The following is a 144,179-nucleotide window of genomic DNA, read 5'->3' as shown; positions in this document are numbered from 1 at the left end:
AGGGTTATTTGGAAAGCACTGAAGACTAAAGACACAAAGAACTAGTAGGCAGTTATTATAACACAGGAGAACAATGATAAGGGCCTGAGCTAAAATAAATTGAAATCTCAACACACACATGGTTGTATCCCTTGCCTACCACATAGTAGGTGCTCAATCTCTAATAATGGAATGGATGACTAAAGTCAATAACAATAGGAATGGAGAGGAGGATATATTTAGGAGAGATGGAAATCATAGGAATCAAATGTGGAATTGACAGGGTCAGAAGTCAAGGATAATTCTAGGATGTCTTAGTGAGTATGGGACAGATGATGCCAGTGACAAAGGATGACTATCGGAGGCTGAGATAATGAAGCAAGTTTGGGTTAAGTTCAGCTCTGGGTGCTCGGGGGTCAGCCTGGTACAGATGACTCAGAGGCAATAAATAGAAACCTGGAAAAAGTGGTTATAAATTTTACTTTACATCAGAATGCCTAGGACATTTGTTAAAATACAGACTCCTGAGTGCAATCCCCAGATATTCTGATTGATGCAACATGGGATGAAGTTCAGGAATCTGCATTTTAAATAAGCATCCCAGGTGATACTAGGCTATTAGGACAATTTTTTTTTTTTTTTGAGAGAGAGAGAGAGAGAGAATTCATTTAGCTCTAAAGTTTCGGTGACAGATTGGAAATATAGATTTGAGAATCAATGACATAAAGATAATAATAACCAACACTGACCACTTGCAGTGTGACAAACTGTTCTAAGCACTTTACTATCTTAACATGTATAAACCTCACACCTCTATCAAATAGGTATTATTACAGATTGAAGAACTGAACCTTGAAGAGGTTTGTGAGTGTCAGAGAGGAGGCTGAACTCAGGCAGCCTATATTCATGGCCAGAACCTGTGTTCTTAACCATAATGCTAGTCTAGTCCTCCCATTTCTGTAATACTTGTTGAGAGTAGTTACTAGTGGCAAAGGGGGTGAGATTGCCCAGGAAGGTGTCATGTCTATGGGCCAAATACTGAATCCTGGAGAACAACAAGCATGAGTAGCAGATAAAGGTATAGGATTAAATGAGACTGGCAAGTATTTGAACCCATCCCAGTTTCTTTACGGAGTGCCAGGTTTTCTTAACACAGAGAATGCAAATGCAGGGAAGTTCTTAATAAATATTCTTTGTAATAATATTGATGATGGGAACTTAAGTCCTGAAGGACTACTTCACCAAGTATCATTTAATGACAAAATGTGGTGTTTCTTCATAATATTTTCAGCTCTCCTGGATTTTTTACATCGCTGACAATGGAAGACACTGAGATTTTTAAAAATAAATATGATTTACAGGTAAATGTTAAATAATGGATTCCCATTTGAAGAACTGCTTTTAATGCTAGTTCCAAGGAGAATAAGATCAGAATGCAGATTTTAAATTCTGGTCTTTTTTGCACAATTCATCTTCAATGTCTCAGTTTGATCTCAGACTTGAAAACGAAAATGGTTTTGATACTTGCTAATACTGGAAACTTACTAAGTCTTGGTGTCCACAATCCTTGTATAATCATAGGGACATAGTTTAACACCTTGAGTTTCCTTCTACATTTAAGTGAGCAGAATCTAATGGTGCTGGAAGGATTTTGGTGTTTACATGTTAGGAGATACAAAATAAAGGACTTATATTTAGTCTATAGGACAATTTTCTAGCAATAATTTAGTCAATCATTGAAATAAATTTTGAAGATTGTGAAATCATTTGCTCCAATTGTGCATTCATTAGCTTTCTAAACTATTCTTTCTCAAAAAAAAAAATTTCTTTCACCTTGTGGGTCCATGAATCCCCAGGTGTGCTTAAAGTTTGAAGAAATAATCAATTTCTTTTTCATTATCTTGTCTCTACTCAGCCACAGGATAACCTTGACCAATTTGTTTAGTGTAAAAGAATCTCTTTTCCCTAGAAGGAGGTCCACCCCAAAAGGATATCCCTTAATATAACTTCGCTGGGCATTTTTAAGCAAAGGAACAAGAAAATGCTTATAGTAAGCATCTATGTCAGAACCTCAAGGTAGCAAATGCAACATTTGTATAAAGCCTGTTCCAGTGTCTGCTTTTACCCCTCATGACTTACCTCTATCTGCTTCTGCCAGAGGACAGATAAGTGCAGAAGGGTGTTTTGACACAGAAAGATGGATGTTGTATCGATACTGGAAAGACAGGTGGCTGTTTTAAAAAAAAAAACCATTTTGAACTTAAGTGGTCACTAAATCGAAGATTTCGGGTAGGAGAAAAAGAGCATAGAAGTGATATTAATACAGTGAGGAGCAAGACCCTCATTTCATCATAAAGATAAATGTCGATGCACAGCAATTTGCAAATAACACATAATTAGGGATAGTTTTTGTAATGCAAAAATAAACCCTCTAATTATATATAGAACTGATTGTAGATAATGATAGTGATCTACTAGGAATAGATTAAAGGATTGAGATCTTTTTTTTTTTTTTCCATCCCATTCAAGCACTGAGGTTTTCTACATTGACCTGTAGAAATGGAATTAATGGGAGACACCGAAGAGAGACTGTCTAGATTGCTGCAGCAGTTTGATTTACACATTTCCCAGAAACTTCCTTGTCAAGAACCTTTTCAAATACAATCATTCTCAAATCCTAAGTATGCCCACGAGCTAGTCAAAAAATGACGGAAAGGGGGGGCACCTGGGTGGCTCAGTTTGTTGAGCTTCTGACTCTTGGTTTCAGCTCAGGTCATAATCTCAGCATCCTGAGATGGAGCCCTGAGCTCAGCGGGGAGTCTACTTGAGATTCTCTCTCTCCCCCTCCTTCTGCTCCTCTCCCCCTACTTGTGCACTCTCTCTCTCTCTCTCAGATCAATCAATCAATCTAATCTAAAAAAGAGAGAGAGAGCGAGAGAGAAAGGAAAAGCTATTCATTTAGATCAGTCTTGTGAGACCCAGGCAAAGGTTTTAGAACTTTGGAAAGAAAGTTTATCAGAAAACTTTTTTTTTTCCTCTCTCATTTCTATCCTTTTTCCTCCCCCACTTCTCTCCTCTCTTCCTTTCCTTTTCTGTTTCTTTTTCCTAGACTCTGCACAAACTCCATCAGCTTTTTATTTTTCTGGGTAAGTTATGGCAGGCAGAAGTATCTGGAAAGTACTTGAAGCTCTTCAGAAAACAAATTTATCTTGAGAACCCAAAATATTCCTAATTTTTAAAAATTAACTATCATAATATTACTCCCTGGTATGACAAATTATTCCTTTATTCAAAATGGAAAGGTGAATTTATGTAATGGCCTTGGCCAAGGGTAGTGTCTCCTTTGAGCAAGTTGGGGTTACTTCCACTGAGCACATAGAATCCCAAGATGTCATGTTCTCCTGGCCAGACACTACCACTGTTTTCCACTAACTGCCCACTGAAAAGTAGCAAGAAGGACAGGACGTGGAGCAGTTTGCTAGCCTAATACATAGTCCTTCGGGAAAGTATGACCCTAACTCTAAACTTTGATGAGCAAAATGGATGGATATTATAAGCAGGGGAATAGAAAGGTGCTTAAAGGGAGATGAAGTTCTTATATTTTATTCAAACTGGCAAAATGACAATAGTAGACTGTAATAACTATATAAAATAAATTACCAAGAGCAAACACTAAAACAAAATCTATACAAAGGGATACCCTCAAAAACACTATAGATAAACTAAAATCGAGTTCTAAAATACATTCAAGTAACCCACAAAAAGGCAGGAAAAATAAAGCAGAGAAAGAACAAAGGAAACAGAGAACAAAAAAATGAAATGAAAGATATAAGCCCTAGCCTATTAGTAATTGCATTAAATGTAAATTGTCTAGATATATTAAGTAAAAGACAGAGATTGGTGGAATAGATGTTAAAAATCCTAACTGTATATAGGAAGGTTGAAAGAAAAAAAGATGGAAAAAAGATATACCATGAAAACATTAACCAAGAAAGAAAGAATACATTAATATCAGATTTCAAAGCAGAGAAGTTACCTAGATCAGAGAGGGACATTAAATAATGATGAAAGAGTCAATCCACCAAGAAGACACAGCAATCTTAAATGTGTACACACTAAATGACAAAGCTGCAAAATACATGCAATAAAAATTGATAGAACTGAAAGAAGAAATAGAAAAATCTACAAGTATAGTTACAGGCTTCAACACCTCTCTCTCCACAACTGATAGAACAATTAGACAATCAGGTAAGGGGTTTGTGGTAAATAACATTATCAAAGATTATGGTTGTGATATCCACTGAAATAGGGACCACTGGGAAAGAAGAAGGTTTACGTGGAGGAATGGAAAAGAAAATGAGCTGGACTTTGGTCAAGTTAAAATATTCAAGAGCGGGGCGCCTGGGTGGCTCAGACGGTTAAGCGTCTGCCTTCGGCTCAGGTCATGATCCCAGGGTCCTGGGATCGAGTCCCGCATCGGGCTCCCTGCTCCTTGGGAGCCTGCCTCTCCCTCTGCTTCTCTCTCTCTCTCTCTCTCTCTCTGTCTCTCATGAATAAATAAATAAAATCTTTAAAAAAAAAAAAATATTCAAGAGCAATGTCAAGTGTGTAGTTGGATATATGAGGTGAAAGGTTAGAAATACAGATATGGAGTCATCTACATATACGTGGTAATTGAAGCAGTGGGTTTCAATGAGTCTGCCAAGAAGAGAGTATATTGACACATAAAGTTTTTAATTGTAGGCTTAAACTTTGAGGAATTCTGACATTTGATGTCTGTGTAGAGAAAGGACAGTCTATTGGGGAAAATGAAGAAGTGGTCAAATATGTTAGAGAAAAGTTAAGTGCATGTGACATGGACATTAAAAGCATAGGGTATTTCAAAAAGAATGAGGATCCCAAAGTGAATGCTGTTGAAAGGACAATGAAGACTAGAACTAAAAAATGACAGGATTTCTTGACAGTAAGGTCATTAATGACCTTGATGAGAGGAATTTGATGGAAGGAAAGGGGTAGAAGCTTGGAGTGGATAAAGGAATGAATGGAAAAATTAAGACATGTAGATGATAAGTAAAGATAATTATTTTTATAAGTTTGACTGAAAAAGAGAAGTATGAGGAGCTGAGGGAGAGGTTTTATTCATTCATTCACTCATTTATTCATTTATCGTTTAGATATGGTTATAGGTTTTTTTGTCGTCTTTTTTTTTCCCCCCTTGTTTTTTGTTTTTCCCCACAGGGAGAAAGATGAGACAAAATTGAGAGGCAGAGGCTGAGAAAAAGAGAAAGTTGATTTTGTAACTTTTTGCTAAAGGAAAGGATGAGAATCAAAGCAAGGGCAGAGGGATTGGCCTTTCATAGGAGGGCGTGCCTCTTCTTAATAGGAAAAAAAGAGGGGATGCATACAAATGTGACGTGATTGGTAGTTTGGAAGGGGGAAATTCAGGGAGTTCCTATCTGGTGCTTTTGCTTTTCTTGAATGTCTTAAAAATCCCCACTTATGGAAAAACACAGAATCATTTTTGATATCCACAGATAAAGAAACAATATTTTCTGTACCAAAAAGAGAATGAAATTATGCAAAAAGGTGGGAGGAGATTTTGTTGGAAAGCCCCTTGTATGAAAATTTCTACAATAGTATAAAAATTAAGGCACACTGAGTTTTACAGTCAGTGAACACTTAACTAGTCGTCTATATTGCAAAGAAGAAACTATTCTGGAAAATCAGGATGTGTGCAGACTCTTGGTTGAAAGTGACACAAAATCCTGGCTAAAATAGCTTAGGCAAAAAGAAACTGATAATATTCCTGCAATTTTTAGTTTTAAGGGACGGCTTCAGCATGTCTGCAGTCAGGCCTGAAATGACGACACCATGGAAACCTCACCTTTGCCTTCAGCTATATTCCTGCAGTCTCAGCTAACCCATGAAATAACAGTGGAGTCTTCTGCTTTATCCTCTTAGATCCATGCCCAGTAAGGAAGGTCGAGGATGTTTTTTTCCAGACGTCCTAGAAAAATCTCCTTGGCTTTACCTGGGTCATGGGCCAATCCCTGAAATAATAACTGAGGAGGATGAGATATGTCAATAGGCTTAGGTTTGTGGTCGCTGTGGGAGGTGAGTATGGAGTCATGTGGCCTTACAAGGGGAATAGATAGATCCCCAAAGGTCAAGGAAGGTCACATTTTGACTATTCAAAATACAACCCAAATGGGGCGCCTGGGTGGCTCAGATGGTTAAGCGTCTGCCTTCAGCTCAGGTCATGATCCCAGGGTTCTAGAATCGAGCCCCACATCGGGCTCCTGGCTCAGTGGGAAGCCTGCTTCTCCCTCTCCCCCTGCTCATGCTCTCTCTCTCTCTGTATCTCTGTGTCTCAAATGAATAAATAAGATCTTTAAAAAAAAATACAACCAAAGTGATTAACAATTTCACTTTTCTTCCCTGTATATAACCTTTAAGGTTACCAGCTAATGGATATGACAAATTACTGATTTGAGTTTCTCTTCTGCCCCCTTTACTATAAATTTGTCCTAAAGGTGCTAGACCCCAGTGAAATGACCAAAATGAAGATTCTATATGGATGAGCTCTGAATCATGGGGAATGGTTGTGATAGTTACCAATAATTAAAAATGAAAAGAATTATTAGGAAAAAAGATTAGAAGTGTCTCTTTTTATTTAACTTTGACTATGCAGAGTTCACTGTGATTTAAAATGAGAAAAGGTATAATTTCAATTTTACTAAACATAACTTCATCATCATATATTTCTTTGAGTAACATCCTGATATGGTGCATTCCTAAAATTAGTTTTTATCAACCATAGTCATTAAACATCTTTTGGCATATGACATGACTTTGTTTATATTTGGTAAGATACAAAGCAAGCCCTCTATCCAGTAAGGCTTAGGTCGAACCCAGTGCAGCAGTATAAAGATGTTAGCAATACCATCCCAGTACACTGTGAGTTCCTCAAGAATCCCAATTAAGTAGTCGTCACTTCTGTGTTTCTTCTGCCTAGCCCTGGGCTTAGGATGTAATAGGCATAGGTGAGACTATCTTGATTTGATATTTTAGCTGGCCTTCTCTTAAGGATTCACAAGCATCATCACTCCACTGAGTTAAAGCTTTTAAAACATCATTTGGGTTAGAATCTTGGAGGTGGGGTAAAATCCCTTTCTTGTTTTTCTCCCTATTATTACTTGTGTACACATATTTCTTTCTCCAGAACTATATGCTGCTTTCAGAGCAAAAACCATATCTGAAATTATAAATTCATTTATCCATTCACTAATTTACTTACCACAAATACTCATTAATTGTCCTCTACATGTTAGGAACTGTAACTATGAAAATAAAACAGATACAACCCCAAGAGAACACATGCCAAGTTTTAACTTGGCCTGTTATGGCTTCTTCCTGTCTCTACCACAATATCTAGCAAAGGATGTAGCACATAGTGGAGGTTTTAGAAAAGCTTACTTAAATTAATTGATTAAGGAGAGTTCTACCAAATATAACCTATATCTATAGTTACTATCAAATCACAATGTAAATTATTATTTATCCTCTTCAATTAATAGCTAAATAATAACCATCATTTATTCAAAATCTATCATGCAGGAACCTTATATACATCATTTTTTAAAACATTACAACAGTCTTATAAAGTTCCTCATTTTGTACAGGACAACACCAAGACTGGAAGAAACTTCGTAAGTCTTACATGTTAAGGAGCAGAGCTAGGATTTGAACTCTGGTCTGTTTGGGAATGAAGCCTACAGTCTTACTCATTGCCGCATATTAGTTTCAACACGCTTGAAACACCTGCTTCTTCAGTACTTAAATTCAAATAGTTTTTGTCAGCTCTCTTCTTTCTCATTTCCGCCAACATACCTTAACTTTGAGCAATAGCAATCTAACACTTCAGCAGCTCAATATAAATTCATGTGTTTGTTAATGTTAACAAACATTGATCCTCTGCAGTAAAAGACTGCTCAGCTCTCTTTTTCATGAATGGGTCATTCAACCACCATTTTATAAATTCTTTGTTATGGCTTTACCTCTCTGGGCTCAATGGGAAAAGAAGTACTTCAAGCACTCTAAGAGATGGACCCTCTTGGCTTACAGTTTCTGGAGCTCAGGCAGATAATCGGTCAGTGGTCAAAAACAGTCAGCACAGTGATCTTCTGCTCAGACGGGAATCCCATTCTTGTGCCAGTGAGCTCTGCAAACTCTGAATGATCGGAATTCTTCTCACTCTTTAGAGATTCAAGTGTGTAAACATCATCAAGAGAGCTTTGTTCTCATTGTTCTTTTCCATACACAATACCTATATTTTGCTCTTGTTTATGAAACCTATTTCTATTGTATGTTCTTACAGCCACAATGAGGCCCTTTCCATTCTGAAGTATTATCCCAGGGCCATAGTGCGAGCAGATTCAGCTGAAAACTGGGCTTGGTGTAAACAGTGTAAAACATGCGAAATCCAGGGCGCCTGGGTGGCTCAGTTGGTTAAGCGACTGCCTTCGGCTCAGGTCACGATCCTGGAGTCCCGGGATCGAGTCCCGCATCGGGCTCCCTGCTCGGCGGGGAGTCTGCTTCTCCCTCTGACCCTCCCAACCCTCCCCCCTCTCATGTGCTCTCTCTCTCAAATAAATAAATAAAATCTTTAAAAAAAAATAAATACAATAAACCCTAGGGGCAACCTGGGTGGCTCAGTTGGTTAAGCGACTGCCTTCGGCTCAGGTCACGATCCTGGAGTCCCGGGATCGAGGTCCCGCATCGGGCTCCCTGCTCGGCAGGGAGTCTGCTTCTCCCTCTGACCCTCCTCCCTCTCATGCTCTCTGTCTCTCGTTCTCTCTGTCTCAAATAGATAAATAAAATCTTAAAAAAAAAAAAAACATGCAAAATCCAAAGCCTGGTTGCTAGGCTTTCAACACAATGAAAAATATTCACATAAGGTTTATTATAAAGGACCAAGGTGATGGGGAAAAAAAAAAAGCAATTGCCAGTGGTTCCACTGAGAGGTGGTCTCTGAGGTCCATGTCAACGAGCATCTTCATCATTGTCTTTTAGAAAAGGTTAAAGGTTCCTAGTCCAAATGTGGGAACAAACAAAAAAATGTATACCCTGAAACAATAATCTGCAGAGACAGGACAGCGCCAGAAAGACAAAGCCAGTTCAGCTGTGTTTCCTGAGAGCCCTGCCCAGCACACTTCCACCTCAGGCAGAGGACCGAGTTTCTAAAGAGTAATCGTATCAAGTGATGTCGTGATGGGTGGCCTCTTTCCAGTGGCTTCATGGCTTATCTTTTGAGCCAGAGAGTTAGGGGAGGGAGCCTGCCGTGAGCTGCTGTGGCAGTTCGATGGCGGGAGGAGGGCTACAACAGGTCAACTTTTGGTTTTCGAACTCGTATGGGAGTGCAGGGCCCGAGTTCCACCCGCCATCCTCCGAAGTTAAGCTTGCACTGATGCCACTCCTTCGATAAAACAAATCTCAATATAGTATCAACTTCACTTACACATATAAATTTTTTTCAATGGTTTTGTAGCACTAGACGACATTCAAAGTGCCTTACGTATATTTGCCCATTGAGTCATTCTTACGACCTGACATTGTAAGTAGTATTGTTGATCCCATTTTATAGATGAGGAAACTAAGCACAAGAGGTGAAGTGACGTGTGCAGGTCACATGATAGGTAAATGGTAAAGCCAGGACTCAAACCTGCCCCCAGAGCCCGCCCTTAGTCACTCATAGTGCTGCCGTTACGATGATTTTTTAAATTATTATTATTTCTAATAAACTTCTAGGCAAAGCTTATAAAAACAAATCACATATTTCTCAACAAAAATTCAGTCATAAGCTTTTATTATAGGATGCCATAAACTTGATCATTGTTTATATATTTAAAACCACAGGTAGTTAATGCTTTAAAGCATAAGTAAAATAACTTATTCTTTAAAACGTAGCGAAAGAGTCCATCTTCTGCTGTCCTTAAACTGGATATGCACACCAACATGAAACTTCAGCCAACAGTTCACAAGAAGTACAAAATATACCTCCTGGGAGTATCCACATTTATGTGAAGATTTGAAGGACACTATATTAAATCAAATGTGAATATTTATTATAAAGCAGAAAGAAAAATCAGTAAGATAAAATAGAAGATGTCCGAGAAGTGTTGAGCTTATAGCAGCTTGCTTCAAGTTCTACATAAAGATTGAGGGTTTCTGGGTTTGTGTTCATGACCTCCTGCCATTTGGGGCTACTTGGGTGGCAAAGTCTAAGAAGCACTAAAGAAGAAAACACAAGTGCTATTTGTGCATACGTAAAGTTTGGCAAGACTTTTTATCTTCTTTTTCACGGAAATATTCATAATGATTTTCATCACTTTTATAATTTAAAGGAATGGCTCCAAGAATTAAATGGTGCAAATAAGAAAGAAGCTGCTGAGGTGAGAGCCATAAATAATGCATCTTACACAAAGTAGGAACAAAAGCAACCTACTAACCTCTTGATTTGAAACAAGTTTTTAAAAATTATCATTCTTCTCACATTCTTATAAGGGTAGAAACAACTTAATCATCTCTCAAGGGACCACAGTGCTCACTGAACCATCTCTGTGGGCACAACATTATCTCGAGCACTGTGGGCAGCTTCCAAGGAAAGGAGAAGACATACTTTTAACCCATTAGCAGCTTCCAAGAAAATGGCACAGATGAAATGAACATAAATTACAATGCCTGGAAATACAATGGGTATGTATAACAGCTGAGGACAGAGGTTTGTTTTGGTGATATGATTATTTATATACGTAAGAAAGGAACTATAGAGCTTGGGTCTATTCACTTAGTACTTCAATATCCAGCAGGTGTAACCCTCACCAGTTGAAATAGGTAGGCTTACACACACCCCTATAAATAAAGTGTCTGTCAGTCTTCGTGTAGCGAAGCAAATACAGACTAAGGCATTCTCTGGATGAAAGGAGTTTGAGCTGTTATCAGACCCTGTTATTGGAGTCACAGGAATAACTCAAGTGAAATGTTTACAATCTCTTTATAAGGGAACTATTGAATACATAATTAAAGCAGTGAATACATTATGGCTGTTGGCTTCGATGGTTTGTAAATTTCACACACCTAGCCCTACCTTCCTTTGCTGCTATTCTACTCCCCCTATATTTCTTAATCCATGTGCAATGTAAAGTGAATGTTCCACTCAACACTACCAGCCATCCCAGGAGTTATCCTAGTAAAATATGTAAATGTTTTGTGCTTTTAGATGTAATAATACTCTTTTAGACTTTAGTGGTTAAAATACGAAGTTTGTTTTCAGTTTAAGTAAAGCCTCAACCTCAAACATGGAAAGAAATTCACCTTAATAATCTACTTTTTTTTTTTTTTAGATTTTATTTATTTATTTGATAGAGACACAGTGAGAGAGGGAACACAAGCAGGGGGAGAGGGAGAGGGAGAAGCAGTCTTCCCGCCTAGCAGGGAGCCCGATGTGGGGCTCGATCCCAGGACCCTGGGATCATGACCCGAGCCGAAGGCAGACGCCTAACGACTGAGCCACCCAGGTGCCCCTTAATAATCTACTTTTACCAGTTTCTCCCTCCATCTGTTTGACATCTTGGTCTGATCCTTGGTCGGGCTTTACTTAAAACCAAAATTGAATTAAAAATCCATTTCAATGCCAACCACACTTAGCCCCTATTTGTTTATATGTTATTGATCTTAAGAAAAACTCTAATTCCATGCAATTATATAATTGATATAATTATATAAATCTAATTCTAATACAATTATATAATTCTCCTTCTCAGGCAAAGCTATGACCTAATAAAACCTTTTCAAATTTCATACTCAATAAATTCATGAAGCACGAGAAGTGTCAACCTTTGTCCATTACTAAAAAGAAGAGTTGTTTTTAAAAATTCATTGAAGACTCCACAATTATACTTTTAAATAAGTTGATTTTTAAAATTTTTTCCCAAATGAGAAAATTGAATGCCAAAAAAGTATCAGTAAGCTTACTTTAAAAGAAACAAATAAATTACTATGAAAAAGAAGCAGAGATGCTGTTCAAAGAAAGCATAATTATTCAAATATTACTTGTAAATATTTTGTTGGTCAGAATAGCAATCATCTTTTAATTAGTGTTTTATAAATCTGTTGCTATGCATAGCGTTCTACTTGTGGTGTGTTTTAATACATTCCTTGGTCATGTTTTTGCAGTCATAAAAAAAACAAATACAGTGTTATTTCTCAACAAACACATAACATAACTGATCTTATAAAAACATCATTAGTGATGGGAAAGATGCATGCCTATACTATGAGTAAGGGTAGCAGACCGGTAGCTTCCAGGAAAAAGGAGATTTATGTATCATTATGTGCATTTGTAAAGATGGACTTCAGAGCTTTTGCAATGGGCTCCCTCCAGGAGGCAGAAGAGTATGAGTGTGACCTGGAAAAAAGAGGCCTAGGTTAGCCTTGGGGAAGGTGGGAGTGTGTATACTGTTCGCTTTCCATTTTTTCTTCTGTCCTGCACTATGTCTAAAAAGCCTCTCAAGAAACAGTAAATGGAAATTTTGATGGTAGGATACACAGTTATAAGACATTAAAAATATTTTTTTGCAAGGAGAATTATTCAAATTTGAAAAAATCTTTCAGAAATTTGTTGGTGAGCAGAGGTCTACAGAACTTACTGTTTTGGGTAGTGCTCTTCGAACTTCAAAAAACAGAGACTCAGGGGCGCCTGGGTGGCTCAGTTGGTTAAGCGACTGCCTTCGGCTCAGGTCATGATCCTGGAGTCCCTGGATCGAGTCCCGCATCGGGCTCCCTGCTCGGCAGGGAGTCTGCTTCTCCCTCTGACCCTCCCAACCCTCCCCCCTCTCATGTGCTCTCTCTCTCAAATAAATAAATAAAATCTTTAAAAAAACAAACAAACAAACAAACAAAAAAACAGAGACTCACTTGACATCTGGGAAGAAGGGTGGTATTACCTGAAAGTATTCAAACAAATCAGAACAGATCAAGGTCATACCCTCTCAGGGCTTCTCTTTGACTCAGTCTCTCTCAAGGTCATTCTTCCTCTACCCGCTTTTTTGCTCTTCTCTATGTCGCTTCATAACTTCATCTTGCATGTGCCTTTGACGTACTCAGGCCTGTGGCGACCTGACAACTCCAGTAAAATTGCTTCCTGGGAATTCATTCCTCGTTTCTTACTCCAGATTTCCAAGGGGAAGATTCTAGTTGGTCCAGCTCATCTCTGCATGCCAGTCCCTGATGGTAAATCTATGAATGAGCTCTCCTTGGGTCAAGCTTGTCCAATCTCCGAGCGTGTGTGGGCTGCAGCTCCTGGAATGACTTAAGACTTCACGGAGCAAGGACTATAAAGGAAGCACCTTCCTTAGAAAGGCCTGCAGCAGGACCGACAGTGACCAATAACTCTAGGACACTTCATTTCTAATATCATCTCGGCTCATTGTGAAAATATGCAATTATTTATTCAACATTTTTATTAAGTATTCTCAGTGGGTCAGACAGATATGGGGAGAAATGACAGTTTGAGGCTGCTTAAAAGCACCTGTTCCCAGTGACCCCTTTCACCATAAGCCTCATCCCTTGCAGACCTGTGGAGGTGCCCATGGTTGGCACTCATCACTGAAAGCACGGTTTTGATTTGACAAGTCTATGAAATTTATTTATTCAGTCAGGGTGAAGGAAAGATGACTTTGTATGCATAATCTCCACCTTTACATAAAAACTGGGTTTGTGTCTTCACAGCACAAAATTCAAGATTGGAGCCTCCAAATCGTTCTGGAGGAGTATGGCATTGTACTCTCTGAAAGGATATAAATATAAGTATCTCACCAAGGCATAAATAAAAGAAAATAGAGGTGCCAAAGCAGGGAGAGCTGAGGTGATGGAGGCAATGGTATATGGGGAAGGTAAGAAGGGAGACCCACGTGAAGAACGATGTTTTCTTATTTAATAATGTCTGGGAGTCACAGAGTACAGTCTTGCCATATTTGTTTGTTTATGTGTTTTTTTGCTAAGTTTATTTTAACTCTTTTTTCTTGGCAGACACTCAATGCTTTAAAAAGATCTTTCACTATCTCAGCCAGGTGATCAAGGTTAACAACAATAGTATAAGTCATGTTGATAGTACATACCCTTGATATGATGTGGTAAAAAATGACACTTTACCTTTGTGGTCTTTCCCCAAAAAATGCATAACCCCAGAGTAATCACTAGACAGACATCAAACAAATCACCTTTGAGGAACATTCTAAAAAATACCTGGCCAATACTACTAAAAAAAAAAAAAAAAAAAAATCAAGGTCACTGTCACAGCCATGACAGCCTAAGGAGACAAGCTAACTAAATATAATGTGATATCCTGGATGGGATCCTGGAACAGAAAAAGGATACTAGGTAAAAACAAAGGAAATAAGAATAAAACGAAGGAAATATGAATAAAACTAAGGGAGTATGAACTAAGGAAATATGAACTTCAGTTAATAATAATGTATCAATATTAGTTTGATAATTGTAACATTGTTATAATTGTAACCATGTTAATGTAGGATGTTAATAATAGGGAAAACTGGTTATAGGATATCAGAACTCTATACTATCTTTCCAATTATTCTATAAATCTGAAGCTGTTCTAAAAAAGTAAAATCTATTTTAAAAAATCAATACTATTTAAAGGAACATAAAACATTCTTTTTGTTTTAATGAAAAAATTTAATATAGTAGTTTTGATCTGTTATGGTTGCACTTAAAGATTCTCTTATAAATTATGTGGAGTTACAATGCTTCATAAACTCACTTGCTCAGAAGTTCTGGAGGTTAAAAAAAAAAAGAGGGAAATAAGAAGTGGAAAGGGATTACATTGTTCAGGGATCTTGCCTTCTATCAAAAACACTGCTTTAAAAAAAAATCAAGTATGTAATGATACACTCATTCATGCCTAGGCTCCATTTTAAAAAGCAATGCAATTGTACTATACCAAATATTGCAAGTATATGAAAAGAAACAAAACGCCCAGTTCCGGATATATAACAAATTGCCCATTTTTCCTTTTTTACCCCATATGCCTTCCTACTTGCTGCAATCAGAGTTTGATAAAATTGGGCATTCTGACTTTTATACTAAAACTTTATTACTAATATTTTCCAGGTTACTTCATAGTCTTCAAATTTTCCCTTTAAAAGCTTACATTATAGTCCACCAAGCAGATATACTACAATCTAGTTGAACAATCCCCTGTTGCTAAGATTTCCAATTACCATTTCCGCCACGGAAGAGTCAGATTCCTCCTACTCTTCTGTGTTACCCAGCTGAAAGTTGAGGTGATAACAGTAGTGTGTTTATTCCTTGGAAAAACATTCAGTGTCTGAACCCTTTTTTTTTTTTTTTTTAAGATTTTATTTATTGAGAGAGAGAGAGAGCAGGGGGAGGGGTAGAGAGAAAGAAAAGGAGACAAGAGAATCCCAGGCAGACTCCCTGCTGAGGACGGAGCCCGACTCCCGACTCCTGGGCTCAATCTCATGACCTTGAGCTCAAATCTCATGACCCTGAGATCATGACCTGAGCTGAGACCAAGAGTCTGACGCTCAATCGACTGAGCCACCCAGGCGCTCCTGGCATCTGAACTCTTGACCTGCAGCTCCTGCTAGGGCCCGGGGAGGAGGTTTGCAGAGCCCTGCTCAGCAGTTTTCACACCAAGGAGCAGAAAGTGGAGCTCCAGGCACCATGCTGGGCTTCATCCTTCCCCTTCCGGCTCTCCTGACGTCACACTCTGAAATCATGATGCCTCAGGCATCTAAAGACCTCTAACCCACGCATAGAAGAAAAAATGAAAGTTGCTGCTCTTAATTTTATGCATCACATGTCTTAAAAAGGAAATTTCTTCATGAAAGAGAGAGTAATAACAGGTGAGAGAGACCATGCTGGTTAATAAATCACAAAGCGGCAGTGTCTCAGGAGGTGGAGGTCATGTGTTATTTGTAAAATGTCATCATGCTGAGATCACCACTGCAACCTGTCAACCCCAGAGAGATAAATGGACAATACATCTGGCTTCTTTTCTCTGTGTTTGTGTGTGTGTGTGTGTGTGTGTGTTTAAATCACAAGTGATTAAATGAGACTTGTTATTCTTCCCAACTTCACAAGTCAAGCTCAAGTTCGGTTTTGCTACAGATAAAGACAGGAGGAGAAGTACACTTACCACTACTTCAAAAAAATGTTCTGTGGCAAAAGGCACAGGAGACTAGGGGCTAGGACCAAAACGTGTAGGAGTGCTCAGTACCAACTCATACAAGTGATCGCTAAATTGGCAGAATTTACGTCAGGGAGATGAAAAGCATGAGTAATGTTCTTGTCAAAAAGGACATTCTGGACTATCCCATACAAACAAGCAATAGAAGGACGCTGGAGTCCTGCCCACGTAGCCTCATGCGTAAACATTTGTGAGGTCAGTCTCAGCAGGGAGACACAGGCGGTTCCTTTCTTTGTGAATCAGAATCAATACATAGAGCCCACTGCTCATCCCAAGAGAGAATGGAAGAATCTAGAAAAACCGGCAAGAAGCAGATAATGCCACATCAGTCAGTTCTGACCCACCTCGGTGACTGTGAGCCAAGACGTAGGTGGGAGTAAGTATGGAAGGACAGACCACTACCCTGGGTCTGACTGCACTGGGTCAGGCCTACACACGCTGGGAAAACGTGAGAGGACTGGACAGTACAAAGGAGCCTTTTCTAGTTAGACATTGTAATTATCTTTTTCATTGTTAAATTGGCTTAGTTTGCTTTAGGTAAGATTCCTTTGTATGTCAAGAGACCTCAGTCTAACACCGGAGAGTTCAAAGTCTTGAAAATTCCATGCATCCCTTTTCCCCACTATAATTTTTTTTGTCCTCTTAATATTTTCCTGTTTCTGCATTATTTCTCCCTTTTCAAAATTCTGGTACTATTTTTCTGTTTAAATGAATAAAAATCAGACAACTTATAATTTATTTTGTGTAATTCAGTTGGCCTTGTAGTGGCAAAACTTCTCTTTCCTCATCGAAGATTAATTTGGGTGTTCAAGAACCTGCTTGATTCATAGTCAACCTCAAACTCTAGTCCAGCCTAAAAAATCGGCCTCCAAATCAGGTTTATCAATGTGGAAAAAGTTGCATTTTTATTTAACTTTTCAGAAACATCAGTTAGCTAGTTCCTAGGACACTATATCTACCTTGTCTGTATTTGTATTATCCATAGGGCTTAGCTGAGATCTTTGTCTATAACAGGAATTCAGTAGTATTGAATAAAGTAGAAAAATACAGTGTTGATTAAGGAAAAGAAAATGGGACACAGTTAAAATACGAATTTGGCTAAAAATAGAAATCCAAAACAAGTTTCTTGAAGGTGGGTCCTCATGACACCCTTTTCTCCCATACTGGGGTAGTTATGGAGGAGTCTGGTGCTCCCACCACAGACCTGACTCTCTGGCTGCCTGGGCTGGGATTAGCGGCGGGGGTGGGAAGGGCAGGGCTTGGCAGGCCAGGCAAAGCAGAGGTACAGGTGTTATCTGAAATCGTAAACAGTGCTCTGGCTGTAAAGCTTTTGGAAGGTGATGACACCGCCAGGTGGAAACAGTCTTGGCTGGGAAAGCAGGGGCTGGTTTATGGCCCCATGTGTCCTCTCTGCAAGACCTCTTCCCATAGAGTTAACAACACGCATACAAAGACCTGCCAGGTCTGTGGGTAGAATGTCATGTAAGCAGTAAGGGGACATTGCTCCAGGTGATGAAGGAGGAGAAGGCCAGGTAGGGGACAGTGAGACACTGATGGCAGACACCAGCTTCTCAGACTGGGGACCTGCTCAGCTTACCCAGGTACTTGGAGCGTCATTTAATGGATGAGTCCCCCCAAAAGGAGCTATCAGAGGGAGATACTCCTGAGTCTGCTGAACCAGGACTCTGACTTCTAAATTACCAAATGGTGGAGGACCTGGGTGGCTCAGTCAGTTAAGCACCTGCCTTCGACTCAGGTCATGATCCCGGGGTCCTTGGGTGGAGCCCCATGTTGGGCTCTCTGCTCAGCGGGGAGCCTGCTTCTCCCTCTCCCTCTGCCTGCCGCTTGGCCTACTTGTGCTCTCTCTGTCAAATAAGTAAATAAAATCTTTAAGAAAAATAAATAAATTACCAAATGGTCCCAAGATCAGAATTGGAGGCGAATACATGAGACTCTTAGTTCTACTGGGACACAGAGGCCTCAACCCGTGTGGGTCTGGAAGAAGAGATGTCAGTGGGGGCAGTATAAGACGTGAGTTTTCTTTTACTGAAGGGCTGGCTTTCCAGTTTTCATTGCTGTCTTCTTCTGGCTGGGAGCCCAAGAACAGGCATGATTGACCTCCTTGGGAGTGGGAACATCTGCCACATTGAATAGGAAGGCAGTGGGATTGATAACATTGGAAGGGCAGCTTCTAGTATGGCCCCCAAGGAGGGATGTATTCTAGCTGTGAAACGTCCTGCTCAGATTCTGATGCATGCCTTAAGCCTTACACACAGGTCAATTTGTTTGGAAAGCCAGAGGGCCTCTGATGATAATTCATCTTGCAGCACCCCCCTCAAGCCCCCAAGGACTTCTCCAAACTGACTGTGGCACTGAGTGAGAAGGAACCCCACGCCTCTGTGATGTACTGCCTGCCAGAGCCTGACATTCTAACGTAGGCCTCTGTATTTAGAGCTTGTCCTAAGCCCTTGGCTATTTCTGAGTCATTTGACATAGGGGTCTTTGACAGATACTTCTATTGACTGTTTAGAGTAACACATGGATTCACCACTGGCTGTGCAGAAACAGGAACACTCTCAGATCAATTTCAAATCAACAGGGTTTACTGAGTGAGTATCACTGATTTGGGTACTTGGCAAAATTCTAAGATTTTTTTTTTTTAACTTTAACTTATTAGAAGAGAAGTTAGAATTTTCTCATTCTCCCAGCCCCACTTTGCCCACCATATACCTTTTATGTGTGGACATTTCTTCTCTTTGCCAGTATATTGCCATCTATTCATACAAGCTCTATTGGGGACTTTTCCAATATTTGCACCAAAGGAGACTGTACTCTATTAATAGGAGAAGGCATTATACTTGTTTGCACCTAGAGTTATGAGCTATTAATCCTAAGGTCAAGTGTTGAAGATGAAGAAGTCTTGTATTTAAAAAAGAAACAAAGCTGTAACTAAGACTACAACATTTCATTCTGTCATCAGTGTCTCTGTCTGGAGTAGAGCACTATGCATTTCTATTGGGTTTTCATTTCTTCAATTTCTCTTCCATGAAGGCACAGTGATGGCACATACTAGGTGCCTGGTTGCAGCTGAGTTCCCTTGAAAGCAGAGTGTAAGACCCAGGTTTGCAGGCAGGCAGTGCATTTGGAAGCATACATCAATGGTGCATGTACTGTATACTGGGTGCTTTTGCTTAATTTACCTCATTTAATTTTCACAACAATCCTGAAAGGAAATAACAATAACAGGTAAACTTTAAATGGCACAATTCCAAGTTGTTGACAGATATTTACTCAATAGTAACTATCATCACTACTTTAAGTAATGTTTATAAATGAAGAAGTTGAGCAACAGAGAAGTTAGGAAAGTACCCATCACTTTGCAGCCAGTAAACAGCAGAGTCAAGGTCAAACCCAGATAATCTGGTACCAGAGATTGCTCTTAGCCATGAAGCGTTACTGCCTCTTGAATAGTGGGATAGTATGTTTGTTCGGGTTTTTTCGATTTGCTTAGGAATTTTTTTAATAGACTTTATTTTTTAGAGCAGTTTTAATTCACAGCAAAATTGAACAGAAGACAGAAATTCCCCATCTACCCCTTGCCCCCACACATGCACAGCCTCTCCCATTATCAACATCCCCCACCAGAGCGGTACATTTGTTACAACTGATGAACTTACATTGACAGATCATTATTACCTAAGTCCGTAGTTTACATTAGTGTTTACTTTTGGTGTGTACATTCTATGGGTTTGTACAAATGTATAAGGACGTGTGTGTATGTGTCCTTATGGTATCATACAGAGTGGTTTTATTGCCCTAAAAATCTTCATGCTCTACCTATACATCCCTCCCTCCTCCTTAACCCCTGGCAACCACAATTTTGCCTTTTCCAGAGTGTCATATAGTTGGAATTATACAGTATATAGCCTTTTCAGACTGGCCTCTTTCACTTAGTAATGTGTATTTAAGTTTCCACCAGTCTTTTCATGGCTTGATAGCTTGTTTTCTCTCTTTCTCTCTCTCTTTCTCTCTGTAATAACATAGTAATATTCCATTGTCTGGATGTGCCATAGCTTATTTACCCATTCACCTATCAAAGGATATCTCGATTGCTTCCAGGTTTTAGCAATTATAAATAAAGCTGCAATAAACACCCCATGTGCAGGTTTCTGTGTGGACATTGGTTTTCAACTCCTTTTGGTAAATACCAAGGAGAGTGATTTCTGGATCATATGATAAGAGTATGTTCAGTTTTGTAAAAAAGTATCAAACTGTCTTTCAAACTGTCTGTACCATTTTGCATTCTCAGAGCAACGAATGAGAGTTCCTGTTACTCCATATCCTAATGAGCATTTGGTGCCGTCAGAGTTCTGGATTCTGGCCATTCTAATAAGTGTGTGGTGGTTTCTCATTGTTGTTTTAATTGCTTTTCTTTTTCATGACATATGACCTGGAACATTTTTCATATGCTTATTTGCCATCTGTATATCTTCCTCAGTGGAGTACATATTAAAGTTTTTGCCTAATTTTTAACCAGATTGTTTTCTTTTTGTTGAGTTTTAAGAGTTCTTTGTATGTTTTTGATAACAGTCCTTTATTGGATATATTTTCTGCAAATATTTTCTGCCAGTCTGTGACTTGTCTTCTCTGATAAGGTGTGATTCTCTGTATCTGCCTGTCCAATTTTAGGGGCAGCTGTTTGCCATGTGACCCCCCCCCTTTTTTTTTACAGAACTGAAAGGAGTTGTTGATTTTTCAGTCTGTTCAGCTTTTTATTTGTTATGACCAAGTGGTAACTTCCAAGCTGATTATAAGCCATAACAGAAACCAGAAGTCAATATGTTTATTTTACAGATGAGAAAACTGAGATTCAGGGTAACAGATATATTTGCCACAACTTTTCTGTCAAACACTCCTAGAGCCACTGCAGTCTATGCGGCCGTATTTTGTGTCACATGATCCGTTTCCTCCCTGGCCCTTTTTGTCTGACCATAGATGATTAGACCAAGGATGGATAAAAGGAAAGCAACCTGACTTAGGGACTGGTATTAAAAACAAAATGACTTGGGCCAACCTGATCATTTCTTTTAGAAAAATTGAAATGGGAACAAAGACAATTTTAATCAATGAGAAATCAGAGATGTAATTAGAGTAGACGTGGGGAATGGACCAGAGCCACATTAATCACAAAATGGTAGGTTCACAAACCAGAGGGTCTCTTGAGCTGGTCCAAATCCAACACAGCTTCAGTGCCAGCCTCAACAAGACCCAGCACCATGTGGAGTTTGCCTCTGGCTTTCTCCTGAGATTTGACTCCCAGCAAATCTCTACTATAAACTCTCTTGATTTGAGCTAGCCTGGGTGGATCTCTACTCCATATTACCAAGGCCTAAATCAAAACTACAGTGTATTTAACTGGTGGAGCTAGATGTGAAATCCACATTTATCTGACTCAAAAGTCTGTGGACTGCCACAACCTTCCATTCAGATCAAGAAGCAGTATGTCTATTCTGATACCTTGTGATTATATTCTCAGGTGAATTTGAAAATACAAAGAGGCCAAAGTAGGTAGGATGTGAGGCCTAGTTTAACAAATTCTAAGTGGACACATTATATCTGCAACACAGACACCTTAAAACGGGAGAAATATTAAAGGTGAACAGAATATTCTAGAAGAAGTCAGGAGTCTTTTCTTTGCCTGGCTCTCAGACTGGAGGAGCTCTACCCTGAGAGTACTTGCAAGAAATCTCAAGTCTTGAAGAAGGGAAGAATGGCAAAAGGTCAAAATAATACAGACATAGTAAACTTTCAGCTTGCTCTGTTTCCTTATTGCGATAAAAATAAAATCTGGCTTTGTTCCTGAACCTCCTAGAGTCCCTAAAAGTAACCTATCAATTTTTTCTGCTTAAAACAATAACATATATTCATTGTACTCTTGAATTGTTTGTTTTCTTTCTTGTTTTATTTTTTCTAGTTTTCTATCACTTTATATTATTTCCCCTTTCCTTTTTCCATAATCACTTTTCATAATCATTTCTTTCATAATCATTTTCATTTTAATTTTCTTTGGATTTTTTTGTTTTATATAATCACATCTAATTTATTATTTTTATTTAATTTGTTAAAGGACAGAAAGGAAATATAATTGAAAAGAGAACAACTATAAACATAGTCTTGTAGCATCTGTCATGAAAAGAAATGTTCTGCAGGAATGACACTTTTTCCTCATGTCCTGTGCCAGACAACCCCTTCATGAGCAGTTACATCATGTAAATTTATTCACTAAGCAGACCACCCTTCAAGCAGGGGTCTGGGGTCAGCAGAGATGCATCATTCAGGAAGCTTCATCAATATATTTTCTATTTCATTTTATGAAACACCCATGTGGTATGGATTCTTCTAATATTACTCCTTAGAATGAGGCACAATATAATAAGATACAAGATTTATACCAGGTTTCTGGAGTTCAGTATTTAATCTTTCTGCCTCCAACCTGGCTAATACTGATCTGATTAGCTCTTTCCAGAACAGTTATAGAAGAATGACTTGAATCACTGTGGTGGTCATAAGTGCAGGCTTTCTTATGAAATTAAACACATACTGACCATATGAGCCAGCAATCCACTCCCAAACCCACCTTAGAGAAATGAAAACTATGTTCACACAAATCCTAAACATGAGTGTTTATTACAGCTTTGTTTGTAAGGGCTAAAAACTAGAAGTAACTCAACTGTCCTTCAACTAGTGAACAGATGCGTAAACCATTATACATTCATACAATGGATTCAGCAATGGAAAGTCAGCAATGGAAAGAAAAAATTACTGACTCAACATGGAGAAAGCTTACATATGCATTATGTTAAGTGAAAGAAGCCAGACTTAAAAAGCTATGTACTCTATGACTCCATTTATATGACACCCAGAAAAAAGCAAAACTGGAGACAGAATAGATCAGTGGTTTCTAGGGGTTGGATGTGGAAGGAGAGGTTGCCTACAAAGGGTCTTGAGAAAACTTTTTGGAGTGATGGAAATATCTACATCTTGATTGCGATGGTAATTACCCTACTGTATGCATTAGTCAAAACTCACAGAACTGGACACTTAAAGTGATGAGTTATTCTGTATGTAAATTATACCTTAATAGGAAAAAAATTTTTTTCAAAGCCCTGGCTTTGGAATCAGACTGTATCTAAACCCTGGCTCCTCCACATTTCAGCTATGTGAAGGTTACATAACCTTTCTGTGTCTCATTTTCTTTCTTTTTTTTTTCTAAAGATTTTATTTATTTATCCATGAGAGACAGAGACAGAGAGAGAGAGAGAGAGAGAAGCAGAGGGAGAAGCAGGCTCCCAAGGAGCAGGGAGCCCGATGCGGGACTCGATCCCAGGACTCCGGGATCATGACCTGAGCCGAAGGCAGACGCTTAACCATCTGAGCCACCCAGGCGCCCTTTTTTTTTTTTTCCTAAAGATTTTATTTATTTATCCATGAGAGACAGAGAGAGAAAGAGAGAGAGAGAAGCAGAGGGAGATGTGTCTCATTTTCTTAACTTGTAAAACAGAGCTAATAACTGCAGAGGGTTGTTGAGAAAATTAATAAAATGATGTATGTAATTATTCATCACAATGCCAGGCCATACAAGTGCTCAATAAGTAGCAGCTGTTATTTTTATCCTCCCATTAAAGAGCTAAGAGGTTGTTAGGGCATAGTTTTCTAGATAGAACTGTGTGAGTTTTCTCTTTTAAATAAGAAGTTGAAGTTTTATTAAAGAGCTTATTAGAAACACTAGAGCCCCATAAAGAGAGGGCATCTCCTTTACTTTTTAAGAAAAATCTTATTGCCCACATGTATTCTTTTCAATTATTTCTCTAAAATATTGAGGATGGGTTCCAAAAGTCATTTATTCATCTCTCTTGAAAGAATGAAGGTCGTGTTAGGTAAATTTAAGTTTTTGGAAAACATGAATAAATACATAAATAACCCTCCAGAACCTAGACCACAGTATCTTAGTTCCTGAGATATAATTCATTCATTCAATCAGTCATTCAACCAAAGAGCACCTATATGCACCAAATACCTACTGTCTTAAGTGTTGGAAATTCAGCAGTTGCCCAAGTAGGCAAAAAGTCACTGTCCACAAGGACCTTCGGTTCTACATTTAATGAAATTTAGAATCAGCTTCCTATGTGTCCTATCTTCAGACATTTGAATGAGACTCCTCTAGTCTCCAGTCATTTGGGAAAAAATCATGAAGACATCTCCCTCAATCACCCATAGACTTCCACTGGGTCCCACAATGTCTATTGTTCTATATTTCCTCCCTCTTGGGGCTTAGATCTCCTCAGACTATGCCTTACATCCCCCTTTTTTGTTAACTTTTTTATTTTGAAATAATTATCAACTCACAATTATAAAAAATAATACAGAGAGTCCTGTGTACCCTTCACTCAGCTTCCTCCTATGGTAAAAATCTTATGTAACTATAATACAATATCAAAACCAGGAATTTAGCATTGTACAATCTAGTTAACTGGACTGCAGACCATATTCAGATTTAAACCCACACTCCTTGCCCATTGATTGAAATTTTCCTCAGCTCCCCGACCTTCCAGTACCTTTCTAGATAGGAGAGAGTTTCTCTTCTCTTGGAAACCTGAAGTTGAGTCCTCTAGGACTCACCTGGAACTTTTCAGACCCTCCTCTCCCTGCCCCCCCATCAGAGATATTCCACTTAAATGCTGTTGTCACAAATTCACAATCTCAAAGTCAGTTCTGCTGTGTCTCTGCCAAAATGTCATGCCAGATTTCATTTGAAACCGCAAGGACAGTTATTTCCACCTTGTGTGAAATCCTGTCCCCCCATGTCACTGTCTGAAATGCAAGCTTTTTCTGTTTTCCCATGCTCTCACCTCCAGATATCTCAGTGCTACATCCTTTTCACCAGCCCACTTCCCCCCCGCTTTTCTTTCTTCAACATTTTTCAACTACACTTTGTGAAATTCCTGTTTCATGGTAATTAAATTCTCCTACAAGCACAAACCTAAACACACCTTCTCAGAATGACTTCATCTTCTTATCTTAAGTAAGGATAGACTTCACAAAGTTACAATCTCTCTCCCCAGAAAACCCTAAGTGAAAGATGTTCATCTTTCCTTGCTCTACATCAGCAGAGTCTGGCCACATATCAATGCCATCAGTCAACCATGTGGCCACAAGATGCTACTGGGATTCTCACAGCTGCTCAGTGCTTCTTCTAAACTCTTGTTCCTCCAACTTTGCATACAAACCTCCATGGCATCTGACTACTCTGCCTTCTATGCTCCTGATTGCTGGCCCCTACCAGCCACTTGATATTTAACTTACATCCTGGTACCCTACTTATAGCTTACTTCTCTATTCCATGTTCTTCTATCATACTGAATAACACTGACATCCATCAATGTCCACAGGGATGACTTTTCCAACACTCTACCTTCTACATCCTGCATCCATGGCTGTATCATGGACATATTATAAGCCAGATCTTCCTAATGTGACACCTTAAACTCCAATGCCCACTCTGATCTCTCTCCTATCTTTTGAAGTATTTCACATCCACTGATGCCTTTGAATCTACTTTTAGTGCTCTGTGTCTCTTTCAGGTCCCCCAATTACCCCAATTCTTCCTGGTAACTCCATTTTCTCTCAACTTCTCAGTTTCTTCTTCAATTCACTTATTTCCATACCTAGTCTTGGCACCACAGCAGATGAGTTGAATTCTTGATCAACAATCCAACTCCCAGCTACCTACCCTTCTTATACAGCATGTGTCTGCTCAAGTTCCAAAACCACATCACACCCAAAATCTGTGCTCCATTCTTCCACAGCTAGAATGTTTAGCATTGCTAAAGAAAAGGTCTGAATAATCAGATTGTTGCTACTACAGCTAAAGTCTCAATGGTCTTCAGCTGAACTCAATGCCACTCAACAAACTTCTTGCTTGTTCACAGTAATCTGAGTGGCTCTTTTCCCATTCCCTGCAACTGGGCCAAACCTTCACCATTCTGAGTAGTGTCCCTACCCCCACTGTACCTGTACCACTTCCACTTTCAGTTGTCATGTACAAATTTAAGTGATCACAGTCTGATAGCAATGAGGAGGATGTGAGAAGGTAGGCAGCCTCCAAGATGATCTGGATGATCCTGGCCTTCCATTAGGATGCTGGTAAGTTAACATTTGTTAAGTAAAGTGCAGAGTGGAGGATGGTGAGCCAAAATTCAACAACAGACAACAAAAGAAATTGAAATAGAGGAGTTTATTCGTCTCAGGTGCTGGAGACAGTACACTGCAAGCCTTAAGGAACCACATGGGGAGGTCAAGGCAGAGTGCAGACAGAGAGAAAAGCAGGACCTGGGGCAGTGCCTTTATTAGGATCCATGGGTGGAGTGCTTGGGGTTTCCAGGCTAGGACCAGATGGTTTAATTTAAACCAAAAGAGTGGAGTTTTGTTAAGTCCCATGAGGGTCTTATCTAAGTGGTACATAAGATATACAAACACTGAAAGGAAGGGGAGACTGCTGGTCATGAGGGCTGTTGGAGAAGTCCTATCAGGAACTTAGATTTGCTTGTGACTCTGGGGTTGCTGTCTAGGACATGTGCTCGTGGGAGTTGCTGGTGTCAGTTTAAGATCCCTGCAGGCCTCTTGGCCACAAAACGGATACCAAGGCAGCAATACCATGGGGTAGTTACCTAAACTCTCCATGCCTTCTGATTGTCATGGCCTGTGTGGTCTCCTCTCTCCAACAGATTTTGCGTAATCAACAGAGTACGGTGCACGTGAAAACATGTGGCTTTTGAGGCCAGATCATAAAAATAATTACAGCTTCTGCCTGTATTGCTTGCTCTGGTGGAAGGTGAATCGCTAGGCCATGAGGTGATTCAAGCCACTCTGTGGGGAGGGCTACCAGAGAGAAACTGATGTCTCCCACCAGCAACCCACACCAGTAAACCATGTGCAAGATCCACCTTGCAAGTGGATCCTCCAGCCCCAGTCAAGCTTTCAGAAAACTGCAACCCCAGACAACACCCTGACTTACAGCTTCATAAGAGACCCCCTGACAGAACTACACAGCTAAGCTTCTCCCAAATTCCTGACCCACAGGAGCTGTGAGAAATAAATGTTTACTGTTGTTTTAAGTCACAAACTTTAGGATAATTTGATATGCAGCCATAGATAACCAATACAGATGGATGTACAGGAACAGGACCAGAGGCAAAGGGACTGCGTAGGAGATCATAAAATAGTCCAGGCAATGCTAATGAGGGCCTTAATTTGGGCTGTGGGGTGCAGATGGATAGAAGAGTAGGATCTGAGAAATATTCAGGAATATAAATGTGCATGAAATGGAGTGGATGTGGGTGTTCCAGAAGCATATAATTATTCTTGGCTTTCTAGCTTTGGTGGCCAGATGCCAAAAATTAAAATAGAAAATGCAGGAGGAAGAGTATGATTGGAGAGAAGAACAATTAACTGAGAATTGTGGCAGAATTTGAGGTCCACTGAAGTCCTTTGTGGTTATTCCACCAAAGACCTCCGTGGTGTCTGTGCCAATGGTTTCTTTCAGACCTTAGTCTCCTGAAGTGTTCTGTTGCATTTGACACCAACTACTCCTTATTTCTGCAAATTTTCTATTATATTGGCTCAAACTCTTCTGGTTTTCCAGTTTTCATATATTTTCTCTTCAGTCTCCCTCATTGCTTCCTTTGCTCATCCAAACATCGGTGTTCCACAGAATTCTACTTCAACTTTCCTTGACTGCAGATGCTCTGCAATGGGTCTAAGATTTATCTAAGCTTTATCTCCTGGGATTCAACAGAAAGAGGTTTAAAAAAAAAAACAACCTGATACATTGTCTCTTTTTATGGATATCTATTCAAATTTGTCTATTTGACATAGTTGTAATCTCCCCTATACCAGTTCTAATTTTCTGTTATTGTTTGTGATCTTATGATTTATAAGAAATATATATTTGGTTTTCATTCCTATTCCTGATTCACAGCTCCCCAAACCCTTGGAGTCTCCTAAGTAATTAGAGCAACAGGGGCACCTTTTGTTATATTTAGTTTTTGTCCTCTATTCCTGAAATAGCTCCAGAGCAATAAAAGTGAGACAGGTGTCTTTTTGTTATTCATAACAAGTTCCTTTCAACCACACCTGCGTTTATGTTAATGAGGTGACTTTAGAAAAGCCCCTAAGGATTGGGGTTTGTTGTCAGGGGAACCAACCCTATGATGGGGTTGAAACTTTCAGCCCCATCTCCCAACCTTCAGGAAGGGGAGAGGGGCTGGAGATTGACTTGATCAGGAAGGGGCAACAATTCAATAAATCCTGCCTACATGATGAAGCCTTCATAAAAATCCCTGAACTACAGGTTCAGAGAGCGTCCAAGCTGGTGAACACATGGAGTTGCTGAGACAGTAACATGCCTGGAAAGGGCACAAAAGCTCCACTTCCTTTCCCCAAACATTACCCTGTGAATCTCTTCCATCTGGCTGCTCCGAAGTTATACTCTTTTATAATAAACTGCTAATCTAGTAAGTAAAATGTTTTCCTGAGTTCTGTGAGCCTCTATAGCAAATTAATGGAATCCCAGGAGTGGGTTGTCGAACCTCCAACTGAGAGCTGATTGGTCAGAAACACAAGTAACAACCTGGAATTGCAATTGGCATCTGAAGTGGGTACAAGTGATGGCAGTCCTGTGGGACTGAGCTCTTACCCTGTGGGATCTGACCCTATCTTCATGTAGACAGTGTCAGAATTGAGTTATAAGACACCCAGGGTTTCTGTCTGGAAAATTTAAGAATTGCTTGGTGTGGGGAAAACACCCGTACATTTGGAAGAGAGAACACCCATACATATTGCTGTGAGTGTAGAGAAGGAACACAGGAGAGTTTTTCTTCAACATTGTTGTAATGCCATATATGAACTTTTGCAAACATTCCTGTTGTCCTTCTGAATACATGATACAATTGAACCATGCTTCTGTATCCTTTAACCTAAAACATGCCACTCAACAAACTTCTTGCTTGTTCACAGTAATCTGAGTGGCCCTTTTCCCATTCCCTGCAACTGGGCCAAACCTTCACCATTCTGAGTAGTGTCCCTACCCCCATTGTACCTGTACCACTTCCACTTTCAGTTGTCATGTACAAATTTAAGTGATCACAGTCTGATAGCAATGAGGAGGATGTGAGAAGGTAGGCAGCCTCCAAGATGATCTGGATGATCCTGGCCTTCCATTAGGATGCTGGTAAGTTAACATTTGTTAAGTAAAGTGCAGAGTGGAGGATGGTGAGCCAAAATTCAACAACAGACAACAAAAGAAATTGAAATAGAGGAGTTTATTCGTCTCAGGTGCTGGAGACAGTACACTGCAAGCCTTAAGGAACCACATGGGGAGGTCAAGGCAGAGTGCAGACAGAGAGACATGGTCACTTTTCTCGCTTTGGTCAATAAAATGTGAAGAGAAGTGGCACATATAAATTTTGCATGAAAGCATTAGAGCAATTGCATCATTTACCAAGTTCTTTTCCCTTTACCATGATTCTTGGTCCCTGGATGACCGTAGGGTGCAGAGCTCCCTTCAGACATACATTAAGAATGAATATGGGGAAGAAATGAATTTTTGTTATGTAGTCATTGAATCTTTTTTGCTGCTATCATAACATTACCTAGCCCATCCTAACTGATACAACTGCAAAAAAAAAAAAAAAAAATTCCAGGTGATATAGGAGTAAGTCTCCTCAAGATTATGTCTCCCCTTGTGTGAACTGAGTAATATCTGAACATTGATCTCGGATACCTAAGTTAACTAAGCACTCTGGATGAATATACTCTCCAAGTCTCACATACTAATCCCAGGTAGAAGCTGGAGACTTCCTCCTCAACAAAAGGGAGATCAATAGTTGGTTTAAAATTATTTCTTTCAGTTTCATTTTTAAAACATATGCCAAATACACAGGACACTTGAAACCACTTTTGAACATCCTTTGAGCTATCAAGAGGACATAAAATCTTCAAGATACCATCTAAATGTGCAAGATTGGTTGAAGGACATAGTGAAACATTTGGCTCCTTGGTGGTGGTAGGGCCGAGGTATGGGAAAAGTTATAAGAAAATAACTTTAGGGCGCCTGGGTGGTTCAGTCGTTAAGCGTCTGCCTTCGGCTCAGGTCATGATCCCAGGGTCCTGGGATCGAGCCCCACATCGGGCTCCCTCCTCGAGGGGAAGCCTGCTTCTCCCTCTCCCACTCCCTCTGCTTGTGTTCCTGCTCTCGCTATCTCTGTCTCTGTCAAATAAATAAATAAAATCTTAAAAAAAAAAAAAGAAAAGAACTTTAATGTAGTTCTTCTATTATCTCTACTATCTCTATTATTTATTAAACATTACCCTTTTATAGTAAGTTGCTATTGTCAATTTCTTACTAATCTGGGTAACTTTGGGCAATATTGACGCTGAAAAATATTGACTAGTAATTTACATTAAAATAGATTTTCCCAAGAGTTTCCATATAATACTACATGCATAGGAATTTTTAAAAATAAAAGCTGCTGGAGTGCCTGGGTGGCTCAGTCGGTTAAGCGGCTGCCTTCGGCTCAGGTCATGGTCCCAGGGTCCTGGGCTTGAGCCCCACATAGGGCTCCCTGTTCAGCCTGCTTCTCCCTCTCCCACTCCCCTTGCTTGTGTTCCCTCTCTCGCTGTCTCTCTCACTCTGTCAAATAAATAAATAAATCTAAAAATAAAAAATAAATAAATAAAAGCTGCTATCAGGTGGCATGGTGAGGCCATCCTTTCAACACTTCACCTTCTGACCTATTGCCATCTAAGGGAATTGTGTATGTGGGCAAAAATGATAAATAATGGAACACTCAAGTGAATAAAACTTTCCCAGTTACTGACAGAATCTTCAGTATGCCCATATTATTCTTCAAATAATTACATTAGCTACATTTTTCTAGAAATATTGAAGGACATTCTTCAGCACCTTGAAGAACATATAATATGTGTCTTAGTCATCTCAGGCTACTATAAAAAATACCATAGACTGGTTGGCTTAAACAACAGACGCTTATTTCTCACAGTTCCGCAGGCTGGGAAGTCCAAGATTAAGGTGCTGTCAGGATTGGGTTCTGGCAAGAGCTATCTGGCTTGGAGACAGCTGCTATCCAGCTGTGTGTTCACATAGCTTTCTGTGCATGTGCAGAGAGAGAGAGAGAGAGATCTCTGCCTTCCTCTTCTTATAAGGGTACCAATCCCAACACGAAGGGCCCATCCCCATGACCTCATCTTAACCGAATTACCTCCCAAACCCCCTGCCTCCAAACCATCACACTGGTGGTTAGGTCTTCAATATATGCATTTTGGGGGGCCACAGACATTCAGTTCATAACAATATATTAGAACACTCTTTTGAACAGTCATAGTGTAACATATGAATTATGCAGATACTGAGGTAAAAAATATTTGATCCTGAGATAAAAATATTTTTGCCTAAATTGTTAGATTGTTTAAGATAGAAAATATTGACCAGTTTTACATTACACCCATAAATGTACTGGATAATGAAAAAGGATCTGGACAAGAATGTTTCCAGACACCAAGAGACTAGATCCAATGAGCTAAGTATGAAGACACAATTTGACCACATACACATCTTGATTCCCGAAGTCTTTTTTCATTACAGAATTAGATGCTGCTTTAAAAAATTATACATGGGGTGCCTGGGTGGCTCAGTCGTTAAGCGTCTGCCTTCAGCTCAGGTCATGATCCCAGTATCCTGGGATCGAGCCCCACATCGGGCTCTCTGCTTGGCGGGAATACTGCTTCTCCTTCCCTCACTCCCCCTGCTTGTGTTCCCTCTCTTGCTGTGTCTCTCTCTGTCAAATAAATAAATAAAATCTTTAAAAAAAAAAATTTTAAATAAAAAATAAAAAATTATACATAATATCAAAGCTGCTATCAGGTGGCATGGTGAGACAATTGGTTTTAATCCAAATAATGCATAAGCTTCTTTGGGGTCCTGGCAATTTACTTGACATTTGGTATTTGGCACAATATACAAGATCCTTACTCAAGAGAATAAGCAAATCATTTGTTCAACAGTTAAAGTGAACAAGATTCCAATCTAGTGATGACCCCAAGCAAGTGAATTCAGGAGGCGCCTGACCTTGTCCAGGGGTTTTAAGGAAGTCATCTTGGAGGAAGTGCCGTTCGTCTGAGTAGATATTAGTCGTGTGAAGAAATGAGGATGGGAAGAGGCGTGTTCAAGAAGAGGGTTGGAGGACTGCAAACAAAAGGGAGAAGATAAGGAAAGGCACACTGAGGGAAGAACACTTGTGTACATATGCCAGGAATGCAGCCGGAGGGGAGAGAAGGCTGAGAAATGAAACTAGTGGTATCCAATTTAAATTATACATTCATGTTTGGCTTTTGAGCAACACACTTAGGGTATTGTCTGAGTCATCCAATAGACTTTCTTTCTTTCTTTTTTTTTTTAATCTCAAGATGTCAAGAATGAGAATAGCTTCATTGTACTTCTGTGAAAATAAGATATTTAAAATATACCTAGTTTTTCTTAATAATATTCTGATTTGTGTCTTGAGATTTTGGTGTGCTGTCCATTGGCATTTTGGCTTGTTTTTGTTTAATTTAACCCACTTCTATTCACATATTGGAGCAATTGATCAACTATCAGTTATGATGACTTCCTATGTCTTATATTCATGTGAAATGTTTGACATTTTATTGAATATTATGAATCGTAAATACAAAACAGAAAAAGAAAAAATCCAGCAAATATTTACTGAATGCCTACTATCCATCAGACTCTGTTCTAGTACCAGAGAGAGAATCATCAGTGAACAGAAAAGATTGAAATTATGTTCTTCACTTTCTAAAAAGATAAAAAAAAGACAAAAAATGAAACACACACACAAACAAAAAAGCCAAGATAAAATTAATAAAATGGGCATGCCTTGGTGGCTCAGTCAGTTAAGTGTCTGCCTTCCTCTTGGGTCATGATCCTCCAGCCCCATATCGGGCTCTCTGCTCAGAGGGGAGCCTGCTTTTCCCTCCCCCTCCGCCTGATGCTCCCCCTGCTTGTTCTCTCTCTCTCTGTCAAATAAATAAATCTTTAAAAAAACTGAATAAAATGTATATGTTAAACAAGTGATCAGGTGAAAAGCACCAACGATGTCACGTGGTTAGCAGACATGCCGTGCTATGATGTAATGAGAAAGCTCACGTAACCTCTGTGCTATTCTTCCCTAAATCCATAACCCCAGTTTCATTATGAGAAAAATAGCCACACCCACATTGAAAGATGTTCTACAAAATATCTAATATTCCTTAAAACTGTCAATGTCATGAAAAATAAGGAAAGACTGAGAAATTGTCTCAGCTCAAAGGAGACTAAGGAAACATGACAACTGAATGTGATGTGGAATGCTGGATGACTCTGGAACAGAAAAAAGACATGAGTAGAAGAACCAGGGAAATTCAAATAAAGTTTGGAGTGTAGTTAATAGTATTGTACCAATGTTGATTTACTAGCTTGGACAAACATTCCACAATAATGAGAGGTGATAACACTTAGTAGAAACTGAAACTGAGTAAGGAGTATATGAGAATTTTCTGTACTATCTTTACAACTTTTCTGTAAATCTAAAAATCACCCCCAAAGAAAAAATATCATTAAAGAATTTGTAATGTAACATCTACATTAAAAAATATACTACATAGAAATAAACATAACAAAACTGCATGACCGTTAGGAGAAAATATAAAGCTTTTATTAAACAGTATTAAAGGAGACCTAAATAAACAGAGAAATTCCATTTCATGCACACGAAATTTGAATGTAATAAGGATGTTAATTCTCCCTAAGTTAATAAATCTGTTCAATGTAATTTCAACCCAAATGCTGGCAAAATTTTTCATGGACCTCAAGAAACAGATTCTAAAATGTGTATGAAACAGCAAAGGGACAAGAAAAGCTAATTCCAGGGCACCTGGGTGGCTCAGTTGGTTAAGCATCTGCCTTCCATTTAGGTCATGATCCCACAGTCCTGGGACTGAATCCCGCATCGGGCTCCCTGCTGAGCGGGGAGCCTGCTTCCCTCTCTGCCTGCCCCTCCCCGTGCTTGTGCTCTCTCTCTCTCTCTGACATAAATTAAAAAAAAGAAAGAGAGAAAGAAAAGCTAATTCCAATGTCAAAGAAGAACAGAGTTACCATAAACCTATAGTAATAAAAACAACACGATATTTTCACAAATACTGACAAAACCAGTGGAACATGATAAAAGCCCAGAAACAAACAAATATGTGTATCTGTATCTATATCTAGAGAGAGAGAGAGATGGTTAATTTTATGTGTTAATTTGACTGGGCTAAGGGATATCCAGATAGATGATAAAATGTTAATTTTGGATGTGTGTCTGTGAGGATGTCTCCAGAAAAGATTAGCATTTGAATCCGTAGACCGAGTAAAGATCACCCACATCAGTGTGAGTGGGCATCATCCAATCCAATGAGGGCCTGAATAAAACAAAATGGCAGAGGAAGGGTAAATTTGCTTTCTCTTTGCTTGAGCTGGGCCCTCCATCTTCTCTTGTCTCAGGAATCAGAGCTCCTGGTTCTTGGACCTTCAGACTCAGACTGGGATTTACACCATTGATTCCTCTGGTTCTCAGGCCTTTGGGCTTGGACTGGGCTTACACCACCAGCTTCCCTGGGCCTCCAGCTTGCAGATGGCAGACCAAGGAACTACTTAAGCTCCATAATTGTGTAAGCCAACCACTCATAATAAATCTTTTCCTCTATATCCATACAAATCCTACTGGTACTGTTTCTCTGGAGAACTCTAATACAGAGAGAAAGAGAGAGAGGAAAGAATGTTAGATGTGCTAATAGATAAATGAGTACATAAATAAGGGAAAGGGGGTCTAGCGGAAGGAGGGGGTTGAGGCTAAGATTGTAGGTAGCAAGGCCAGGAAAAGCTTCAGGAGAAGGTGACTTTTGAGTAGAGGCTTGAAGGGAGGGAGGGAGTGAGGGTGGGAGCTACACTGATATCTGGAGGAAGAGCATTCAGGCAGAGAGAACTGAAAGTACAAAAAGGCCCTGAGGCATGAGCGTGCCCGCTGAGTTTGAGGAACAGGGAAAAAGGCCATGAGGTTGGAGCACAGTCAAATAAAGAGAAAAGTAGCGGAAGAATATAGTAGAGGTAGTGGGGGAAGCAGACCACGTGGGGTCTCATGGGTCATACCTTAAGGTAAGGTGGGAATGTTGGAAGGGGCATAATCTATTAAATTTGTTCTGGCTGTCCTGTTCAGCATAGACTAGTGGAAGGAGTAGAAGCAGGGTTGGTCCAAGATAGTGGGGCGATGAGAATGATTACATTCTGACTACATTGAAAATGTAGAGTTGATGGGATCGCTGACAGACAAGATATGGGAAAGAGGCAAGAATAGTTCCAAGGACTTTGACCTGAGCAATGAAAGAATGGAGTCATGATTAATGAAGAAAGGGAATAAACTGGAGAAGCAGTTTTAGTGGGAAGATCAGAGCTCGGTTTTGGACAGGTTAAGTTGGTAATGACTATAAAACACCCATGAGGAAAAGTTGATAGGCAGTTGGGTGAATGACTTTGATTTTCACTGGAGATTTCTTTGCTCGAGATACAAATTTGAGAGTCAACTTATCAAATACATGCCATTTAAAGCCATTAGACAGGCTCACTTGGGGTGATCCTAGATATTAAATAAAGTGCAACAGATCACTTTTGGATCTTGTTAAATTCAAATTCTGATTCAGCAAGTCTGGGGTGGGACATTTCTAACACCCTACCAGGTGAAGTTGACTTTGCTGGTTCCCAGGGTTGACTAGGAAGGACATAAGAGGTGAGTGTAGATAGTGAAGAAAAGAGATGTATAGTCTGAATCCTGAGGTTCTCTAACATTTAGAGGTTGGGGAATCAGCAAAAGGAGACTGAGAAGAGAAACTGAAGACAGCTTATATGGTCAGCTCTTTCATGGAGCTTCACACTAAAGGGAATGAGAGAGATGGGGGTATAATTGAAGGAGAAAAGAAGGTCAGAAGAAAGTCAAAATAAGATCTTTAAGGGTGGGAGAAAAAATAAAATATCTGTATTATAATGATAATAATCAGTAGAAAGAGAAAAATCAATGATGCCGAGAGAGGAGAATGCTAGAGCAATGTGCTTGAGTGAGCAAGGGGGGCAGATTATAGTGCTTAGTGAAGGGGGTGGTTTCAGCCAAGGACACAGCACCCTCCATGGTTATAGGGCAGAATACAGAACACACAGGCTTCTAGAAGGGGAGAAGGTATGGGGTTGATGGGAGCATTTTTTTTTTTTCCCATTGAAATAGAAGCATGATTATTAGCTAAGAGTGGGAATGGGGGAGGTTTGACACTGGAGAAGAAAGTATGAACTACTCACCTCCATCAGTAAGAGGATGACTGAGTTAGAGTCCCGGTATGAGTGCTGGGCAGTGTGAAGTGCCCACTTGAGATTAAGGATCAGGAATGTAAAGTGAAGCCAGTCAACACAGTTGTTACTCTTCTCCAGCCACATTCAGCCCTGTAGACCAAAGCACAGAGTGAGCAGAGAGCTAGATAAGCACGACTCAGTGTAACCACAATAAATCAATTTTTAAAAGCATTTTGAGTCTCATCTGAGTCAACAACCATGCTAGATACTGGCATCACAGTAATAATAACAGTAATAATTATAGGACTCTCTCTGTATGCCAGGCACCGTACTAAGTAAGCTCTCTACTGTCATTTAAATCTTCACCAAAAAACCTACAATAGAGAATGAATACTAATATTGTCACCGTTTTATAGATGAAGAAAAGAAACAAAGGCTAAGGTGGCTGAATAATGCTCAAGCTTGCACATCTAATAAAAGAAGTAACTGAAGAGTTAAACCCAGTGCTCTTGATCAGTGCAGAGCCTAGTGGGAGATACATTAGAATCGGGGTTAGTCCTGAGTCAGTCATGGTACTTGAAGGGGACGTACAGTTAGCCTAGGGGACACAGAGGAAAACCCCTTTTATTTTTTTAAAAAAGTAAACTAAAAAAGTTTTTAAACAAAAATAGGTACACCCAAAGATTTTAATGGACATGTACATTTCCACAGGTATGAATGTGTTGATCATCTGTGCTCTAGTCAAATAGCTGTCACTCAAATGTGACAGGAGTGATGCCTCTCCCAACTGGGGAGTGGCCCAGAATGACCATGATTCTTGTTCTGTGACGTCATGAGTCTGTTACCATGTGCAGGCTCCCCATAAATTCCCTCCTCGAAGATATTTTGAGAAACAACAAATTCCGGGTTTTGAGTGTGTGCCTTTATCCTGATACAGTTCCCATAACTTTGACAGGAGAGCCCATAATAGGCAAAATATGTAAAAAAGAAAAAAAAAAAAAGGAGTTTTATTATGTTAAGTTTATTTTAAGTACTCCTAATGTAAAGGGTTGAAAGGTCTTACTCTCTTTTAGTGGCTTCTATGGAAAGATCTGGAAACTGATTCTGATTCTGCAATGCCTCCTTTAGAAGAATGGCTAAAAACTTCCAACAGAAAAGACTGGGCAGGACCCCTCTCTTAGCCTACTGTGTGCCAGGCTGGGCTGGTCAGTTTCCAGTTTCTACCCCCCCGCCCCCGCCATTTGATAAAAACTCTGTTCAAAGTTTTAGCGATGATCTGACTTTCCAACACAATTCAAAAACAGGCTTCAAACTTTCTTTATTCTTTTTTTACCCTAAATCAAAAAATAAAACTTCATTAACAGGTGAGTTTTCTGCGAGGCACGTTATGGATTATAAATGAGGCCAAGAATAATAATAATGAATTTTTCCAGCTCTTGGCAGACCACCTCTAGAAGAGGTAACAGCAAATCCCCAGGCTTTCCAGCAGTGTGGAATTGCTAGGTGAGGCCCACCACCCTCCAAAGGTAAAGATTACCCATCAAGGCAACAAGAAAATTCGTAAATACACGGTAGCATAATTGGGAGCTGCTCCATCCACATAATTATGGGGGGGCCCTAAATCTGGCTCTCCAGACCTCTCACATAACGAATGTACTGGTTAGACTAGGTGTTCCGGAAGTGTGCTATGAATCAAGTTTCCGTTACAGAAGCAAGCTTCTTCAGATGGGCAGGAATGTAGTAGTGCTTAAGCTGGGATGTCATATCCAGGGCACCAGGCAAATGTGAAAATGTATGCTTTCCCTGAGAAAGGAAAAGAACCATAAAGATGCCATAAAAACCTGTGAAGTATGCTCTGAGGACCAAAGGAATTCCCGAAGTCCCTCCCTTTCTTCCAAGGTTGCTTTCCTGGAGGGAGTCTTTCACGGTCCACTTGTGTGCACATTCCAGTGGATCTGGGACCACTCACTGGTCAGGGAGTGCCTGCAGCCTCGACTGGCAACAACCAAGTTCTTGACAAGTTCTTATACACCTCTGAGTCAAGCCGTAGGGCGCTGTCCAGGTGCCAAGAACATTGAGTCTCCACGGTGGGGAAATCGCACCCATTAACATAACAAGATTAACTAGGAGGACAGGTGAGGTAACCTATGACTTGGTGCCAACCTGGCAACCCAGGCTGATGCTCGTGTATTAAAATGCCCTGCCTAGCAACAGCTCTGATGCCATGTTAAACTGGCTGGAACTTACATATTTTGCTTGCTTAAATATTTTTCAGCCTCACACAGAAAGTCTTTAGTGGCTCGACTCAGAAAGAACACTAAGGTAAGATTAGAAGGAAAGGTTGTCAGTTCCCGAGCCTTTCTTCGGGGGAGCAAAGAGCTAAAATCATACAGTAATAATAAAGCCCTTTGGGAAATCACAAGAGAGCAGAATAAACAAACAGGTGAGCCAAAAGTGGATTTTTCCCTTGCTGGTGTGTTTCAGTATAATTGAAAAAACAAAAACAAAAACGGAGCCATCTCTCAAGTCCCTGAAAACTAAAGACTGACCCCCCATGTGCCCACAACTCTGAAATTTGCACAGTGGCCGGCTTCCCATCTCGTTTGAGCACCTCCCCTCCTGGGTGCCTCTGTGTCTGTCCGACTGACCTCCACCGGAGCATCAGAGAGAAAAGCTCGCTCCTAGTGTGTCTGCTCTTGGGTTCCTGGATGACCCCCTAGTCTGCTCCTCCCCGGAAAACACAAATGACTAACCTAGGTTGCCAGCTCATTTTGTTTCCCCAATAGGACAGCTGCCTCATAAAAGTTTAGGAGTCCTAGCACATTGTTGAGGAGTCCAACTTTTTATTCTTAAGGAGAGTGGCAGTCTGGTCCAATTACAATGTGTGGATTTTTATAATTCACCTCAAGTCTGACACTATCCACCTGGAGATAGCATTAGATCCCACAGGTTAAGGGCTTGGTCCACAAGACAGCTCTCTCTCTCTCTCACACACACACAGACATACACACACACACACACACACACAGACTTCGACACCAATCACAAGTCCGGATTGTCACCTGTGCGTCTAACCAACTGGTTGTAGATTGGGGGTTCAGATAACCCCCTCCTTGGGTTCTATTGATTTGCTAGAGTGGCTCATAGCACTCAGAGAAATATTTTACTTACTAGATCACTGGTTTATTATAAAAGGATATAACTCAGGAACAACCAGATGGAGAGATGCACAGGGCAGGTTATGGGGAAAGGGTGTGGAGCTTCCATGTCTTCTCCTAAAGGTCACTCTCCTCACATCTCCATGGGTTCACCAACCCAGAAATGCTCTGAACCCCATTCTTTTGGGGTTTTTTATGCAGACCTAATTACACAGGCATGATTGATTGAATTGTTGACCATTGGAGATTGCACTCAATCACCAGCCCCCTCCTCTCCCTTGAGGTTGGGGTTGGGGGGGGGGACTGAATGTTCCAACCCTCAGAATCACAAGGTTGTTTCCCTAGCAACCAGTCTCTATCCTTAGGTGCTTTCCAAAAAAGTCACCTATTTAACATAACAAAAGACATCTTTATTGCTCTCATCACTTAGGACAAAGATCAAATATATATTTCTTACTCTGAGTCACAATATCACACAGCCCTTATAAATCGTGTCTCACATCAGAGAAAGGAGATGAGTGGCATGAGGGACCTCGTAGCGGGTAAAACCTTTGAAAAACAGACAAATAATTCCATTAAAGTAATTGGTGCAAAGGTCCTAAAAGAAAACATCTTAAGGAACTAGATTCAACAGCTATAATTCAAGACACTGAGTATATTGCTGAGGAAGTCTAAGCTTGCTCAGCAGCCTAGTAACCTGTTGCGGAGTTTTCCTTGATAAGATGTTTCCTTAATGAACTGCAGGTACTCATCTTCCTAAACCTGAGATGCCTGAAAAATAGTATCACAACCAGAGAGTCATGAAAATTCTCTCTGCCCTAACCTCTACATAAGAGATGTCCTCCCGACCTCATCCTCCCTTAAGATACTTCTTCATTCTAGTTTAGCATTCTTTGATTTCAAGGAACAGAGGATCCCTGTGAAACTAGTTCTTCATAAAGGCAGGGAGGACAGGATTATGTAAAATTTAGATCTTCCACCAAACACAGAAAAGTCACATGCAGACTGCAGCTGGAAGCCCACAAGTTCTCAAGAATGGGGCCATTGCTCTGCCCTTTCTCCTTGCTCCCCTGTGCCTCATGGGTCAGCTTCTGCACATCCCTCCCACTCTCCTCACTGCAGTTGCCTCCTGGACTTCCTAAGAGGCAGAAGAGCACTCCTGGAGACTTCATGAACTAGCTTGAGAACTGCCTTACCTGAGTTACCTTTTGGCTGTGCCACTCACCAGCTGCGTGACCCTAGGAAAGTGAACACATTCAAGTCTTGGTTTCCTCTTTTATCATCAAGACAGTGATATTTCCCAGCTGCTAGGATGAGCCGGATGCTTGGCCCAGAAGCATTTCCTAAGCATTAGCCATGATTATTATTGTTGCTGTTGCTGTTATTACTACTTGTGGTTACTGCTTCCCTCTGATTCCGTATTTGCCCATGGCTTTAGCTTGCCATACACAGCTGCAGCCCCTTTCCTCTGCCACCTTGAGATCTGGTTTCCCCCCAAAGAGCCATCTGGGTCTTACCGTAGTCAGTATCCCCCATCAAGCTGACCTTGGTTCCTGCCACAGTTCCATTAGCAATAGCCAGGCTATGCTACAGAAATGTGGTCACCTAAGCCCTCAGCTTCAGAAGGGCCTGTTGGTGAGGGGTGGTCCTAAGGAAATGTATTTTGGATGAGACACATCCTAAAACATGCCTACTGCATTCTTCCATGACTTTTAAACAAGGCAAAATATGTTCAACATTTTGTTTTCCTATTAGGAGTCTAGCATATGTATTCCCAATGCTGTCAGTAAACACTTTTAATTCTGAGGGTTTCATATATCTATTTCCTTAATAGTAGGGCAGAATTCTCTCAGAGGTTGACACTGAGCTTAAAATATCAGTTGGCCCTAATAAACATTCTTTTCTCTCTTAAAATCCACATAGTTCAACTCAGTGAGCCTTTTTCTGCTGGACACTTACCTACAGTTACGTGATTGGTGTCAGACTCATTCCAGAGCATTGTTTCTTTTAATGCTAAGAAAAAATCAATAGTTTCCATTGATACACAGTTCTAAGTTCAAGATCCTCTATCTTTACACCGATTTTTTTTTTTCCCACTGATTTCTAATATGGGATCGGAAGTTGGCTGCTCTCACGTTATTGGCTCAGTGATCATAAAGGATGCTCTAATTGAGTATTAAACGCAGAGCTTAGCCATGTTTTTCCTCCATTACCCATGTGATTTAAGTGGCCTGTCCAGACATGCTATGACTGTAGGCACCCACGTTGCTTGGTCACCCGGGTTACTCTTGACGTCACGTCTACAGCTGACAAACACCTAAACCTGGGATCATTACAGCAGTACATTTGGGTTGGTTCCCATTAGATTCACAAGTACAGAGATGCTTAGAAGAAGAGATAACCTTCAGTAAGCAATTGGTTCAGGGTGGGGCCTAAGCATTGTTTTTAAATATGTCAATACTCAGGGGATTTAAAAATTATTATTAAACTTAAAAATGAAAATAACACACAGAGTGTAAAATTCACCCTTCTTAGTGTGCCATTCTCAGAATTTGATAAACATATGTAGCCATGCAGCCATCATCATAATCGAGATACAGAAAAATTCCATCATCTCCCAAAATCTGCACCCCCACCCCCCGCTTTATACCAGGCATCTCATTTTATTTGTTTTTTTAAGATTTTCTTTATTTGACAGACAGAGACACAGCGAGAGAGGGAGCACAAGTAGGGGGAGTGGGCGAGGGAGAAGCAGGCTTCCCACCGAGCAGGGAGCCGATGTGGGGCTCGATCCTAGGACCCTGGGAGCATGACCTGAGCCGAAGGCAGACACTTCACCGACTAAGCCACCCAGGCAACCCCAGGCATCTCATTTTAAAACACTCCCCAGGTAATTGTGATGGAGAGCCATGCTTGGGAATCACTGACATGACACAATACATTTTACAAATGCAAAAGTTATGTGACTCATCCAGGGTCACTCTGCTCGACAGCAAAGACTAAGATCTAGGTCAAGATTTCTAAAGAATCTTTGTCCTTGGTGGTTCCCCTTAGTAAAAATAATCCTATAAAAAAAAACAATAAAACAAAAAATAGCCATAAACTGAAACAAATAAACCCCGAATTAAGACAAAATGAAAAGAGAAAAAAAAAAAAAGCACATACATAATCCAGAGAATCCTTAAATTAGATCAGAAGCAATAGCAAACCAGAAAGGATTGATTGTACTTGATTCCCAGCACAAATTCTACTTTTTTTTTATTTTTTATTTTTGTAAAGACTCTCTGTATCCTAGCCAATGCTAAAATGTACCTGTGGGCAAATCACCTCTAAGCAATACCCTGAAACTTAATCTCCTTTTCTCTTACTTTCCCTGTGACCTGGACAATGGAAGGGGACAAATCTGGAGAAAGTACATGCCATAAATATGTCAGGGTGACTGGCACATAGACCTGATCCAATTATGGTCTTAATGATCAGCCTCTAAATAAAGCAGCTGTGCCTGCGTTAGATGAGCTTCCTAAAGATAGAAGCCATTTTGCTTTGAGAAGCAAACAGCCCCACCCAGGGGATAGGCCAAGCAAGACCAAGGAACTGTGAACCCCTACATGTTTTTATAGGGGAAAGCACTGGAGCGCCATGTGGGTGTGGCCCCATATGGCGGTACAGTGTGTGGGAAAGATCCCTGCTGGGGGCAAAGAGAGTCTGCTGCTTGGCTCTGCCTCTGCCAGAAGCCAAAGTCAAGAATCATTTGAAACCCTAGGCAGGGGGCGCCTGGGTGGCTCAGTCGTTAAGCGTCTGCCTTCAGCTCAGGTCATGATCCCGGGGTCCTGGGAGCCCCGCATTGGGCTCCCTGCTCCTCGGGAAGCCTGCTTCTCCCTCTCCCACTCCCCCTGCTTGTGTTCCCTCTCTCGCTGTGTCTCTCTCTGTCAAATAAATTAAAAAAAAAAAAATCTTTGAAACCCTAGGCATGAACTCCAAAGACAGAATGGTGTACAATAGTCCTCCTTCTCACAATGTGAACCTTTCATGAAGCCTAAAGTAATTTTCCAGCTAGAGACCTTTTTTTCCCCTTCTTCTCCCTTGACTCTGTGCAAGAAATGATCCCTAAGAGGGCCTCTCAATCCCAGTAGGTCTTCAAGAGTTTGGCCATCCTCAGGCCTGGATCCTAAGCAGCATCCTTCCTTTTCTCCCTTCGGTCATTATGCTCTCAGTGTCTTGCTGCAGGTGGTCTGTAAAGCCCTGGTTAGAACCCTTTCTGTCACTTTGAACACAAAGCAGTATTCACTGAAAAATCAACTTCCTAAACAGTAGCCTGGCTCTCCCTGAGTTGTATAGCCTGACGTTTAAGTCCCCGGATGCTGACACCCAACCACCAGAGTCTGAATCCTGATTCCACTATTTCCCTACTGCATTAGTGGGCAACTTACTTAATCTCCTTTGGGTCTCAGTTTCCTCATCTGAAACTCGAGTGCAATAATATTACCTGCCTCAAAGGGGTGTTGTGTGAAAATGAAAGTGTTTAGCCCTCTGCTTAGCACAGAGGAGCACTATTATCTCAGGGAAACTTGGAGTATTTTAGCCCATCATGACTCCCTTAGGAAATACTGTATCTGAAATATCTCTTGCTAGGGACAGGCAACCAAGAACCAGCAGTTACAAGAAATGTATTACTAATAGTAAATATTTAACTTAAAAATAGTCTTTGTAATGCTTCCCCCAACTATTTTAAAATATAGAAAAATGAGCAATTTGCCCAGAATTTTAAAGAGTCAGTGGCAAAAGAAATGTTCTTCTCAATGCCCATATGTTTTGGCCATTGTTCTTCCTACGAGGACACATCACGTTTCCAGCATTCTTAACAAACCACGGGTAGATTTTAGAGTGTCTGAATTTTAAAACAGACCATTTTTATTCATCATCCTTGCTACCATTAACTGTGCCACACAAGACAAATGTATTTTCCATGTGTGCTGCTGAGGCACATATATGTGAGTATTAATGTTTGTGCTATTTTTAATTTCCCTGTAGTGTCCCAGTTTTCTATGCTGTGTACCTCAGGAATACTGAAAAAGGTACCTGTGTGGAATGAAAAGCAAAATTACCCTACATTCAGGCTCTGCTCCTTCTTCAAATTTGGTTTGAAAGGGGGAGAATCAGGTGTGCTACCCAAGGCTGCCACTTGTTGGCAAGGGAGTGTTTCCAGAAGCACAGTGTGAAATGACTATGCTAGATGAGCTCTCCATACTCTTTTTACCTGAGATTTCTTCCATTGCATCTCACAGAACAACAGCATAAACAGATGTAAGAAAAGATTCAGAAGTGTCCTACTGAAGAAAGGACATGGCTTTGGAATTAAAAGGAGCTGGGTTGGAATATCCCAACTGCCACCTACTAGCTGTGTGACCTTGAGTTAGAGACTTAGCCTCGTTAAGCCTATTTTACCATCTGTCAAATAGCTGCAGCAGTGTCGTGAGAATTGGATAACAAACATGAAGTATTGGTACATAGTAGATGCTTGCAAAATTGAAGTGTTTATCGTTGTGAAACTCCACCTCCGTCCACTAGCATTAAGCCACCTTGCATAGATAGAACTGAGTTTTTAACTGAGTGAAAAATCAAGTTCTGTGAGGTTAGATTCTGCCCTAACACAACAGCATAGCTAAAAGTGAACAACTCCCAAGCCACACCTCCAGAAAGAGCTCAAAAAAGGCTTATTTGTAGCAGAGATTGAACCAGATGAACAAACAGTAGCAAATATGGCAGGCGAAAAGTTAATATTCAAATGTATATTTGTAATTCCCATATAGAATAACATCCTGTTCAGGAAGAGAGGTAACAATTTATTAACTAGACTGAGATGCCTTTTTAAAAAAAAATCACTATTGCTCCTTAAAAGATTAGTTGCTTGGCTTTTTCCATTTTCACTTGACTTGTTCTCTGTATGTGATCAGACTAAAAGCTAGTTGGAGCTAGTTTTCTCAGAGCTAGTAAAACTTCCTAGATCAACATGGAAAAGTTAATTAATCATAATAGCCATTCAGAACATTGTGTATGCACCAAATGAGAAGACTTATTTTCTTAGTGGGATGCCAAACTTGTCTCACTGTATTCCCAATACCAGCATTATTTGAATTTCTTTAACCTGGCCAAGAAATAAAGAAGAGACAAGAATTCCAGTACAAAGAAATGAATGATATTACCCTTAAATGCAGAGGCATCCCAGCTGATAAATGGGTGTAAGAGTGATACGATATATTTCCAGGTGAAAAAAAATAAGTCTAAAACCATTACTGATGAATACTGAGTATATATATCCAAAAACATAATTCTATATGCCTTGTTTAAGCCATTTTATCTGAAGAAAAGTACAGCATCCATGCTATAGTAGAATAAGAAAATTACCTGAAGGAGAAAACTTATCTACGATCAACCACAGAATCTCTCTGGCATGTTACTGGGCTTCACAAAGAGCTGTAAACAATTAATTTGACACATGTGGGATCATCTAACTTTCAGTACAGATTTTAGTAAGTGAAATGAAAGATACATAGTCATTACAACTCCACAAATGCTTATTTTGGGGAAGTTACAGAAGTAGGTGTTCAGCAGAGTGGAGAAAATGAACACAAAATGTTCCCAGCTTCAAAATGAGCCCAAATCATGTGCTAGGATATGAGGTCAACATAGATGGAGGGGAAATAAAACTGGTGGGGAGAGTAAAAACTGACAAAAATCACAGTTTTTCACAATATCTCAGAATCTTAAAAGTGTGGACCCCTGACTCAGCAGTTCCATACTTAAAAGAAGTAAAATCAGAATGGCTATGTAAACCAATCCACACACAAAAATATAGTTCTAGCATTTTTTATAATGAGGAGAAATTGGAAATAAATAGAATTTCTAATGATAGGAGATTCGTTAAATAAATTGTCATATCCTGAAAAGGAATAGTACACAACCCAGAAAAATTGTGCTTTGGGAAAAAATTCACTGAGTTGGGGGAAATAGCTATGAAATGTATTTAAGGGAATAATGTAAGATGCAGAAGAGCATACACTGTATGATATCAATTTTGTAACATCCATATGTAAATATGGATATGATAAAAACATTAGGACTGTACCCTCCATACCCCTGAAAGATGGGCCTTGACGTCCACAGTTTGTTCGACTAAAACAAGATGAAGATAAGGATGGTCATGAGCCATTAAAGAGGTCCCATTTCCCTTTTCAGACTGTTCCTGAACACCAGGAACATGAATATCAGAAAGACTATATATTTTTGCAGATACCAAATGAATATATCAGTAAGTACCACCTTCTTAGCTCCCAAGTAAATAGATGAGTAAAAGTTCATAAAATATTTGCAAAAAGGGGGACTTAAAAGAATAGCCCAATGTACTCCTGACATCGTCATCTCATCCAAATTAATTTGTACCAGAAGAACAATTACGAAGTCTAACTGAAAAATAAACCAGTTATTTAAATCTAGGACATCTGTTAGGAACACACATAAAAATGCAACCAGGCTAAAGGAAATGCCCAGAGTGTGCCAGTTCTTGCAGGAGCGATCTTTCACTTCTATGTACAAAACTCAAGTTCCTGCTAATCTTTGGTGCCATAAAAAATGTACCGTACATCGTGAGACAAATCACCGTAAACACCGTGCGCTGTCATCCCGTGGAAGCATGGAAGGCCACCTGTTCCTTGTGCAAAGGACACAGACATGGGCTGGGGCCTGAAAGTGAGACGCGGACCCAGACGAGGGTTGAGTCAACCCATGTGGGCCTCCCATACCACAGGATTTTATTGCTCAAGCTCCGGGGCCACTTGCTCAAAATTAGACGCCGCAGTCAGAGAGGAGGAGGCTAAGGAAAGATAGCACTGGTTAAATGACTCTTAGGCTGAGCCTTCTGAGTCTCCAATAATCTTCCAAGGAGACCACACTTAGGGAGCCGGAAGATTTCTACAGTGTTGGTAGTGGGCAGCGAAGACTTCAAGCTTTTAAGACAAAAAGACTTGGGTCCCCTTCCAGTTCATTTATTATTTGTCTGAGTTTATGCAAGTCTCCTCTCCTCTCTGATTCTGTTTTCTGAGGCATAAAATAGTGTTAATAATATCTACTTGGTAAAGGGTTTGTGAGGATTAAAAGACACATTATATGTAAAATGCCTGGCATGATGCCTGGCATACAATAGATGCTTAATAATAGAACCTTTCCACTTGTCTTCTTTTACCACCTTCTCTTAGTTCTATTTATTAGTTGCTTTGAAAGAGTGAGAAAGTAGAGGAGAAGGAGAAAGAGAACAAAGAGAATTATTTTAGTGAGTTCAGACATTATAAAAATCTCCCAATGAACTGACAGATTATTACAGACTCTAGAGGTTTGCTATTTATGTCTAGTTGCCAGTTAATGTTGTGTATGTGTGTGTGCCTTTCTGCAAGGATTATAATGTTGGCAGGTTGTTTAACTGCACAAGTTTGTGCGCATGTGTGTTGTGTTGACTTGTGTTAATTCATTTTTATTTTTTTTATAGAGTTAGGGAAATAAAACCCAGAGACAAAATCCATGGGCATTTTTCTAGAGATCAAGAACAACTTGAGACCTTTCTAGGCAGAACTCTATAGGAACCACCCAAAGAGGTGGCTCAATTTTAGCGCATTCGCACGAAGCAAATGGGCTAGGGGAGATTGAAAGTCTGAATTCGCAGTGTGACTTATATGTGGACATCTATACAGTAAATTTATTCATTTAACAAATACTGTTTGGGAAGCTTTCCCGTGCTGGAACTGAGCTACGCCTGTGTGCCAGGACTAGACCAGAGGCGTGGATCTTCACCAAGCCATTAATTGCAGCCGGTCTCCTAAGCAAGAGCTGCAAAAGCACAAAGCCATTTTCCCAGCTGCTTTCCTGCCCTCTCCAATGAAGTGTCACCATCTGGGGCTAATCTGACACTTGACGCCAAACCAGACGTTCCAGAATATAATGTTTCCCAGCTTGTAAGGATCACGAAGGAAGGAACAACTCAAGGTTTGGTTACTCGTGCAAACGGTGAGGACTGCGGATCCTGCAGCAACACAACGACCTGGTGGCTGGTCCCGGGAAAGCCACTTGGCGTCAAGTATACTCGTCCCGTTTGAGACATGTGTAATCTCAAATCACTGCAAAATATGTTTCCAGGCTGCTGAGCCCTGATCTGAACGCTCCTGAAGTGCACGGCAACTCCTTTGTGCCAGTGGGGGACTTCTAAGCAAGTAAGATATTTCTCCCCAAGACTTGTCAGATTTGTGAAGGAAACTACTTTACAATTGTCAAAAATTATTATAATTGCACCTATTTTTCTGCAACTAGAACTTGTCAGCATAATAACCAGGTAGATCACAGTTATCAACACTTTTGTGGAGGGAACTTTTACCTGGCCTGTTTACCAGTTCCTTCAGTAATTAGAATCTTGCTCGCTAGTTCTCCGGCTTTGGGGACATATATCACCCCTCCCTATTTCTTTTCAAAGCACTATTTTGTTGAAAGAGTTTTAGGTAAAAGAAAAAACTGCTATGATTTCATAAGACGGCAAATAAGAGTGATGTAGTATTCACAGAAACAATTTTTTTCCAGGGCTTGTTTTCCTTTTAGAAATTTTTTGACAGAGAAGCAAAGAGAAGCAAAACTTTTTAAAACTTACAAACACTTCCATCTAGAAGTATGGTTAACATTTTAGTGTCTACCCTCTGGTTTTATAAATATGCACTAGACACCTACTTATTTCCTGGAACCAAAACGGGATCACACTGTCCATGATGTTACAATATCCCGTTTGCCCATGCCACTCAGTGTTCTCCTGCATCATCATTTTTAATGGCGGCATAGTATTCCACTATATTATGCTCGATTTAACCAATAGAAGCATACGTTTGTGGCCTTGAGATAAATGATGCCTTGAGAGCTTCAGCTTTTAGACCACCTGTCCCTCTTGGCTATTCTGGAAGTTGTATTCTCCGCTGGTATCTGAATGTGTTCCTCCGCTCCCGGCTCCCTCGTGGTCAGTCCCCAGGGGGAGACTTCCGGTTGATTCAGGGGTTAATTGAGCTCAGGCAACTAAGTAAGTCCCCTGTTGTCATTCGGAAGAGGAGAACTATAACATGAATTAGGACATGACTTGTTACTGACCCAACACAGTGAGTTTCAGAGTATGTGAAATTTCTGAGTGGATTTTCACTCACTCGACTAATATTGGTACAGCCCACTGTGTACGCCAGGCATCATGCTCCCCGCTAGGGATACGTTAGAAAACTAGACCAGCTTGAGCTTAGGCTCTTCCTCACGGAGCTTACATTTTTTGACAGTTTAACAATTTTGAAAAGCCAAGAAAAGCAAAAAGCAGCCTCAAATCCTTGTTGTTGTTGCAAGTGGGATGGAAATCACACACTACAAATACATGAAACGATCACACAAGACGTAAGATTCCTTTGTAAACTCAAAATTTTCCATTTTCTAAAGATCACATGCTCTGTATACTAAACATTACCTAAAAGATCAGAGTGTACAGAAAAGACATTCTCTAACCTTAGTTATGGAATAGAAGAGATACCTTAATATATTTTAATTATAGAAAACAAATTCCCTAGAGCTCAGGAGGCATTTGCCCAAAGAGTAAATGACAACATTTTAGACGTGAATTGACCCCAGGTGTAAAAGCAGGCGTGGAGGTGTGAAGAGGCCACACATCATGTTGATCAAGCGGAAGCTATTGAGAAGACAGTGGGAACTGGAACATCTATGAATATGGGAATAACTGAGTAAATTATGATTCACTCATTAGGGAAACTATTATGCAGCCAGTAGCTAATAGAATTCTATTAGCATAAGCTTGTATTTACTGACTTGGGAAGATATGTGTGGTACACATCACAGGGAGTAAACAAAGCTACAGAGTACTGCATATGGGATAACAATGCTATTTTTCTTGCTTTAAAAATAAGAAAGCAGAAAGTGGTGTGTCTGTCCATACATTTGAATACACTTGGATAAATAGGAAATAAGGGTGGAAGACTACTTAACTAACAATACCGATTATTTGGAATAAATGGAGCAGAGCTGAGACAGGGAGACAATTATTTCATAAACCGTGTCTTGTCACAATGATAAGGTGCTGGCATCGTAATTTTTTCAAGTAGAAAAATGGAGAAAAAGTTAGAAGGTGGCCGGGACTGAAAACATATCCTTGAAACCACTTTGCTGTTATAATAATCAGCATTTATTCAGAAAGCACTTCTTGTTTGCAACAATAGAGCACAATATTAGATTTACTACCCGACGGTAATCTAACTGGGGATATAAGGCCTATTCATATGAAAAGGTTCATATTTTCATGTTGAGAACAGAGCTGGCTTATTTATACTTATTTTTGGAAACGAGTGGAACAAAAGTGCTGTAATGAGTGAAGTTTGGATGTGGCATCATCTTCACCTCTGCCACTCACTTGCTATATGAACTTGGAGGAGTTCCTTCACATCTCATCTGTAACATGATCTCTTAGGCACTTCACTACTGGCATTGAGGAAGAAAACATCTGGATGCAAAGCAATTAGCGCTGCATGGACTGGCATGACAAGCATGGCCCCCTCTCTCACCACTGAATCTGGGCTCCTCCAGGGGCTACTCTTTGAAGTTGAGCCCCTAGCTCCAAGGTCATTAGAAGACCTCTGGGAACCAAATCAGCCCCCACACCCAGTTTCAGAATCCTTGGCTCAACACAGGCCCTGGGATCCAATGGTCAATATGCAAAACCAGGTAACCTTTGCTCAGGGCGCTAAGTTGCAAATCATTGGTGTCCGGTCCCTAACGAGTGCTAGTGGAAAGCCTCAGGACAAAAGTCATCATCCCCAAATTTCAATTCTAAGCTTCTCTCCGGCTGGGCTTAAGGCCTGGGGCGGTTCCACCCAGGTGGCAGGCCAGTGCCATCAGACCACAGTATGTCCTGTGTGGTGGCTGAGGAAAGTGGGGAGGAAGAGCCGGAACAGTCAAAGGACTGGATGTTCATCGGAACTGGGCAGGGAAGAAGGGGGAATACCAGGCGAGGCATTTGCAATTACCTCCGTTAAGGCATCAGCAAAATCTCGCCAGCGGGCCCTCACCCAGGGAGCTCCCCATCCAGCTGCTGTACCTGCATCACTGGTCTAAGGAGCACACACAGCCTTGCTGGTCAGTCCAAGTCCCCATCCATCCATCCGCATCCACGCTGCACTTCACAGGGGTCCCACTTTGGAAGAAATGCTCGGGAGAAAGAACATGGTGTGCAGTCTTTCCTTCACCTGATATATTTAACAGTACTGCATTTTTCTTTTTAAATATAAAGACTGAATTTTGATTACTGAGGCAGTCTTCTGGCTTTGTGTCATGCTACTTTCCCTTCATCCGCAGCTTTTGATCGTCACAGTGCCAGATGTTATAAAGGAAAAGAACAAAGACGAGGTCCTTTAGGGACTGACAAAACTCCCATCTCAATGTGAGCAAGCAACGGGAAATAAGATCTATGGAACACAGGGGCTGAGGAAGTGTATTTTAGGGGTGGAGGTGGGAGCTCCACGTACTGTGTGGGAAGACTGAAGCAAGCTGCCAATCAAAATCTCCTCAAGGTTATTTAGCAGGAGGAGGGAGAGAAGAGGGGGCGATGGATCGTTTCGTGAGTTGAGCACCGGGGGAATACCCTGTAAATGAGAGAATGCTGAGAGGTAGAAGCATGAGTGGGCAGCTGCATGTCTTCTGCCACCACCACCCCCATGACGCTAGCTTATCATCTGCTAAAACCCCATTAACCGTGAAGCAGTCACGCTCCAAATGAGGCATCCCTAAAAAGCATCTGATCTGTAGACTTAGGATCTGCTCCGGAGACAAATGCCCTTGCATAAAAAATGGTTTTTAAAGAACTAAAACTTGAGGAAACTTGATTATCTGATCAGGCTACTGACTTGTTCTTAAGTTAGGTTGTGCTGTACCTTTAAATAGTACCCAGGCGAGGAAATATATTGTTGTGGAAAGAGCACTCACCTGAGAACGTAGAGACAGGCACCCTCCTTTTCCCAGTTTGCAAATCAGAAACTCTGGGCCCTGGGGCAAGTCTCCCAACTTGTTCAGTCCTTTAATTCCCCACCGGGATTAAAAAAAAAAAAAAAAAAAAGGACTAAGTCATCTCTCAATACTCTTTTCACTCCAGAATTCTGTATTTTGGCAAAGATCACTAGACAGAGACTAATGTTTTAATGGGTTGGCTCCAGTGATTCAGCACAAATGTGTTAAGCTATCCACTACTGGTTTAAAAGAATCCGGCTGGTTAGTAAAAGTGCGTTGGTTCTTGGAAGCATGCAATGCATGTGGAGAATTGGAATCATTTTATAAACATGCTATGACTGTGCTTTTTACTTAATCTACACACCATGAAATGTCCCAGGGGGACAGCTCAGTGCAGTGGTGGCTTTAGAATGACAGAGACCTCTCCGATGCAAACTCAATCAGTTCTTACCTTTGTGAACTGTGGCGAGGCACTTAACTTCTCCTACTCCTGATTTTCTTGTCTGTGACTAGGAGACAATGAAGGCCACGTTAAGGGTTAGGGTAAGGAGCAGGAACCCCAGCTTTCCACAGAGCAGTGCAGCAGACTAACCTAGTAGGAGTATGTGAAGCATTGGGCTCGGACAGGCCAGGTTCAAGGGTTTGTTTCATGGTTTCTTAGATATGCTCCTGTTTGAAAGTCACTTAGTTTCTCCAAGCCTTGGCTTCTCCCTGTGTGAGATGGGAATAATAACATTTAATACATACAATTACTGTTTGTTAAGAGTGTAGCATAGTTCATGGCACTTGGTAAGGACTTGGTAAGAGCAATTACAGTGCATTAACCCCAAATTCTGAATTGGCCTAATCTGGACACAGTAGCTGGAGTTACAAAGGGAAGGGGTCTTGTAAGAAAACAAGGCAAACGGTAGTGTAAGAAAACAATTCTAATCTCCCTAGAAGATGAGCTACTGTTACATAGATGTTACAAAGTCCATTATGTTGAATTTATGTATTAATAAGGACCCCAGTGAAAGTAAAGGTCAACGTTGTTTTGATTTGCATCTTGTTCTCTTTATGAAAAGGACTTCTACCTAATCTTTTATTTGTGAAGTTATTTCAGTATTTGAAATAAAAATACAACCCTGGTATTTTCTTGACACAGTTGGGGTTAAGAGGAATTAAAAGCACACTTACTTTGAGGCATTAGGTTCTTTGGTGAGGAGCAACAAATACAACTCTGGTTCAACTTATTATAAGGATACTGGTGAGCACAACACATCAGACTGATGGAAGACTGGAGAAACAGGTTTAGAGGTGGGACAGGAACCAGGACAGGGACTCCTGGCTGAGGCAGTTTCTTCCCTCCTTACATCGGTATTGAAGAGAGAAAGGCCAGTTGCCCAGGCTTAGATCCTAGAAGGCCTTCCCTTCAGATCCTTGCCACAGGAAGATTCTGGCCAAAAGCTACTTCTGGAATTACTCACAATGGGGGAGAAGCAAATCCCCCCAAAGGAAAGAGGGATGCTGGGGGATCAACATCAACAAGGGTCCACTGCAGAGTCAGACAGACCTGCCTCCGCATCCGCGCCCGCGGCTTGCTACGCAAACTGCTCCACTCCCCCAAGTCTGTCCTAAGATGGAGATGATAGGACAGCTCTCCAAGGCTGCTTTGAGGTATAAGTGTAGCAGTGCTTCAAAGCACCCAGCATAGTGCCTGTCACGTAGAGAGTATGTCCATTAGCTTCCCCTAAATCACACCGTCCTTTCTTATTTTGTTTGCCTTTTCTCTCTTAGTTTCATGTATATTTATTTGTTGCATGTTTCATACACTCATGCATATTCATATTCTATTTTAAGTGCGTGCTTCCAGAGAGAAGAGATCATGCCTCACTTTCAACAGTGCCACTTGCTGAATAACTGACGATGATAGTAAGAGGGAGGCATTGCCCGAGGGATTATTTCAAATATTGTTTTGAAATTTGTTTATACCTCCATAATATGGTATTTATAAACGTAGTGAATGGTCATAGTTATGCTTGAGCTGTAGGCTTCCATTTTCTTTCCCATGGTCATGCTGAGGAACTCCGATGACACATAGACCACATTGTCCGTACAAGGCTTTTGATGACAGAATGATTGGCACAGCCTTACCTTCCTAAAGAGTTTGCTGATTCACTCATTCCATTTTTAAACATCAGCAGATTGGCATTGGTGACATCTGCTAATTACTTGGTCTGACTCGTGGCGAGCGTGAGACTTCCACCGGCAGCAGTCAGAAAGACATAAGCAATGTGAGGTTAATACTACCCAGTCTGTGACCAATTTGTAGTAATGAGTAGCCTTATCTAGTTTCCTGTGTTCCCCAGAGGTATCATTATTTATCATGTGTTGGAAACCTAGCTGTCAGAAGTGTAGCATAAACCTGACGAGACTGCATCTAACTTCATTCAGGAGGAAGGTGCCTTGTCTTCCTATTAATAGCATAACAACTCTCAAACTGCAATGGTCCATACAACTGCATGTTTAAAGCCTTCTACATCTCTCTTAGGGTCTCCTCTCAACTGTCATTCCAGTGTAAACCATTCTGAAGGAGAGTGGAAAATGACCTTTCTTGCTTCCTGGTACCAGGTTTAGAGAAGTGTCCCCTCAAATGGCCTTTTTCTTTTTTTTTAACCATCATCATGTGACTATCACAGCTTCATTAAGACAGATTAGTAATGCTTCCTGGTTTAATTCAGAGTGAATTAAATCACACCTAATAAACTAAGTGTTGTTTGCTTTTGTAATGCTCAGTGAAGATGAGAGAGGCAGTGGCCTCCGACCCGGGTAGTAGCCACGTTTGCTAATCCCTCATTCAACACTTTAGGTCACAATGAGGGTAGGTTTTCACCATGGTGCTTGCAATCTCCCAAAGCAAACAACAGGGGAATGCTTTCTGTCCCCTGCTTGCTCCTTGCCTGCTACTGCAGTAGATGACTCAGCACAGGGACCTTCCAGACAGGAATAGAGAAATGGGTGTATCTGCTAATGGCCCCTGAGAAAGCCACAGATTTTGTGGGACTCACATATCAGGTTGGCGCTAAGTATGGAAGGGTCCGGTAAATGAATGGAGGGGAACACTCTCAGTAATAGTCAGCCCTGCTGGGGAAAACAGCGGACACCCTGGGCCATGGGTCTTGTTGCTCACTGGGGAGCCTTCTGGGGCACCCCAGCCACTGCTCTTTGTCTTGGCTACACCAGGTTCCTCCTGCCTCAGCACAGGGACACCCTGCTGCTCCCTCTGCCTAAAATGCTCCCCAACCCCCCTCACGCACTAAACCCTACCTGTCTTTCAGAACTGAGCTGAAAGTTCACCTTGATGGGACAGACTGAGTCAGGACTCCAATCTTCTCACACCACCCGGTTCTTCTCCTTCCAGGCTCTTATTACAATTGTAATTGAAAATTTAATCACAGAAATTGTTGCTTAATGAGTGTGTCATCGCTAAAATGGTAGTCCCCCACCCCTGGAAGGCCTAATTTATGTTTGCATTTCAATTTTCCATATACATGGCAGGGGCACAATACATTTTTTTTTTTTCATGAATGAACGAACCCTGAATTGAAAACTCAGCATTCTTTAATTTTACAACCCTCCTGCTGGTTTTGCAGCTAAACCAGAACCAGGTTTATTGTGAAGTTTAATTCCAAAGATACCCCAGGGAGGGAAAGCAGAGAATGTAGGGAGGGGATGGCCGAATCAGGTCAGCATTCTCTTCACTCGGCTTCATCCAGGAGCAGCTGTATGCTAATGTAATTAAATGCCAAAGCAAGCCTGCAGAAACGTTTCTCTTTCTACAAACTTCCCTAACTGTAGAAAGAGTGGGAGCTCTTTTCAAGCCCCGCCTACTTTTTAGTGTTTGCCGGTAATACTGACCCACCCTCCAAGACTAACATTTGTTTATTGTGACACCTGCATTTAGGACAGAATGTTAGGTACTGAGTCAATGCCCATTGCTTTGTATGACCAGCAGCAGTGCTTCTCACTGGGCATAAGATACTCTGTGGTTATTTTCTCTGTGTCTTCTTCTGGAAATAAGCAATAATTGTGACTTTCCGTTTACGGGTGGAGGAAATGAGCACAGGTAAATCTGGAACCTGTGAGCACTGTCACACAGAGCTCCAGTAGCAGGCAAGACTGGGTCACCTCTAGAGCACCTGGAGGGAAATCCCAGGCCTCCAGGCAGTTTCCAAGGCCTGCAACTGATCGCAGATCCTGTTTCCCTTCCATCGGCTAAAAGTATAATAAATACAAGTTACAGCCTGACTACCTTCTGAAATAATCCTGTAATGGTTAGTAAGGGAAAGAAGACAAAGTCCAGATGTTGACCTTTTTTTCTCTGCTTAGTGTGAGTTGAATGCGTGGAGTGGAAGTGCTTTCTCTTTATGATGAAGCCCTGTATTAGAAAAATAGTGGGATACAGACCATGCAGGACAGTTATAGCAGGACATGGACGACGACGCGGAAGGACAGGAATCCATCTATCTGAAACACAGCAAGAGAGAGGGAAGACTTTTTAGGGGCAAAAGCCACACGTAGATGCATTGTTTTGAACAAAACATTGGTTTCTTATTCATTTTTCAGTAAACGTTTATTGAAAACTGGCCATGCATCAAGCTCTGTGGATACAACGAAAACAAGTTGAAACTCCTGGTCTTTAGGCTTTTCGTCTCAGGACAGGGGGCAGATAGAGGATGGGAGAAAAGACAGTACGCAAGTAAATAAACAAACAAGAGAATTTCAAACACCAATAAGCGTTACGATAATGATCCACCAAGGGTAATATGATGAGAGTGAGTGCAGGTGGGGGTTTACTTTGGGTCTGTGCTGTCCAGCCTAGCAGCCGCTAGTCACATGGGGCTCCTGAGAATTCAGCTGGTCCAAATTAAAATGCCATGTAAGAGAGATGGCAACTTCAAAGACTTAGTATAAGAAAAAAATGTAGAATATCTCATTAAATTTTGTATACTAATTGTATGTTGAAATGATATTTTAGATATATTGGATTAAGTCAAAATATTACAATTAATTTCCCTTTTAAAAATTTTATGTGGCTACTAGAATATTTACAGCTATTGGGGCACCTGGGTGTCTCAGTCAGTTAAGTGACTGACTCTTGATTTCAGCTCAGGTCATGATCTCAGGGTCATGGGATCAAGCCCCGCGTCAGCCTCTGCGCTGAGCATGCAGCTTGCTTAAGATTCTCCCTCTGCCTCTACCCTGCCCCTCCTCGCTCGCTCACTCTCTCTCAATAAATAAATTAAAAAAAAAAAAAGAATATTTACAGTTACATATATGGCTCACATTTATCTCCCCTGGTATGTCTACTGGGCAGCACCGTGTTAGAAAGTGTGTGCAGGGAAGGCTGCCGAGGAGGTGATAACACACGGAGGAGGGACTGGCCATGTGAAGGTCTGAGGGCAAAGAGGTGCAGACAAGGGGGTCAGCGGTTGCAGAGAACCTGAGGTGGGGGCCAGCTTGGTGAGTTAGAAATTTAGAAAGCCAGGGTGCCTACAGAGAAAGCCAGGAGAGGGAGTGGTGGGGGTGAGCCAGGCCCCTGAGACCACAGCTTGCTCGTACAGGGCCTGGGAAACCTGAGTAAGAGGTTAAAATTTTATAGAAATACAAATTTTCTATAAATTACTGGAGCAGATTTGCTTCTGTACAATTTTCCAAGAACTGTTCCAAAATACCGGTACTCGGTATGAAACCGTGGCCAAAAAATGCAAAGAATCCCACTTAGCTCAGAATATGTCCATGCTAATGGAGGTTTACTTTGAGATACGCATTTATTAAATTTATTTTCATATCGTGGTTACAATGTTTATATATGGGTGCTTTTTTTTTATGAGGAAGAAGAGCACAGGTGGAAAAAGAATGTACTCAGATAAATCAAATATCTCAGTCTTATATTTCTCTACTTTACTCATCCCAAGCTCAAACTCTCTCTGTGTGCGTATAATAGTGGAAGGCAGGCAAATCCAAGTCCACCCAGAAAGTACGGAGTGTGGGTTGAGAGATAAATATTGAATTTTTCCACACATGAGTGTATTCACTGTATCTCTCTCTCTCTCTCTCTCTCTTTTTAACTGGGCTACTCCCAGGAAGAGGAAAATAATCTATTCTAACCCCTACGTCCCCGGTTGGGAGTGGTTATTAAAAAAAAAAAAAAGTGACTCACTTACTGACCAAATATTTCTGATGTATTTTAGAGTTTACATATTGAATTTATTGCCATAAAAGCAAAATGTTGAGTTTCACAAGAGGAAACATTTTTTGTTCCCAAATGTCAAATGGAAACTGACATCCATAATTATCAAGCTACTCTCACACAGACAATAAAAGGCAAAGCAGAACATGTCTTAACTAGAAATCCATGGCCACTAAATTAAAAAGGAATGAGCCCAAGTGTTCAGATTATCCAGGGACAAGACTGGTGTCTAGTCAAAATACACTGAACCTTGTCAGTCACTGGGGCCATGCTCATGAGAAGCAGAGCAGAGCTCTCGTACCTGGTCAAGGAAACCAGTGTGTGGGAGAGACAGCTGCCCAGCTGAGTCAGCAAGGTGTGGTCCTTTTATTTAAGAGTTCTTAATCTCTGCCATTATGCATGGATAGGGTCACAGTGCTTCTTCCCAGTCTACTACTCACTACTGAGATTTTTCCTTCATAAATTTGTACACCTAGAACTTCGTTTTAGCTTCGTTGATGGTCCAATAAGTGAAAACTTCTGAATGGTGACAGATTAAATGGATCCTGAGAGCATCACTGATGTACCTCTCTTAAAATAAAAGCCTCTATTTAAACAAAACTGAAAAGATTTGTTATAGCATATATCAGGTCTTGGCACATAGTAGGTACTTGATAAATATTTGTTGAATGTTAGAATGCATGAATGTTAATTAAGATTTGGGGGAACCTTAATATGAGACTAGTTAATACCACAGCAAGGAATGCCCAAATCCTATGTTGGCCTGATCAGCTCCTTCTAGTGCGCTTCTTGGGGGAGCTATGCAATAAGGAACGATGGCAAGTGGAAATAAAAATATTTATCTAATATGAGTCGCAGACATTTCATTATCCCAATAGTGGACTCTCTGGAGGCTGAATGAACTGGAACCCTTGTTGTAGGCTCAAGGCTTCCGTGGGTCTAATTACACTTCTCTGTCCCAGCCTTTCCACAGGCTGGCTGCAGAACCTGAAAAAAATGAATTGCCCGGTGCTCAGAAAGCTCATTCTGCAATAAGAGGGAGAGAAAGTAAGATGGCTAGGTCTGCACTTTTGAAGCAGTGACCCTGTCAGACAACTGAATGGCCTTGTCCGCGTCCTTGAACTCAACAGATTTGCAACTCCTCCACCTGGAACCCGAGGGTTCTCAAGATAGCAGTGACCTTGGTAGAAGGAAGATTACATTGGAAATCAAATATTGGTAGCCATAATGTGTAACTGACAATTTTGTGAACTTCAAGAACAAAGGTCAATACAACTCTGAAAATGTGGATGCGTGTAGTAATTACTGTAACTAAGCAGAAACCCTACAGAGCAAGTTTTATGAAACTCGTTTAAAATCTCATCAAATTGAGGTTTGTGGTAATGAAGCCACGTGCCAGGTCCACGTGCTTGCCTAGCGGAGGAGCAGGTATTTGAGCCCAGGTCTGTGCTTCGCTGCCATTGTGCACAGGGACGCATTTCTGTGACTTGAAATAACAGCAGAACCCTTTCACCAACATTAATATTGTGAAAGCATTAATAAAATTTCCCAAATAAGAAATTGTTTGTTTGTTAGGTTATGTGTTAGTCATTATTGTTATTGATATAAATTGCATTAATTATATTTATGAAGACATGAATAATTAACAATAGAAAATGTAGTAAGGAGCAAGCATTTATAATGCAAGAATTCCTCCAGGCCCAAAGCAAGAAACAAAGAACTTTGGTTCTTTGCCTGTGCCTTAGGGCCTAGAGTCTTTTCGTGATTACCCATTCCACAGACCCTGTCCAGATCAATTTTCCTAAAATACCACATTGGTGACTGTCACAGAACTCAGTGCCAACTTGTCAATCTAGCCTCCGGGGCTCTCTACGATTCGCTCCAAACTTCCTCGACCTAGACCATATTCCCATGCAAGCCCTTCTGTTCAGGGTGACTTCTCTTTACCTCCCATACACCATATCTCACGCATTGCCTCTGTCCTGCCACCAAAGTGCTACTGCTGAAAACAAAGACCTAAACTGTACTGTTTTACTTAAAACACTTTCTTACAGGATGAAGTCTGAATTCCATAGCATCGCACACACGGCTTTTCACAAATTAGTCACTGCGTGTCTTTCCACAGAGTTTCTCTGTCAATCCCCATTTCCATCCTCACTTCCCTCCCCCACACTCCAACCGCATGGAAGGTTCTCACCCTTCCCAAACACAGTATGCTCTTTCATGTCTTCATGTCTTGTCATATGTTGTGCTCACTGCCTGGAATATATTTCTCATCTTTTTCCATCTGGTAAAGTTCCACTCATCATTCAAAGCCCAGATCAAAGTTCATTTCCTTCATAAATGCTTTCTAAATTCCCCAGGCAGGACTAATTTCTTCCCCCCTTGTTGCTTCCAGAGTTCTATGACACCAGTTAATACATTGTAGAGTAACAATTAGTTTGCATCCATGTCTTCCACGAAAGTGGTTTTCTATAACGAACTACTATTATTATTATTATAGTAATCTTTGTGCCCTCAGCCCCTGGTATAGAGCATATTCTCAGTAAAAGTTTGAGTGTGACTGACCCTTAAACACCCACTCTGTCTCAATTCTACTCATTCTTCCATTCCAAATGCCATCTCTTCTAGGACTTGTTATTCCCCTACTGATAAGAAGCTTTCCTCATTCAAATCCTAGCAACTTTGATTTGTGCAACGAAGGCTCTCAATCATATGCTGTCTTGTCTTATAACTGCCCTACTCTCAGCTCTGTCTGGCCCACTAGCCTGGGAGCACCCTCAGGAAGGCCTGTGTTGCACTATTCTGTGGCTCTGTCCCACTGAGCCCAGTGATAGAGGCACCACTCAGAGTGGTACAAATTCACAGGATGATTTGTTAGGACATGGGTAGATCTAGTCAGGAGAGAACAGCTGCTTCTCTTTCATGTCAGCTTTATGGTCAGTATTACTTGGGGATTCTTAGTTTTAAAGAATATGTTTGAGAAGCCAGATGTTTCTCAAACATTTCAGGTGTATGTATTTTGTGATGAGCTCTACAAGTTCTATAAGAATCTTTTTATTTTAATATTTTCATCAAGACAAAAATTTGACAAATAATAGATGAAAAAATAATTTTTTTAAATATACAAAAAGTCTTGGTGTTTATGATTATTTTTTACCAAGTCCTATCACAAGATTCCTTGCTCTCGATGCACTGTGTTTGTAATTTTGTTGATGTCAAGAGACCAACTATCAGGGACTTGGTTATTAACCCTTGTTACTATGTTCCTCTGAAAGTCACGTCCATGCCATGAGGGGCACCAGCTTGCATTTGGAAATACAACCGTAACCAAAACTGGTGGATTAAAAATAAACTGATGGATTTTTAAATCAGTATTCTCATTTATGATCATGTGTTTTGCATCATGACAATGTGTCTTGCCAAAGACAATGATTCACCATTTTTTGAAGGATTTATAATATTTGACTAAGTAGGCAATATTCAGGAGCTAAAATATGAAGTCGATTTTATGGGAAAACAAGTTACACTTAAATAAGACTTTTGAAGAAAGAACAATGAAAAAACGTAGGTGGATTTAGAAGCTTTCCTCATTTCATTTTGCACCTTAAGAGCATTTCGCTTATTATTGGGTACTTAATGGCTCACCAAGTAGAATGCTTACTTCTGAAAGATAAGTATGAAAAAATTAATAATGTTTTTCATCTTCTTTATTGCCTACAGAGAACCTAAAAAAAAAAAAAAAATTAAAGACTTACTTGAAGATGTCTCTTGGGAGTGTATATTCATACATCAACCTTCATTTTAATCATTCAAAAAGTTCAAAAATTCACCTCCTAAGAAAGTTCTTTGTTTAGAGGGTATTCAGAGCTATAGCAATTCAGCTATGGAATTCTGGGAACATCGTCAGAGATTTTGCTCAGCATTCAGGTGGGCTGGAAGAAGGCAGCACTGGGTATGCAGGCCCATGTGGTCAGAACCTCACAGCTGTGGAAGCTGGGGTAGCAGAGCATGGTTTACTGGTAGAGGCAGATAGTAAGGTCAGCTCTTAACTACTGCTCACTTAAGTCACAGAACGACTCAGGCAATCAGGATTTTAGCTCCTAGTAAGGGAATTAAGAATAGCAGAAGTTCTTTCTTCCTTCAACACAAAGTACAATGTTCTTTTGATAGACAACTTTGAACCAACCTACTCCCTGGGCTACAGGATAGTAGATGACTTTTAAGTGCCCGACCCATTTTGGTACTTAGTACTCAGTTAAGGATTCAGTAGGATGGCTCAGCCATAGAGAGTTGAAGAATCGAAAAGAGTCCATCTACGTGGGTTAAGTTGTTAGGGCACAGATAAAGCTGTAGGCAATAGAATAAGACTAGCTGGTGTCCTAAAGGTTGGATATTGGCAAGAGGGGAAGGCATGGCAGCCAGCAGACGACAGCAGGGCCAGTGAAACTTGAGTTACCATAGCAGGTGGGTGGAGTAACACAATAGAAAGTCAAAGCTCTCACAGGCCAAGTGGGCAGGTGGGTAGGTCAGAGAAGACTGTAGGCAGGGAGCAAGGCTACAGCTACAGGGCTGAGATTCTGGGGGCAGAAGTTGAGCACACTGAGAAGTGACCTGTGTGTGGCTAGGAGTAAGAGCAAGGAAGAGCTCCGGGCTGGGAAGGAGTGAGTGCTGAGTAAGGTATCAAAACACAGTCCTGGGCAGAACAAGACAGGGGCCCGCAGAGAGGTACAAGATGGGAGTTTGGTTATTTAAAAAAAGAAGAAAAGGCAAAGATCCATTTATTAGAACTGAGACAGGGCTAGCAATTAGAGGAATTCAGAAAATAGAAATGATCTCTAAATGATCTGAATTTCTAAGGCTGTTTTTTCTTTCTTTCTTTCTTTCTTTCTTTTTATATTTGGTCTCTCTTTTTTGTGTTAAAGGCTTTTCTGGAAAACTTGATGTTTCTTGGCCACTGATGAACATTTAAGAGCAAGGCACTGAAAAGCTCTATGCGTGTAAGCACATTGCTTATCAATTGATGAGACTCAGAACAATCAGGATGGGACTCACATATTTTGGGTGAGACCCCCAAACATCAGGATGAGGCAATCTCTTCTCAGGTGACATTCAGTTTCTTCAAGGAGGAGTCCTCTGTTTTCTGCCTGAGAAGTAAATATCTGGAAGATAACTATAGAGTAGAAAGGGAGGCTTCTATCATTCAATATGCAGACTCTTTCAGTGCCTCTATGATCAGCCCATGTCTCACCCATCATCTTGCCACCATGTCTGAAACCACCCGCATTCAATGCTGCCTAAGAAATAACCTCATCCCCTGACCTTAATCACAGGCTACCTGTAGTACAGAAAGAAATCTAAGGGTCCAGTCATTCAACAGCATGACTGCCAACCAATTTTTATGTTTTAAATTCCCATCCTCAGCAAAACCTGGTGTGTCTAGTTCCAGGTCTCTTAGGGATCTTGTGACGGGGATGGGCTCACATTTCATTAGTACTTTACTTTGAAGGCCCTATGGCTGACAGCTTCCTCCTCTCTTTTGAGTCACTTACCACTTCGTCCTCTTCGATCTCATAGGAAGTTTGAGATCTTTAACCTCCTGATTTTTCTTCTGTTCTCTTTGTCTTTGAGGCTTTCAGTTTTTTTCTTTACTGGAATATTATTATATTGCTGAGAAGGATTCAGCTTTTTTTTTTTTTAAGATTTTATTTGTTTATTTGAGACAGAGAGCAAGGGGGGAGGATCAGAGGGAGAGGGAGAAGCAGACACCATGCTAAGCACAGAGCCTGCCTTTGGAGCTCAATTCCAGAACTCTGAGATCATGACCTGAGCTGAAATCAAGAGTTGGACGCTTAAATGACTGAGCCACCCAGGTGCCCCAAGAGGGATTCATCTTTAATGAAACTTCCTTCTAGGAACTACTGACAACATGAAAAACTAGGGAGAAGATTTGGTACTTAAAATTTCAAGGGTAGGGATGCCTGGGTGTCTCCGTTGGTTAAGCATCTGCCCTCGGCTCAGGTCATGATCCCAGGTTCCTGCTTCTCCCTCTGCCTGCCACTTCCACTGCTTGTGCTCTCTTTCTCTCTCTCTCTGACAAATAAATAAATAAATAAATAAATAAATAAATAAATAAAATCTTAAAATCTTTAAAAAAAAAGAATTTCAAGGGTAGTCTTCATATTTACTATAGAAGTAAATGAGTGGACATATAGATAAAGTTATTACAACAGGTCTTGACAGAAGGGAAGGAGGATGACTCAATTATTCTGATTATTCATGGAGAACAGGAAAGAGTACTCTAGAGCCTAGTTAGCGGTTGGTCTTAATTTAACTCTCCATTGGATAAGAATCAGGCTGGGCTTGCTAGGCAGAACTGACCCAGGTTTTCCTCAGAAGATTAACTTTATCTGAATTACCAAACCATCTCACCCTTCATTGATACACTCCATTTCTTGCTTTTGGAATCATGTATTCTCTTCCCTCCAAAGCAGTTTACCCATTCTCTGCTAATTACCTATATTTATGGTGAGCATTCCTCACAGGCACACAATAAGATGAATTTGATATCTGATTGACCTATCGATGAGTGACTCCCCAGTGTTGCTGGTGCCAGCGCCAGACTGGCTATATGTGAATAACTTGGGGAGTCTGTTAAAAATAACAGATTTGTAGATCCACTCCATGTCTAGAAGAATTTACTCAACAAGTGAAGCAAGTAAGATTTCATAAAGGTAATTCAGAGTTACTACTACAGAACAGTCATTGCATTGCTGTATTCATACTTAACTATATCTGTCTATACATGTTTGTACCTCAATTGTTCACTTGTAGATAGTGACTATGCTAGGCATCCAGGGATGCAAAGATGAATAGTCTTAGCCTTTGAAGAATTATTATATATTAGATGGTATAGACTTAACAGAAATAATTTTAATTAAAGTCTATATGTAATTATGAGATAATGTGAATTACCTAAAATGTTGTAGAAGCTTGGAAGAGTCAGAAATAACTTAGAGGATCAGGGAAGGTCTTGTGAGGAGGTAGTCACCAAGTTGGGCCTTAAAGAACAGGTGAGATTTGCATGGGCAGGAATGGAGAGCATTTGAGTAGGTTTTTCAGGCATTTTCCTGAAATAAAGCACTCAATGTAAAAATTGGGTTATCCTACATTGACTTCAATTTTGATATATTCTATGTTGATGAGTAAAAATAAATACTCTAAATTAAATATCTCAGTTTCTTGATAAGGGCACACCAAAACATTTTCAATAGCCTTAATTAATATCAATAATTATTATCTCAGGTTTATTAAGTATCCATTGTGCATTGACATCTGTTAACGGATATTGGACAAATTACAACAATAGCATAAAACTTGCCTACCTTGGATAAGCTGGGAAATTATGAGACATGGAAACATTAGCTTTAAAAATACCCAAGAGGTGCCTGGGTGGCACAGTCGATTAAGCATCTGACTCTTGACTTCGGCTCAGGTCATGCTCTCAGGGTCCTGAGATTGAGCCCTGAGTCAGGCTTTGCGCTGAGAGTGGAGCCTGTCTAAGATTCTTTCTCTCCTCTTCCTCTGCCCTTGTCCCAGCTCGTACTCTCTCTCGCAGTCTCTCTTTCAAAACAAAACAAAACAAAACAAAAAACAGTATTTCTCAATAAATATGTTGATAAGGTTCCATATTTTTTAACTTGATTTATCTCTCTTCTAATTAATATTTAGTTTAAATTTTCTTATAGATCACTTTTTGGGTAAAGATGAAAACTTTTTTTCAGCTTCTATTTTTGTATCATCAATCAGTAAGGCCTCCTCCAGTAATAATGTAAACATTTTATATTCTCCTTTCCCTATTCTGTTTATAGTTAAAAATAATTTTAAAACTTTCTCTTTCCTCTCAAATGTTTTATTTCATCTCTTGCATGGCTTTCCCAACTTAATGTCAATACATCTTTGCTATTTCTTGGTGATCTTCACTTTCTTTATTAGTTTCAAGAACAATATGCCCTTTATATTAGCCTCAAGCTCTTCTTTCAGTTAAAGTACAAAATTAGGTTGGAGTTTTTCCAGAACTTTTTCAAAGAAAAATGCTAATGATATTAGTGTGATACACTCTGTATATCATCATTAAAATGATTAAAACTGTTATAACACAGCTATTTGTGTCCTGTAGTATAACAAAGAGATAGAAATTATTGCTACTGGGTGGGGAATCTAATAGTGAGGAGGATGAACCCGTAAAGGACATAAATTGTGAGCAACAAATGCATAAAGAAACAGATAATGTAGTTATTATAGAAGTTAGACGCTAGGCATTAATGAAGAGAACTGTTGCAGGAGATACTTAGTTTCAGAAACCATGTACATAGAGAGAAGAAAGTGGCATCATTATGGGATATACATGATTATCTTTTCTTTTCAACTCCACTTCAACTACAACATCTCCTTCTCTCCATTCTACCCTCTCTTTTCTTCTCCTTTCTTGCACACTTCTCTTTTCCTCTTCCCTTGTCTCTTCTCCACTGAATGAGAGAGCAGTTCCTCAGCCTTTTTTGGTCCTAAAAAGAACATTTCTTCTTCTCTCAAATTGGTCCTTGCCCAGTGACACCAAGGAGGAAGAGCCTCATCCACTCCTAAATGCTACTCCAGTCAGTCCTGGTCTTAGCTGGCTGGGCTCTCTGCCTTCAGAAAGCACCACTGATTGATTCCTCATGGAAAGTATGAAAGATGGCATCATGGTGCAGTACAAAGAAAACTGGGAGGCAGAAACAGGAGTCTGTCACTAGCTATTTGTGTGGCCTTAGACCAAGCTGGGCCTGAACTCTCCTACCTGTAAAATGTGGAGATTTGTGGCAGACTAAATGATGTCCCTCCAATTGTCCACACCCTAATCTCTGAAACAGATGACTGTTACCTTATATGGCAAAAGGGACTTTACAGATGTGATTAGGTTAATGAATTTGTGATGGGGAGATTATCTTGATGATCTTGGTACACCTGAAGTAATCCCAACTGTCTTTATGAAAAGGACCCAGGAGTCAGTCGGAGGAGAAGGCCAGGTGACAAAGGAAGCACATGTTGGAGTGAGGTCATCTGAAGATGGAGGAAGTGTCCATAAGCTCATGAATAGAGGCATCCACTAGAAGTTGGAAAAGGCAAAGAGACCGGGTCTCCTCTCACATCCCCAGAGGGAACAAACCCTATGGCACCTTGACATTAGCCCAGTGACACTGATTTCAGATTTCCAACCTATAGAACTCTAAGAGAATACACAGGTGTTGTTTTAAGCCACTAAGTTTGTGGCAATTTGTTGCAACAGCAAGAAGAAACTAATAGGAAGTTGTACTAGGTGACTTCTGTGGCTGCTTCTCAGCTATGACCTGCTCTTAAACGGCCCAGACTTTGCAATACATGGGGGCCTTAATGGATCTTGTTAAAGGAACGTTGTTTGACAAGACTGTTCATCAAAAATTGCTTACTCTAAAGGGCAAGTGCAACTGAAGATTCTCTGCAGTTTCGTCTGAGGTTTTGCTCCAAAAAGAATTCGTAGCCAGAGAAGAGCTTAATCTTCCTCCATAATATGACCCCAAATTTCCATTCTGACTTCCTCTCCCACTAACCCTCCCTTCTAGCCCTGTCAGTCTCCTCATCACTTCCCAAACAGGTCCACCTGTGCCCCCATTTCTCTGTCAATGTCAACATGAAATGTTCTCTCCCCAAATCCGCCCAAAGCTCCAACCAAGTGCAAAGTCTTCTCCAAATCTCTCCCTGACCACCCAGGTCACATGTAATCTTTTCTTCCTCTATTATCCCTATGCACATTATCTGTCCTACTTCTTTTCAGACTCTTAAAGCCATCTTCTATTTAGTGCTTACTCCATTGTCTCCTCCCTTAGACAGAAGGAACATTGAGGGCAGTGGCCATGGCTTACTCATTTCGGTGTTTCCTGAGTACCAAGACCAATGCTTACGCATGTGTTTGATGTTTCTTGAATCAAAGTCACAGAGGACTAAAGTCAAGGAACCAATTACCACTTCTCATTAACGTATATCCCTGTACAAAATTCTTCCACAGGAAAAGTTGCAGAGGAACGTATATTACACGCTTTCCCGGTCCTCTCCCCTTACCTCCCACAGTGTTTTACTTTAGTGCAAACGTCCTAGGATTACCCCTCCACCAACAAACCATAGACAAGTAGGAAAAAGTTAAACAAATCTTACTTGCACATTTTTTTCTGGTAAAAAGATCAAATGTGAACCTGAGAGCCAGTGAGAGAGTAGAGAGGTTTGTTAAAACACCATATGCTGCAATTTTTATAATCCTTTCTGATTTATCCTCACCCTGTAATTCTTTCTATTCCTTGAAATTCAGGATTAGGTGCATTTTAAGAACTTAAAAACTGTTTAAAAGTGTCAGGAGTAATCATTGATAATACCTCTTTACCCCTTTGTCCAAACCAAATCCTAATTAAGTAAATCTCCTCAGTGCCTGAACAGTAAAGGCAATTTACTTAATACTAAACCATATCTTAGTATGGATTTGATGACAGAGAATCGAGAGGTAAAATTAGTTCACTCCAGAAATACATTCTGGTGGTAGAATGCCTGTCACTTTACTCATGTTCTTAATCATAGTTGGTGCTTTTGCCAAACCATTCATTTGGATAACTAAGGGAGCTTAACTCTTAAATCCTCAGTACCCCAAAAAAGGAGATAAGTAGGTAGTACCAAAGTACCTATTACTGTTATTTTTCAGACAGGTAAATAGACCCAAAGGTCAAGTTCTCATAGTTTGCCTATGAAAGAACCACAAACAGAACGAAGCTAACAGATGCCCAATCTTGTTTTATCACCACTTGCCCAATTTGACGTATTCAACCAAAACCCCTGACTTGGTTGAACAGAGGTATATGAGTGAATACATATTTTATTCAATCAGCAGTGATCCTGGAGGAGATCCTACATAACAGCTGTTTAGATTTAACAGCTCCATAAATAATTTTATCTTTATAAACAGCAAGCGGATATTAGTTCTTTAAAGAAGAAAAATCCACTAGTTCTCCTAACAGTAAAAGAGTATCTATGGTGTGCTACTATCTACAAGTAAATAAACAAACCTTTCGGACTAAACCCAAGTCACCCACACAGGCTAACATCTTCTTTCATTATTGGTCCCTAGGAACACAGTGGATGTTCTATAGTGTTTTCCAGCTGAGTCTCATCTCTAGGACACAGGTCAGGACAGCACAACTTCAAGGCTAAGATTTGGAATGAATGCTCATGCTGTTGCTCCTGTTCCCATTAAAAGAATTACAATAGCATTGCAATCTGAATATTTTTTGGAAAAGGCCTAAGGAAAGAAGCTTTTGTTCCAAAAAAGAATGGATAGCTAAAGCACGACAGAATAAAGAGTGCCCAGCTCAGAAAATCTGGCCAATTCAGTGCATTCCCCATGAAGTCCATTATATCTGTTGAATGCCAAGAAAAAGTATATATATATAATAAGTGGTATATATAAATTTCCAACAAAGATATACGGATTCTGGATTAGTGAGTTATTCTATTGCTCTTCAGGACCTTAAAAGGTAAATTTCAAACAAGTGTTGGATCTGTATATTTTGAGGACAGAAAGACCCAGAGTAGGGAACTGGAAACTTCCAGGCTATAAACGGTTCTTGGCAGAATTCCATCTGGCCATCAACTGATTTTCTAAAATTAAGTGTTCTTGCTTCTATCCCTAATTATTTGGATGCATCAAATTTGGGGGGAAACAAGCATGTCATCTCAGACTTCATAATACCGGGTGTATCAGACATGTAATTTACAACAGGAAGTACATCTCTTAAACTTTCAAAAAAAGAGCAAACTTTAGTCAGGCCAATATAAGTTCAAATCTTGGTTATGTCCCTTGGTCTATGTGCCTTAGGGCAAGGAACTTCAACTCTCTGAGCCCTGGTCTCCTCAACCATGAAATGGGAACAATAGTACTTCTTTGTAATGCTAAATAAGATGAAATATATCATCAAGTCCACAATGTGTAGACACTCCAAAAGTTGCAGCTTTTATTATGAGTCATAGGGAAAAGCAGCCTAATTTATACAATGGATTTATAAGATATCCCTTAGAATATTTGAAATTCCTTGAGCTTAGATCCTATTATAGTGCTTTGCGTACCGCTCACAGAAGCTGTCAGACCTCCTATCTAGTCGGCACTAAATAAATATTTGTGCATTTGACTTTTGTTCAAAATAAGTTATACCAGCCTTCCCCTACGGCTTACATTTCCCATGCTTTGTTTATTAATGTCACTGAAGGCTTTTGAACTAGTCTGCCACTTCATGGCAGACAGCAAACCAGCAACAACAACAAAAGCTTCGGACCATAGAACAACAAATGAGCCTCAACAGAATATAAAAGAAGAACCTAAAAGCAGGTAAAGCTGTGTCAGGAAGGTTGGTCATGCTATCTTTGACACTTCGTTAAGAAGGAATGTGAGGTAACAGGAGGAAGTCACAGTGAATGGCTACGTCTGCAATGGGCAGTGGTGGATGAGGTAGGATAATTCCAAGCTCCGCTCTAAGGAAGTCATAATTATTTAGTGGCACAGCCAGGACTAGAACCAAGGTCTTAGATTTGTACAGCACAGCTACGGTTGAGATAACAAGTCATCTTCCACAGTGTGTTAAGCTCTCTCCCATGCTGCCTCCGACTGGGAGCTTTGGCAAGTTCCTTCACCAAATCAGTATTGGCTTATCTATTAATGGAGAGGATTGGACTAGATGAACCCCAGCTCCTTTCCAGTATTAATAGGCCATGTTCAATTGCTTCTATAAAGTACTATTCAGCTCCCCAGATTACAAGGCTTTACATTTTTGACAGTGCTTTAGAGCTTACCAAAAGCTTTTGCAGTTACCATTCTATTTGACCTTCACAACTACTTTGTAAGTAACGCATTCCTTCCCCATTTTACAGATGAGGAAACTAAATTTCCGAGAGATCAAGCAAGTCAGCCAAAGGCACAAGAATTGCTAGCGATGGAACTGTGCAAACACTCGGGCCCCTCGCAAGAAGCTTCCCGAAGAGTTTAGTATTAAAAGTACCAGTACCTAATATAGAAGAAAAAAGTGCCTGTAAGGAAGGTGGGGTGGGGAGAAAATACAGCACAGTTTGAGATAAAAGTGTAAAGGCCAGAAGCTTTTGTGCAAATTGCCAAGGGCAAGCAAAAGCTTTTTTTTAAAAACAAAAGAGATGGGCCCATTGTTTGGCAGATGGTATAAAATTAACAGACAAGAAATGGCAAAATATGTCTCTCCTATTTCGTTTCTGCCTTAGAGAGTATTTTCAAACTGGAAAGTGTAGAACAAACATAGCAAGGACTTGGAATCAAAATAGTGGAGGAAATAATGAATGCATTTTAAAATCTGCCATATTTATCCAAAATCAAGTTCCCAGGCTCAGAAGAACTACCTCAAGCTTCTGAGAGGATCCACATTTTGATTGAAAGGCCAATTTTAGTAATTTCTGCATTTATAGAAATAAAAGAAATGTTGGAATCCTAGAGATGGACAAAGGTCCCAACTTTTTAAAAAGGCAGCTTTGAGGAATTACAGATGAATGATTTTGACATCAATCTTCAACAAAGTTCTAGAAAGGTAGGTTGATTAAACAGGTGATGTGTAGAACTTAGAAAAGGAAGTACCAACCAAAGAGATCTCCCACGAGTTGACCAAGAGTAAGTCATGGCCAACCAGTCTCATGGTTGGTAAAATTATTAGAGTATCAGTTTAGAAATGCTATAAATGTGGCATAAATTTTTAAAGGAATTTGGCCACTTTTTCCATATCTTCACAGAACCAGCTACATTATAGCACAATTAGTTGATTCGTAATAAATTGGATAATTCAAAGAGAACTATAAATACTGATTGAGCAAATATGCACGTGATTCAAACTGAGAAGAATAGCCTACATATCAAGGGGCAGGCCAGATTTAACAAGATCTTGAAATGCTAAAACTATAGGCTTAAATTTTAGTAAGAATCAATGAAAAGAAGCACTTAGGTTATGGAAAAGAATCTAGAGAGGACCTGCTGAGGTTGCTTTGAGAAATTTCAAAAGTTCTTGTGTGGTGAAAACCTCATGACCTTCGGTCTTAAAATTCTTTGATTATATGAAACATAACTGCATACATATGTATAAAAGGGTACCAGTGCTGAGAGCTACAGGTTTCACCTGCTATGGAGGATTGCCAAAATCAGATAGTGTACTCCTAAAACAGAGGATTAGGGAAAGAACCAGCATGTGGATTTGATGGTGAAATGTAAGGAGGAAGCTTGTGAGAGTTGGAATAGGTCTTTGTCACATGATGAGCCTTTTATGATCATCTGTGGCCTTTGTTAGAGAATATGGCACATTCCTAGCAGAGAAAGAGGAAGATTTTTTAAATGAATGAATGAATGAACGAACGAACGAATCAACAGCTGAGGACCAAAAACAGGTTTCCAGCCTTTTCCCCTTTCCCAGGATGTGTTAGTAATTACCAGACCTCTTCCAGAAACCTAGATTTTACTCAGAAGTTTGGTTCCCTCATTTCTGGACTCTGTGATTGTTGCCCTTTGGCACTCTGGGCCTCAGAACCTTGACCCATTGTCTTTGTTTTTATTGCTACTTGTTCTGCTTTTGAAAGATTCAGTGTAAATTAGAATTCCTAACTATAGTATTCAGTATCCTCCTAAAAGTCTTTGCTGCTGGTATGTATTCTCTGTTGACACATTTGTGGCAGGAAAGGGCAGCCAGTGGAGCAATGATGTTACTGCGGGAGGCTCAGGCAGGCTGGGTGGGAAGGAGGCTGATGTTGGTTCTGTGATATGCACAGCAGCAAAGCATGCGGGAGCCTGCAGAACCCTCCCCCGCCAAGGAAAGTAAGTGTATGGATGAGAAATGTTTGGAATTCATGACCTTCCATTTACAAAGGGCAAATAATATATTTTATTTCAATCTATAGTGGCAACTGTGTTTTCCCCGTGGATCTTTTGGTCAAATTTCTGTATTGGGGGAAAACACAGTCAGGGAAACCCATATTTTTTGTAGATGAGATTTCGTCTTCATAAAGGATGAAAACTGACAAGTGTTTGCACAGTTTGCTTGCAAGACTTCTCTGTATGGCTGTTTTCAGAGACCGGGGTCTGCCCACACAGGCCGTGAAGACTGAGTGACAGCAAACTTCCAATTCTGGGTACACACCCACAGAAATGCCCACACTTATGCATACATACCACTCATATTCTGCTTCTAACCATCTACAGATACGATTTACCTTTAAGTATCTTACAGTAATCTAATTTCATAATCCCAAATATTCAAATTTCACGATATAATTAGGGATGCCGCTCGCTATACACAGCCATAACACAAATAAATGTGTAGTTAAAAAAAAAAAAAGAAGCTATAGAAGATTTGGAATAATGTTTGTTTGGGAGGAAAGACCAATTTCTTCCAATTCAACAAAAGTTTCTCCAGCACCCGTGTTCAGGGTGCTTCCAGCCTCTGTGAAACCTTCAGGGAAACAGAGGACAGAGTTGTGTGCCCTACAAGAAATGAAGCAGGTAAAGCCATGACTCCTACCACCACTGATAACAGGTGAACCTCTGGAGGGACTCCACGTGCTAGACACACAATATTCTTTTTCATTCTCACGGCAGCCCTGCAAAACAGGTACTATTATCCCCACTTTAAAGATGCGGAGACTAAGGTTTAGTGGAGGAGGCAATATATTTAAGCCATACAATCCAAGTGACATGATCCCAATTGAGCTCCCACCTGCCAACCTTCAGAGTCTATGCTTTCCTTTCTACGCCCTGTGTGCGCCCAGTAACTACAGTACAGACTAAAACATGAACGTATGATAAAAGTAGGAAGAAAGACCTAAAAAAGGGGAGGAGGAGAAAGAAACCCACCGGTTGGCTTGTTGGGACCAGGAAAGCCCTTATGATGAATGAGACATTTGAAAGAGGCTGAAAAAGTAGAATGTCAGCAAGTAGAGATGGGTAAGCGTGATAAAAACCCTCTAAACCATGGCCTCAAATGCACTTTGGGCCATCAATTACATTCTTCCCTCTAACTTTAGGTAGATAAAAATTAGTATTATTCCTCAGGCTGATGAGGTGTTATCCTAGAAGAGTCTGTAAAGCCTTTTCATCTTAACTGATAACCATAGAAATAAAATGAACTAGAATTGCAAGGAAGGTTTTAAGTTCCTATCATATGCCTTATAATTTAAGAATGGTTTGGACACTGCCACGAGTAAACAAAAAAAAAAAAGGGAGGAATTTCAGTAATAGGAGAATTTAATTCAGCTTTTTCTTTTTAAAGCTATGCTGTCTGTGAGCCGATCAGAATAAAGCCCTTTCTAGGACTCAGTCCTTGAATAGACCTAAAACAAAGCCTTTCAAGTAAAGAAAAGAGGTACTAGCCTGTAATTATTTTTCCTTATTTTACTGCATGCTATGTGATCAGGAAATAAAATATAATTTATATATTTTAGTTATGAATGATTACATAGAGGCTCATCCAAACAAACCTAAAAACTGAACCAGGGGCAATTTGTAGCAATTCGGCTTGTTTTTCAAGCTCTCTCAAGGTTATGTGCATACTCATGGACACACACACAAGCCGATTTTGAATCCTCCTCTTGGTCTTTAGGGCTAAGTAAGATTTAAGTTGAAGGCTCTACATCTGCTGCCTGTATCTTTTTAGAATCAACACAAGGCCAATGTCATCTGTTATTCTAAAGTGAAACCTGCAGAATGCGAAGAGGCTGGTCTAGACTGAAAGAATAATGCTCGCAATGAAGCCTGGAAGAGGGAAGGATGGTGTGGGCTTTGGAAGACAGGAAACGTGAAGATTTAGACTGGATAGCATAAGGGAATGTGTACTTGGCCAAGTTATACTGAGATTCACACAAGAATACAGAGTGTAGAAGAGCTGTGGACCACAAGATGCCAGCCCAAGGTGAAGTGGAGTTCTCCTGTGGTCTCCTGAAGACTCCTGTCATTGGGATAGGTTGATAGTGCCATTACTATGGTCGGAATGTTTGTAGCCACCCCCCCCAAGAGTCACATGTTGACATCCTATGTCCAGTGTGATGGTATTAGGAGGTGGGGCCTTTGGGAGGTGATTAGGTCATGAGGATAGAGCCTCATGAATGGGATTGTGGGTCTTACCAAAGAGACTCCACAGAACTCCCTAGCCCCTTCCACCATGTAAGGACAGAGCGAGAAGCCCGCAGTCTGCAATCCAGAAGCAGACCTCCAGCAGGGCTTGACCATGCTGCCTCCCTGATCTTCAGAGAGGAGATTAGTAGATGACAATTCAATTTGAAGCAGGTCACTTCAGCGCTCAAGATACAAAAGGATATCCAGCAAACAGTTAAAAATATAACAGGAGCTGAGGGAAAAGTTCAAGAAAATTATAAAATCAAAAGAACAAGTGTTTGCTTCTACAATGGTTAATAACAACAATTAGGATAGCAGCGGCATAGGAAGTGGGTAGGACATAGCCAAATCCAATCTGTAGGAAGAAGAACTCTGGCAACAGTATGAAAGAAAGAATGGGAGAGAATCCAGAGTGGGGAATGCCAGGTGATTACAAACACCATCCAGAGGTGGCAAGGGACTAAATTCAGACAGTGGCCATGGGATGAAGCAGGGTGGCCAAATTTGAGATTCACTTTAGGGCAAAATTTCTAGGATGTAGCGATGAAAAAAATTGGGCTAGAAAGTGAGAAAAAGGGAAGCATGAAGATGTTCCTAAGATTTGTCACTGAGAAGACCAGGTGGGTAGACACAATGAACCAGCCCAGCATATGCCAGGTTTTCCTTTATTCCTTTTTCCTCCCTTTATACTTAAATATGAGATTCCCCCCAGGCTCTGAAAGATTTCAAAGATATTGGGTCTAAATATAATCTTGCTAGAAAGAAGAGAATAAACCACTTGCCCTTTTAAATACATACAATTCCTAGTCCACAAATAAATTGCTCATGGTAGTTGAAAAGGAAGTTTCATAAATCCCGTCCTGGGACAGAAAGTAGTAATTCACTACCAACTAATGATTCTGTTGTTTAACTCCATCGCTCGTGATTCCATCAGTCTTCATAACATCTCTCACAGTCTCCATTTCACTGACTGGAAGATAATACAGATTGACTCATTCAGCCCCATTTTAGCCTATCCATCTCCTTTCCACCACCCCTATCATCCCAGAAACCAAAAAGCTGAAGACACTTGTCATTTTCCAGATTTTTTTTTTATAGCTCTAGTTCCTTCCAAAGCCTAGCTAGCTTCCACCGATCAGACCTAACCATGCAAGAGTTGGAGGGCAGAGGTGAGCCACACCACATTGAGGCCATTCACCACCTCTGCTATTTCTAGGAGCATCCTTGCAGTGGTGGCATTTGGGTTTGGGGTCTTTTCTACAGCAACCGTTACAGAGGTCTTGTTATGGGCCGAACTGTGTCCCCCCAAATGTTGAAATCCTAACCCCCAGTACCTGTGTATGACTTTATTTGGAGATAGGATCTTTGCAGATCATCAAGTTAAGATGAGGTCATTAAGGTGGGTCCAATCCAAATGATTATAAGGGGAAAATTTGGCACAGAGATAGATGCACATACAGGGAGAAGACCTGTAAACATGAAAGTAGAGATCAGAGGACTGCATCTACAAGCCAAGGAAGCCAAAGATTGCTGATGAACCACAGAAGTTAGGAGAGAGACATGAAACAGATTCTCCTTCCCAACACTCAGAAGGAACCAACCCTGCCAACACCTTGCTCTCAGACTTCTAGCCCCCAGAACTGTGAGACAATAAATTTCCCTTGTGTAAGCCACCCAGTTCTTGGTACTTTGTTAGAGCAGCCCTGGCAAGTAAGTACAGGTCCCAATGTCTGGTCCCTCTGTAGGTGTTGAGAGGCAGGCAGTAGGGAGAGGGCAGCATCCATTTTGACAATGCCCATTACAGCAGAGTGGAGTATTCCTTGAGCTGGCGGTTATAGTTTCAGGATGTCTGTTTGTTTGTTTGTTGTGTCCTAGCTTCCTTACTCTCTTAAAGGCAGAAACTACCTCGGGAGGCCAATTCAGTGGTGGTGCCTGAAAACTCAATCTAGAATCTACTTCTGCTCTTCTCATTCCTTGAATTAAGTCCTTTTCTCTTAACCTAGGTCCAGTGGATTCTGTTAACTACAACATGTGTCTTGTATCCTGACTAGAGGACACACTGATGCTCCAACATGCAATGATGGTTTCTAAGCCTATGAAAACCAACAAAAGTTCTATTATTTTCCTTGAGCCATATAGCATATGGATCCATAAGAAGTATGGAAGATCAAAGTACAGCGAAAAAAAGTCTAATCCCTTTAGAGATTTGGGTATTTGTAGAAAGAACTGAGGCTTTTCTGCAGTAGTAAGCTAGCTGTTTTTCCATAACTAGCAAAATGGGGAAAAGCAGATAGGCAAAAGGGTGGGTGGGTGGATAAGGATGGAATTTGTAAATATAGGCATAGATACTATAAACACTGTCGGTCAAATAGAATTTTTGGCAGTCTTATGGTTTTGAAAAGCTCCTTTCAAGACTCTATAACATAGGGGCGCCTGGGTGGCTCAGTCGTTAAGCGTCTGCCTTCGGCTCAGGTCATGCTCCCCTGCTCAGCGGGGAGCCTGCTTCTCCCTCTCCCACTCCCCCTGCTTGTGTTCCCTCTCTCGCTATATCTCTGTCAAATAAATAAATAAAATCTTTAAAAAAAAAAGAAAAAAGACTCTATAACATAAAACTTCAGAGAGAAATCAATTGCTAAAACTCAGGCCCAAGTCCTATATGACTTGCAGTCAACTCTTTATAAATACTGTGAATGATGTTTACAAGTCAAAAACTCATAACAATACTCCTAATAATCACAATAGTTTAGAGTTAGTTTTTAAAAAGTCATAACACTTACTGAGTCTAGATCTTTTCTACTCCAAATGGATAAACCAAATCTCAGAGAGGTCAAGTGACTTGCTCAAAGTCAAGCAAATAGTGGCTTGATTATTTGAAGGACAAGTAACTAACCCTTATGTAAGAAATAATTCTTTTTCTCAGTGTCCTCAGAAAGCATTTTTTAATTTAAATTAAATTAGCCAACAGAAAGTACATCATTAGTTTCAGATATAGTGTTCAACAATTCATCAGTTGCGTATAACACCCAGTGCTCATCACATCACGTGCCCTCCTTGATGCCCATCACCCAGTTACCCCATCCTCCCACCCACCTCCCCTCCAGCAACCCTCAGTTTCTTTCCCATACTTAAGAGTCTCTCATGGTTTGTCTCCCTCTCTGATTTCTTCCCATTCAGTTTTCCCTCCCTTCCCTTATGATCCTCTGCACCATTTCTTATATTCCACATATGAGTGAAACCATATGATAATTGTCTTTCAATGACTGACTTATTTCAGTTAGTCGGTTAAGCCTCCAACTCTTGGTTGCGGCTCAGGTCATGATCTTAGGGTCATGAGATCGAGCACTGCATCAGGCTCTGCGCTCAGCAGGGAGTCTGCTTGAGATTCTCTTTCCCTCTCCCTCTGCCCCTCCCCCACTCTGAAACAAATGCTAAGAGAAAGCATGTTTTAGGAGTCGGTTGTATATCAAACTCTAATAGCTATGCAGAGAGGAATCTGGGCGAAGTCCTGCTTATCTACTGCTTGAGCACTGATTCAGATGTTCTGAAAAGACCGTGCTACAGAGAGCTCAGCTGAGCTTTCAAAGACTACCTCAGAGTCATCTCCGCCACGAGACTTCGAGGCTCCCAGTACACACGTCTGTCTCTGAACTCCCAGAGCACTTTGGTTATTTCTCAGTTAGGATCTTTTTCTCTTATTTGTTTAGGAAACTCCTGTGTAGCACTTACCTAGCACCAACACTAATCCCAGGGCTTTCCTCAAAACAGTCCTATGTGGTAGCTATTATTATTCTCCCCACTTTATAGATGAGGACCTAAGATACAGATAGTAAGTAAGTCTGCCAAGGTGGAGCAGGTTTCCAGCCGAGGCAGGCTAGACCCACAGTCTGTACTCTGACCCCTACCTTATACCTCCTTCAGCATGGTAAGGTTGTAGGCATCCTCCACGCCTAATCTCTCCTCCAATCCTGCAATCTTCTTGAGAACAGAGTTCATTCTGATTCATGTCTATATTCCACGTAACATTAGAAATAGTACCTGGGGCAGAGTTACAAATGATATCATTAATTCAATCAATGAATAAACAAATAAGTGAGGAAGGCATAATGACATCTAGGATTCAACAGTGAAAACCCATCCAGGATAAACACAGGTTGGTGGCAATGGAGCAGGAGAAGCACAGTCTTTTCTCTTTGGTCACTTCATTCCCAAGAACTCTGCATGCTGCTTTCCTGAGGCTGCTGTGCTCAAGTTTGTTAACATGGATGAATTGTAGGGAAAATCACCAACTGCAGGATGTGAGCTAGCTCTTGATGAAACTCAAGTAGAAATGTGACTTTACTGCTCTCTCTTCCCTTCCTGTTGTCTTTTTTCCCAACATGGGTGGCCTCCATTTGAAGTGCCCTGGGTTTCCTTCGATGTGTTTGGAGAGGTCACTGCTGGGTCTTCAGGAAGAGAACACTCTGACCAAAGCAGTGGGACAACTATGTTAAGGATATGCTATAAAATATATTCCACTTAGATGTATGATTCAGCCACTCAAACGTTCCCTGTAGTTTAGATTTGTACATTTGATTTACCCTTCCCTCATAAGCATCATAAAATCACTTTAGTGTATGACTCACTTTCTTTCATTGACTCCCATTTCAGTGATGATAATCAACCTTGGCTAATAGTTCTCTTCACTAGACTGACCGAGGGATTATTAAAAGCAATAAGGTCACATAACAGACAGTCAAAGATGGAGGCACAACAGGCAATTTGGCTAATACGTTCTAGTATTGACAGCTAATATTTTCTTATTTTATTCAAGCTCTCTGCTAGGCAGGTTCTCCATCAAAAGCAGGGGCTCTGGAGTCCACGTCCTCAATTTTGATCAGTCAACCCAAAGGTAACAGCAGCTCAATAACCAACAGTTGAAATAGAAAGATGAAAAAAATGAATGGAAGTGTTTTCTTGCTATTATCTATTTTTCTTTAAGAAAAATAGTCTTTATGATTAAATATTTGGCTTAAAATTGCATGTCTTCTTCCTCAAAAGTTAAACATAAAATTACTAAATGAGCCAGCAATTTTACTCCTAGGTATATACCCAAAAGATTTGAAACAGGTATTGAAATAAATATGTGCACATGCATGTTCATGGCATTATTCATGATAGCCAAAAGATTGTTTAAAAATGGCCATCAACAGATAAATGTATAAACAAACTGTGGCATGGATATAGAGTGCACTATTATTCAGCCACAAGAAGAAATGAATACTGATCCATATGCTTGTAACACAATGAACCTTGAGAACATCGGGCGAAGTGAGAAAAGCCAGACATAAAAGGTCACATATTGTAGGTTCCATTTATATGAAATATCTAGAATAGGTAAAGGGAGACAGAAAGCATATTAATGGTAGCCAGTGGCTGAGGGGAAGGAGAAATGCGGGAGTGACTACTCACTGGGCATGGGTTTCCTTTTAGAGTAATGAAAACATTTTAAAATAGATAAAGATAAAGGTTGTACAGACACTGTGAATGTACTACATGCCACTGAAGTGTTCACTTTAAAATGGTTAATTTTATGTTACGTGAATCTCACCTAAAAAAAAAAAAATCATGTTGGGGACACCTAGGTGGCTCAGTGGGTTAAGCGTCCAACTCTTGATTTCAGCTCAGGTCATGATCTCAGGATCATGAGATCGCACTTGCATTCTCTCTAAAATGAAATGAAATGAAATGAAATGAAATGAAATGAAATGAAACGAAATGAAATAAATCATGTCTTCCCACTGAGATGTTATTAATATACTAAATAAAATTACAAACTTGCCATTCTTTTGCAAACCAGTATAGTATACTTCCTACCATTCAAGGGTGAAGGGTGATGTTCAAAATATTTAATAACCAGCAAGAGCACGTGCCTCCTGTCAAAAATGACATCTCCCATTAACAATTGGAGCCAGCCAGCGAGATGTCAGTCCTGTGAGCCTTCAGACAGAAAACCCCCAAAGAACCATTTGCTACGTTTGCCACATATTGCAGACCACTGGGCATGATCACTGAATCCTTACCAACAACCCGGACACATTTATAAAGGGATATTTCAATTTTGCAGGAGGAACTACAGTTCAGAGAGACTAAGTCATTTACTCAAGGTCACACAAATATTAAATGGCAGGGTCAGGACTCATGTAGGCATTCTTATTTCAAACCATGATCTTCTGACTGCACAAAAGTCGTTTTTCTCAAGACAACTTGCATCAAAACAGCTCGACTGCTACAGATTTTTGGAGGATATATTGGCCCTTTAGGTGGTCTCCCAGATTTTTGAATTATTGAAAGAGGGTCGAAAACACCAAATGAAGAAACAGACCAGACAGAATCCTCGGAATAAGCTCAGTGGTATAGTTACATGAAGAAAAACCAGAATTTGACAATTTACTATTTTGCAGAAGCAGGGACCCTGGATATAAAAGCAACCAAAAAATGACACGCCAGGTCCTCCCCACCCTGCTGCCACCACAGCTGATGATAATGTCTTATCTGGGGCCTTTGTGAGCACACAACCCGTCCAGTCACGCAGGGCCCTGCGCTCAGAAGTTTAATGGTTTAATCCTCTGTTGTTGCCCTTTTAAAATTCTTAATCATTTCTGAACAACGGGCCCTGCTTTTTGCAATTTGCACCAGGAAGTGCAAATCATGTAGCCAGACTTGCCAGTATCCAACTAATTTTAATCCTTATCTGACCTACTTAGCAGAGTTATTAAGAAGACCAAATGGAGGTAATACTTGAAAATTCTTTACAGTTTGCAAAGTACTTTCACATACAAGTTATTATTCTTCAGTTAACAGATCCATAATTATTTGGATTTCCAGACCAATGGCTTCCTCCTTGAGGAACAGGTTGCTCTTTTTGCAAATGAAAAGACTGACCAGAGAGGGTGGGAGCCTTCCAGAAACAGAGGCTCCAGTGCAGAGAGGGCAGAGCGCACCTGACCCAGGTCTCCTGCCGCTCGGGGAAGGATTCTTCCCTCAGCTCCCACTGCTGCCTGTCCCCCTTCAGCAATAAGATCCAACGATGCCTCCCCAGAGAGGCCTGGCTGGCACCCCGAACTATATGAAGATATGCCCCTCACTTCCACTCCCCCTAACTCTCTGTCATGTCACCCTGGTCATGCCCTTCACAGCATTGCCATAATCTGTAATTATTGCTTTTTTGTTTGTTCATTATCTGTCAACTCCTCCAGAATGTAAACTCTAGAAGAGCAGGGATTCTCTATGTGTTTTCATCAGTCCCTATTCTGGGCACAGTGCTTGGCATGTAGGAGGAACACAATAAGTCATTTCTCGAACAAATGAAGAAATGAATGAATAAGTGAATGAATATTCTTTTCCAGGAGACTGGAGAACGCTGCTTTCAACACCGACTCGAAAGCACTGTAAGGCCTTTGGCCACGTGGACCATGGGTGGCTTTCCTTGGAATGTATTGGTTTACAAATGTTTAACTATCAGCTTACTTATCTACCTCCTCTAAAAAGGAGATTCTAAACGATAATACAAAATGGCTTTGGAATTTGTACTAAGCCAACTGTGCACATGGTACAGAATGTTCTCAGAAGCTGCAGGCCTCATGAATAATGAGACAGTCACTTCTCAGATTTTACGGCCTTGCCTACCTGGTGTTCTCCCTCGCCCACAAACCTTTTGCCTCCTGACCTGAATCCAGATTCTCTCCTCTCCCATGAGAGATAACAGATGAAATCCAAGGGAATTACCTTGATCCTGAATATTGGCTACCACACATGTTCGTCCATTTCCACCCAGCTCCGTACTTGAACGCTGCTATTTTATGGAAAGAATGTAATTAACACCATATACCACAAACCTTGCTACCATCAGCGCCCCTGACCAAAGCGGCATTATTCCATTCAGGCTGTTAATGCTAGATTGCTCCAGAAGGCAAAGCTGAATCAACAGAGCCCGGCAGGAAGGTTGGGTTTACTTCACAGCAAGTGGGAATGTGCAGTTGCAGCACAAACAGAGAATTTCTTTAGCCTTCCCTGAATTATGTTTGCTGTGCTTAAAAAAATCAGGATCTATTAGGCTATTTGTCCCATACGCAATATTTTTTTTAACTAACAAATCACCCATATAGACCAGTGTCATTTATACACACACATACACACACACAATCTCAACACATGCTCAATGTAAAAAATTCAAATAATATCAAAATATAGAGAATAAAAAATATGTGTTTAGGGTCCTTTATCTATCCCACCCCACTCCCCTCTCCCAGAGGTACCTTAACATTTTTAAGTATAGTATTTCTCTCTTCACATTTTAGAGCATATTGTTCTGACACCTTATGCACTTAAAAACATCTATTTAAAAACAACTAGAGAGGGGCGCCTGGGTGGCTCAGTTGGTTAAGCGACTGCCTTCGGCTCAGGTCAGGTCATGATCCTGGAGTCCCGGGATCGAGCCCCACATCGGGCTCCCTGCTCAGCGGGGAGTCTGCTTCTCCCTCTCCCACTCCCCCTGCTTGTGTTCCCTCTCTAGCTGTCTCTCTCTCTCTGTCAAATAAATAAATAAAATCTTAAAAAAAAAAACAACTAGAGAAAGCATTTGTAAAAATGTTTATTGATTTTTAAAAATGCATATGGTTTCACACATTAACATTTTTGACACTGGACTGTCTTATACTTCTTAGATTTAGTGAACACCCGGTGTTTTAGTTTGTTATTAGATGGCTCATACTTGATGTGTTGTTGTTGTTGTTTAAGATTTTATTTATTTATTTGACAGACAGACACAGCGAGAGAGGGAACACAAGCAGGGGGAGTGGCAGAGGGAGAAGCAGGCTTCCCGCCAAGCAGGGAGACCGATGTGGGGCTCGATCCCAGGACCCCAGGATCATGACCTGAGCTGAAGGCAGACGCTTAACGACTGAGCCACCCAGGCGCCCCTTGATGTGTTGTTTTGAAGCTCACTTTTCAAGAGAACCTAAATAAGTTCTTTACACAGTATTTACCATTCTCACTGCATCGATCCACATACTGTTTGATATTTTAAAATGGTAACACATACGGCTACAGCTCTCACATCTTTCAATTGCTTCTGAGTTTATTTCTGACCCCTCACACAGTGCCATAGACATAAAGGTCTAAGTCCTTTATAAAAGAGTTTTGCAGATGAGATAAAGAATTTGAATCATACTCTTGGGAGCACTCCCATAACCTGTATCTAATATGCTAGCAAAATACAAATATCTTTCCTAATGCTGAGGGCAGTAGGTGTGTCAATTGACTAATGCACTGGTTTATTTCACATTTTCTTGAAGACTGTGTAATCGGACATTCTCACCATGTCCTACCCACAAACCCGATAGGAGAGCTGTAGGTTATGCACTATCTCACCATTTTCCCCTTACAGGAAATGGGGAAGGGGAGCATTTTCTATCTCTATTCCTGCTTTTGCCTACAGCCACTGTCCTAGCCCTCCCTCCCAAACCACTCCCCCCCCCCCCCCAGCCCCGGATTCCTGAGCAGCCCTAGATTCTCTAGAGCTGGCCCAGGAATTGAGCAGAATTTGAGTGAACTCAAAGAGACTATAGTCATGTAGAGGAAGAGTGTAGAGAGATGGAGGACTCTGACCAGAGGACTCTGACCCAGACTTAGATTGGCTCCAGTTCAAAAAAAGCCTCTGAGAAGCAGGTTAACTCTGGACCTCACCAGGGGCGGGGCCCACAGGTTCAGGTGGGGTAGGGACTCTTTGGTGTTTCCTCGGCGTGGAACTAAGTCACTCCACAGAGGCCCTGTGGACTCTGGGGCCTGCCCTGAATCTCACAGCAGACCTCATGGGGATGGATGCAGCCTAGACCTATCCTACCTCTGACACAGGAGAGGAATCACGTAAGCCCTAAGTGTTCCCCGGAATATGGAGCTCAGCAGCTGAAGAACGACCCTTGGGCATAAACAGCATGTCACCCTTTGAAAGCATCAGGGTATTTGTAACAGCCACAGTAGAACTAGTCTAAGGGTCAAAGGACAAATGGGAACTTGTCTTTTGAACCCTTGAGATTAGTCAGCATTCTCACATTTACCCATGGGCGGGAGCCGCTGCAGTGGCTTTTGAACCAGTGGTCTGATCTGCGTCTGCCACAGCCAATCAGAAGCCACGGATCTACCACAAATATCCTAGCTGCCTTCCACCTCCCAAGAGTCCCCAGCTTGGTTGGCCTCTCGCCATCTCCTCGGCACCCCCAATCCAAGCTGTCCTCATCTGTCACCTACCTTATTACAACTGCCTCCCGTGTCTTTCCTTGCTTCTGCTGTTATCCTCCACCAATCCCTCTCCATAGAGAAGTCAGAGTGATCTTTGAAAACAACTATTTGCTACCTGACCTCCACCCTACCCCATTTAAAAGACTTCTGTGGTTTTCTCCTCTCCTCAGGAAAAAACCCAAACTCCTTGGCCTGGATGGCAAGTCCCTATGCATCTACCCTTCCAGCATCTTCTTTGCACCACTGTCTCTTACACATTATATTCCAGACACACTAACCTTGAACATGATGCCAGGTTCTTTCTGATGCACAGCATTGGCTGTTGTGTCTCCATCGAAAACATTCGCTTCTATTCTGAGCATAATCTGCTTCCTCTCATTCCCCTTGCCTCCACTGAAATGTCACTGGCCCCGCAAAGCTGTCCCTGCTCACCTCTCTAAAGCCTCCTCTCCCATTACTCTGTCATATTATCCTGTTTACGTCCTCTTTTAAGAACACTTAATTATACCCTGTACTTATCCTGTTTTCCGCTTGCCTATATGAAAACTTAAACTTAGGAGAATGGGGAATGTTGTTAGGTTCCCCTTTATGTCTCCTTTTTCTAACCTAGAACATTTCCTGAACCATTGAGCCAATCCATTTTTTGGAATGAATGAGTGGGCATTATCTATATGTTTGAAATTAACTGGGAAGTGCTGCATACCATTAAAATTCACCCGCCCAGAACTGTCTGTGTCAGGATGTGGGAAAAGGCTGAGTGAAAACGGAATAAAGCAGCTGTTCACAACCCAGGCGCCTATCAGCATCACAAATCTGTAAGCTCCACTCTGACCTGCTAAAGTCACAGTCTCCAGGGGCAGAGTCTGAACATCCTTGGTTAGGAAGTTCATTGCATGATTCTGATGCCCTTTTGTCTCAACGTGATGACAAAGAGCTTTTCCCTTCCTCTGGAGTCACTATTGTTCACAGTGGACAGCTACGGGGTGATCATACATGTGGTTAGAGACAACACGTCAACTCTCCTGTCCCAGGAGAAGCAGCAGGGATACCCGGGGTGAGAGCAGAGCTCTCCGAAGTGATGTTCTGCCACAAGCCAAGCCTCCAGGGAAGTATATGAGCCAACTCAGATCAAAGAGCGTGAGCTGCTATGGTGGTGTGTGTGAGCAGTGTGTGTGCGCCTGTGTGTGTGTGTGTGTGTGTGTGTTTAAAATAGCTCTGTTTATAAAAGCATTGTAAAAAGTTTGGAAAATATGGGGAAAACATCAAGAAGAACTTAAAAACCATCCATGACTCTTCTGCCCGGACAGAAATCATCATGTTAATATTTTGGTATTAAAAAAAAAGAAAAAAGAAGGCACCATAGTCCCTAATACATACTTAGTGCTTACCATCTGCTGGGCATTTTTTTTTTTAATACTTCACATGTATTTACTTATTTAACCCTCACAAAACCCAGTGAGGTATTTTCCTCACCCATTTTACAGATGAGAAAACTGAAGCCCAGGGAGGTTAGGAAATTTGCCCCAAATCATACAATTCCAGGATTTTAAGTTAGCAATCTTCCTCCAGAGCACGTGTTCTTTACTACTACGTAATAAAGCTCTGCATGATTGCATATATTTATATCTGTACAAATAAACACACATATTTATGTATTTAATAGGGCAAAAAATATTTAAATATTAACAGCTTTTTCCTCGTCCTCCTATTAAGGAAGAAAGCAAGCTCATTTTTGGTTAGCTACCAGATCATAAAAAACAAATAAAATATTTTAGATTCATTGTTTTCCAGTTAACATAATGATCATCTTCCTGTCACAAAAAAGTTTTATTTGCTTATTTGTTAAACTATGAATGGGTGTGTAACTCCACCAAATGATCTTTCTGTGGCTATAGCGATGATCTCCCACCTTCCACACACCCTTGACCTGCTAACTAACTTGGCCATGATTTTTTTCCTAATCTATGGCTAAATTTTGTTTGTCAACTTGGCCCATAGTTGTCTTTTCTCATACTGTCCTTCTCTGGTTTTGGTACCAAGGTTACCACAGACCTATAAAATGAGTTGAGGAGTGCTCTGCTTTTTTCTGTTCTCTGAAAGAGTTTAAATTTGGAATTTCCTGTACAGGTTTCCCTTCTATCTGAAAACAGACTGTTCCTATGAGACCTTTCATAAGTCGAAAAGAGTGAAAAAGCAGTTACCATTAATTTATATGGAACATTTTTTTCAGCATTCTCAGGCCCCCCCCAAAATAAACTCTCTTAGGCTTCTCTGATAGCTTAGGACACATCTAGCTAAGAGATGCACAAAATAAATCAAGATAAAGCACAGACACTCACAGACGCAGCTCGAAGCTCTGGCAACTTGATGCTGAGTGTCGCTTCCGGGGAAGGAGCCTGGAGGGGCCCCTCCCGCTGCTGGGGGCGCACACTACCTCTAGATGGGTTCACTGCAAAACAAATGCTGAGTGCTATTTTCGCTTTTCAGATTTTTTCATAAAAGCAAAAATCCTCCTCAGATTTTTTTCAGTTAGTGAAAACAAATACTAATGTAGAACTTTCATAAAAATTAAATGGTATAAAATGTAGGGATCCGAAGAGGTACGTGCACCCTGATGTTTATAGCAGCAATGTCCACAATAGCCAAACTGTGGAAAGAGCCAAGATGTCCGTCAATAGGTGAATGGATAAAGAAGATGTGGTATATATATACAATGGAATATTATGCAGCCATCAAAAGGAATGAGATCTTGCCATTTGCAACGACGTGGATGGAACTGGAAGGTATTATGCTGAGCGAAATAAGTCAAACAGAGAAAGACATGTATCATATGACCTCACTGATATGAGGAATTCTTAATCTCAGGAAACAAACTGAGGGTTGCTGGAGTGGGGGGTGGGGTGGGAGGGACGGGGTGACTGGGTGATAGACACTGGGGAGGGTATGTGCTCTGGTAAGCGCTGTGAATTGTGCAAGACTGTTGAATCTCAGGTCTGTACCTCTGAAACAAATAATGCAATATATGTTAAGAAAAAAAAAAGAAGAAGAAGAAGATAGCAGGAGGGGAAGAATGAAGGTGGGGAAATCGGCAGGGGGAGATGAACCATGAGAGACTATGGACTCTGAAAAACAAACTGAGGGTTCTAGAGGGGAGGGGGGTGGGAGGATGGGTTAGCCTGGTGATGGGTATTAAAGAGGGCATGTTCTGCATGGAGCACTGGGTGTTATGCACAAACAATGAATCATGGAACACTACATCTAAAACTAATGATGTAATGTGTGGTGATTAACATAACAATAAAAAATTTTTAAAAAATTAAATGGTATAATGTGAACTTGCGAAAAGCAAGAGATACCCATACCTTGAGCTCATCTATAAAAGTAGTCCTGCCCCAGGATTTGGCTCACAGAAAGTTGTTGTTGCTGTTTGTTTTAATTCAATTCCTTCAATGGTTCCAGCACAAATTAGGTTTTGTCTTATTTTTTTCGTCTGTTCTGATCATTTTTGTTTTCCTAGGAACGTACCTATTTCTCATAAGTTTTAAAATTTATTGGCATAAAATTGTTTTCTTGTACTTCTACATGTGTAGTAATATTCTCTTTTTAAATTGCCAGTATGGTCTATTTGTGACTTTTTTTTTTACTTTTTTCCTGATAAATCCCAACAAAAGTTGCCATTTTTATTTACTCTTTTAAAAACAAACTTTTCTTGATATTCTCCTAGGTATCTTTCATTTGTATCTCATCAATTTCTATCCCTTCAATTTTCTTTGGGTTATTCGGTGAGTCTGTTTTTTCCCCATGGCTTCTCAACTTGGATCCTTAGCTCATTTTTTAGTCATTCTTCTTTTTAAAGATTTATTTATTTACTTGAGAGGGAGAGCACATGTGCAAGAGCGTGGGGGAAGGGACAGAGGCAGTGAATCTCAAGAAGACTCCCCGCCGAGCACAGAGCCCATGTGAGGCTCCATCTCAGGACCTTGAGATCATGACTTGAGCAGAAATCAAGTCGGTCACTTAACCAACTGAGCCACCCAGGCACCCCGCCACTCTTCTTTTTTTAATATAAGCATTTAAGTCTACAGATTTCTTTCTCATCATGGTCTTAGCTACATCCCACAGGTTTTGAAAGACAGTATTCTTATTATTATTCGTTTCTTAGAATTTCCTAATTTCTATTAATTCTTCTTTGATTGATTTACAAGTATGTTTTTAAATTTCTGAATTTATAGATTTTCAGTGATCTAACCCATTAGAGCAAGAAAATGTGATAGGTGTGTTACCAACTCTCCAAAAACCGTTGATACCTTCTTTAAGGCCAAATTCACCTAATCAATTTCCAGAAATGTCCCCTGTGTGTTTTTAAAATGTGGGTTTTGTGCCAATAACCCTGCAAAAGTCAGCTTCTGTAACTCCTATAGATGTTTTTTCTGGCCTTCAAGGAATCCCCCCATTTTTTTGCCAGTAAAAAATGCACTGAAAGAACATTTTTTAAAACATATTTCATCCAAATATTTTACACATGCTGGGCCAGGAAGGAATCTTGTATTTAGAAGTGGAAAATTTCTATAAATTTAAGATGAGTTATTTTCTCTCTCATTCCAGCAACTTGACCTCAACTGTAGCATGGACTATATGGTATTATGATTAGATATTCAGAAGTCTGTCCCCCTCATTTGATATTAAACACCTTAGGGAGAATGCCTAGGTCATACTCACTTTGTAAGCCTTCTCTTGCCTGGAACATAGTATTTTATTAACAGATTTGACTTAAACCAATGAAATTCATTAATAGTGATGCTGCTAAATGGGTAAGCTCAAGTACAGAGACCTTCTTATCCATCTTTGGACCCCTAAACCCAATATGGTACCTGGTACAGTGAGGGCTCACAGATCAACCCCAAGAAAGTAACTTTTTAAAATCTGCATAGAAGAATTTTACATTACAAACACTAAAGAACGCATGTGAGTGAGCCTTGAACATTTAATTGTGTGGTTTGTCCATGAACTCAGGAGGAGATTTGAATTTATTTCCTGAAAAGAATTTTAATTGGGCTTGACTAGTTAACTCTTGCTGCTTCCCCAAGGACTTTCACTTGAAATGCATTGACTAATTCACTTCTGTGGTTTCTAGAAATAATTCTTACAGAAATTGACACATAAACTCAAACTTCTGATGCTTGGCAACCCATGCAGCAATATAGAATTCATAGATTTTTTTTTTTTCTGTGAGTCATACCAAGCACATCAGAATCCAGGACAACTCAATTGCTGGTGCAGGCGTTCTAAGAACATGTCCAGCGAGACAGCACCTAGAGTCGGAGTAGGAAGCGTTGCTCTCTTTTCTGCAGAAATGATTCTGTTTCTGCAGTTTGGGGGCTGAACTAGCTCCCAAAAAGAGACACTTGATTTCTCTTTCAGCCTTACTAAGCCTCGTATAATTTTTTTTTTTTAAAGCCTAATATAAGTGAGTGCACACTCTTCAGGACTGAAATCCAAAAACCCTGGATATTTTTTCCATCATTCAACATGTATTGAACTCTTACTCTATGGATAGGACTGTGTATCCTCAATCAGCCATTGGCCTGTCATCTGCCACTTTATCTTCTGGTTTGCTTTTCCATTACTCTTCTTTCATCACTCATATAAGAATGCTGAAGAACAAGAGTGATCTAAGTGAGAGCTCAGGGTGCATAATAAGTCAACAACCAGGAGAAACATACAGGGTATTGTCTGCAGTAAAATGTTTTATACTTTTTTAAAGTTTATTAAACAATTGTAAGGAACAAAAGCCTACAAATGCAATAATTAAAGTCATAAAAGAGAATATTCATGACTATTATAAAAAAGGATTCGATGAATGAAACGCTAGTGTTTAATAACTTGCCTTGCACTCTTCAATATAGATGAACTAGAATTATACAGGAAGAAAGATTCAATCAGTAAGTTTTTTTATTTTTTTAAAGATTTTATTTATTTATTTATTTGACAGAGAAAGACACAGCAAGAGAGGGAACACAAGCAGGAGGAGTGGGAGAGGGAGAAGCAGGCTCCCCGTGCAGCAGGGAGCCCGATGCCGGGGCTAGATTCCAGTACCCTGGGATCATGACCTGAGCCAAAGGCAGACGCTTAATGACTGAGCCACCCAGGCGCCCCAATCAGTAAGTATTTTTAAAGTGCCATTCTAACTGGTGTAAGGTGGTATCTCAATGTGGTTTTGATTTGGATTTCCCTGATAGCTAATGATGATGAACATTTTTTCATGTGTCTGTTAGCCATTTGTATGTCTTCTTCAGAGAAGTGTCTTTTCATATCTTCTGCCCACTTTTTGACTTGATTATTTGTTTTTTAGGTGTTGAGTTTGAGAAGTTCTTTATAGATCTTGGATACCAGCCCTTTATCTGTAGTGTCATTTTGCAAATATCTTCTCCCATTCTGTGGGCTGCCTCTTTGTTTTGTTGACTGTTTCCTTTGCTGTGCAGAAGCTTTTTATCTTGAAGTCCCAAAAGTTCATTTTTGCTTTTGTTGCACTAGCTTTTGGAGATGAATCTTGAAAGAAGTTGCTGTGGCCGATGTCAAAGAGGTTACTGCCTATGTTCTCCTCTAGGATTTTGATGGATTCCTGTCTCACATTGAGGTCTTTCATCCACTTTGAGTTTATCTTTGTGAATGGTATTAGAGAATGGTCAAGTTTCATTCTTCTGCATGTGGCTGTCCAATTTTCCCAGCACCATTTATTGAAGAGACTGTCTTTTTTCCAAAACCACATTGAGATACCACCTTACACCAGTTAGAATGGCAAAAATGGACAGGGAAAGAAATAACAAATGTTGGAGAGGTTGTGGAGAAAGGGGAACCCTCTTACACTGTTGGTGGGAATGCAAGTTGGTGTAGCCACTTTGGAAAACAGTGTGGAGTTTCCTCAAAAATTTAAAAATAGAGCTACCCTATGACCCAGCAATTGCACTGCTGGGTATTTACCCCAAAGACACAGATGTAGTGAAAAGAAGGGCCATATGCACCCCAGTGTTCATAGCAGCAATGTCCGCAATAGCCAAACTGTGGAAAGAGCCGAGATGCCCTTCAACAGATGAATGGATAAAGAAGATGTGGTCCATATATACAATGGAATATTACTCAGCCATCAGAAAGGATGAATACCCAACTTTTACATCAACATGGATGGGACTGGAGGAGATTATGCTAAGTGAAATAAGTCAAGCAGAGAAAGTCAATTATCATATGGTTTCACTTATTTGCGGAACATAAGGAATAGCATGGAGGACATTAGGAGAAGGAAGGGAAAAATGGGGGGAGGGAATTGGAGGGAGAGATGAACCATGAGAGACTATGGACTCTGAGAAACAAACAGGGTTTTAGAGGGGAGGGGGAAGGGGGGATTGGTTAGCCTGGTGATGGGTATTAAGGAGGGCACGTACTGCATGGAGCACTGGGTGTTATATGAAGACAATGGATTGTGGATCACTACATCAAAAACTAATGATGTATTGTATGGTGACTAACATAACATAATAAAATTAAAATAAATAAATAAATAAAGTGCCAGCCCTCCACTTAGTTTCTGATAAGAACTGAAAAACCAGTGTTTGCAAAGATTAAAAATTTCTTACGTAGGGTAATTGAGATGAAGTGACTTACACCAAGAAGTATAAAGAGAAAAAAAAAGACAAGGTATCAGGGTCAGAACCATAAGCCCGTATCTAATCAGAAAGCTACATTTATCTTACGTTCATAAAACTATGTAAAATGAACATCCCCAAACTAATAACCTCAAAAATAGAAGGGGAAAACCAATGTATTAATTTTATGCTGGGTAAATGAACTTGGATTATTTTTTTTTCCTCTGCAGCCATTCACACAAGGGTTACTGAATTAATTTCCCAATAATTTTTATTCCATTTAATGACAGAGACATACTTTTCTTCCTGTCCATGGTTCCAATGCCAAGATGGCTGAAAAGGACTTTGGATTACACCTTTTTGTATTAGCCTGGATTTTTCTTTAAATCCTATTTGCAGGCTGACTTCACATGATGAGAACAGCATGATATACACAGGTTTGGTTTACATATCCTAACAGAAATTGCAGCTCTGGCAATTCAGGGGAGGGGCAAATCCACCTTCTTTGATTTCCAATGACTTTAACATGATAGGATAAAATATTTTATGGTTTCTTTTCTAATCACAATTGCATGTGAAACTGGATTTCCAAATATATCCATTAAAAAGGAGGAGGGAGATCAACCTGCCAAAAAGAGTTCGTCATGTCCTCTGGTCCTGGCTGACTGCAGGTATTATTCGTCATTTCTAAATTAGCAAGTGCTCACATCTCCTCTGTGTGGGTATGGGAGAGATCCAAGTGCTTGTCATTGAATGGACAAACCTGAGTTTGTGTTTTCCTGTCCTACCCCTTGCCTCTTTCAGCCCACTAAAAACACAGGCTCAACAAAGCCCAGGGAAAGATCACCCCAGGGCATAAGAGAACAGCATTCCCAGGAAGTGGACGTTTTGATGAGCATGCCTCTTAATACTCTTAATGGTCTCCTGAACTCATCTGGGTAGATTGCTTTCTTCCAAAAGGATTTCATTGGATAGGTTGTCCATAGCAAACAATGACACTGCAATAGCATTAATAATGATTATTATTATACATTTAGAAGAGTCAAAGCACACACAATAAATTGAAAATGCATCCTCAAGGAACTTACCTCCCTTCTTGAGGCACCTGTTATTCTTTGTTATGCAAAATGTTATTGGTGCACACAGGCTATTGTCAAAATATTTATACCAGGCAATGAAAACACTCTCAGAATGTAATAGTCTGTGAGTTCCTCATTATCTAATGACAGCTATTCTGGAGTGCTAAACTACACTACTTCAAACTCTGGACTACTCAGATAGAATGCTGGAGTGTACTCTCCTAGATGAATAAAAATAGTTGGAGCTACGAGCACAAAGATCTTAAAAACACGAAGTCATAATTGCCAGGCTCTCTGGCCTGGCTCAGAAACACATATGTTTTCATAGTTGCCTTAAATAAAATGTCTTATCTTTATAGTGGTTTTAAAATATTTTATAATACATTTATTTTGATGAAACCCATGCATTGTTAGTAATGTTTCTTTCTTATATCTACTGTCTTAAAATACATATATATATTTTTTATTTTATGTATGTTTATATATATATTTATGTCTGTTTATACATATATATAAAATGTGGGTATCGAATGTTTTCTTTTTTATACCACAGTGGTATAAAATACCTGCCTTCCCACATTCCATTTCCATAGGTATTTACCCATCCCTACCCATGTGCACACACCACACTGCCACACCTAGGTAAATACACACACACACACACGTATACATGTACTATCACACAGTATATATGTAGATCAAGATATGTACTCTTACTAAGATGGAATTATGATTTGCATATCATTCTGTAATTATTCCCACTTTCTACAACATGGACATTTTTCTAAATCAATTCCTCAAACTTCCTCAATTTTTAAATACTGTATAACATTTTATCAAATGAATACACCATTGTTTGTTTAACTGTTTTATTGAAATTGTTTCCAGTTTTTCCTAATACAAACATTGCTGTGATGAGCCAATTCATTTTTTTCACTGTGAATATGCTTAGCGTACGGATACTTATATTCTTTGACTCTCCCTGTCTTAGCAAATATAAATTTCTTCAAGATCCTTGAGTTACTATATTGAGCAAGGTGCAGGAAACCACATTTTGAAATGCCACTGATTCTGTTATACTACAATTCAAATTAGGTCACCATTAGAAATCAGACCTACTCAGCTTCTTCTCTCCCCACTACATGAACACAGGGAGTCTGTATTCTGCATGGTAAGCTTGTCCCTCTCAAAGTTATCACTTGTTTCCACCATATTATGAAATATTTTCTCTTGCAAGGAAAATCAAAACATAAGCTTTAAAAATCATACAAGTGAAAGAATTGCTACATCCATTTGCTCATTAAACTTGGATTCAGGGTGTGGTGTAAGATCAGGAAATTAAGAACTCACTGGACTAAGGTTATTGAGTTTTGGGTGGTTGGAAATTTCCAACAATGTAGTGAATTTAGTCTAAAAATTTGAATACTCTTCCTAGAGAGGTAGTCAGAAATCAAATACACAATGTAACTTGCCTGCTCCTCAGAAAGAAATTTAACGTTGTTGGTAAAGACAAGTAATATTAGAGCCTCTTCTTCACCCACTATTTCTGCTTTTCAAAGGGGGAAGTAAATCCCTTTGATAAAAGTACTTGCCATTTCTAATTTTATATTCCATGGGGTTTTAAAGAATGTTATGAATTGATTTTCCAGCAAGTACCGTGTTAACTTTTACAAGCAGAGAAACTGAACCCTTAGTCCAGTGTGATGGATCAGCCATCCAGCAAGAGTGACCCATCTCAAGCTCCTAGGTCTGCACTCCGTACCCCATCAATGCCACTTCCCCTGCCGGGAACATCACCAGGATAATGCACCCTTTCAGGGTCACTGGACAAATCCAGCACTGTCCCTTCCAGTCCTCAGAAGGCCCTTTTTTTTAATGAAGCAAGCTGGCTCTTATCTTGCTAAATGAGAGATATCCTACATACCCTCTAGGATTTCTCCCTCCCATCCCCGAGGTCTCTTCTGCTGAGAAGATTTGAAAGATTTTCCTGAAATGATATCCTGCTGATACAACGTGGACTGCTGCTTCCCCTGGAGAGGAAGCACAGCTCAGAGAATCAGGCCCTAAGGTTCCTTTCTATTTGGCAATGTTTTAAGTCCCAAGGATGATCTCAAAATGAGGTTCCTGGTACACTGCACTGGTAATGCCTGGGTATGGCAGACAAAGGGAACATTGGAGTCTAGAAAGGAGCTGAGGTTTTGCTAATGAGCAGGTCAACTGCCGTGGGAGCCAGGCCAGCTCAGACTGCAGGCACTGGCCTGGGGGCCAGAGGTGCCTCTGTGGGGCTCCCACCCCCAGCCTGCCAACACACAGACCTGCTGGGATTTGAGATTTGGAAGTTCAGGAACTGCAGTCAGTGCCTGGATAGATCCCCAGAGTAGGAAGAGAGCAACTAGGAATGGGTAGACAAGCCTTTCTTGTCCCCCACAGCCCTTCGTACCCGCCCCCTTCACTGTTGCCCATCCCCAACCCCACCCCATACACTTAATGGGTAGGATGGTTAAATGAACCCGCCACTCTACATATCCTGAGTGGATTTTTGCAAGAAATGTCAAATCCTAACTGACCTCACATCGTGCATCTCTGATCCAATCAATGCTTGCTTTTCAAAGACAGGACAGAGTATTCTTTTGTTTGAACGACTGTGTATTTTAGGGTTGTGACCTATTATAAAATCCCGGGATATAATTGGTGGAAGGTAACAATGGTGCTATATACACATTTTTAGTAATTAACTCATGAACATTAGGATCATTAAACACCAAGAGACGACATTTTGCCTGTCCTTGCTTATTGGGTTAAGTGTGTTTATAGGCACTCAGGCCACCAGGACCATGTGAAGAGTAAACAAGCCACATGGGGAGAAAAGTGTTCCACATCTTCTCTCCTGACCATCTCCTGCCTCTCCATCCCACAATTCCTGCTCAGTTTCTCTCATCTGGACAATTACAACTGCCCCCATACTTCCTGTCATGGTCCCTTCATGCTGCTGCCAGAATGATTTCTCCAGAATAAAGCCCTGACCTCAGGACTCCCTCCCTGAACCCCTTTACTGCGGCCTCACTGCATACTGTCCCTTAAAGGGACCCTCGGACTCTCTGTCACATGGCCCTGACCCACCTCCAGCCTCGTGACACTAAGTGCTTAGAGTTCTCTAACACTCCAGGCTGTTTTCCCGTCTCTACCCTCACACCACCATTGTCACTCTGAGAAGATATGGTCCTTCCTGTCGCACAGCTCCCACCCTAGGTGGAATGAGGCTCCCTCTGGGTGTCCTTCTGCCATGCACCTGTAATGTGCATCTCCTCTCCTCACAGGCAGAGCCTCAGACTTGTCTACTCGGCTGGCGCAGTCTGCCGCCCTGGACCAGGAGCCTGGCGCACTGCCCGCTCGGGTGCTGACCCGCTGCCTGACTGAGTGTGTCCGTGCTCTGGCCAGTGCCAGGCGGAGCCCCAGATTCAAGCAGGGCATCGTCCTCTCCTGGTGTTCTCCCAGCCAAGGCGTCTCCTCTGTGATTGGTGCTGCTGCCGATGCCCCAGCACTGTGGTCCCCACAGCCTTGCCCAATTGCCATGAAGCTGATGCCGCTCTCCTTAATGCCTTGGCATAGTGGTTCTCCACCTTGGCTCCCTTAGCTCTACCTGAATCACCTGGATTGCTTCCACAAAATACAGACGTCCGGGCTTCACCCTGGGCCACTTAGTCGGAAGTCTTGGGACAAAGCTCAGGCATCAGTATGTATGGTTTTAAGCTCCCCAGGAGATGCTGACGCATCCTGCATTGACTGCACTATGCACTTTACCGATTTCAATAGTGACTTCAGGGGGTCACTATTTGGGGACCAAGGAATCGGGATGACTCATAATATTGCCCATGTGAGAAACTGAAATACAACAGCACACCACAGTGTGTTCTGAGCAGAGTCCAGAGAAAGTTCGGCTCAGAAGCGTTCCTGCCCTGGACTCCATTCAAAAGAGAGAGCTAGCAGGATTTCCAGGTGGGCTTTGTTTTCACACAGTTTACACACATATCCCGATGTGCACCATGGTGTGCAGATTTGAAAATCTCCCTGCCCTTCAAGTCATCATTGACACTCTCCTGAAGATAGTGGTATAATTTTCCAGCCATTGCTTCTTAGAGTCAGTTCAGTATAAGATTTGCTTCTTTGTTTACCATGTAGCATTTCACCCAGCCATTTTGTCAACTAGATCTTATGGACCCATCCCCAACAGCTTTACCCTACACAACAATATAAGATTTAGGGTTGTAATATTAACACGTGGCTGAATTTCTCCTCTCGCTTTCCACCTCTCCATTCCCACCCATACGCTCAGCCTCTACAACAATGTGCTGGAGTCCTGGCTGCTGCAGGGTCCACCTACGAAGAGCTGCACCCAGTGTGCCTGGAGGATGAGCCTCAACCTGAGTTGAGAAGAGAAATCAAATGATGCCTCTATGATGGACCCTCAGCCCCCTCAGCAAAAGGACTTTTGCAGCAATGCTCTTGCATTTACGTTGTGATGACAAAAATGTTTCAGAGCACAAAGAGATTCCCACTGTGGCACTGATCTCAGTCTCCTAAACATAATCCTTCACAGAGAATCTGTGCACTGGCTGAGCCTTCTGCAGGTGGAGAAGGAGAAACACAAAACCTAGCCCCACTTCCCAAGGAATCGCTGTTAAGTAAACTAGAAAGATACACACCCACAGAAAAGTATTTCCGATCTGTGATAGTAAGTGTAACACAGGTTTAACAAAGTACAATAAAGAATAAGAAAGAATGATGAATTTTGACTGGAAGAGAAACAAATTGATATATTACTTATATTTATACCTAAATATAGTTTTTTGATTTAAAGATCTTTGAAGAGAAGTTGTTTCTCTTGTCTTGATGTATTCCTTTCCTAACACACTCACAAATACACACTGCATCATAATCATGGATTTCCTTTGAGATGGCACCATTAAGAACTTGCCATATGGGGGATGGTGGGAGGTTGGGGACAGTTTAAAAATAGTTTTAAAAGGAACTTCAGCCTTGGGGCATCTACAGATACCAGCACAGCAATCTGTTCAGACACAGAAACTACCAGTTTTTCTTGCAATCCCCCAAAATCATGTCTCCCAAAGGTACAAATCAAGATCTGCATTACCCTGTATGTGAAAAAAGTCTAAAATAAATCAAGCTGAGAAATCACCTCTTGCAAGATTAGCTATCGATACACATATATTGTTTATAAAGTACTGTAAATTTAAAACAGTTTTTAGTTTTATGCAATGAGACAACATACTTAAATGTCCACATATAACCAACTCTCTTTTAAACACAATTTAGGAAAAGGTGAAATGATTATGTCATATAGATGTATACCAGTAGCCAAGAGTCAGACTCCCTGTCTTTCATATTCCAACGGCCAGCATAGCATAGCATCAAAGTGCAAAGTATGGCATATTTGTCTAAATCTGTTGAAACTCTTAAAACTGTCAAGTTAAGTAATCACCAAAAGATACGTAAAACAGGACAAGGAGGCGAACAAAGAACACAAATCAGAGATAAACTATGCGGCCAGCAGTGGGAACAGCATGGATAGCCAAAACACTCAACCCGGTTCATCAGACCTTAATCAGAATATCTGCATAAACTGGGTCGTTCTCTTGCTCTGACTGGGCTATAGTCTCTCAGAGCCACTTTGTACCCGCTAGCACTCAAAACAGTAGGAGTGCGCACGCACAGGCACACGGGAGTGTGTGTGTGTGTGTGTGTGTGTGTGTGTGTGATGTCAAGGATTTAACAAAAAATACTCTTGCCAAATGGAAATGGGTGCTGGGGCTGACTGCTCGGTGTATAGAGAATCCGGATAATGAATTCTTTCCCCATCCCGTTCCTATAGTTACCATTCTTTTGTGTTTCTCTGTTTATTAGAATTTATATTGTAAAGTCTGCTGCATTGCCTAAAAAGAACTTTGAAAGCTAGCTATTGATTTTTCCCATGGGCAGAGATGATTAAGAGTTGCTTAGTCATTTTGCTACCTCAGTAAAATTATAAATGGCTCTTAAAGCCTCTGGAAGACTGAATTAATTTTGTTAATCATTATATATTTTGGTTATTTGACATATTTCATTTTAAAAGACTAAGTCATAAATGCCCAGTAAGCAGAAATTGCATCGCTTAGAAAACACTGCTGCTCCTTACAACAAAACCATACATGGAATACAGGTGAATACATCAGGATTTCTGACATCTTGTCCTTATAAAGTATATTTTCCAACTGAACCTTCCAAGGACTGAATGACCCCAGCAGAGCCTCAAGCTCTAGCTCCAATTCAGCTGTTAAGGATGAAGAGATAGCATTAGGAAGCGATTATGCCTTTAAAGGCCGGACCTGCTTCTCAGCTGTAGATCTGACTTCTCTTAAAATAGATCTACATATGAATTTTTAGTTTTTTTATTTACTCATTCACTCACTCACCCAGAGATGAGAAGAAGAAGAGCAAGAGGAAGAAGAAGGAGGTGGGGGGGGGGGACGAGGAGGAGAGGAGGAAGGATGGTAAGGAGTAAAAACTATTTGAAAAGTCCAGTTTTAAGGACAAGGGGGTGATTTTGGATGTTTTTGCTTACCAGAGTAAACACGAATGAGGAGGGGAAAGAAAGAAGATATTCATTCATAGACCTCTGGAAAGCTTTCAAAATATATTTGGAACAACCAAATCTTGAGGGGGGGGCACTTGTGAATTTAATAATCAACCCACATTATTAGAGCTAGCATATTTGCTTTACACTGATTTATGGCGTAGTAAAACCATACTCTTAGTATTATATGCTCACTTTACAGCAAATTGGGGCCTTTTATATGACCAGAATGAATGACATATTAACACTTACAGAACTTCAAAAAATTTTAATATTTTATATGATTGTAGAAGTTCAAAACTGATAGTTTTAGTTTTATGGAAGCTGGTAGAAATAAGCACAATGTGATGCTGTAGTTTAAAAAGAAAAGTAATCTCTGATTATAGCTTGTTCTTAGAGATAAATAGGGCCTATTTTATGACATGGGGTCTAGAAATGCTTTATTATTAGAATTGGGGCCCTTTTCTAATGCACTTAGAAAACACAGGGGGTCTATCAAGGTATCTAAATAACCACCTCAGGCTCTCTGGATGAATGAATGAACACACATACTGGCTAATAGACCTCCTCTTAGTCTACTGGTTAGTAGTGGCCATTAGGAAGCCATGTTGAGTGAGGCTCAGAGGGAAAACACAGGAGACGTGGAGGAGCCTGTTATGATGACAAAGAGTGGCAGGGACTGAGGCCGTGATGGGGGCTATGGCTCTCATTCCCTGGCCTCCTCTCGTCCCTACTCTTTCATACACAATTTCTCAGTCACATGATTTAAAAGAAATCCCCTACTTCACTAAATACTCTTAAGGATCCTCTCTCCCTCTCTCTCTCTCTCTCTTTTACTATTAGATACACATGTGTATTGGGTGGGGAAATGATTATGATAAAAGAAAATTAGTATCACCTTTAATTCTGAGTACCCATAAGTACTTTCTTAAATACAAATTAACTCTGAATACTTATGCACACTTTCTTGAAAACTTTAAAGATTAACATTTTTAAAACTCTAATTAACACCAAATATTATCCTTCCTATCTTTCATGATTTTTTTTCCTGGGCAATACTTATACATTTACTGGCACCAAAATGTCTCCATTCCTTGGAATACTGGGAAACCTTCAACAGGCACTTACGTACAGCTGAGTAATGGTGGTTTCCGACCTCATGAAGCTCACCACCAAATGTGCAGCAGAGACCCACAGAGCAAACAAGTGCACTATGCTGTGTGCGATCATAGACTATGGGCACCAAACAATCCAGTTGGGGTGGGGAAGGTGGAGAGAGGCAGCAAGGAGAGCTATCTGCAGGGAACACCCATGACCTGATCTCCAAAAAAGATGAGTATGTATTATCCAAGAAGAGATCAAAATCCTTTTCCCACATCCATGTTCCCTGGGCTCTAGTTTTGCCTCCCTCATCAGCCTTGCCTCTTCCTACCTCTCTCCTTATACCAGGCATTCTCAGCTTCTGCTGTCCATGCCTAAGGGCCATCTGGAATGCTCTACCCCATGCCTAGAGCTTCCCTCTGTACCAGGTTAATTCTTACCCATCCTTCAAAGCTCAGCTCACATGTTAGTTTCTCAAGCAAGCCTTCCTTAAGTGACTTTGGTGTGCTCCCCAGCACCTACACTTAGCCTTTGTTGCATTTGTCATTATTTTAATTCATAATGAATTGTCTAATTGGTTGTTTGCGTTCTGTTTTCCTTGCAAAAACATAAGCTCCATGAAAGCAGGCACCCATTTGTAACCTTTTAAATTCTGTCTGAACACCTAGCATAAGATAATACACAAGGTAGACATTCAATGGCTATTTCATGGTACATCCGTCTAGACAAGAGATGATGCAAACTTGAACTAGAGCAGTGGGAGGTGGGAGGAGAAGATACTGGAAATAACTCTAAGATGCACATTAACAGAGGTCATATATGTGATGGGGGAGGAAGGAAAGGAGAAGTGAAGGATGACTCGTGGATTTACTCTCTCACTTACCACTTGGCTTGCAATCACGAAAAAGTAGTGCCTTCTGTCCCTCTTGCACTGTTTCATTGAAAACATACCTCACAGCAATTTACTTACTGCTTTTTGATGTTTCCATGGATATTTGAGAGTTACATGCAGTCATGTACTAAAAGGTGTTTAGACTGAAACACCCTATCTTTGCTTTGGTCCAGACTCAAATATTTGGTGACCAGCAACCTCCTGGTTGTGACTAGTCATAGCAAAAGTATTCATGGTAATTGTCATGCAGAGCATGGAGGGGACTTAGAGCAATGCCCCATGGGAGTGCTCCCTCTCACCTTACCCACTCGCCCCTGGAACAGTGTCAATTCCATTGTTCTCTCCTACCCTGAGTTTCACGTAGAGGACTTGTCTTTCTCCTTTCCCACCCTCAACCTTGGGGCCCCCTCAACCAAGAATGAATACAAAATGGGATCATTTAACGTCTACCATAGTTATTTATGTTAGTGTGCAGGGAAAGACTGATTGAAAGTTGAGCCTGGCAGTTAATGCATTACACTGCATTTTCAAGTATCTCAACTATTTCTTCCCAATCCATACCTTTTCACCTCCTACTCTAGTATTTGCAACCATATATGTATATACGCATACATGGGTATATATATCCGTCCTTGTCTCTTACAGGCATTTTGGTCAGGAACTTAAATCCCAAGTAAAACTGTCTGTCTTTGGAGGAGCAACTTGTCACACATAATGGATAATTTCTCCAAGTATTTTCAGTCTGCCCCATGATTCTGGAAGGAATTTTAGTAAACATTTATGTAACTGAAGAAATATAGCCATTATGAGGCTTATTTCCTTAAGTGGAAGAAATCTGACTAGCCTTTCAGAGCCTTAGGTATAACCACAGTTTACTTAAGTGGAAAGAATGTGTGTATTTGACCCAATTGATAAAGAAACCCTGGAATGCTCCTAAATCCCGGAATGACTTTGCTCCAGAGACAGAAATCACATTGAATTGTTTGACCTTATCTACTCCAGTCTATCAACTCAGAGCCACCTGGTGCTGATTCTTACTCCACTTTCTCTTGTGGCTGCTACCTGCCCCCCTCGACTCCCACTCAAATGCTTCCTCATGTTGCCTTTTGTCCAAATACTCAATAACTCTGACTGCAACATGCCCATGCCCCAAAAGGCTACTGATCTTCATCATGCAGAGCTCTACACAATGTCCAGGTTGAGGAGCTACCACAACAGTGACTTGGGTTAACAATCACATGCAAAGAGACTTAAGGAGCAAAGTTATGTAACTCTGTATGTGGGTCTAGAGGCAGACCTGTTGCCAGAGCTCTACTTAGATTATTAAGGGATGAGGGTCAAGGTTCATATTACTTAACACTATGTCCCTTAGGTACAAAATACTAGTGATTCACTTCCCTCACACAGTAAGTGTATGCTTGGCACACACTGGCATAGAGCATTGCTCATTCTGAATGCAACCAACCCACAATGGAGAATCCTGTGCCTAAAAACACACTGCCACCCACCCCTGCTGTTCTATTATACATTACACCCTGACTTGGGAGGAGCATAGTATCTCAAAATTCCCCCAACTTGGACTTTGTTCCACTGATGCAGCAAGTTCCAATGATCCTGTTTGTTCCGGGTCAAACTTGCTGGAAAGTTCTGTTCTCCCTGATCTTTGGCCAACAGCAAGGAGTTCAGAGTGTTTGTTGAGATAGTAATCATAATTCATGTAAAATCAGAACAGTATTCCAGATGCCTCCACATGTTAAGAAGGCCACTATAGAGAAATGCAATGCAAATATTCAAAACTAAGGGGGCGTGACAGCCTCTTTCTTTATCCACATGAATCCTCAGACTGCTCTCTTGTGATTTTTCTTTTCCTTCAAGGCTGATTTTACTCTATGTTGTCTTGTTTCATTAGGATAAGGGTATTCCATGTAAGATTGCTTCATAGCCCTTCTCTCCATGTCCCCAGCATGAGCCAGCAATGGGATTTACAGTCAAGTAGCTCATGGGGGGAGTGGGGAAGTGGGAGCATATTGGGGGCATGGCAAGCTCTGGGTGGTTTTGCCTGACCCTTCACTGCCATTTCATCAGCTATGCAATCCGCACCCCCTGAGAATAAACAGAATAAGGATGTAACCAAGGAAATTCAAATTCTTCTCTATTAGATCGTTCATTACATGTGGATGTATATATATTCCCATATATATAGCATCAGGAAATGTGTGTTTGATGTTTTTGCAAAGAGGCCCAAACAAAGGGGTAGTAAAGGATAGTCACTTCCGGATCGTAGTCTCATTGGGACACAGAATAAACACAAGATGTCACAGCTACCCAACATTCATATGGAGAATAAGGCTTTGCACTGCTTCTCTGGCAGGAAAGGTAAATATTAACTCATCCATCCATCCTCCATTGTCCACTTGCTACTCTGAACATATTCAATAGTAAAGACAACTGCAGTTTTCAATAAAGTTGATAGCCAAAAAATAGCTGCTAGGTGATTTGCTTACACTGAAATCCAACCTTTAAAAGCTAACTAGTTCTCACCAAGACCAAACCAAGACCTTGCAATGCCATGTCCCAAGATTCAACTCGTGACACTCCAGGTCAGAGAAGGGAATTCATGAAGTGACCCTAGTAAACCACTCAGAAAGCAGAAGGAAATATTGAATACAACCCAGATTTTTGCTTCACCAGTTGCAATGCAACTTCTATTTCTGGAGTTCTTTACGAAAGACCAGGCAATCAGACCAGTGATCTCAGGTTTCCTTTTTCTTAAGAGAAATTGCTTTTTCTCAGAACCATCAAATCTTGGCATGGGCAGGGACCTTAAAAGGCATCTAGCCCTATGCTTTATCCAGTGCACAAACCGCCTCTTCGTCACATCCAAGAAGGGGTGCTCGCTCTCAGTCTTAGCCACTCTAGCAACAAGGAACTCAACTGCATCACAACATTGCTGTTCCGTTTTTGGACAAGTCAAATTGATAGAAAGTTTTATAACTTGTATGATCTTTGTTAAGATTTTAGGAGCCATAAGCATTAAAAAGATTATGTCCAGAAATGGACCCTCAACTCTATGGTCTATGGTCAACTAATCTTTGACAAAGCAGGGAAGAATGTCCGATGGAAAAAAGACAGTCTCTTCAACAAGTGGTGTTGGGAAAATTGGACAGCCACATGCAGAAGAATGAAACTGGACCATTTCCTTAACCACACACAAAAATAGACTCAAAATGGATGAGAGACCTACATGTGAGATGGGAGTCCATCAAAATCCTAGAGAAGAACACAGGCAGCAACCTCTTCAGCTTCAGCCACAGCAACTTCTTCCAAGAAATATCACCAAAGGCAAGGGAAGCAAGGGCAAAAATGAACTATTGGGACTTCATCAAGATAAAAAGCTTTTGCACAGCAAAAGAAACAGTCAACAAAACCAAAAGACAACCGACAGAATGGGAGAAGATATTTGCAAATGATGTATCAGATAAAGGGCTAGTATCCAAAATCTATAAAGAACGTATCAAACTCAACACCCAAAGAATAAATAATCCAATCAAGAAACGGGCAGAAGACATGAACAGACATTTTTCCAAAGACATCCAAATGGCCAACAGACGCATGAAAAAGTGCTCAACATCACTCGGCATCAGGGACATCCAAATCAAAACCTCAATGAGATACCACCTCACACCAGTCAGAATGGCTAAAATTAACAAGTCAGGAAATGACAGATGTTAGCGGGGATGTGGAGAAAAGGGAAGCCTCCTACACTGTTGGTGGGAATGCAAGCTGGTGTAGCCACTCTGGAAAACAGTATGGAGGTTCCTCAAAAAGTTGAAAATAGAGCTACCCTATGACCCAGCAATTGCACTACTGGGTATTTACCCCAAAGATACAAATGTAGTGATCCTAAGGGGTACGTGTACCCCAGTGTTTATAGCAGCAATGACCACAATAGCCAAACTATGGAAAGAGTCAAGATGTCCATCAACAGATGAATGGATAAAGAAGATATGGTGTATATATACAATGGAATATTATGCAGCTATCAAAAAACCCCGAAATTTTGCCATTTGCAACGACATGGATGGAACAAGAGGGTATTATGCTAAGCGAAATAAGTCAATCAGAGAAAGACATGTATCATATGATCTCACTGATATGAGGAATTCTTAATCCCGGGAAACAAACTGAGGGTTGCTGGAGTGGTGGGGGGTGGGAGGGATGGGGTTGCTGGGTATAGACATTGGGGAGGGTATGTGCTATGGTAAGTGCTGTGAACTGTGTAAGACTATTGAATCACAGACCTGTACCTCTGAAACAAATAATACATTATATGTTAAAAAAAAGAAGAAGAAGAAGAAGATAGTAGGAAGGGAAAAATGAAGGGGGGGAAATCGGAGGGGGAGACGAACCATGAGAGACTATGGACTCTGAGAAACAAACTGAGGGTTCTAGAGGGGATGGGGGTGGGGGGATGGGTGGTGATGGGTATTAAAGAGGGCACGTATTGAATGGAGCACTGGGTGTTATACGCAAACAATGAATCATGGAACACTATATCAAAAACTAATGATGTAATGTATGGTGATTAACATAATAAAAAAATTTTTTTAATAATAAATAAATAATTTTTAAAAAGATTATGGGGCTCTCTGCCATTCAGGCGATTTGTAATTCAAAAATTTAAAACACTGAATTGTAAAATAAGGGAAGAAAATTTAGTTCAAAATTGTCTTATAATGAAAAATTGTTTTTTTTAATCTCAAATGCCAAATTCTTTTTTTTTTTTTAAGATTTTATTTATTTATTTGAGACAGAGAGAATGAGAGAGAGAGAGCACATGAGAGGGGGGAGGGTCAGAGGGAGAAGCAGGCTCCCTGCCGAGCAGGGAGCCCGATGCGGGACTCGATCCAGGGACTCCAGGATCATGACCTGAGCCGAAAGCAGTCGCTTAACCAACTGAGCCACCCAGGCGCCCAATGCCAAATTCTTTTTAAAACACCATTCTTTAATTTCCTTTTGGTCCCTGATGCCCTGCTTTCCAGGGTCCTGTGCTCATGCTTAATTTACTAGTGGGGAATCCATCATGGTGCCCTATGTCTTCCCTTCCTCAAATTAAACATTCTTCTCTTTACTATTGCTCAGAGATCACGGTTTCCAGAGTTTTCACTTCTCTCTTCTAGTTATGTTCCAATTTAGCACTGTCCTTTTTTCCTACTCTCAGTATATCTGGGTCAGCTTGGACACTGACCACCCTTGTTCTGGCCCCACGGTACTTCAAGAAATGCCCTCCCCAATCTGGATGATCACACTCTAGCAGTAATTCGTTGACTGCGTAGTTAACTAAAAATCCCTAACTTGTACTTTTTCAAGTATTCACTCTTATGCTCTATGGAACTTTTTTGCAAATTAGGAAGAGGGACCCTCTCTGGATGGACACAGCCCCTATTCACCCCCTCAGCCAAGGATGCCTGTGCGCAGGATACAATCTGCTTAACGCTATCAGTTGGTCTTGCAATCTGCCCACCCCTCTTGTGTCTGTGTTGCTAATTTTCTGGAACCAAGGGCAGCCTTTATATATCTCCCTTTTATTTTTTTATCTTGCTGGATTTGGCCCATTGTTCTATCCTGTCAAGCTATTTTGGGTTCTAACACATTGGCCCTCCCACCCACTTGCAGAGTCATGGAGAGACCCGGTGTTGCTTCATCTGCCAGCCTAGTGGCCCTATCAAAAGGAAGTGAGGTCCCTCACGGGAGTTCTTATTCATCTCACTCAGACTTAAATGATCACCTCTTCCCTTTCTATGGGCTCACAATGACAAGCTTTTCTGAAGTTTTGTCAGTATTAATATCAAATTGTCCACTTTGTAGTCTGTGGAGTCTGAACTTCTTTCCTTTTCTGAAGACTGGGCCATTTTCCCAACCCCATCCTGTCTCAGAACACACCTCCTGTGCTCCACAGTTCCTTAAGCATCACTGACAGTGATTTTCAATTGAAATTGCATACAGCCAAGGGCAGAGGTCTCCTGAAATTTCTTTTGAAGTAGCTTAACTGGGATTTTTACAAATAAATGGGAAAATGGCTATGAAACATGGTTTATTTTTTTTTTACTGCCGTTTAGAAGTTGTTTTATTCACCTTTTTCAGGAAGGGCAAACTCTTATCTTTTAGCTTAATGCAGGATTTTTTTTTAATGGAACAATAAAATTCCAGCAACTATGAGAACTAATTTTAAATATATATATATATATATATATATAATTTGGTTTTCCTTTTCATTTTGCCACATGATTTTTTTTTCTCACTTGGGAACCTCAAAAGATTAAAAAATGTAATTAGTATCCCATTCTGTACATGGATTAGAACTTCAGTACAGAAATCTTATTTGTAATTTTATATAATTGTATAGTTATAATTATAGAATTCTATTACCAATGAATTGTTTTTTCATCTCTAATTTAACTGTTACCAGAAAGAATAGAATCTATTAAACTCTTTACATCGATGCTGTATCACTAGATGAAAAAAATCCAGTTTCTACTTAGCATTGTTCGTGATTGGCATAGAGAAAAATATGGTAGAGATACTTTTTTTTCTCCCTTATATGAGCTTTTTCAGGTTTTAAAAGTATTATATCTATAGAAAGAAATCATTTCAACCAGAAAACTTTTATTTTCCACACTTAGGTTGCCAAAAGCCATATCATCCTTCCCATCTTCTCAGTTCTCTGATTACCCGAGTTGCCTAAATAAGAAATTGCAGGCATCTGCCAGCACCTTATATAGTCAAAGATTTTTTGGCTAATTCTATTCCCACAGAGACTGCCCATTTAGTGGCAACAAGAAGCCAAAGGAAGAGATGTGCAGTTCAAACAGGGAAGAATCCTTCTTCTCCAAAGTTGATCTGGGGGAGCCCTCAAGCCTAACCTAGGACTAAGAGGGAAAATAGAGTACAGTGACTAGGATAGCTGGAAAAGACCCATGAATCAGGACAGAACTAAATAAAGGAGAAATTACATTTGTAACCTCATTAGCCCAAGTAATAATATGTAATTACTGTTCCTACTATTAATAATGCTATCAGACAACATTTTTTGAGTACTTAACCTGTCCCAGGCACTAAGCTAAATTGATTACATTTTACAAGTGTGATCCTAGTAAATTCTCATCATGACACTACTGGGAGGGCACAAATACATCTCCATTTTACAGATGAGAAAGTCAAAGCAACCAAGAGGTTAGGTAACTTCTATTATGATCATATGGCCAATAAGGGACAGAATCAGAATTCAAACCTGTCATGACCCTGTGCTTTCTACCACTTTCTATTCTTTGCGAAATTCAGAAATAAGAAGTTTTTCTGTTTCGACAATAGACCCCAGGTAGAAAAATTGGAATCAACCATGGCCAATCTATCACTAATAAGGTAGAACCTGCTCTTATTAGTTGTTCAGTTGGCTATTTCTAATAAATGTAATAAGCACTGGGAAATGAACTTCCCACAACAAAAGCCAGAACCTTGATCCAACTACATCCAATTTCTCAGTCTCCAGCATCCCAGTCCCCACACTCCACCGATGTGAGATAAATGTTATCCTGATTCCTGTGTTCATGAATCCCTCGGTTCCCTTTAAAGTAGTATTTCGGCATCTACATGCACCCCTTACAGAGTATATATTTCAGTTCAGTTGTTTTTAACTTTGATTCATCTATGTAATTTCATGTCTCTGTAGTTCCCTATCTTTGACTCATGACCAACATCTATCACATGAATATTCATTAACCCACAGCCTTATTGGTGGGTGCTTGGGCTGCATCTTGGGTTTTTTGCTGTGATGAACAATGCAGTTACACATTTTTAAGTACATGTCTCCTGCATATTGATACGTAAGTTTCTCTTGAGTATATACCCAGGAGTAGAATTGCTTGGGGAGGGGCACCTGGGTGGCTCAGTCGTTAAGCGTCTGCCTTCGGCTCAGGTCATGATCCCAGGGTCCTGGGATTTAGCCCCATTATCAGGCTCCCTGTTCAGCGAGAAGCCTGCTTCTCCCTCTCCCATTCCCCCTGCTTGTGTTCCCTCTCTCGCTGTGTCTCTCTCTGTCAAATAAATAAAATCTTAAAAAAAAATAAAAAAAATTGCTTGGGGAAAGGATATATGCTGTTCAAAGAGATTATGCCCAACTATTTTCCAACAAGATTGCACCAATGCACGCTCCTATAGAAAGCAAGGAGGTCCTATTGATCCTCATCATTTCTACTCCTTGATAATACAAGACTTTAAAGCTTTTGTCAATCACCTGAGTATAAAATAGTATTTGTTGTGGTTTGAACTTTCCCTGACCACTAATGATGTTGATCTTCTCTTCATTAGTGTGTTGGCTAAGTATTTCTCTTACTCTCTAAGACCCTGACCCAAGGGCCACATCGTTGCTGGAGAAACTGCCTCCATTTTAGTCTTGGCTTTGGAAACTTTAGCATTAATTCCAGATCGCAACCCCATTTTATCACCTAACAACTGCTTAAAGATTGCCTTACTGCCTTTAAATTTTTCTAATGTCTTTTTGTTAAAACTCATCAACCTATTTATTTATGGTTAGATATTTCTATCTACAGTCAAACTCACAGGACCTTTTTACATAGTTAAATTACGTTGCAAAGAATCCTTGGTTTTTAGTACCAGATTTCCCAAAAGCACATGAATTTCTAGGGGCCAGCAACAATCACTACGAAATGTGCCACAGATCAAAGGCATGGTACCTGCTTTCAAGGCCGGCTTGTGAAGGCTAACAAGTAGAGGAGAGCTTTTGCCTTTATAAGGGTGTCATAAACAGTCTTGCATTTGACAGGAAGTTGTCATACAAAGGCTATTTTAAAGTCTGGGGATATTTAATTGTACCCTAATCACTATTCTTTATAGTTCCAGGTGCTAGTGTCCACAGCTATTGTCCAAAGTAAAACAGAAACAAATCCGGTAGCAGGAAGCCAGAGCCCACTCTGCAGGCACCTGTTGCAATTTGAATCACAAACGGTGCTTGCAAGACCATGCGCATGGATGCCAGCAAGAGGGCAGCAAGTGTAGCCACTGACCCTGCCTCACTAACACAGAAGGATATTACAACTTGGCCTGCTGCCCCCGGTGCCGCAGGTGGCTCTGGAAGCAAAGGAAGAAATGAAAAAGAAAAAAAAAAATGACATATGTCGTAAGAAATGGAACACACCTAAAAGGGAAAAAGTGAGTAAGGAAAGAGAGACTTCTAGCAAATAAGCAGAATTTCTTCATTTTCCCACAGATGCCTACTACAAAAATGCATAGTGGGGAGCATTCGCAACAGAGAGAAACGTGTAGAAGTAGTCTGAAACGCCCTGAACAGAAAAATTGGACTTGAACTTGGAGAAACAGATGAAATGTCTCTGAAGTTAGTGTAATCCAGTTTTTCCTCAACGGTCTTGGGTAGTAATATGGTCCAATCACTGTTACTTTCTCTCATCCAATAAAAAGGCTCAGGCCTGTTAATGATCACCTGGCTATTTCGGGAGTCCCCAGGTATACATAATCAAGTCTGCTCTGAAAATTGATAAGTTACTGAATGCAGATAGACTTCTTTCTTCTATTCCTAATCAGGGCCCCATTACCTGGGTATCACAGGGCACCCTGACCACCTCTACTGAGTATCTTAGATTCGTCAGGTACTGCTGCTTTTTCTGCTGTATACTGTCTGATTCCAAAGACACTGGTCTCAATTTCACTGGATCTTTAAGGGACTGAGGTTAACTGAAACTTTGAAGTGGAAGAAAACATCTCTCTCTAAATGTCAAAATCTTTAGAACTCTTAGTAGGAAATATAGTTTTAGACTTTCAAGTAACAAAGAATATAAAACACACAACATGCTAACTTTTAAAAGCAAAAAAAGGCCTAAATTTGACCTTATTAAAATTAAGGAATTGAAATTAAGAAATTTCTGAAGAGGAACCTTAAATAGAATGGAAAGACAAGTTAAAAACTGAAAGAAGATATTTGAAACACACACAACCAACAAAGGATTAGTATCAAGAATATATAAAGGAGGTCAATAAGCCAAGAGAAAAGTGGAAACAACCCAATAGAAAAATAGACAAAAGCCATGATCAATCTCTTCACAGAAGAGGAATTGCTTCTGGCCAATAAATACATGAATGGATGTCCAACTTCAGTTCAGAGAAATAAAAATTCAATGTCACAATGGAATATTGTTTTATACCTATTTGATTGGCAACAATTGAAGAGTCTGATAACACCTCATGTTGAAGAAGATATATCCACAAAGCATTTTTTTAAATATTACCGGCTGGAATGTAAGTCAGTAAAGCTATTTGGAGAATGTTTTGGCATTAGCTCCTAATGTTAAGCATTCTCATACCCTGCGATCCAGCTGTTTCATTCCTAAGCATATACTCAAGAGAAATTCTAAACATGTTTATCAGGAGATATATACAAGAGTATTCATGGTTCACAATAACAAAAATCTGGAATATGCCCAAATGCCCATCAAAGAGAGAGTAAAGGAACAACCTGTGATATAGTCATGATGGGATATGAGACAGAAGAAAATGAACATGCAACAATATGGATGAATCTGAAAGATTATCTAAGGCTGATACCCTTTTATATAAAGTAAAAAAAAATAAAAATTATGCTACTAAGAAATATGTAGAGATTAGCTGAAAGAATATAAAAAAGGATAGCAAGAGATTAATGAATACAGGATTTAGGATGTGGTTACCTCACAGAAGAGAAAACAAAGAATAAGATTGTGGAGGACCACTGGCTAGATGAAAGCTATGACGTAGTAGGTTCATGGGTGATTACTGCATTATAAAATTAATTAAATTAAATAAGTGCCTCATAGAGACAATGATGTGTATGTGTCACGATCCAAGGATTATATTTAATCCAATTCTAGGCAAAAAAAAAAAGGTTCTGTTCTTTTTTTATTATACATTGTTAGTTATGCAACAAAGCAGTGCCGAGTCTTCTAAAAGAGAACTTGCAATCATTTACCTGAGATCTTCTCACCTTCAACCCCATGGGAACAGTAGACACAGTGGGCTGGAATAAAAGACCTCTTTGATCAATAATTAATACACACTGAGGACACTAGCCAAGCTTGCTGTGCTGAGCAGCAATTTCTATTGGATGAGCTCTCCATCAGGAGACTTCTGTCCCTGACAATCATGAAAATGGACCCACCCATGGACAGGCATGCTCAGAGGGTGTGAATGCAAGAGTCCATCCAACTTACCTCATTACTCTGCACTATGAGTGAGAGAAGAGCCAGAGTAACAGAGAACAAGGTCTACAGAATAAAAGACCCATTATGGAATAGTCATTCTCTAGTCACTGGCCATGCTTCACTTTTCACATGGTTCATTTTTTAACCAACCCTTTTATTGACCTTATAAACCACTAAGTTGAATGTATTGTTTAGGAGAAGCACTTGAACAGAAACCCTCTTGGTGTCCTGACTGGAAAGAACAGATAAGCCCTGTTTGTCATGGGATAGCAATACCCTACCCTGGGAAAGCTTATCGCCCACAGCACCTAAAAATTTGTTTCCATGTGCTCTTAACAAAAACAAAACAAACAAACAAAAAAGAAATATTTACTGTGAGATTTATTTCTGCCTATAAAAATAAAAATTTCAAATACTGGGAGAAGTATAAATTAAAATATTAAAAATATCCATTATCCCTCAGCATGGAAGAAAAAAAAAACCCTATAGTTATCTTCTGGTTTCTTTTATTCCTGTTGTTATTTTTGTTTTTCTTAATTTATACACACACACGTTCTTTTTTCTTGCTTTCCTGTGCTTTCCACCCTCTCTAATATTCAGATCACATTGTTTTGTATCCTGCTTTTTCTTTAACTTAAGAATGTACTATTAGCATTTCATTTTGTCATTATTCTTAGGAACACAACTCCTAAAGAGTGCATAATAAATAGGCCATGATACGATCTATCACATTTTATTTAATTATTTTCCTATTATTGAACCTTTGTTGTTTTCCCAATATTATATCATAAGACACAGTGCACGATGAATATACTTGCGCCTAAATCATTGTATACATCGCTTATTATTTCCTTTGGATATATTCTTAGAAAGAGAATTTCTGGATCAAAGCACAAATTTTTAAGGCTTTTAAAATATATATTCTAAATATTCCTCCAGAAAGCAATATTTATTTATATCCCTACCAGCTGTGAATAAAGTGCCTCACAACACAGAGCATCATAATTTTTAACTTTCTTATAATTTGATAGGAGAAAAATGATATCACCAATTTTTTTTTGCATTTCTCTGGTGAGTAAAGATTGAATTTGTGATGTTTATTAGTCATGTGTGCATTTTCTTTTTTCAGTTAACTGTTTAATAGCTTTACTCAATATATCGGTATTGTCCTATTTTTTGTATTTGATTTATAAGAGTATTTTATATAATGATGGTAACATAGTCTGTTGTATATGCTGCCAATATTAAATGCCTTTCTGCTATTAAAAGTCAATTAATATTTTTTACAGACACACAAAGGTTCTAAAGGTTCTTTATGTCGTCAAATGTAACAATCTTCCCTTTGAGGTTTCTTTTTTTTTTTTCCCTTAGAAAGCTTATTTCCATGAGATCAAACAAGTAAGAACCTGTATTTTCTTTCAGCTCCTTAATAGTTTTATTTTAGTGTATAGCTATTTTATCTACCTTGATCTATTTTATGTATATTACATGAGAATCTAGCAGGATTTTTATTCAAATAATTAACCAACTGTCCTGACGTCATTTTTTTGAATATTCCTCAAAGTGATTTGGGACGTCATCTTTATATATACTAGATGATCTTTTATGATATTATCTATTTCTAGACTACTTTGATTCACCGAGAAAGAGGCTCAAAATGCAGATTAAGACAGAATAAAATTTATATTCATGCCATATTTATAAGGTGAGTTCATTTTGTTTAGAGATTTTATGCACTAATTATCAATTATTGATATATACTAGAACTAGTTATTCATTACCTATATTAATGGAGTGGACTAGCATGTTTTAATAAAAATATTACTAAAATCTCATTTTAGTTAATTTCTCTGACTTCTTTCTCCTTGAACTTTTCATCAGTGCAATCAGAAAAAAGCCAAAGGGAAAGCTTCAGATTTTCTCTCTCTCTCTTTTTTTTTTTTTTTTGGCATGCTTTTGAAAAGGTGACAACAAATCCCAGACTGGCTGATGATATATCCAGAGACCCCTCAGACCTATATAATCCTCACACTGGAAGACAGTACCCAAAAAGTCAAGGGCAGAAACTGTAAAGCTATCTATCTAGTATTTATTTTACATTCTTTTCTTTAGAATTACATAAATACAAAATCTCAGAATAAACTGTAGCACTTCAATTGCAAAATCATTGTTGTGGTAAAATATGAAATTACAAAATGAGTAGATTCAACAAGTCACTCCCTCTGCAGGGAAGGAATCCCTTCTACAACACTCCATGGTCAATGGACATTTTCTTTTGCACAAACATTTAGTGACAGGAAGCTTTCCGTCCAACACCCAGATGCTGGAGTGAAACCTAAAAAACAGAAATTAGAAACTTCAACAAAATGACCCCAAATTTGCTTAAAGGCAATTGATGCTCTGTGATCCAAAATAACTCTCAAAATAATTGCCAATGTGTTTAATGACATTGCAATATTGGGGGTTCCAATATAGCGCCTTGGGGATGAAAAGAAACGCAATCGCCACCATCAATACTAACAAATATTTCAGCAGCACAGATGACAAGTAAGGCTCTGAATAAGACATGGAATTCAAGGAGCCCAAGACAGAGGCCTTGCCCTTGAGTAACTAACGATCTAATTAAGTGGTCAAGGCACGTACACAGTAGTAACACAAGGTCAGGTGGAATCGATGCCAAACAAGTTATCAGAAGAAATAAATCTTCACTCTCTATGTTTTGTGAACAAATTCATTTGTGGTTCCAATTTGCTTCCAACCCTTATTTTGCTTTTGTCTAAATATTCTGACCTTTGTATTTCTTTAGCTTTGCTGAATTATGTGCATCTTATTCAGCCATTTTACATCCTTTAGAGACAAGGTGAAGGTACAGTGGCTCAAAGAACCCAGACCAGCTGTTACAAGCCAGGATACAAACAGCTCATCCATCAGATTCTGTAAGTCCCCCTCTGGCTCGGGGCAAGCCCTAAAGCTCTAGTCTCCTGGTAGGCTGTCTTCTTGAAGTCATTCCTCACCAACAGCAGACCCCTTAGCAGCACAAATATTAACCCCATGGCTCAAAATTCAGTTCTGAAGAACTGCATTAAGACTAAAACAAGAGTGGAGCACCTGGGGGCGCCTGGGTGGCTCAGTCGGTTAGGCGTCTGCCTTCTGCTCAGGTCATGGTCCCGGGGTCCTGGGATCAAGCCTCGCATCTGGCTCCCTGCTCGGCGGGAGGCCTGCTCCCTCTCCCTCTGCCTCCTGCTCGTGCACTCTCTTCTCTCTCGCTTTCAGATGAATGGATAAAATCTTTAAAAAAAAAAAAAAAGATTGGGGCACCTGGGTGGCTCAGTCAGTGAAGTGTCCGATTCTTGGTTTCAGCTCAGGTCACAATCTCAAGGGTCATGGGATCAAGTCCCAGGTCAGGCTGCTCCCTCAGCGCAGAGTCGGCTTGGGACTCTCTCCACTCCCTCTGGCCCTACCCCCACTCTCTCTCTCTAAAATAAATAAATCTTAAAGAAAAAAAAAAGGCAACCTAAAACTAAAACAAAGTCATCTACACAAAAAAATAAAGCAGGCATCCCAAAACACTTAAAGTCAGACAGATGAACACTGGCTGTGAGCATAGAACAATGGTCATACAGAGATGTTGAATCACTACGTTGTACCCCCTGACACTAATGTAACATTGTGTGTCAACTGTACAGAAATTTAAAAATTTCAAAAACAAATCAAATCAAACCAAACAGTTGAAAATGTGGCCATGCAGCTTCTTGAACCTTTACCGGGTCTCATTTGCTTTTGATTCACTCTTTTACATTTTCTAAAAGGATCTGTACTTCTTCAATGTGTCTGACATTCACGCCGGCCACAAATAAGTATCAAATGAAAGACCTCACTTGCTACCTAGTCCCCAGCCTACTAAAATAGTGCTGTCTGATCAGGCATCTCTCTGCAGGAAACAGGCCTTCCTACGCAGGAAGCACAGGAAAGAGGACTGGAGACAGCAATCCCAGCGGCTTTTTTGCCAGAAAGGACAAAATGGCTCTTCTGGCAACTCCTTACTCAGGAAATCGCTGAATTAAGTAGTCAATCTGCAATGTAATTTAGCATGTCATCTGCTTCCTGGCAACAGATATTTGGAAGCATTTATATTTTATTTCAACTCTGTCATCATCAGGGTTAGAACGCCTTCTCTCTGAGGACCTCAAGGTCAGAGACTTTCCTGTAGTTTCTACACAGCCACTTCTTTTGGTTCTTCCTCCCCTTTCCAGGCCCCAGCAGTCTGGCCTCCCCTTTGATTTCGGTCTAGATCAAGCAAACCCTTGTCTTCAGAGCTAAATATAAGTTGTCTGGGGGGTGGGCGGAGGCCCATGCAGGTGGGGTCCCTGGAAAATAGACTTGCGAGCGTGCCTAAGAGTCAAGATGCTACTGCACGCCCAGGAGGTGCCCGGATGAGGCTCGCTCGCCGAGGAAGGGAAGTGGACAAGACGTCCACACCGTGGGCTCCCGTTCCCACTTCGTCCTGGGCTTCTGTGTGACTTTGTGCAAACCGTGTCCCGCCCTGCTCCTCCACTTCTGCATTTGTGAAGCGAACGTAACCAGCGCCGGTCGCCGTCTTCATTTGCAGACGTCGGATGGGCGTAGCCAGCGCCATAAAGCTCTACGTACGCCGCACGTCACAAACGAACGTAGCCCTAACCGCCCGCGCGGGGGAGGCAAGGGGAGACCAGTAAACCCGGGTTGGGGGCGATAAGAATCTGTACGTGGCTAGAGCAGTTTCTTACAGCTGGTGAACACATGTACCCACAAAGTACGAAAAAGCAAAGCTTGTAAAATATAAGCAGCAGGACCATGTAATTCTTACTGTCCATAGACATTTCTAGATCTTTTACTACTTGGGATAATAATGGCTAGATCCAGATGCGGGAAGGCATCGAGAAGGTGGTGATTCTTACCCGGAGTAGAGGTCACTTTGGCTCCTCGCTGGGCAGGGGCTTCCTGTGGCTTTAGGAACAGGGCCCAGGAAAGCGTGTCTCCATGTCATGAACGGCAGAAAAGAGATCTCAGCCCCAGACTCGAAGCACTGGGTTTGGAGTCTCCCAGGCTTCGAGACTCCTATCTGCCAGAAAACAGCTAAACCGAGACAGGGTGGGGCCTTCCAAATACATTATTGCCTTTGGTGCTCGTCGCAATTCTGTGAGATAGATAGAATGATCCCATTTTACAAATAAGACTTAAATAGGCTAAACAATGTATCCACAGCTAATCAAGGCAGGAAGAGGTGGAGCTGGGATTTTCACTCTGTTCCTCTGATCCCAAAGACTGTTCTTTCCATTAATTGGATCATGCTATCTTCCCTGTGCTGTTTCTATTATTCTCTACATTCTCTCTGAGCTTCCTAATTTGTAAAATAGAGATAGTAATACCTAATTGTGACACTACTACAAAGATCAAAAGAAATTACATATGCGAGGGTACTGTGCAGGAATGCAGATTGTTATTCTAATAGTAATTCCATGCAACAACCTTTGTGTCTCTTTCATACCTCCGGCCTCGTTATTACAAACACATGGGGAAAGTTTATACTGGGCCAGGAATATGGATCTTGTTCAGCACATAACTGAAATCTCATTTTGCATTTCATTCACTTTAAAAAATCTACATATTTTAACCTAACTAAACCAGATTTTGCAGTATTTCATCTCAAGAGCTCTTAGAGATAGCCCATTCTATGTTAACCATTTTCTTCCCTTTAGTTTATTGCTTCAAAGGTCTCATTGAAAAACCCAAATGTACTTAAGGAGTGTCATATTCTTTAAGAAAAACCTAGCACGGAAATCAGATTATGACTAGTTATGACTTCCAATGCATGTGCAAATATCAAAATAGGAGCCTAATGAAATGGAGGGAAATGTCCTTACCCTGATTTTCTTTTAATTTTTTGTAGTCATTACCTCCCCAGCAGGGAGGGAGCAGTAAACACATCACCAGACCTGCACTGACCTTCAGGAAACAGGAATAAAACATAAATTGAGACGGCTTATGTATTCTTATAAACAATTTGTTATTCAAATTCACTAAAAAGGATATTCATTAGGCACACCATCCTAAAAAGCTTTCTATTAAGAAATAAATTCCAGAGTTTAGCATTTCAAAACTGCATAATTTGAATACATTTTTGAACCATCCAATGGAAAATAAGATTGATTCCACATGTGCAGAGCTTGTAAATAGCTCAGTAATTCCTTCACTGTTTCCAGACACAAACTAATGGCCTCCTTTTCTTGGTAGAAAATTAGGCTATTTTTTCAGGGTCAGGGCGAGAATGTGGGGGAGCAAGAACTATAATGGAAAAATGTAATTCACTCAGGACTGCAGGGCAGTATTAGAGATTATGTAAATCTTTTCTTCACAGGATATATAGTTCCTGTGAAGAGAAAAGCCCCCCCACAATTTCAGGGATTAGCACACAGCCATGTAACAAGCTAATCTTTTTGTCTTGTTTCAAAAAACCTTTGAATTAGATTGTGTGCATTTAATACACTGACAGAAAATGGTAGTTTCAGGGAAGGGCACTAAATAAATAGATGAACAGGATTAGCCTTACATAAAAATACTTCCATATTCAGGAGTTATTCGCCTTTTCTGGTTTTGAAACTCTTTAATTGGAGAAATGCCAGATCATGAGACAGAGGGTCAGAACACCTGGATTTCATCCAGATTTTGTGATCTCTAAATCATCTTATGCCTTTGAGTAAATCCCAGCAGCGCTCCCTCTGCTTGGAATATCCTACCACCCACGCTCTGAGACGCTGAGTTGATAGTGATTATTTATGGGCTTGCTGTGAGGATTAAGTGAGTAATACCTAATAGGTTAAGCACAGCACCATGCCAGGGTGTGATAAATACACAGTAAAAATTCATTTTCGGTTTTGTTGTTATTATTATTTAGACAATGGGCACTAACTAATGGGACCTTCCAGTTTCAACTCCACGGCCATGTCACTTAAAGGCAATCAAAATGGAACTAATCATCCTGCCTCCTCAGATATGAACCCACAAATGTCATTAAAATCTTTTCCATTTACTCTCTAGCATCCAAGCTCATGTATCATCATTAATCAGTTTAATTTCCTTTATTAAGAAAGATCAGCAGACTGCTTCAGTGTGGAAACATTCCCCACAGTCTCTTGGGGTCCATGGATTGTGTCCTGGTAATGATTTCCTCTTGTCACTTTTGGTGCTTAGCAACTGCAAACCTGTGAGCATCCAGCTGGGCCACTGGCACTCACAGAGCCCCTAAAGAGCTCCTGGTAAGGCCTGCTTTCCAGAAAGGTCCACAAGTGAGCTTCGCCTCACCTGGGCACTTTGAGTAGACACAGTCCAAGAAGTCAAACTTATCAAGCCATGCAGATGACAAGAAGTGTGTGATATTGACTCCAGATGTCCTCTCTGTCCCTCAGCGTCCTCCATGCCAATGAAAACACCTTCTACAACAGAAAATTCAATTTAATTCGCCGGTAATCACAAATATAAAGGAAAATCTTTCTGAAATTATTTTAACTAGATTTGGGGCTTTTTTTTTCCATCTTGAGATGGAAACAGAGATTTCTGTTCAAAGAAATTATTGTTCCCCTTCAAAATTCACAGGAATTACAAGGTAAACAGACAGGAAAGCAAACAGGCCTAGTCTCAGGGGTCCCCTGAGTCCCATTCTTTAGAACAGGTACTTAGCATACAATTTCACTGACCCTGAGCCAGGTGTCATTTCAGAAAAATATGTTCAAGAAACAGAGATTGTTTCAGCAAGTTTCTTGCTCAATCAAAATCCATTTCATACTATTCAACTCTCTCTGGAAAGACCAAGAATCTAAGCACCCACTATTTATCAGTGCTCACTGTGCCAGGTACTGTTCCAGATGTTTGATTATATTAAATCATCCCATCCTCACAGTACCATGAGTGTCGTTACCATCCTGTTTCACAGATGGGGTGAGGTACAGAGATGGTAAGTCATGGGCCCCAGGTCACACAGAGCCACTACGTGATGGAGTGAGTATTTAAACCCAAGAGGTCTGGCTCCAGACTCGTCAATCTTAACCACTCAATTATATTACCTTTTTTTTTTTTTCCCCAAAATGAAAGTTAATACCTTTGAAATTTGGGACATCCTATAGCATATTTCCACTAAAATAAAATTCTTAATACCTCCCTTTAGAATGTCATAGAAGGTGGTTATGTATCCCAGGAACCCAACTTATTAACATAATGAGCTATGAGTCCAACAACTTTCTATGTATACAACACATCAGTCAATCCACACATGTTTATTTTTCAACAAGTACAGTAGGTAGATACATCTATCTGTCCATATGTATATGTGCCAGATGACATTGCTCAGTCTATGCTTTCCTCTGCAACAAATATAATCCATTTCTCTGGGGTAATCACTACCATCAGTTACACAGGGACACTTTTTTTTTTTTTAAGATTTTATCCACTTATTTGAGAGAGAGAGAGAGCAAGGTGGAGGGTGGAAGAGGCAGAGGGAGAGTGGGAGGGAGAAGCAGGCTCCCCGCTGAGCAGGGAGCCCAACGCGGGGCTCGATCCCAGGACCCCGAGATCATGACCCGAGTCGAAGGCAGACGCTTAACCGACTGAGCCACCCAGGTGCCCCGCACAGGAACACTTTTAAGGGCCTTTTATGCTGGCCTTCGCAAAGGAGGTGGAGTTATATGAGTTAACATTTGCACTCCCAGTCACATGCTCCTTTAGAGTTTAGGTGTTGGAAGTCAGTCATTGGAAACACACTGCTATTTATAAACTGGGAAGTCATATGGCTTCATCTGTAATGTTATTGCAGAAACTCTAAGCACAACAGAGAACTGAACAGGTGTCAAACCAATGATTAATCTCCAATCCATAAGATTGTAAGAAAGTTATTGATGAGGAGTTATTATCGAATGTTGGGAATAACCTGACTATTTATAGGCACCAAAGTCCCCCGGTCACTTCAGAGGTTAGGGCTTCCCTTTCAGCTGCTGTAAACACAGTTTCCTCCAAGACTCTGTTTATGTGTCTGCTTGTCAACCCAGCGCCAGTCACTGGCGCTCCCGTTTTTTACTGCTGCAGCTCCCGCATCCTGTTTATAGGCAGGGGGGATGACCAAGGAAGCAGAATTATTTTAACTCACCACAGCCTTGTAGAAAGCAGTTCTGGTTTGTTTTAATACGACGATTCGTTCTTCCTTTGGGCCCTTAGCCTAATCCCGATTTTCCAAGAGCCAGTGGCGTTTAGGGCGTTGGCCCAAGCAAACAAGTTGTCACTCTTCCAAGACCAGTGCTTCCAAGCCTGGATACCTAGAGTTACAAATCTCTCTTGACCTCCTCAAAGGATAGTGCACACTCTCAACTCAGGATAAAGGAGCCTTAGTTCTAACAATGAATCTTGTTAGAATCACCCTGGGAGACTTTTGTGATGGTTGCTGTTGTTTTGGATCCCTAGCTAGCTAGTGAGCTGCTTGGGCCCCACACCCACCAATTAAACAAGATCTCTTTTTCAAAGCTCCCCTTTGATTCTGCTGAACAGCCAGGATTATGAACCACTGCTCAGAAGTCAGTATCCATCACAAGCAAATTACCAAACAAATGTTACAGGTGTGATTAGATCACATGGATCCATGCTAATCTTCACCCATTCCAGACAGTTTTAGGTGGCATGAGTTGGCCGTGCTGGATGGGTACAGAAAGCAACCCTCAAGCATAGAAGGCTGTATTGTGTAGTAGGATTCATCTTCCCCCTTCCGCAGATCCTTGCTGTAACCTAGTCCCTCTAGAGAATGGGATAAGCAAACTGAGGGCTAGCTTCCAGCACCCCATTAGCATAAAGAAGAAATCAGGTTTTGATCCTTACCATGAGATTCCAGTTAAGGGAAAGAATTAGGACACTCCCTTGAAATTCAGTGCAACCCCCTCCATACATCAAAAGGCAGTCTTGAAAAGAAATTATACAATGTCTTCAGTGTAAGTAAGAAAGGGAAGATCAGAGATTAAAGCTCAGAGGTCCTCTCTCTTGGGATGCCTTCCACCCACCCGGGGTATGAAATAGGAATCTTTGATAAAAATATAATGCTGCTGAAAATCAATTCGATTCAACTGAGAAAGAGCAGTGCAGTCTCTGACAGCGGGAGCCTGCCTGAAGCTCACGGCTGGGCCCTGTATTCTTCTGCTGGATGGAACATCTACACTAGGCAAGGCCATTCTGTGACCATGGTGGATCAGGACAGAAACAAGACCACTCCATAACAGCGTCTAAACATGAAAACACAAACAAAAAATGACCCCCAAACCACCCCCCACACACCCTGACTAATAAGAATTACTGCTGCGGACTTATCAATTACAGTTTTAGCCTCAAGCTAGTCTTCGTTCCTTCTAGATAAGATGTGGGAAAATATCCAATCATAGAATCATCCCCACTTCCTGACAGTATTTAATCCCCACTTCCCTTAAGCCCTCCCCCAAATCGCCTAACACCAGCGCAGACCCTATAATTCATCACTTCTAGCACCTTCACAGTCCCGCATGGTGTGTGTCCTCCCTTACGGCAATTAACTGGTCTTGCTCACCCTACAGGTAGATGTTTGGTGGTCTTGGCCAGGAGAACACTGTGAATGTTTTCTTCAAGCATCTAGTATATGCCACTTCAAGAACAAAGCAAATATTCCAAGTGTTCGAATGGATTCAGAAGGATGGAGCACGATCACATGATCAAGGCTACACAGGTACACCGATAAAGAGGTTCCAGACCGTTCCCAAAAACTGCCAAGCAGCAGGTGAGACATAAGCTGTGCTTTGAGAGAGGAACAGAATTGGAAGATGGGGAAGACAGGCACACTGGCAATGGTGTAACACTCCACAGCCTCTCCTGGTTTAGGGACCTAAAGGTTTCATTCCTCTCTTCGTTCCACAGTTCCTCTGTTAGTATTTGACTTCATCTCCTTCTTGAAGGTGAATGATTTTAGAAGAAGCAAGGCACCTGATAATCTAACTTTTCCCATTTCCTTCTGTGTTCTGAATAAAGAAACAATGCCCAGTCCATTGTTTAGCCAAGTCCTGGAAACACTGTATCAGAATAAAATAATGCCTGTGTTCTAAGACTCTACTGATTCATGACACACAGAATTAAAAAAATAATAATACATTAAAAGGTCACCGTTGACGTCATCCGGGAAGATGCATATTCATATTTGAATAGGAGACTGTCGGAGAATCAGGCCAATAGAATAACCCCGCTACTAACTGCAGTTGTCTGAGGGTTTTTTCCTCTTTCTCCCTCTGTCTTCCATTTCAGAGATTAATTGGTTTAGATGATCAGTCAAACAATACATCCTTGTGCTTTCCAAATGCACCACATCTGCATATTTTATATATTCGGCCACCACTTTATCCTTTCCACAGTTCAGTGGGTCTTTTTTTTTTTTTAAACAAAATTTAAGCTGTAGAAATCTCTCTCTTTTTTTTTTCTTTCAAATGAAACTTCACAGAAGCTGTGATGTAAAACAGAATAAGGAGAGAGTGCTCTGGGTGAAGTGAAGGGGGGGGCGACCCAGAGTCACTCTCCCCACCTTGCCTCTGTGCCCTTGAGGATCTAAGAGAAATGGCTGAGACTTTGAGGAACACAAGGCTAAATCGCTTGTATAGCTACGGCCCTGCCTGTCAGTAGATAAAACCTGGGAACTGGCAGAAATGCAGATGGGCAAGAGGAGCTGAGATCCTTGGGATGTGGGAGAATACACAGGTCAAAGGTTCGGCTCTCTGCAAAGCTTCCTCTGCGCCCCCTACCGCCTCCTCGGAGGTATTGCCGCACGTCCTCAGGAGCTTCCTCTCAGCTCTTTTCAACCAGCTCTCAAAAGACAGCAGCCATTCTCTCCTCTCCTGACCCTGCAAATTACTTAAGTCTGTCCATGGGAGCCTCCTTTCGCTTCTGCAGCCCTAGCTGGGCACTACTGCCCTTTCTGGTGGACACTACCCCAGCCGAATCACCCCTTCAGCCAGGCCCTATAACCTCCTCAGCCAGGTGCCACCTGCCCATTCTTTCTTACACAACCCTTAGGGTATGGGACCAAGTCATACTGCCTCTGACTGCCATGTCTTCTGGAGCCTTGAAGGAAACACGTCTTCAAGTTCTCACTTTAAGTTAGAGTACCTTATCATCGGGTTGCAACTCTAACAGGAATCTATTTTGGTCTAGGAAATAAACCTAAGTAGCAGGTGTTGTGCCCTAATGTCCCCTTTTCTCCATCCTCTACTCTATTTGGCTGTGCTTGCTCCCTAAGTGACCATACCCAGGTTCATGGTTTTAGACATCATGCATGTACTGAAGATTTCTAAATTTATACCTCTAGCCTCAATCACATTCCTAAATTTATTTTCACACATCCGACTGCCAATATGGTATCTACACTTGAATGTCAAATTGGTGTCTCAAACTGATATGTCCATATTCTGCTCTCCTCCCCAACCCCAGTGTTCCTCATTTCAATAAATGACACCCACCCTAGCACCTTAATGGGAATTAGGGCCCATGACCCTGACATAGAGAAAACTTGGAAGACCACAGGACAAGAGCCTCCACCATTTCATACGATTTGTTATGGCAATAGATGAAGCTGACTTCATCTCAAGTTTGCTGGTAAAACCTAAGGTGACAGAGTAGCCTGCAGGAAAGAAGTATATGAAATTCCCTCCTAAAATAGTAATAGGAAGAGAATTTATTACAATTATCTTCCTTTTGTGTGCGTGTATGCGAGAATCTCAAGGGTGCTATGAAGAGAATCATAATATAGAATGATAAATAATGTATTTTAAAGTGTGTGTTTTAAAAAAAAACAAAAAACAAGTGTCTCCTCCTTTTCTAACAATAATTTCTCTGCCAGGTCTCAAAAGCAAATATAGAATGTCCTTTAAATTGGTTGGTCCACCAACGCCCAAGAGAACCTCAGTAGCATTCTAAAAATGGGTGTTTTCATCCGCACCAGATCAGACCTGGTTACTTTGGCCACAGCAGCAATAGCAGTAAGTACCAGTTATTATTACTATCCCCATTTTACAGAGACACAAACTGAGGCCTGCACATGTTCCATGTCGAAAAGACCTGAACAGCCAGTAAGTGGCAAAACCCACCCTTGAACACAGGCCTGGTGGCCCCAGTGACATGGCTCCAGCCACTCTGAGGCACCATTGCCTGCTCAAGTCATTTTCTCCTCGGTTCCCCTTTGGTTTGAGTTGCTTTAACTTGCACTTATTTAATCAGCTCTTCTTCGGTAAAAGAATCCCATGCTTTTGTTTAGAGCGGCAATGCGCCCAGAATTGCTTGCAACTAGGGGAGGCCATGTGACTCCATTTTAGCCAATGTAAAACCAAGTCTACTGGTGAAGGGTCCCGGAAATAAAACCCTACTTTTTCTAACAAAAGGGGAAAATCTCAGCTGGCATGTGTCTTTTGTCCTGCGCCCTTCCCCCTTCAGCCCTTACTCCTCAATCCCTTTGGGAAAACAGAAAATTACTATTTCTTTATAGTATTGCTTTATCATATTTTTAATCCCCTTAGAAAAATTTGGTCATTTGCAAGAAATTGGCAAGTCACAAAGAAATACACCCAAGATGGATCCCATGTATGTGTATTCTTCAAGTCATTTGTTCCATTACTCTTTAAAAAAATGGGGACTACCAAAGTCCTAATAGTATATGTGGACTTAAAGCCATGCCAAACTTGAGACATTTTTTCCTGTCATTTCTTATGAAAACTTCTATATGAAAACAGGAAGAACACAGAACTGAGATCTCCTTACTCGTGATGCAGGGGCACTTCTGGGGATGCATGTGTGGCTCAGTGGGGGCCTGATTTACATCTCTATCTGAGGACATCTTGGAGCATTAGATAAAACCACTTTGGTTTCAGCCAAGTGGGTGGGTGAGGAAATAGTTGAATTACATCAAATTGTTAGTTGTCTGTTTTTTGTGTGTTTTTATTTTTTTTAATTTCACTGAATTCAACCATCTATGGATTTTACTTCTCTAAATCTTTCCCTTGCATAGTCACAGCCATATTTAGGAATCAAATCCATTTTTCATTTTGAGGCTCTTGATTCCTGATTCATCTCAGTCCACATACCCTGGCAAGCATCCACTCACACACACAGGCCATGCTGCAAATGTTGCTTAGTAAATTAGATGTTTGGAGTGCCAAACACATTTTCCCCGTATAAATTGTGTTACAGATGGTGGTTAGTTATCCGGTCCAGATAGCAAAGGCCTGTGTTCACACAATACAGGTGAATGATGATAGGAAAAGACTGAGAGAGGCTAGCTAGCTTTCTAGCCCTGTTTCCACCGTAAAGTGGAGGCTATTATAGGAGACTGGTGCGGAGGTTGGGTTCACTCACTGTGCCAGGGCTCCTCGCTGGTGGAGCCAACATTCTCCTCTGGGGTTTCTAACTAGAGGTAAAGCAGAAAGAGCTTGGCCAGAGGGGTAGCAGCTCCCACGGGGCGATGCTCATTCCATGGGGCAGTAGGAAGAGGGTGGTAGTGGCAGAGAAGCTTGGGTGTGTGGCTGTTCGCTCAGGCAGGCTGCTCATCACGCTGACAGTTGCAGGGGAGAGGCCACCTCAAAGCAAATCAGGAATCTGTCACCGAGGAGGAGGGGATGCCAGATATTCACAGGCAACCAGCCGTCTCTGACCCCACACATGTAATTTCAACTAATTACAAACAGATTAACCCAACACTAGATGTCATTCAGAGGGCAACTAAAATCCTGAATCAGAACATTTAAAATAAACTTTCGCTCCTGGAAGCATATAGCTTTAAGAATAAAGGAACACCAACATCTGGTGAACTTCCAAGCACTACAGAGGTTTCCTTTTAATAGCAGTCAGAAGGCAAACCAGGATGTGTATATTTTTGCCATGTCTTGCTTAGGAAAGGGCCCCCACTTCCACTCCAAACTGACTTGTTTAGAATTCAAGTTTCCCTCTACTCTGATTTCAAACTATTAAAACAAACGAAAAGAGCAAGGCTATGCCAAACTTGCAAGTGCTTTCAGATGGAAAACACTTCGTGCTCTCCCGTTCTCTCCGAAAGCCACAGGCAAACCAGGTCTCACAGCTGACCGTAAGAGAATGCCCCCCCCCCCTTTTTGAGTGGGAGGGAGGGGAGAATTGACTTTTGATAAAATAGGAGCATTTAATTTCAAATTTTCCCAGGGGATTCTCTATCACCGATGCTTCTCTATTAGTCTATTCAACCACTGGAGGGAGAACAAAGAGCCAGGAATAGCAGGTTTCTGACTTGGGTGCTTGAGCAGAGAGAAGAGTAAGAGAAAATGAGTTCAATATTAGATATATTTAGCTCATGGTGCCTAAGGGATATGCAAGTAGTTAAGCAAATCAAAATGAATGCCTGGCACTCAATAGATACATCTAGCTGGAGTTACTTTGAAAGTCATAAGGATATAAAAGTTACAGTCTGGCAGAAGTGGTTGTCTGGGAAAAGGGAGAAAAGGAGAGGGGACAGAACCTTAGGGGACCCCATCATTTAGAGCAGTGTTTCTCAAACTCAGATCTGCACATGCGTCACCGGGAGGAATGGGGTCTCGTCAAAACGCAGATGTGCCCTGAATTCTGCATTTCCAACAAGAGCTCCCGGGCATCACTGATGCTTCTTGTCCTTAGATCACACTTAGAGTTGTAAGCATTTTGAGGGCCGCAAATACAGAACCCATAGGGAAATAGAATTGGAAACATAGAAGGGGGTGCGGGAGAAAGAAGAAAAAAATCCATAGATTGGGGCTGTGGAAGAGGAAGGAGGAAAGGATTTCAATGAGGATGTGATCCCATGCTACAGAGAAGTCAAGACTAAAGAGAACCCTGTATTTGGCAATTGAGAGGTCAGGGATGACCTTTGTAGAGCAATTTAAAAGGGTGAAGGCAGCCTTCAGTGGGCTGAAGAACTAAGGAAGTGGAGACAGTAACTATGAATTGTATTTGCCTTTGAGAAGGAAAAATAGCAGCAGGGTCCCCAGCATCATCTTGGAGGTTCCCAAAGGGGAGGCAAGTGATCTCCTGAGGGCAGGGTTCCATGAGGCATTTTGCAACTGTCACTGTCAAACGGCCTCTGTACCTCCAACAAGAAGGTTTAAAAGCAGCAGAGTGTTGGTTGGGAATGTGTGCTTCCCAGGTTTCTGGGCAAAGACTTAAGCCAAAAAACTTACAACAAATCCATGCAGGTAGAGCCTGTGAATCATGCTCATAAAATTCTAACGACTCCATGTGGAAAATGGAGGAATCATGTAAATATAGTTGCATTCTTATCGCTGTGGGACTACGACCTTCAAAAATTTCCTGATTAAAAGAAAGAATTGATCTATGTACATCTTCATTTTTTAAATATCTAACAAATATTTGGGGTATATAGTACAAATCAGAAAAAGAACCTAAGACCCTTCCTTGCTTCTTAGCTACTTGATACAAAGCATGGGATAATTTTTCCTTTGCCTTCCCAAATAGACATGGGGATAATATGGTACCAAGCAGATTCTGTGATGATATCTGTGGGCTCATTTATTTCAGATGGTATTACTTCCTCTCCATGCCTAGTCATTGCCATGAAAATAATGTTACAAAGATTCTATTTGTCAAATAATAAGTGTTCTTCCATGATAAATGCAGAAAACTCACATGACAATTTACTCTTGGAATCCTTCCCTTTCTCATCCATTCATTAAAATGTAATGCATTTCTGATTTTTTTCTCACTCAAAAGCCATATATGGAAATCAGTTAATGAACTAAGCAAATTTGCAAAACTGTTTTCAAAAGCATAAGAAAAACCCTTTGGCATCATTTTATTGACACCAGAACTTTTTCTTTCCCAACACAAAGGCACAGCTGTCTCTTTCTGAATTATACCTGAAGGTAAATTATTGCAACAGTTTTCTTAATAATTGGAAAATGGTATTTGTGGATTCACTTATTTAATCTCAGACGATTTAATGTTGGCCACTGAATATCTCTCTCTACTTTGTTCTGTTAAAGCCAAAAGTCTAAAGAGAAATGTGTTCCCGAGACTCTAAATGCTGTCAAGAAATGGAGTCTGACTGGCTCCGAGTGCCTTCTACTTAGAAGCAGCACACATCCCCAGCATGTGAAAAGCAGTTAATATGCCTCCTTTGGATGAAGTACTGTTAAATACTATGGATGAAGTACTGTTAAATACATGAAAAGGGCAAGACAAAGTCTTTGCTTTCATAAGGCTCTGACCTAAATTCCTGCCTGGGAAACTGCATACAGAACACTGTACTCCTCACTTTCTTTAACTTCTAGAAAAGCGTGACCAGTGAAAATGGAAAGAAAAAAGGAATTATAAAGCAAAGTGATAAATCAGCTGTGAAAGAGGGAGTTTCTCTTACCATCCCCTTTCACGAATTGAGTATTATCACTTCTTGAATCTTTGTCAATCGGTAAATGACAAATGGTGTATCGTCCATGCTTTTATAATTGCAAGACTCAGGAATTGTTGACTCCGATAGTCTGGGCCCACCTCCAGTACATCCTGCCTCCCACTCCCTCCCTTTCCCTCTGCCTCAAGTTATCCCTCTCAAACACTCCCTCTCTCCCATCCCAGATGGCCCTACAGCACTGTTGAGATTAATACTCCCATACTCTCTTGATCTTTCACAAAGCATTACTGCAAAAACCCCTGTTTCTCTGCCGGGTGTTTTACCACATTTTACTGTTCCCAACATCTTTTTTATTTCCCTATTTATCCTTGTAGAGGAAGGGGACTTCAAACTGCAACTAAGTTGTGTGCTCCAAAGAGTTTCCGATATAGGTTACATGTCTGTGAGCTGATGAGGTTTGCCTGAAATCCATGTGATGAGAACCTGAGAAGCCTTCCACTCCAGAAGAAGAGGTAGGTATGACAATGATTTAGCTGCTAGAGGGAAGAGACGGTTTGACTCTATTATGGCAGTTACTCCCTATAGATTTGCCCTGAGTCTTATGGAAGATAATAGCACTCAGGATAAGAAACTAAAATTCTGTTTTACCAAGAGTTCTTTCAGGCCATATACAGCAGTGATGTTGTGCCTATTGAACAGAGAGTAACACCAAGAGGGAAGAAGGGTACTCGCAGACACATCACGTCACAACAGAGCACCATCCCCTGTAACACCTCTGGTCTCCAGTCATTCAATAAAGCCAGTTCCCAATAAAAGACAGGTCCCACAATACCCAGTTCAGTGGCTTTGGGTGGATCTGGAGATACGCAGGAAGAAAATTTTGGAGCAAAAAGAGAGGATAAAAATCTGGGGAGGCTCATGGAAATCAAACACAACATACACAAACCCCCTTGGGGACTCCCAGAAATAGCAAGCAAGACAAGGAGTCAACCTCACAGAGGTCTGAAGCCGAGGGAAGAAAAGTCAGTAAAGCGTGCATTTCAGCTCTTATAGGAACGATCTCTATACTCTGCAATTAATATATTTTGGAACCAAAATTCTCTTGGTTACTGAAAAGGTATATAAAAGTGAATTTCATTATACTTGAATTTTAAGTAAAGCAAATTTGCAATTCCAGAAAAATTTCTGTGTGCTAGTTTCTATACATAGCGAACTAAAAGGGAGCAAAAGTATCAGAAGCAGAACAATATTTAGTGATAAGTAAAGAACAAATGTTTAAAAGAAATTTGATGTTTATATCATTTTAGGTAAGTACTCTCAAATATGCATTTGTGGCTAAAGAGTTATAAATCTATATGTTATTTACTGATCCATATCTACTGGATCTCTTTTTCTGACTTAAATTCTCATTAGCACCCAAAATTTCATAAGGTTTTTAGCATGGAACTTTCCATTAAGATGTAGAGGCATTTGCATTTAAATATTCATGCCCTCAATCCCGTCTGAAATGAGAAAGTATGGCAGCATAAATATTATATATGCAATTCCAATCTCTGAGGAAATGGTAATCTGTTTTATTTTGTCCTGAATATTAATATTTTACTAAAATATGCCAATTTATTTGTAGAAGAACAATATAGGTTCATCAGTGAGAAAAAAAATCTCAAAATTCTAAAGCCTATTTACCACATAGCCACGTGATTATGCTAAAAAACAAAGATAAGAGAAATCTTAAAGGTCATTCCCGTTGGCCCTCCTTATCACAAACAAAAAAACTGAGTCTTAGAGTTACCCAGTGGCAGATCCAATACTAGAATCTTAGTCTCCTAACTATGAGTCCAGCACTTTTCCCACCCTACTGGAAAAATGAGCCTTTGGGCTTCTCCAACATCAGTTTCTAGAATGATGATTTAAATGATTTTTCCTAGACTCAGAGGAGAAACCTGGCTCTCCTTCTCAACCCATATCTTCTTTTCACCATTCTGCCCAAACATAGGCATTGCCTTAATGCAAATTATGTTCTTAGCTATTGGGGCAATACTAGGAACACTTCTCTTCAAAAATGCAGGAAAGTGAAGCAGATACTACAAGCCATGACGAGAACTCGGTCCTCATTCATTGCTATTGTTTCTGTCCATGTTTGAGGTTTTAGCTCAACTACTTCTTAAGGAAAAGTACATTTTCTTCATGCACCCTGGAAGAATTCTTAACACCATTTGGACTTTGTGACTCCCTGCCACACTCCATTCTTTTCACAGTAATTGAGTAAAGTGGGCCACATATAATGGACCTTTTTCTTTCTTTTTTTTTTTTTTTTTTTAGATTTTATTTATTTATTCATGAGAGACAGAGAGAGAGGCAGAGGGAGAAGCAGGCTCCCAAGGAGCAGAGAGCCCAATGCGGGACTCGATCCCAGGACCCTGGGATCATGACCTGAGCCGAAGGCAGACACTCAACCATCTGAGCCACCCAGGCACCCATATAATGGACCTTTTTCACCTGCACTACAACATACTACTATGTGGGTGAGCAAACGTAGGAAGAAAGGAAGGAAGGGGAAGAGGGAAGAGGAAGGAAGGAAGGAAAGGAGGGAGGGAGGGAGGAGGAAGGAAGGGAGGGAGGGAGGGAAAGAGGAGAAAGAAAGCTCTAAGCATATGTATTAAGTAGGAAAGAATTTCAATACATTATCACTGAAGAATGAAGAAAGCTGATTCTTCCTGGTCCCAATCATTATGTGCGCTGCCAAATGTGGAGGACGTTGACCAAGTACCTGATTGCATAACCCGTAGCTAGGAAGAGGCAAACTAGAGCAACTACACATAAGGAAGGCAGCTAATAACACGATAGCAGGGGAAGAAAAGCCAAAGACTAAGGGTTGGATTACCCGGCCCTCTCACTCCGTCTGATGAGGAAGTGCTTGAAGGGGAAATCCCGTATCGGATTCCATGCTCCATGGTTGTGATTACATAGTGCCAGGACCACTCTCAGACTTAAGAAGGCTTGCACGGCCTTTTTTGTTTATTCTACAACAGGGAGGAAAGAAGACACTGTCGGAGAGTGTCTGGGCATCTCTGAATTGGTGTAAGGATACCGAAGAGCAATCAGACGATTTAATCCTACGGTCCAACAGCCCATCGAGACCAGTCTTGCAGGCGGTATTTCTGAAACGGTGAGCCCTGAGGCTGGCTGACAATCCAAGCTCAGTTCTCATTTAAATGGGCACAACCCTCAGCGTTGTCTGTGAACCAGAGTAAGATTTCACAACACCCAGAGATGACCAAAGCATTTACACAACCTCTAATTTTTGACATTTTCCACTTGCCTCCCAAATTGTGATATGTGAATCCTATTTTTATTCCTTCTCCGGTTTCTTTGGTTCTTAAAATTGATGCTTAAAATAATTTCCTCATTAATGGGAGAGAAAAAATTGAAAAAAGAAGAAACTCTCCAATGAATACTTCCTAGCTAGATTCAGTCAAACGAAGTTATGAGAGCCTGATCGTGCAGGACACCTTTCAGCATCCTTTGAAGGATACTTAGAGGCATGGTTTAGAAGGGCTGTGATCTCTGAGTCATAGTTGTGCCCTGACAGAGACAGCAGGACGGCGCTTTTAGTGGGGTGTTCCAAGAAAGCAATGGCCAGTAGGAGAGGTATCTGTCTGAAGTTGACAGCAGAGTGGTGGATGGGACTATCATAGGTCGGACAAGGGAGGTGAGCAGGGCAACTCAGTGGATTACGTAGGACCCCACGGTTAGAGCCTCCCTATCCATCACATCTTTACCTTTGGTTTTTGGCCACTTCCCGAACACAGCCTGCGCTGCCAACAGTTAGTGGAGGACATCCCAGGGACGCACACAGACACTGGCTTCTGGAAGTTGTGGTGGCAGCAAGACCAGGCTAGGTTTCAATCAGGCCATTCAAGTCTCAATGGAAAGGTTTTTTTGTTTTGTTTTGTGGGTGGGTTTTGTTTTTTGTTTTTTGTTTTTTTTCTGCTAGATAACACATTCATACCAACTGAACAGGAAGCAGACAAGTTCAGTTCAAGTTCAGCTTCTACCCCACCCCTTCCCTGTGCCATGGTTTAAGAGAGGCTGCAGGACCTAAACTTAGTTTCACATTACACCCACACAGACTTTGACTCCATTGTAAAGTGAGGTCAGCAGACAGCGTATAAAACGTAAGATACAAATCAGCATTCTTGGGGATGGACTGCCAGATCTAATCACCGGCACATTCTACCTCTTGGGATTGTAATCTCTGGCTCACCTCCACTGCCTGTCCCAGATGGTTGGAAGGTGGGGAGTGCAGGACCAGGCCCTTCTAATTCACAGCCAGAGGATGCTTATCACATTCTCAGTGACACACAGTCTGAAGTGACAGTGTGACAGCAAAAGCAGATGGGAGTCATGGTTTTAGTCATTTCCCATATTCCTCCATTTTTTACAAGCCAAGAAGACTGCTGATGATACTTGAAATGAGATGTCAGTGACCAGCAGGGATGTCATCCCAACAGTAATGATGGAATAAGGGTGAATGAGGCCAGCTGATCAATAGTCAAGTCACACACATGAGAAAGAGAAATGGCAGCAAAGTATAAGGAAGATTGCACGTACTTGTATTTGATGAGACTGCAGCATTTCAAAGCTTCCCGATGCAGAAAAGGATTTCCGTGGCCAAATAAATTTGAGAAAAACTGGATTAAACAAAGACTGATTTCTTTGCACAGGATTTCTCAGAGCTTTAGCATGCTATTACATGTTGCAAATCTTCAAGAAGCAACTGCACCATAAAACTCTTTTCTTATGGACCTAATTGACATTTCTTGGGATGTGTGCTCATTTGATAAATGTTAGACAATCACTAGATTTGCCTGGTGTCTATACAATGTGAGACTTTAAGAAAATAATCATTGACATTTCTTCCAGTTCCATTAGTTTAGGTTCTGCTATTTATCCAGGTAATGATAGTGCTAAAGAACAAAACACATGGCATTAGAATAACTGCTCCAAGAAATGGGGGAATGATATGACGCAACTAAACTTTGATCTACTAATTGATCAGCACACCATCATCTGAATAATGTCAGTGCTTCCAAAACAGAAAGTAATTTCTGGGAAGTACTAAACACGGTTAAGCAAAGACTTGCGGATGTAAAAGAACCTGGGAGAAATTGCTAATGAAATTTTGATTTGTTTAATCAACTTATATGTAGCTTCAGAAAAATTATGTGGCTGATAAAAGGTTATAAAGGGGAATGTGATTAGTACACTATTCCCAATAATAGCTACTTCCTCATTAGCTCATGTATCAAGATGCTTATTTCCCTTAAATTGTCACTGACATCTCATTCCAAGTATCAGCAGATACAGTCTTTTTGACTTATGTTTCCCCATGCAATAATACAGAAAATAGACTATCCCTGAGATTAAAAAACAAAGGCCCATGTACACACTTTGTAATGTGCTTCTAAAAACTTGAAATCTACAAAAAGAAATATGAATAAAATAGCAGACTTTAAATGATAATGAAGTCTTCTCTTCCAAAGAAATGGGAAATTATTTTAATTCTCCTTGCAAAGAAATATTTTCAAAAACATAGACCTGAATATTTTCTAGAGTTTTTTTCCTATTTAATATGTTGCAAACTGAGATAGAAAAGCCTTTAATGTAAGCATTATTACATTAACTATTTATGTAAGCTGTTAAATTTTAATTAGGCAAATTTGCTTCATCTCTGAAATATAAATATGCTTATATATTTAGTTCCTAGTACAATGGTGTGAGATTGGGGGATGGAGAGTGAACTAGAATGGCTGGCTGTGAATTTTTGTTGTTATCAAAAGCAAATTCCTAGGAATTTTCAAACTCATTCCATGGTATCTTAGAACATGGAAGTCTGACTGTCACACACACACACACACGTCTGTGTGTGTGTATGTATATATGTGCATGTGTATATATGTATAGTTTTATATAGAGATGTGTTATGTGAATATATATATTCTGCTCCTTAGTTTTTCCACTTAAACTTTATTGAAAGTCAAGCCGAATCAGTTCATATAAAGTTGCCTCATGAAATTTTTTAAGTGGCTGCTTAATATTTCATTCCTTGGGTATTTCAGTTTACCTAACTGGTTGTCTGTTTTTGGACATTTAGATTTTATTGGCTTTTATTTTTGTTTTTGCCATTACAGAAATGGGATCACAAATATATCCGTAAATACTTAAATGTTTCTGAGTATGCCTCTATGATATCTTCCTGAAAATAGAACTACCAGGTCAGAGTCTGTGCATTTTTAAGTTAGCTAGATATGTTAAATGTTTTCATGTCAGAACCAACCACACTTCAGGGGGCCTAATTCCCCTCTTTGGTATCTCGCTTTATTTCTGGGCCCCAGCCTCTTCCATTGGCAAGTACCACAATATTAAATTATTATAACTTTAAGGTAGGCTTTATTTTCTCTAGGGCTAGTTTTTTTTTTTTTCCTTATTCCTTTTGATTCTGAATTGTCCTGGCAATTCTTGCAAGTTCATTTTCTCATAGGAACTTTAGAATGGGCTTGAAGATCTGAAAACTTAGGGACAATTAATACCTTTATGATATGGAATTTTCCATTCAAGAATAGGATATGCCACTCTTCTACTTCTTTTATGTTTTCAGTAGAATTTTGAAATTTTATTTATGTAGGGCTTGCATACTTTCTTTTTTGTTGTTGTTATCCCTAGGTGTTTTATCGCTTTCTTTTTATTGTAAATGGGACATTTCCTCCCAATATATTTTCTCACCAGATGTGTAAAAAAATTCTTGATTTTAGTTTATTAATTGTAAATGTCTTCCTTAGTTCTCTTATTAATGTTAGCTTTTCAGTTGATTATCTTGAATATTTCAAGTAAATGATCACATCATTTGCAAGTAACCATCACTTTATCTCCTTCTTTCTAATTTTATACCCTTAATTTCTTCAATTTCTTTAAGTTCATTGATTAGTATCTCTAGAACAATAACAACAACAGAACATTTTAGACTCCATTGCCCACTTGTAGGCCAAATTCCCTAACAGTATCCCATTAGTGAATATCTAGGTGGTGGATTACTGTTGCCTTTCCTCTCCAAAAATGAGGTCTCACTGTCCTGATACCCCTCTTTTCCAGATAACTTCGCAGTTTTCCCTAAATTGTTTAGGCAAAACAGTTTTGGCAGATTACATGTAAAGCTCATGTTTCCATAGTGAAAGTACAAATCTTAGAGTTCCAAGAAGCTAGAGAAAACCTGTGGCACTTTTGAAACATTCTATGGGATTTTAACACATCTCCTTTATTCCTCAGTTGCTCTGATGCCTATGTGGAGTGGTGAAACAGAGAGTTGCTAGTGTAACAAGATAATCAACTGAGAAATTATTTTCTGTTGTATTCTCAGAGATAGAAGAAGAAAGTGTTTTTTTCCATCTCCATCTTTTTTTTCCAAGGATTTTATTTATTCTTTTTTTTTTTGAGATTTTATTTATTTATTTGACAGACAGAGAGAGATAGTGAGAGAGGGAACACACGCAGGGGAGTGGGAGAGGGAGAAGCAGGCTCCCCACTGAGCACGGAGCCCAACGACACGGGGCTCGATTCCCAGGACCTGGGATCATGACATGAGCGGAAGGCAGATGCTTAACAACTGAACCACCCAGGTGCCCCTATTCATTTATTTTAGAAAGAGAGAGAAAACACGTGAGGGGAGGGAGAGGGGCAGAAGGTAAGGAGCAGAGGGGGAGGGAGAGGGACAAGCAGACTCCTGCTGAGCACAGAGCCCATGTCGGGGTTCAATCCAATCTCATGACCCTGAGATCATGACCTGAGCCGAAATCAAGAGTTGGATGCTTAACTGACTGAGCCACCCGGGTGCCCCTTTCCATCTCCATCTTAAGCCATCTTAGCCAAGCTTGAGACCCAAGTCTGGTCTTCCTTACCACAGGAAGTAATTTGTGACTTTGGTATTCAAGGGTGAAAATAGGTGATGTGAAGCCCCTGAAGACAGTTCTTCATCCAGGTTTTGTTTGGGAATTTACACTCATTAAGAAAGGCTGATGTTGAGTTTCAGGTAAAGGAAAAAACCTGCCCTGCTGTGGAGAGGACGAGTAATCCAAGACTGGGAAGAGATCAATTTCAGAAGGGCCTTCCCTCCAATAACAAAGATTCATGCTCGGCTTGCATGCAGCACATGATGGAGAAGGGCAATGGCTGTCTTAGCCCAATTTTCTATAAAGCAGAGCTTGGGACAAAGATTAAGGTGATCAAACTTTATTTGAGAGTTGCCAGTCCAGGGCAGTGAGGGTAAGGGGAAAAGGAGAGGAGGCATGGAACATGTGAGACAAGGCAATGCAGCTGGTTACCAACTGAATAGCACTTCAGAAGCCATGAAGACAGAGAGAAGGTTGCTCAGCAGGCGTGTTCACTTGGCATGAGGGTCTTCTCCGGTGAGGTTTGCAAGGAGGAATTGCACCTTATAGCCATCCACAAGCACCATAAAAGACAGGTCATTGGTCTTGGCTCCCTCTCATTTCCCATATCTCATTGGTCAAGGTTCACCTCAAAGGGACGTAACTCCCCTGAACTTTTGCATTTCACCACCAGCCAGCCCGCTGATGGCCCTCAGGAAATCCTATCCTACGTCCTGCCAGATGGCCTATCATCCAAGTCTGAAATAGTGGGGCAATGAGGTTCCGACAGGACACCAGCCAAGTGAGACGAGGGAGGAGGCAACTGGGAGGATCTGAAAAATCATACAAGGTCTGTGCTCCAATAGAGAGGAGGCCAAGCCCCAAAGCAGCACTGTTTATAAAGACAGTTGCAAGCAGGCTTCAAAGTCTCATTGCAGGTCCACGTGTGATCCCAGGCATCCAAAACTTGACTGCTCAGAGACTGGAAGCTCAGAGTCAGATCTGATTTTTTTAAAGTAAAGCAATGTGACATCGCTTCTCATTGACATGTGTTATCAACAATACTAGGAAAAACGTAGCGTAATCACATAACATATAGCAACTGCTCATTTTACTAATCCAAATTTCTTCCAAATTCATTAACTTTCCCAAAATTTTGTCTAAGTCTACTGACAAAGAATTTTGTTGACATTTCTCACTTGGAATTTGAAAGGAGGGAGCAAAAATATCATGAACTTACCTGTGTCTGTTTCTATCCTCACCTTCACTTAACTTTGAGAAGTTACTCCTGCTTTCTAAAGAGCAGTGACTTAGTTCACATTCCACCAAGAACTTAATACATACAAGATATTGTATTAAACATTGTCACTTACATTATTTTATTTGATCCTCATAACAATCCCTTGTGGTAGTAATAATAGCCTACATTTTATAGACTCAAAATGTAGAAACCAGAGTCTTAGAGAGATTGAATTGTTCAAAGTCACTTCACTGGTAAAAAAGCAAAGACAGATCTTGGAGAAGACACAAGAACCAAAAATAATAAATCATTAATGTTCCTGAAAATATCAAAGTCAAGAAAACACTAAGAACTACATAAACTATTTTCATTTACCTACTATGAACCTTAAGAAATAGTTAATACCTTTATGAATCTTAAGAAAAATTAATAACTTTGTACCCAATATGTCATTAATCATGTGAGACTCTTTTCCCTCTCAGTGAGACATTAGCATTATTTTTTTTTAAATAGAATTAGCACTAAGTCACAGATTTTTTAATATTCTAATTAATAAATCCATCACCTGGGGAATTCAGATGTACATCACAACCAGACTCGGGAATTGAAATTTTAGAATTTGATCAAGTTTAATGTTCCTCATTTGCTGCAGATAAATCTGGCATTAAGTGAAACAACCATGTCTCTTCAGCATGCCTCCCTATTTTTCAGTATTTATTGCATAAGTACTTTGTGTCATATTATGGGCTTGATTGAAAATATTCATCATTATTGGATATGATGGTTAAAATGGAGATTTGTTTTCTTTTTTCACGTTTGCTTAGAAAGGGCAGTCACAAACACATGAATGGATCTGAGCATAACAATGAATCATAGAACATAAGGACTATCATTAATATTTAGCACAAGTGGAGCAGGTCCATTTGCATAATTACCTACCATCATTTTTGTCTTGCAACTTTGACATAACACAGAGCAGTCACTGGAATGTTTTTGTTTTTGTTTTTGTTTTATTTTAGAAAATGTCTTCAACTGTAATAAGAACATCTTGGAACTGGCTTAGAGATGCCCTTCAGAGTAGAGCATTTGACCTTTCAAAAAGCAAGACAGGATTTTCATTTTTATATGGATAAGTCTGAGAAAATGACTGCATTATTCGTCAGCACCAACTCTATCACACTTCTTGCTCAACTATCGAAGGTTTTGAGCAAACACAGACAATGTATTAAATTCAGCATATTGTGGGGTGCCTGAGTGGCTCAGTCTTTAAGTGTCTGCCTTTGGCTCAGGTCATGGTCCCGGGGTCCTGGGATCGAGCCCCGCATCAGGCTCCCAGCTTGGCGGGAAGCCTGCTTCTCCCTCTCCACCTTCCCCTGCTTGGGTTCCCTCTCTCTCTGTGTTTCTCTCTGTCAAATAAATAAATAAAATATTTTTTAAAAATACAGCATATTGCTTTGTCCCAAATCCATAAAAAGAGTATTCACTTGAAGCAATTTATGCCATATTGTCCAAACACACACAGAAAACCCAACTCCTCTCTGGTCCCAGGGTCCTGATGCATTTGTGATAAAGCAAGGAATCTGCTTCTTTCTTTTTTAGTTTTCTGATGAGTATTTACCATGAATGGTATGGAAACAAAGAACATGAAAAACAAAGACAATAAAGTTTTTGAAATACAGTATCAAAAGCCTCTTTTTGATCATTGCCTCTATGGAACAGCCAGGGTGATTTTTCTATAATATAAATCTGATCCCATTACTCTCCTGATTAAAGCCATTTGATAGCTTCCCACTTCTCTTTTCTAGCCAAATCCCAGCTTATTTCTGGCCATAGGCCTTTGAATGAAGATTCTAGCCCTTCTGCCTACCTGACATCCCACAGTACACCTGCATCTTTCTTACTTTTGGTCCTTGGCGTTACTTTTGGTGTTTCCCATGCATCCAATGCCCTTTCCCCCACCTCACTTGTTGAGTCTCTGCTTCTGCAGGTCATGGCTTAGATGTTACAGTCTCTGGATGTCTTGCATGAGCTTTCTCCTCTATGTGCCTCAAAAGTGTCCTCTATGAAATACAGCATAATCCGGTAGCATATAGACTTTCTTGTCTGTTTCCTTCTCACTCTCTCCCTATAGATTGTAAGTCTCTTGAAGACAAGAACTGGCAGTTGCAGCATGTTATAACCCCAGGGTCTGGCTTAATGCCTCAAACAGAGTAGCCTTTCATTTACTGAGTGGATGAATGAAAATCTTACCAACC

This window comes from Neomonachus schauinslandi, chromosome 8 (genome assembly GCF_002201575.2).
Source record: "Neomonachus schauinslandi chromosome 8, ASM220157v2, whole genome shotgun sequence".
NCBI lineage: Eukaryota > Metazoa > Chordata > Mammalia > Carnivora > Phocidae > Neomonachus > Neomonachus schauinslandi.
The sequence above is the reverse complement of the archived record's forward strand: the minus strand, read 5'-3'. Positions refer to the sequence as shown.